This window comes from Chelon labrosus (assembly GCF_963514085.1).
Source record: "Chelon labrosus genome assembly, chromosome: 7".
NCBI lineage: Eukaryota > Metazoa > Chordata > Actinopteri > Mugiliformes > Mugilidae > Chelon > Chelon labrosus.
The window spans coordinates 9,308,416-9,452,594 of NC_140343.1; the positions used below are offsets into that span (position 1 = coordinate 9,308,416).

A 144,179-nucleotide genomic window follows, 5' to 3' on the forward strand; every position below is an offset into this window, starting at 1 on the left:
CAGTCCATTAATTAAACCTTATGAATCCTTTTGGCATCCTCTCTGCATCACTTCTTCAGTTTAAATGTGTAATTTTGTTATAAATGTCGTTGTTTTTCATAAGAACTGCAGCTGTATTTTCTTTCCTTTAACTGGTCAATGTTACAAACAAAGTTTTGTTGGACATAAAGAAGCTTTTGTGCACTTTTCTCTGAATAATTTATGTTCAAGGTCCCTGAACTTTGAGCCAAGAAAAGACTCCAAATATCTGCGCTGCAAACATGAGGAGAGGGTGAGGAGAGGCGCTAGAGAGAAAGGAAGAGGGAGAGAAAGAGTGTGGTGCAGAGAGAGAGAGAGAGAGAGAGAGAGAGAGAGAGAGAGAGAGAGAGAGAGAGAGAGAGGTGGTGCAGTGGAGCAGAGAGAGTCAGGACTGAGTGGAGCGACAGAGCGGAGGTGACAGCGGAGAATGGAGAGGAGACCGTCCGCCCGGCGAGCTTTGACCGCGGCGAGCGAGGAGAACCCACTCGGTCTTTTCCCTCTGGAACCAGCGTGCTGAAAGAAACCGGCAGGAATTATCTGGGGGGAAAAGGAAAGGAATGGCTGATCCTCTGCGGAGGACTTTACTAGCGAAACTCCGGGGGAAGAAATCCAAGAAAGGAGCGACGGTCGGCGGTGGATACGGCTCTGCTGCGGCGGCGGCGGCGAATGGGGGCCGAGAAGGTAAAGAAAAAGTTTTGCAAACGCAGCGAGACTCCGACGAGGCTCGCCCGGTAGTGTTGCTCTCAGGGCTGGATTGCACGGCAGCAGAGAGAATGAGCGCGTATGAGAATTGTGTTGACGGGGCGATGGTGCGCGTTGGGGGGGTTGTGATAGTCCCGGAGAGACGCGCAGCAGAGTTGGCCGGCTCGCGTCCCCAGCAGCGGAGCAGCGGGGGCAGGGTTCGGGTTAATGAGGAGCTCCTGGGGGTCCCACTTCAAAGAGACGTGCGGTTTGGGGCGTTTTGGGAGGGAGACGCGAGCCAACGGGGGCTCAGATCCGCGGACACGATCACGGCTGGGGTCCCGCTTGCAGAACCGCATGTGCAGAGGAAACACTTCGTCTCTGTCCCGCGGCAGTGCAGCGTTGGGGATTCAATCGGGTTTGGGGACACTTCAAATCACGTTTTATGCCGAGCACAGGTAAAGGCGCACGCGGGGCTTAGTACACAACCAGAGGGCCGCGGTGTTGCTGCAGATAGCGAGGGGACAGAGCCCAGGGACCGAGGATACACCCGGCACATGGCTGGGACTGTTGTGGCTGTCCAGGAAAACAACGCCAACTGGAGTTGTGACAGCAACCCAAATTTGGACACAAATTACGCGGCACACGTGCATCCAAACTGCGTGTCAAGAAACACGGAAGAACACGTTTTAATCCGAAATATCGAGACCTATGGGCCGGACTATACGGGGGACATTAGAGGACCCGCGGGCGGTCTGCAGAGCCCCACGTTTTTTCCGACGGAGTTAGAGATATGCGACTTTAACATGGCATCCCTGTGCGCCACAGAGGGCTCACTTGGACACCATTTAGACAGTGAAGATGACGATTACTATGATAATGAGATTTTGCCCTTTTATGAGACAATTAGACCAAAATCTGATGGTGCCAGAGCAGAGGTTGCAGAGCTCCGCCAGCCTGGTCAGGATAAAGGACAGTTTGATGACGGTAGCAGTGCGCAGGAAACAGACAGGCTTAGGAACCAGCTGAAAGAGGCTTATTACCTTCTTATCAATGCTATGAATGATATCAACATGGATGTCCAGCAGATTAGCGGTGGTTTAACTGAGCAGCAGGCCACCTCGTCCTGTAGTAGTCACTCCAGGGACAGCCTGTGCTCGAGGCTGAGCGTCAAGAACATGGACAGTGACTCCTGGTCATCAGGAGGTGACCACAGCCCTCAGCAGGTGTCTGACACTGACTCACTCCTGCTCTGCCTCACTGGGACTCTGGAGTCAGGGCCCAAAGGCAGGCTGAACAGTAAGAGCATGGTGAACTTGTGTTCGGCCAAAACAAAACCGACGTTACTGTTACTGCGCTCTGCTAGTGATGGAGCTATCAGGTATGCAGGCCGACCCTCGGTCTGTACACAGGCCTCTGGAAGGCAGGGTGCAGAAATCAGTGACGATAAAGAAGCTACTGAGACAAAAGAGGGAGAGGGAGCTAAAGTCACGAATGAGCTGTCTGAACTTCAGCGGCTTTGCTCTGCCGTCAGCAGCGAGGAGCTGCTACAAGGTGAGGAAGAGCACGGCGGGCAGCTCAACGAGAGCAGCAGCTCTGTCAACAGCCTCACAGGTTCTTCAGACAGCAACGCCGAGGCGGCAACACATCAGGGTCACGACAACAAGCAGGAGCCGACTGAAGTCCGAGCTCAGGTGGCCAACTCGGTCAACAAAGGCCACGGTGTCACTGTCAACAAGATGCAAGAGTGGATGCACAAGGGCCGCTTGTTGTCCTCGGAGATGAAGCAGCGTATCGAAGGCTCGTCTTTGGCCCGTGGAAGCGCCGGCGCAGGAGGAGGAGGAGGAGGAGGCCAAAGCCAGGACCGCTCCTGTGGGGTCCAGGCATCCAGCAGAGGGGGTAAATCTGTCAGGTCACCCACAGTCAAGGCAGCAACACGACAGCAGCAGCAGCAGCAGCAGCAGCCAGGTAGGAAGGCTACACGGCGTGGCCTCAGCTCCCGTGGATCCTCTAAATCAGAGACCTCTCACCCTCCTTCCTCCCGTCTGATTATTGTCATCCTCCTCCACTCATAGTAAAGTTCGTCTGGTGGCGGTCCACCCTGCACTCCTCCTCTTCTGGATGCAAAGCAAAGGGACGAGACACCTCGGACCTCTTGCTTTCCTTTTAAAGACTCTCTAACCGGTGGTGGCGGGTTCTGTCCTTCACACTAATTTAGGAGCATTTTAACACTGACTCAATAGCACATCAGGCCGTAGGTCGGATTACTCACAGCGTAGATCAGTAACAACTAACCCACTCTCCTGCTAGAACGTTCTTTGTGGTGTCGGTGGTGGTTTATGTGTAGATCGAGTTGCCGAATGATTTTTCGATTGTGATGTTATGTTCTGTTTGTGATGAGGTGAAGAACGTCTGTATCATGAAACCACTGAGATTAAGAAGTGACACATGTTTTCAGCATCACTCATGCAGATAGATTTGAGCCACATTTACACAGTGGGAAAAACAATCTCACTGCAAGGTTTATTTAGTTTCTGCTCTGGAGCTTTCGTTTATGTCATTATATTCTCTTCAGCAGATGAGGTTTCCCCGCTTTGTTATTTAAAGATTTATCCTCCATGTTGACTGCAAAGTTGAGACTAAGTGTTCACAACTGATCTCAGAAAGTGTCACCTTTCATATCTGTTTGTTTTTCACAATAATTAATGCTTTGCACCAACCTTGATGTGCTGATAACTCTCTGTGCACACCTTGAAGATTTTGGTAACAGTTTCATAAGATTAAATGTCCCTTTCATCCGCTGATTTTAATTTAATTGCAGCAAAGCTGGTTTAATCACAGGACTCTGAAACTGTCTGTGTGGGAAAACTTCATACCGACATTTGCTGCACAGGATGTGGATCAAAAGCGTCGTTTCTTTTTTAAATCCACCACTCCTCTCTTGCCTCCCAGAGCAGTTTGTGCATGTGTGCCATCATGCGTGCCTGTGTGTGTTGTTTTGACAGCGTTTACCAGTGCGAATGTGTGCCATGTGCGCAGGCTCTTGTTGACTGTCAGTGCGCTGTGGTGCTAGAAATAGAGTATGATCTGTGAGTTTGCTGAGCAGAAGGCCTCCGTGTTTGACATCTTGCCACCGTTGGCTCAGAACAGCTCCAACTTTGCAGCTCTTTCCTTCTCCTGACTTTCAGTTAAAGTAAAGCTCCTGGAGATATTAGTTTCCATGCAGCCCCACAATTCTCATATTTTCCCCCACTTTGCTCAGCTTTCCCCTCTTCCCTCTCCTCCTCTGAACTTTTCCACAGCTGTGGCCAGAGGAATCCAGAGCAGGAGAGAAGCCACTGCAGTTATTTTGTGTGTTTTTTGAAGTAAAGGGGGGGGGGGCTGGGCTGTCATGTCGCCTTCCTCCCCAGTCGTTTGCTCTGGACATCTCCATGGTAACATGCATTTTAAAGAGACTTTGGATGGAATATTTTGGATGCCATTCCTGTTGTTTAACTTGTTTGCGTTGTGTCAGTTAACTCCTCACCATGAATGGACAAAATGAAGGGTGATTGAGTATTTATTAAGGTCAGCCGCGGGCTGATCTTGCCTCTGTGGGCCTCTCGGCACCTTACAAAAGGGCCATTTAAAAAAAGAGAGAAATGCCAAAGCTTACAAAAGCCCCAGTGGATTGCTTGTCGTGGCTTCATTTAGTTAATTTATGCTAATATTTATATATATTTCTGACTTTCTAAGAATAGACCTTTCACTTCCTGTGAGTGTTATTTTGAAATACCTCTGCCATTGGCAAAATATTGGCTTAATTAGACCGGATCTAATTTATTTGTGTCCTGACTTGCCTTTCCGTTGCAGTGTAAAATATCATGTCTATAATTGAGCTCCTTACACGTGTGTGGGCGGTGGATATTGTGCACACGAGCATGTGTATGCACATCTCTGCCGTGAGTTTGTATTTGCAGTTGGAGTGTTTATAGTTTGGTTGTCTTTTGCTTCGGCGGAGCAGCAGGCGCGCCGGCAGGCATGCAGTATACAGGCGTCATGTTTTGGCCGGAGTTAAACTCAGGACTGGTGTGTTAGTCAGACCTGACGCTGAGACTGAGCCAATCCACAAGCAAAGGAGATCCACTCCAAGGATGGTGATAGTGTTGTGTTATTATGTCTGTTTCAATCATGTAGTTAAAACTAGGAGGACAGTCAAAGTCAGTCAGCGTGCAGGGGTTTAGACCTGACATTTTGAGAAACATTTTGCACGTTCAGGTTTAGATCTACTCTCTTATCTGCCTGTTAAACAACCAGCTAGCCACGGGTTAGATTAGCTTAGCATTAAGACTGTAAAGAAGAAATGTTCAGAAAACATTGCTGCCTTCAAATGGCGTCACATTTACCATGTTCACAAGAAGAGTCCCTGTGAAAGACCCTATTTTTTGGTATTTGCTACCTTGGAATTGGACATTTTTTGGACAACTGAAGTTGTATAGAGTTTTCTTTGTAGTTTTATAATATGTATGAGTAAAATACAGATATTACCATCTTTTAGTGATGCCTTTACATTTCCTACATTAGCTTACCCGGACTCTAACTTGCTAACTGTTGGTTAGCAAGTTGGTGACTTCTATAGTTCTATATGCCTTATCACGGTCAACTTACAGCGACGTTACCATTTAAACGGCAAACATTTTTTGTGCCTCTTGCCATTTCATATTTGTACTTTCACAAAGCAACATATATTTCAGGTGGGAAATTAGATGAGAAGTTTCAAAAACCATTATTATACTTGTACAGCAGATATGAAGCTACAAGCAGTAGCTAGTTAACTTAGCTTAACTTAGCTTAGCACAAACACCGTAAAGAGTGTAAAACGGTTTGCGTGGCTCTGACTAATGTTCAGAAAATATGTTTAAAGTGGATAAGAAGTTTTTCAAATAAGATTTTTCTCTCTTCTCTTGTCTCTGGCGCTAAGCCAAGCTAACAGACTTCTAGCTTTAGCAATAGCATATAACCAGGCTAACTGCAATATTTCTCTTTAACAATACATCACACACAAAGTTAAACATGCTCCGGGTTACTGTAAGTTTACTATGCAGTGTTTCTCAATATTTTGATTGCATTAATGCCTGCTTGCTCAGGCGATTCAGAGTTGAGATGTGAGCGCAGGTGTAATATTATCCTCCTCCTCGACTGCTGTCAAGTCAGAACGAGGTGGCGTCTGGTTTCTGCATCGTGCCAAAAACCTTGTTACTTTTACTTTTTTTTTTTTTTTTCGCACATAAATACACCACTGATGGTGGAGGTACAATGATTTGTCTTGTCTGGTGTGTCTGTACTTGGACAGATTTATGGAGGATGGTTGCTCTAAGGAGAGATCAGGTGATGGAGGAGAAACTTGAGGCATCAGGGTTCATACCAGGAGGGTTTATGAGATGTAAGAGTCACATGATTGTGCCTACACAGAGTGGGCTAGTAGGCTTTTGATAATCGCTAAACATTTAAACATAGGCTACATTGCTGCAGAAAACCAAAAAAAAAAAAGTTTTGGAGCTAATTGGGACGCACCGTGTGACAAGATTTCTTTTAAACATACACAACAAGAAAAGACGCTGCGAGATAGAAAAGAATTTGGGATTCAAGCCAACGTATTTACGAGGAAGTGGTGTTAGCATTATAGGCGGCGCTGCCAGGACGCCTCAGCGGGATGCAAGTGTTGACATGTGATGCAACCCTGGAAGATCTCAGCTCTGCCCTGGTGTAAAAAGAAGAAAAAAAAAATCTGCATTGAGGATCCTCATTAGCATATGAATGAGCATCAACAGGAATGTATGGCACACAGCAAAAGATTCCCTCTGAAGGGGGCTCCTAAACTCTGTATACACAACAAAGTTTAGTCTGTATGGAGGGGCAAACTAGCTGGTGTGTGTTTTGCACTTATCAAAAGAGGAGCCTCTATGAAGAAAGAGGAATTCAGGAAATAAAAGAAACTCCTATGGGAAAGTGGATCAAGTGCTTTGTCTTAGAGGAGAAAAAGATCCAGGCACTCAGAAGATTTAGACATGAATATAATTGGGTTTACTGTCAGGCTCTCATGGCACAGCTCCATAGCAGCACATCCAGGAAATACGCTTTTTTTTTTTTCTTTGTAAGTTTGCATTCCTTGTAGCACCTCAGACAATCCCATAACCTCCTCCATCCATCCACGCACCACCTCTCCCTTTCTCTCACACAGACGTGCACCCTTGTATTATGCGCTCTGGCCATCTGTTACCTTCAGGTCAGGGGTTTTCTGTGCACCACAACACATTATCTTCACACCATGATGGCGCAGACGGTCAGGCTGCGTTAGCTCCTGTATGGACGTATTCTCTTGAGCGCCGCATTGTGTTTATATGTACATAATGGTTGCTGGTGAAGGTCGTCGGCCTTTTATGTTAAAGGAGAAAGGACATGTTTTCTTTCTTTTACCACAAACAAAGTGATTTGCTTGTTTTGCACCGTTTTGTAGCTGAAGGGGCGTAGAGACCAGTAGCAATGAGGCAACAAGAGACCATGACATGTTAATGAGTTGTAGTGACGATGAGTTAGATAACCTTTGGTGGCTAAATTTAGGGATGTACCAAGCTGAAATAATCTCAGCTTTAAGGCGACACAATGGGACTGATACAATTGGCTGACATACACTGATCAGGCACAACATTAGGACCACCTTCCTAACACTGTGCCTCCAAAACAGTTGTGACTCTTCAGAGAATGGACATGGGCCTTCTGAGGGTGTCCTGTGGTGTCTGGCAACAGAAAGTTGTTAGTGGGGGTCTTTGAGTCCTATGGGTTGAGGGGAGTGGCCTCTGCGGATCATCCCACAGATACTTGATCAGTTTGGGATCTAGTGAATTTGGAGGCCAGGTCAACACCTTGTGCGTTCCTAAACTGTTTTTGTGTGTGTGCCTGTGTCAGACTGCATCCTGCTAGGGATGGCTTCTGCCATCAAGGGTGGTAGTGCCTGGTCTGGTCTAGGTGAGTGCTACATGTCTAAATTTGGTTCCCACCACTAAATGTACCATGTCGATAGCGGGTTTGGAGTGTCAGGTGAACCCAGATACACCATCAGCTTTGTTGGCAGTACTTTCTTCTCAAATAGAGAGCGGTGATGGCATGAAGGGCTAGCTCCGTCAGTAACAGTAACGATTGGCTCATTTCTCTATGAAACATTTTAGTTGGGAAATGTACAAGAGGGTTACCTTGACAGGAAGAGTCTGGAACAACCACTGGCAACCGTCTGGGTTGACCCGACGCGCCAAGGCGCCCGTTTATGTGGCACAATAACAGCAGGAATCAATGAAAATGGCTTTTAAATCCTTCGAACCTTTTTGTCTTAGCTCTATAAACACTTCACATCATTCATGATCCACATGACTTCTGTGAAGAGTGTAAAAGGAAACATGAACTATATCTCATAAATGTTCCGCCTTCCCTTCAAGCTTTTGATTTTTTTTTTTGCCCATTCCTCAAAAAATGTTTCCCTTAGCATTACCTTTTAGTCAAACTATATATTATAGTTTAAAGATCAGCAGATGTAGAAATTCCATTGTCTGTTTTTCATCAGGTACAAAGACAGTGAGCTGCAGTCAGAAGGGAAAACCCTGTCGTGAGACGGGGTGCCTGTGAAAGGTTTGACGTTTGACAGCGGTGAAAATGGTTAAAATCTCACTCATTAATTCCGGCCAGTGGCCTGTTGTTTGTCTGGGAAGGTGTTGCCGCTGCGAACAAGGGTGACAGTGGAAGGAGAGGAGACGGCAGCGAGGCTGTAAATCTGGTGCTGTGGTCTGGAATGCTGTTCGTGTCGGAACACGCTTCACCTTCCAGTTATGAAAGACCCCTTAAAGAAGATGGCACGCTGACAACAACTCTATGCACGAGCTGCTTCGGTCTCGCGTTACAAGGCCGACCGTTAAGTCTGGCAGCCCACCTCCTTCTCCACCTTACATTATCCTGAGCGAATATTTAATTCAACAACATCATTTGTGGTTGTTGTGCCTCAGAGCGCCTTAGGAAGATTGAATCCCACCATTTTTTTTTTGTCAGGAAACCATCATATTCTGTGGCTGATCTGGTCAAAAGAGAATTTGTTTTCTCTCCGTTATAAGAGTTTTGAACAGTGATTTGACCAAGCCTTTGTGCGCTAGTTTACCCTTCTTTCTTTAGTGTTCTGCTCTCGTAGACAGCGTAGAGTTGAAAGGGTTACAAGGAACTACCAAAGCCAGAACAGCTGAACACAAACCATAGCAGATTAGTACAGCCTGCCAGCTCGGGCCTACATATTAACTCGTGGGACTCGGTGCACCACCAGAAACATAATGTACGTTTCCAGTTCTCTCTGCAGTCATGCACACGCAAAAACAACCGAACTCGGGCCCTCAAACAGCTCTAATCCTGGCTAATGCAAACACACTGCCGCTCAGGTCATACAAACAAGATTCTGTCTGGAAACCCTCAGGAAATTAAAGAGAAAAGCGAGAAATACCGTAAAATCAAATGTTCTTTACGTCCTCTCAGCGCTGAGGTTCGGTTTTTAATTAAAAGGAGAAGGATGGCGGAGAGGCTGTTATTTTTCAGGCTGTTATTTGTTGAGATTAGCGACGCTTTTTTTTCTTCTTCCCACTGAAAGCTGCTTTATACAATCGCGGCGCATGTTGTACAGTCAGCTGGAATGCAGAGGAGTGGCATCCCGAACAAAATCAATTTCATCCCACTTTGTGTCATAGCAGTGAGCGTAAAAAGTTTGAGAGATGTTTTGTCGCGGTGAGAGCAAGTTTGTGGGACAACAGCTGCTTTGTGAAGTTTTAGATCACGGGAAAAGCGGGGAGATGCAGTTCGGGGATTGCTGTGGACTTCCAGGAAAAAGCAAATCCCAGTGGAGCCCTCCACTCTCTGTGTGCCACTTCCATGCTTTTGTCAATAAAAGCAATGAGGCAAAAATGTACCCAAGTCTCAGTCTGCTGAGTAGAAATTATGTAATCTTTAACCGTGTGATTTCTTCCTCTTGGATGACTCTGGATTAATAATGGCACAGTCACACATGCATCCACTGGAAGTCATGTGCTAATTTAGTTAAATTTTCCCAGATTTATGCTTTTTTTTTCCTTTCGAGGGAAGCAGAAGTTGTCATTATAGCATGCGGAGGGGCTCGTCTGGGAGCAGCCGAGGATCAAAACAGTCTTTTTTACACAAGGCTGCTGTACAAGTTAGAGCAAGACCCTGCCCTCAGCAGCACACTCTCCCTGTCACACACACACAGGTTGTTTTTCTCTTGCTGCATCTGCTATCAGGGCTTGTAAAAGGAAAAAAAAAAGCATTTGATTAGCAGGTAAAGGTGCTTTTTGAAGTCTCGGTAAAGAAAACGTCTCACTATCTGACTGAAAAGCTCCCGACACATTTAAAAAACAGCCACGCAGGAGCTCTTTTGTTCCTTTCTTCGGGACCACGTCACCATTTCTATTATTTAGGCTTTTGCGCTGTGCACATATCGCCACTGGCTGCATTTATCAACAGCCTCTTCCACGCAGCCTCCCCTTCTTTCTGCTCTATTTTCACAGCTGCACTGCCAGCGGTTCCTTGCGTTTTTTTTTTTTTGCTGCTGTGATGGAAGATACTAAATCCCTCCATCTCTCCGGGAACTCTTTTGAATTCAGAGCCCACATATTCCTAAAGCTGAAGTTGGATGTCCCTGAGGGGGGAGAAAAAAAAGAAAAAGGAAAGGGAGGAGGTGCTGCAGGGGATTGCGGTGGTGTGATTGAAAGTTTGACTTTGCTCGTAAAAACGGCACGACAATGGTCCATCCAGAACTCATAAAACATCTCAGTCAGATGAGACAAAGCAGAGATTTTACTTTTTTTTCTTTGGCTGCTTTAAAATACTCTACAAAGAAGAGATGAGAGAGGGTGATTCTATAAAACCTAATTATTTAGTATCAGACCTGTGGTTTCTTGATGCAGATGTTTTCTTCTACTTGGCTCGACATGAAAAGTCTGACATTAAATATCAGTTTGTGGAGCTCAATTCAAAAAAATTGGTTAAATGATGATGGTCACGATGATTAATTGCTTCTTTTATACCAACTAAATGAAAACTTTAGTGTCTGTTGGCACGGACTCTCACAGTCTTTGTCTATCGCCCCCCTCAGCTTTCACTGAGAATGTCCCAACTCCCTGTGCTAATGGCCGAGAGGTGGGGCGCGCCAACGAGCCCACGTCGTGGAGGCCCCAGCTCACCACCATCACCGTCTCCAAGAAGCGCAACTGGCTGCAGCAGAGCTCTCATGCCAAGAATCACTGCGCCAAGGACGAGCTACAGGGAGTGCTGGGAGCTGAGGAGGAGGGCGGCCATCAGCAGCCTCCTCCTCCTCCCAGTCCCTCACCAGACCACCTGAGGCCCTCGGGGGGAGCGCCGGCACGGCCGGTCCGCCTGCAGCTGCCTCAGGTTAGCCCCGACAGTCCTATGTCTTCAGAAGAGATTTAAAAGAATAGTTTATGCTTGTTAAATGCGAAGCTACAGCCAGTTAGCCTAGCTTAGCATAAAGACAGGAAACGGCCAGGCATACCAGCACTTATGAAATTTTCTGATAATGTCTCTGGCAGTAGGGCTACTTTTCAGGAAGTTGCAGGTTTTAAAAAGTGCTGAAAATTTTGATACCATTGGACAGAGCCAGGCGAGTTGGTTCCTCCTGTTTCTAGTCTTTGTGCTAAGCTAGGCTAACTGCCTGTAGCTTCACCCAGCTGTTTTTTTTCCTCAAAGTTTTAACAGGAATGTGTGTCCCTATTGTTTCAGGTTAATGCTGGTGAGTCAAAAGCATCTCCTCACGCTCGGAGCGTGGACCCAGCTGAGGAGAACGATGCAGACGATGAAGGAGAGATCTGGTACAACCCCATCCCCGAAGACGACGAACAGGAGGTTTCTAACCGGCCCTCCGTTCGCCTGCTGCTCCCCTCTCGAACGGAGCCCCAGAGGAGGCCCAGCAGGGCTGGGGATGCGGCCCATGCCGGCAGAACCCCGGAGGGACCCGGCGGCGCTGTGCCCGAGGTGCTGGTGGAGAGCGTCAGTGGAAGTTCAGGAGACGTGATTCAGGGGAATGCTATACATTCCACAGACATAGTACATCTGCACAGACAGATGCTCGCGTGCAAATCTCAGGAGGAGGGGGGGCCTTCCACCAGCCGACCAACAGGTAAGGAAAAAATAAATAAATCAAAGACGCCCGCACCTTCTCTCCTTCTTACTTCCCTTCCTGCTTTTTGTCGACTTCTTCATTCACTCTTTCCCCCTCCGGTTTATTGGGGCGGATGCTCGAGGGGCAGCCGGTGTTTGTCGGCTTGTCTCTCAGCCAGTCACTCTCGGCAGATTCTTGCGGTTGTGCACACCTTGAGCGCAAATTACAGCTAGTGTTGACACTGTTTCCAATCAACGGATCAACACGCTCATTTAGCGTGTACCTGACTTCCTCTCTCCCAACTCGCAAATAAATAAAGTGTTTATGGCCGCAGCGCAAGACGTCAGATCATGTTTAATAGATATTATAATTCTGCTGTAGGGGGTTTCACAGTCTGTACATTTAGCCATAAAACCCTTAGAGAGGAAAACCTCTGGAAGAGCAACAAAGGAGGGATCGCTCTTGTTCTGTTCTGTTTGATCGGAGCAGGCAGCAGCCGTGGCTGTCTGATCATATCCCTCCATATCGGTGTCCCTCATTAGTTAAATCCAGACAGACATTAGCCAGGAGGAATTCAGAAGTGACATTCCTGAGAAGAAAGAATATCCCTTTACGTTTGACTGCAGCCCACACTGTGAACGTCGGTCCTCTTGAAGGTTTTAAATCTAAACTTTTAGCTCCTTAAATCTCAAAGTCAACTGACGCTCTCTCTTTAGTTAGTCCCTTTGAATTTTATTTACTTGTGTGCTTGAAAATCGACTCCAAAGCGACGAGATAATGATGACAGCCAGCGCACGGCTCCCTGTCTCTTAATAAGCTCAGGCTGTTTTCTCTAACTTCCGACTTTTTTGTTCTCTGTGATGTGGCAACATGGTAGTTTGGACCAATTGGCACATCTTGAGCTGAGCCTATAATTACAACTTTTGACAACAGTTTTCTGTTGCACGCAACAGCCATTTCTGGTTGTGTGAGCACAAAGCCCGCCTGAATACTTCTGGTTTGCTGAAATCTAATACTTTAGTGTTCGCTGCAACAGCAGGAATGAAGGATGGAAGCGTTTAAACCACAAACTTTGAGACGTGGAGTTCTTTTAAAATCAGAACCTGTCGCGCACGCAGTTTCAGCGGAAAGTCTTATCTGCCAAAAGAAATCTGCCCTTGACAAGGACACGGGTTTTGATTGGCGGCCGATAAACTCCTTGATCCTCATTGACTGGCTTCAGACTCCTGGCTCTCGCTGGCATCACGTGTGGCTCAGCGAAACTCTCCGTCCTGAGAGACTTTCCTCGCAGGATTAGGATTAAACCAGTCCTGAATGAGTCGCGGTGTACCGGCCCAGGAAAGGCACTAATCATGCCACTCACTTGCATCTTCAGAGAGGTTGCAGTCCAGATGAAATTTGCTGGTGTCTTCCGGGGCCCTTCCTTTCATGCTGGCTAAGCAGACGAGTGGACAGAGCTGGAGCCTGGAGTGGCTTGCTCAGCAGTTTTATCAGAGAAGAAAAGCTTTTTAATAATCACCGAGCCGTCTGCCGTTTTCAGAAGTGATTAATTTCCCCTCTTCTTGTACCTCTTTTCCATCCTGTAATAAATTTCTGTTTGGCAGCGGCGGCGGCAGCAGTCAGTAGCAGCTCTGTGATAGTGTGGGTTTAATCGTTGCTGTGTAAATGAGACAAGGGAGCAGCAGTGTGGGTTTTTTATTTTTTTCCCTCCTGCTCCGGAACTGCCTCCCTCTCAGCTGCCTGTTGACTTTGCAATTGATTCCTGTGGGTTTGGCGACGCCATCCCACACTCCACTGCAACTGAAAAAGAGCCGAGCAACGTGCCCCGGCTACGTGTCATCAAAGAGGAGGACGCTCATTACGGCTTGTTTGTGTGTTTTGTGGATGCGGTGGGCTTCTTTCTTCATCTCCAGTTAAAAAACCCTCATGCTGTTAACGCAGTTTGTGCTGGCTGCAGAATGACGGCGCACTCCTCCTCCACTTTTAAACTGGCAGGGTGTGTTGTTGGGGGATGGTGGGCAGCAGTTCAGCTTGCTGTTCAATACGTCCTCACTGTCCCATCCTGCAATTAGAGGATCCGACTAAGCCAGTTTGAGCTCCAGTCTGTGTCCATACAGATAAAATGACAAACTTGTGTCACCTTATTTCAGCTCTTATTGATTACTCATAGTATCTTCTGCTGTTGGCAGATTATGGATCAATATATAATGATCATGTGATTACTTGTAGATTTTCTTGGCCAGAGTTAGATGTCAACATAGTAATCATGGTTTTGGACCAGCAGGTAACCAGTCCATTAGCTTAGCTTAGCATAAAGACGAGAAACAGGATGAAACAGCTAACGTTGGAGGTATTGTAAGCAGAGATCCTTCTAGAAAACTGTTTCCAGCCTTTATGCTAAGCTAAGCTAAGCTAATGGACGTGCTCAAGCTTCATATACTCCAATCAGCCTCAATATTATGACCATTGAGAGGAGAAGTAAATAACATTGACCATCTTGTGACAATTCAATGTTCTGCTGGGAAACTTTTGGAACTGGCATTCTATGGATGTTACTTAGACATGTACCACCCACCTAGACCAGACCAGGCACCCCCATCCCATAGCAATGACACTCCTCAGCAGGATGCAGCCTGACACAGCCACACACACACAGAAATGGTTTAGGAACTAAAAAAAAAAAAAAACATTGACCTGGCCTCCAAATTCACTAGATCCCAAACTGATCAAGTATCTGTGGGATGATCCACCGAGGTCCCTTCACTTAACCCATAGAACCCAAAGGCCCCATCTAACAATATTGTGTTGCCAGACACCACAGGACACCCTCAGATGTCCATTCTCCAGTCCATTCTCTGATGAGTCGCAACTGTTTTGGAGGCACAAGGGAGACCTACAAGATATTAGGAAGGTGGTCATAATATTATGCCTGATCGGTGTATGTCTAGCTTTAATAATTTTATGTTTCTTAGTAAATGTGAACAGAAATATCAGAATATGCAGTTGTCTACCAAACTAAACCTCACCAAAGCCGTGTGTTTGCTGGTTGTATCTTTACCGCATGTACTCCGTGTGTGTTTAGGTTACCACATAATGGAGTGCCTCACCACTTAGGGAATAATGGTCTTTGATCTAGGCTTTAACTACGAAACACAGCCTCTGTGTTATGCTCTGCTCTTTTTCATCCCGTCTCTTCTGTCTTCTGTTTGTGACTCTTCATGAAAATGAGCCCATACAGACCCCTCTTCATCAGCATGCATAAAAAATTGACAGGGTTTTTGTCAATTGGCCATGAATAAGGCCGTCTGCTGAATTAATGAAGCAGCGCAGATGTAGATGACTCTCAGCGGCTATAGTTTCCCTCTGTCCGGCTGGCTGGTTCTTTTTCCCTCACCGGATACACTCCAGACTCCTCGTGTGCTGCCTATTGACTGACTTTTTGTCCATCTGAATGCTCTATTTGTATGGACGATAATGATTGATGGACTTTGGGGGGTGGTGAGCTCGGTGCGTTCCTCAATCTCTTGTTCCCTTTAGCGCCTGTTTGGGGAATCTGACTTGGCCGGCGCTCAGAATGGGATCAGAGCTATTTCTGGGGGTTGTTTTGGTCACGCTGGCCGTGGCGTTTGAGAATTGGCCCCGGCTGCTAAAGTTACAGAGAGTTCAAGCCTCCGAGTTCAAACTTGGAATCTAATCTAGGCTGACGATTGCATGGTTGAATCTGGAGGAAGTCAACAACCCGGAGGAGCAGTGAGAGCGCAGCACTTCAAAACCAGAACAGATTCCTTAGCGCGACGTTAGATGTGAAGTTCAGGTCACATAGTTTCTGGTCTGTTCTTCATTTTATCACCAAAGAAGCTGCAGAAAAAAAGTTCCTTTTTCTGTTTTAATGGGTGAAGACACTTAAGCATAATACCACATGTACCGGTCAGAGTAGTCTAGTCAAGTTCCTGAGCATGTGTTAGCAGCAACTATTGTCAATTATTTATTTAAATTAAAAGATGTTAAAGAGTGACAAAATGTCCACCACGCACAAAATCAATACACCTGATTTAAAGAGTCAGAAGCGGCGAATTCACGTGATGAATTATTCAAGCCGCCGCAGCCTCTGCAGCACGGACCACTACAAAACTTAAGCTCTATGCGGACAGTGTTGCGTAAAAAGGTTGCCCCGCTGGAGATTGCGAAACTAATTTGAGCCTGGTGTTTGACCTGCAGTGCTTCTTCTCACACGTCAGCACCTGGTTCCACTGAATGGGTTGTTTGTCTCTGCTTTACCCAACTCTGAAGACTGTTTTTTTCCCCTCTCGAACATGTGTGTTTCTAGTCTTTAAGTTTCATTGATATAAAGACCTACACCGATCAGCCACAACATTATGACCACTGACAGAAGAAGTAAATAACATTGACCATCTTGTGACTTTTGTACTTGGCATTCATTCATGTGGATGTTACTTAGACCAGACCAGGCACCCCCACCCCATAGCAATGACACTCCTTGATGGCAGTAGCCATCCCCAGCAGGATGCAGCCTGACACAGACACACACACAAAAACGCTTCAGGAACAACTCAGCACAAGGTGTTGACCTGGCCTCCAAATTCACTAGATCCCAAACCGACCAAGTATCTGTGAAGATGATCCACAGAGGCCCCTCTCCTCCACCCATAGGACCCAAAGGCCCCCCACTAACAACATCCTGTTGCCAGACACCACAGGACACCCTCAGAAGGCCCATGTCCGTCCTCTGATGAGTCACAACTGTTTTGGAGGCACAAGGGAGACCTACAGAATATTAGGAGGGTGGTCATAATGTTATGCCTGATCGATGTATTGTTGCAGTGTTTCTGTTCAGCTTGTTTTGGATTTATATCGACTACAATTAGCAGCCTCCCTGTCTGTTGAGTTACATCAGCGTCGGCAGTGGTAGGCGGGCTAGGCTGCATGAGGAGCGATTTGGCAGGGGGCCATGTTGTGCTAGCGAGAAGGACTGCATGCTTGGATATATTAGCAGCGGTTTTGTAGCCATTGTAATGAAACGGCCGGGCTCCCGCAGCCCCTGAAAGGCCTTCCGACGCCGAACGATTTAGAGCCGAGAGGAGAGGAACCAGCTCAAAGCTGAGCCTCGGCCACAGAGCAAAGGAGCTGCAGCACAAGTATGCCATTCACCAGCTTATTTACACTCCTCTTGTTTGTCAGCACACCCTGGCCCTTTCTGTTTTGACAATTAACACACACATTTGGCGGACATGCTTGTATGCACGCACAATCAAGTGAAAACAAGTGGTTTTACAGGGGCAATCAAGGACAGCGGATTATCGTCTCCCTGCAAACCTTATCAGAGATTGCTCAGTCTCTCATTTTCGATCTCACACACACGCATACACACACACACATTCTTGCAGGCCTGGCGCCTAAAACTTGTCTACTCGGAGGACAGTTCACATTTCTGGTATTTACATCTTTGCTTTTGGCTAGAATGGCAATTTGGCACAAGACTGTAGAAACAAACATCAGTCGTATTTGATACCGATCAGTTCGTCCCTCACGTGCACAAATCACACACACACCCTGCACACACCCTCGTCCCGCTGCACCTGTCTGGAGCCAGCGCTGTGAAAAGCCATAAATTCCTGGGCTTTGTTAAGAGGTGTCAGTGTCCGGGTGCCTGAGGAGGGTCGGCCGGGTCAGAGAGGGCATGAGCGTCTTTATGAATGCATATTTACATGCACTCTCTCTGTGTTACTGTAATACGCCGAGCGCATGTGTGTGTTAAAGTGCCGGGGGTGGACGCGGTAACTCGGCTCAGGTGTCACCCGGAGGAATGCAGACCTTTTGCACTTTGACCCCGGAACATGGCCCTAGAGGGTTGGGTGTCAAACTATCGGCCCTGAACCTCGGCAAGTGAGGTGTCACGTTCCTCTGCTGGCTGCTGCCACAAGGCCAAAGGCTACAGAGGACACGGCTTTCGTGTGTGTGTGTGTGTGTGTGTGTGTGTGTGAGGCCACAGTCATTAACAATACAACAGTCATTAACTTTGGCAGGTCTGCCTTACGGGGTTAGTGGACGTTGCCCCTGCCCTGAGTTGTTTATCAAATAAATGGGACGACAGCAGGACACTGATGGGAATTTAACTGTTAGTTATGAGGATTAGCTACAAACACTGTCTTTGGTTTGAGGAGTTTGACTATAATAGGTATCACAAGATTAAAAAATATGTCTTCGCTTGTTATTGCTTTAGACGAGATATGTCTCAATCTGATCCCTCTCATTTAATACTGAGTATTGGCTGATCCAAGCTAAGGTCAGGGTTGCTAAGTGAAAGAAAAAGCCTAGAATGTATTTGTGTTGCCTAATCTAAAGGCCCGAACTCATCGAAGGGTCATCATTGAACGCACAGTGGTTCAATGCATTGCTCGCAACACTGGTGCCAACGGTGCAGGACACAACGGAGCCCACAAATGGTGTAAACTGGTGTGCAACCCATGGCTTGTTGTGTCAGGCCCTAATATATTATATACGATATAATATATGATGCCACTATTTTAGCTATCTAAGAGTTCACTTTCAGCTTCTTTAAATGTGTCTTTTGTGTACAAAATACGTCAGTACCAAATAAACTCCACTCTTAGCCACCTTTCCCTCTGATTAGTGTCGTAATTAAATACAGTAGTCATGAAAGAACTCTAAAGGAGTTAGCTGTGTTTCATGTTGAAGGAATGTCACTCCTGAAAACCTTGCTTCAGTCCCGTACCAAAGCTCCCTGTGTGCCCGACCCCTCCCCAGATGTTGTTTGGTGAATTTGCACCTCCACCCATATGCGCTCTCCCTCCTCTCAGTGCGCCTCTGTGTCTATTACTGGCAGGAAGCCGTGACAGGGAAGGCTTCTCAGCCCGGGCTAAAAGGGGGCTAAACATGGTTTGTCGAGGAATGTGAGAGAGAACAGGCGTGTTCATTTGTACGTCCACTCGGCCAGCTTGCCAGCCTTCCAGTCGACCATCCAGACCTCTGAGTGCCTGGACAAGGGGCGCCTTTGTCCCCTCGTCTGCTGGCTACACCCTGCCCTGCTCCTGCCCCCCATCTTGCCCTTCTCTCCATCCTGTTGCACCTCTTCTGCCTCCCTCCTTTCACTCGCGGGCCCTCGCCCCAGAATAGCACAGCAGGTCCCTTCTGAAAATAGAGCCGGTGATGTTGGCAGGGTCAGGCTCTCCCTCTCTTCTTATCTCTTTTACAGAACCTGTGTTTTCTTCAAGTAACGTGTTCAAAGAAATAAAACAGCCTATAAAAGCACAATAAATACATCTGTAGCTCAAACAAGAAACCCATAACCTAAAGGTAAATTCTTCCCACTGACTCTTAAAGCTGCTATAATCAATGCTTTATACGAAGAATGGATCGATAAGGAGTAGTTTTATGGGGGCAGATAAGAAAATCGGTTTGCTCTCGCTGCTCTTATCACCATTTTCCCAGATGTAGGCAGCTGTTTCAACCAGAAAAGGCTCAGACATAGAGTGCATCTTAAGTGGATGTTAGCTGGTTTAGCTACTTGGTGGTCTCTTTTGCCAGGTCAACTTTGGTGTGTTCACGTAAGATTTAAGACAAAGTTGCACCATTTACTACAAGCGTTGCTGGAGCTTAGACCACATTTCTTTCCCTTCTCCATGCACCTTGGAGGTTGACCCAAAAATGCATTTGCCAAGATCAGGTCAGGTTTACTTATGTCGTCAGCAACTCGTCAAGTCATCTGCCCAGATTTTTACAGACTTTGTCCAGTAAGAATTCAGTTTTCTTTTATTATCAACAGCCATCGCTAACAAGCTGGCTCCGTCGGTGCTACTAACTACTGGCATTAATAGACAATTGACAAAATTAACAAACCACAAATCGACAGTCACAAACAAGCTGTAGTACTGAAACAGCAAAGTCGGTATTCGTCCTGCCAATTATCCTTATCCTTAAGATGTAAGATTGCTTTTCTGCCACAAGTTGACCAGAAACGACAGGGATACAACCCTTCACGGTCAGAGCCACAGTTTCAGTCCTGTAGACTAAACAATGGCTGTCACTTAGAAACCATAGACATTGAAATTTTACATTCATGTTGACATCTATCTAGATGAGAGCGGCCCCCAAGGTCCACTCCAAATGGATATTTTTCAACTTGAATAATGACCGAGAAACTTTAGCGCAGCCCTGAAGCAGCTGGTGTCTCTAGACAGACATTTCCCTGCTAGTAGATAAATGAGAGTCTTATTATAAGTTTCTCTGTGTTTGATTGAATTAATTCCATTTTTAGCAAAAAAGGCCTCATGAAAACTTAATATCAGATCATTTCAACAATCTTCTCAACTGTTAATTATCTTAAACAGGTTTGCATATATCGACTTTCGACTGAATTATATGGTTTATATGAAGCGCTGCCTGCCAGATGTACAGTATCTCTCTCACTGGATTACAGGGTTGCTTGTAGACCTAATCACTTGATGATGTGCCACGGAGGTGTAGCACTGTAAATTATGGCTCCCGCACACTTTGCCTTTGCTTTTAATCTTCTGTTTCCTGTCTGCCTTCACTGGACATCTGAGTTAATACTTGTAATCACAAGAGTAAGGCAGATTGTCTTGTGAAACCGATGATTATAGTGACTTCAAGAACTTGCGACTGGTGGTACCCATTTGTTCCTGTGAGCGCGCCAAAACAAAAAAATGGTCTCTTAACATTTTTCCTTCCAGAGGAGAATTTGGCAAGAAAGTTGTTTAAACATTTCCACCAAGTGTCAAGCAGAGAAAAATCAACATTTAAATGCGTCACACACCCCTTCTAATCTGTTTTTCTTTCTCTTTTTTTGTTATTTCCTCCGTAGATGGTCTCGATCTGCCCAACGTTGTTGGCTTTTCACCTCCTTCCAGTCCAAACCCGACGAAGAAGAGCAGCTCCATCAACTGGTCTTTCCCAGACAAGATCAAGTCGCCGCGCACCGTCAGGAAGATCTCCATGAAGATGAAGAAACTTCCAGAGCTTAGCCGGAAACTCAGCGTCAAAGGAAGCAGCAACGGAAGCAGTCAGTTAGAGCCAAGGGCCCACTCACCTCGATCCAACGCCGGTGGATCGGAGGCTGTCTCCCAGACTTCAGGACCTCCTCGGTTAGCTTCATCTGGGGGCGGTCAGGCGAGCCGCAACGTGATCTCACGCTACCATCTGGACAGCAGTGTGTCCACGCAGCACAGTTTCAATAAGAAGAAAAGTAACGGCAGCTCAAAGTCCGCCAGCAAAGGTGGCTACCTCAGCGACGGTGACTCACCAGAGCTGGTGGCCAAATCTGGGAAACACGGATCTGCGGAGGGGAAGGGAGGGAAAGGCAAGGAGACAGAAGCTGGAGCCGTGGGAAGCTCCAGAGTAAACGGCACAGAGCTGGACATAGATGCTTTCCGTCATTACAGCTTCACAGAGCAGCCCAAGTGCAGCCAGTACATCTCTGGACTGATGAGCCTGCACTTTTATGGTGCTGAGGACCTCAAACCTCCACGCATTGACTCTCGGGATGTCTACTGCGCCATCCAGGTGGACTCTGTTAACAAAGCGCGAACCGCTCTCCTCACCTGTCGAACGACCTTCCTGGACATGGACCACACCTTCAACATCGAGCTGGAGAACGCCCAGCACCTGAAGCTGGTGGTGTTCAGCTGGGAGCCCACGCCGAAGCGGAACCGCGTCTGCTGCCACGGCACGGTGGTCCTCCCCGCGCTCTTCCGGGTGACGCGCTCGCACCAGCTGGCGGTGAAGCTGGAGCCGCGGGGGCTCATCTACGTCAAGCTGAGCCTGATGGAGCAGTGGCAGAACTCGTTGGACGGCGGGCCGGATGGAGACAGGGAGGCGCAGGTGTTTGGTGTCGAGGCTTGGCGGGTGGTGGAGAGGGAGAACACGGGGCTGATGGTGCCGCTGCTGATAAGCAAGTGCATCAATGAGATTGAGAAGAGAGGCTGCCAGGTGAGTCAATGAGTCCAGAAGCTTTTATGTCCCTCATGGATTACTTTGATGTTTGTCTATCAGCAATGTTTCTTAAAAATGCAGCAAACCCACATTTTATTTCTCAATTAATTGACATTTTCAAAGTTAAAACCAAATAAAAAAACTCACAAAATACATTGAACAAGCTACAGCCATTGATTGATTTACTAATCATATTAAGTATATACCATGTGTATGTCTATGGATGTATGTATGAACATTACATGTTGATGAAAGCCAGTCAAATCCTGTTCTGTAAATTGAAAACAGACAGAGATCCATTTGAAAAGTACTCTGGTAGGACACAATTATATAACGTAATTTTGCACAAGAGTGAAAGAGTAGCTGGTAAAATAACCCACGGCATCCTTTTAGCTCCGTGAGATGAGTGCTCGCCCTGCAGCCTGTAACAAATGACTCGCACCGAAGAGATGTAGCACACTTCACGACATCACAGAGCCCCTGCCGTCCTGCGGCGACCGGCTCTTTTGTTCAGACGGGAGAGAAAAGACTTAAGAGAGTGATGACGGGAGACGGGATCATGTGATCGTCTCTGGTTTTGTGCCCCCCCCCCACCCTCACCTCCATATTACATGGTGTCTTTGAAACCCAATATGCAGAGAACAGAGAGAGACAACGGCATTTCTTCTAATTAGAACTGAGGCAGTAAAAGTGTCTGACCTCTGTTCCTGACTGATCACTTGAGGGTGGGGGGGGGGGGGGTGCCATGCCAGGGGCAACGGGCGCCTAAGGCCTCTCCATGGAGCCTGTACATCAGATCAGACCCTATAGCATCTGTGAAACACAAGTAGTAGCTCAGATTTGTTTTTTCAGAGGCAGAAATTTGTTTTATTTGTTGATTTTGGATTAAAATTTTAGATATCTCGTTGTGGAGTCTTAACGCTTTATAGGGCACTAATTGAAATTGTGTGTTATTGTTGGGCATAAGAAAACTTTTTGACTTTTAGAACATAACTGCTGATTCAGGCACTTGTCACCATACACATTATCACATTAGACAACATTAGGACACTTCTTGGTGGTACCTAATAAAGCAGTTACGCTCAGCGTTCATGCAGAGGTGGACCTTACAGACCACGTTTGACCTGAGAACGTTGCCTTGATCTTCGCTGATTGGCTGCTTGCAAACCACACGCTACTAAACCTTACTGAGAGGTTCATTGATGATTGATTTAATTGATGGTCCCTTGCCACATAAATGGTTAAGAGAACTACAGAGTTTACTCTCTAAAGCGAAAACTCTCACTAATATAAAGTCTTGTGCTCCAAGCAGAGAGGCGGATGACGCTATTTTAGGCTCCAGAAAAAAGTTGTGGAGACGTCAACCAAGCCACGCTTGTGCTCAAGTGGCTCAAGCTTAAAGATTTACGGTTTTTAGTCTTGAGCTACAAGGAGCCTGCGCTCACATCGCGAGCGGCAAAAGTTCGTTGAGATTGTTGGACGTCGCCAACCCTTGTGGTTGGTCGGCATGTCACCGCATCATCGAAGCTGAACACGAAGCTGAACACGAAGCTGAACAGTTTATTGTACGTAGGATGAAATGCATTTCGGACCAATTGGACCGATGTTCAGTTCTGTTTCCGGGGAGGTCCACATCAGGCTACAGTGTGGATCTGATTCAGAATCATAAATCGAGCTTGACATATGTGAAACTCTAAACTAATTCATTGTAGGCTTTGACAAGGAAGAAAGGTACATCCTCAGTCCTCAGTCAGACGGTGTTTCAGGAGAGCAGTGCTTAACTATTAGTGTATATCTCTACAATATACACACATATAAAATGTCACACTGCTGGTAAACTTCTCACCTGGCTGTTCAGCTGTAACACTCACTTTGTTTTCAGTGTCTCTTGCCATGCTGTGATTCCTATCTCTCTTATCTGTCTCTGTGTTTCACCCCGTCTGACAATGTTTGTCTTCTGTGCCTCATTTCTTCCCTATCTCCTCGGTGTTTTGCGACGTCTTTTCATTACAGAGCTGCAGACTTCGTACGTGCTATCAGTCTGAGATCAAGTGTAAGGGCAGACAGGGGGGCTTGTGACGGGCTTGACACCAGATCCCGGAGGAATTTGCAGGTTGTGTCACTGCGGCACGCAGCTCTGCTCCGTTACAAATGACTGCGTGGATGTTGGATGTTGTCTCTCCTCGAATTGCATGTCCTCGGGGCTTCTATGAGCTTTTAAGACGCTGGCTGTTTTGAAAAGACTGCAGATAATGTCTGTGTCAGAGATTGGAGTTAGGCATGTGAGCGCTCAGAGCCCGTTAAAAAGATGAAAAAAAAATAAAAAAATGCAGTTATTCCAGTAACCTACATACATGCCATACATGGCTGTAAAAAATGCACACAGATGTTGGGACATGTCGGGAACAGCAATGTAGACTTCTTGGCGTTTCGTGTTTTTCTTTTAAACTTTCAGACTAAAACTTATTTTCCGAATCAGTGACTCCCGCTGTCTTCATCTGTCTTTTAAAGAAAGGGATTTTCCTTCGTAGATCTCCGTTACGTAAATGTTCCACGATGGCTCTTTTCAAACATCGCAGGGCTATTATAAGAAGAGCTGCACTGCTGGTATATGTATAACACCTGACACAAAGAGTGAAAGTGGTGGTATTGACGCAGAGAAGCTGTGAGTTGGAAGGAAATACTATTGAAAGAAGGTCTTATCTGTCTTCTTAGAGGCTGCATCATAGATGGATTAAAACTGTGGCTCGCAAGCTACTCCACGCTGGAAGCAGTTGTGTTGAGTTGATGGTCCGATGAGTTTTTCCTGTTTCTATTTTTGTCCATCAACTCGAAGTAAAAGCACATTTTATATCTCACATGGCAACAATCCCCCTCGACAGCTTAACGTCGACTTGTTGTGATTTTCTTTATTTATCAAGAGATGACAAATTCAGAGCTCTTACGATGCTGACCGTGTTTTATTTGTGTCCGTGTTCGATTCAGACTCGAGCCACATATGGTTGAGTTAAAGAAGGGCTCGTCGGCGAGCATCTGTGGGCGCTAGTTTTTCAGGTGACGCTAGTTGGGTCTCTGTCTCCTTCTTTTCTGCTTATCTAGTATGTTAGCGGCAGAGTGAGTGCATAAGACGAGAAGAGAGATGTTAAAATGACACGCAGAAGGCTCTTCTAATTTGTCATCTGTGTTCAAGTGCAACTTTATTGTCCAGACACAGATGACAACACAGTTGCCGTAGTTCTTTGACCTTTTGTTTGACCTTAGTTTGACTGAAACAATATAGTTGATTAATCTATTAGTTGATCAGTCGTATCTTGATAAAAACAGATGCCTTTAGTGTAACTTTTCACCAAAATATGGTTTTGATTGAAATAAATCACTAAATAATCATTATTTTCAATCATGTTTTCAGATATTATGTGTTTTTGTCTCACAATCCTTGAATCACACCATTAAATTCGTTCTTTTATCTCGTCACAAATGCAAAACCCATTATTTCTGAACCCGATCGAACGCTCAAACGCATGAGTTCAGTCAGTGTTTACACCTCTTTCCCGTTGAGGAAACTCATTTAGTTCAGAGGTTATTGTGTCTGCTTCAATCCACATATACTGTTGGTCTTGGCTGCTGCTGCCTGTTGTTGCCCGGCAGCCGTAGTCCATAAGTGCGAGCCCTCTTTTTCTGCTAACAGCTGTTCCCCGCCTGCACCCAGCTCTCCGTCAAAGAGAGAGACTCTTTTTTTTTTCTGAATGGACTTGTTGTTCATTGTGCCCACTGACTTCTGTTTACTCGCACACAAAGCCAAATCCCTTCCTAATCTGTCCTCCTCTCCCGCTCTCGTGTGAGGTTTAGAAAACGCTGCTCGACTCGACGACGAGGGCTCACAAATAGTTGGTGCGGTGGGACGGGGAGACATTACAGTGCTCCTACGCTGGAGCCCGGAAAGGCCGGCGCAGTGTGTGTGTGTGTGTGTGTGTCTTTGTGTGTGCAAGTGTGTTTATGTGGAACCGGACCCGACCCGCCATTCACAGCCCACTGACTTAACACGTTACCGGGGCAACCACACCAGTTGGCCTGCCATGCCACATACCAGACAGACACATGTAGGAGAAATTATGGTATGTCTGCAGCCGGGCCTAATCCCAACATAACAAGGAGAGCGGCGGTGCCGAGTTTCAGATATCGAATGTCTCGAGTTCCTTTAGGTCACACTCTGCGGGCTTAGGTAAAGAAACATAAATGCTTTATTGCCCGGGTGCTTTCATTTTCAACGCGGGTTTTTTAGAAGGGCTCGGTGTTTATCCACTCACTCAAAAAGATGTGACACTTTTATCAGAGAATTTTACATTTAAAGAAGCCGTCTGATAAAAAATGCACTCAGACAAGTTGCTTTGGTAAGAGCTTAGCTTTTATCAGGCTTAGCATTTAAACAGCCTAATGTTAGCTAATACTAACACACTTCAGATAGATGGGTGCTTTGTAATCGACATTAAGGAGTCAGTTTGACAACTTTATGACTCTTTATTTGTGTTACACTTAGCTTTGTGGAGCCACTACTCCCATTCATCATGTGAATTAAGGGTTGGCTTCATTTGCAATAAAAATGGTCCTACACCTATAAACAGCACACTGAGAGGCCAGCTTGCCAACTATTTGAGACTTAAGTGTTTACCATCACTTTTTCAAATGTCACATATTACAAATGCTTTTTAATAAGAAAAGGCCAATTCTTATTGTAAGTGGTGAAACATTACCTTTGCTCTCACCATTACATTTATTATATTTGCCTATTTCCTGGACAAACCTTCAGCGTCTACCACTAAGTTTGCTAAAGACTGGTTTTGAAGCTCGGCGTGGCGTCTCTGGCCGTCGCCATATTGGCAGCACCTTACTTCGCCTAACTACTGGCCTATTCAAAAACGGGCAAAGAGGTGGAACGTTTGTATATAATTTAAACGCACCGTAAAGTTTTCACGAATAGGGAAATTAGCCAAATAGACCAAACACGTTCTAAGTTAAAACACGTTTATTTCTGCGCTAAATGTGGATATTTTAAGCTCAAGGTCTATGTGAACTGAATTTGTTTTGGAGCAAGCCTCAAGTGGACATTTGAGGAACTGCACTTCCTGTTTTTCGCACTTGTTTTTGGCCCAGGAGGTGGAGGAAGTTACACCCCAGATATCAAGTCAGTTTGGTGACTTAATGTCTTCGCTATTAAACCATGTGTTCAGTGTTATTATAAAGAATAAAAGGACTTTCCACCATGGCTGCTGCGGCTGTTCAACTTTAAACATTATTACAGCTTTCGTTCAGTTTGTCTCGGCCGAGAAGAGGCAGCTGGTCGTCGTTCACGCCAGATTTATTTTGTCCATCCCAAGGATTTCTCAAAGTTTTACAAGGTACATGTGGCTCCTTAGATTCGGGAAAAGCCCCGCGCAAAAAAAAAGATGATACTCATGAAGAGCAACGGAGCAGGGAACCGTCCTTTAAGATGGACTAGGTGCAGCCATCCTCATTGATTATGTTGTTTTGTTAGAGTCAAGGCAGCTTCCTGTCCTCCTGCGTCCCATCAAACAGCGAGTCCTGACAGAGTTATGAGCAACGTATACAGTTCTGTCATTTGCTCAGTGGAGCTGTCATTGTGCGGAGATAAAGCAGACGAGTGTTTGGAGTTTTCCGTGAAAGCCCTTTTTGGCTCCTGTCCAGCAGATTATTTGACTTGAGCGCGCGTAGGGCGTGATCGACGGGACCGTAAAGCCGTCTGCCTCGCTTGTCAAAAGTTTGACTCATAAGCCCTGCGTGTTTGTTTGACCTACTTCTGCGTGTGTTTGCAGGTGGTGGGTCTCTACCGGCTGTGCGGCTCCGCGGCCGTGAAGAAGGAGCTGCGCGAGGCGTTCGAGAGGGACAGCCACGGCGTGGAGCTGTGCGAAAACACGTATCCCGACATCAACGTCATCACAGGTAAGAAGATAGGGTCACACTAAGTTTAATGAGGAGGTAACTTAACTAGAGCACATTTAGGGAGTGATGGAGTACTTTAGATTTCCTGAACAAGGGTTGCTGCTATTCTTTCCATTCTCAGTTAAGCGATTTGCTCCTCGTCATCCATCACTTTGTCTCGCTGGTTTGATGTTCTGGTTGCCTAGGTAACCCTAAAGTTTTAACAAGCTCTATATTTAAAAAGAAAATGGCGTCAGTGCCGCTGCCACCACTTCATCTGGGTGCACCTGTTGCTCCTAGCCCGCCATCAGCACAGTGGACAACGGTGTTTCCTTATGGTCAACGATTGACGAACTCGCTTTAAAGATGAAACTAGCTCAACTTTTTTCGCCACGACTAATTTAATTAAACATTTCTTTGTGGTCTCATTATGTTTGCGCGCCCCTGACAGTTGGTTGCTGTTGGACATTTCTGGTTGCCTAGGTAACCCTCTTGTATGTTTCCCACCCCCAAATGTTTCAGAGTTAACAAGAAGGTGTTTGGAAGAACTAGCTTCTCTTGCCATCTTTGCTCTCTATTTGTAAAAGAAAATACCAACGCCGCCAATGCTCCATCGGGGTTCACCCAAAAACTACAAGCCCTGCTACCCGCAAGGTGAATTTGGTGTCAATCAGCTGCATCGGTCGCTCCCATTGGTTAAGATTGGTTCAACTTGGTGCCAACCCACCTCACTTAATTTTTATGGTCTCCTATGGTGTGGTTATTCATTCTTTTGGATAATAAAATCTTTGAAGGAACTGAAAGAACCTGAGATAACATCTACAGATTCCTTGAAGGCAATGAAAAGTACAAGATCCTCACATCTGATAAGCTAGGTCCAAGTCAGTCTTTGATATTTTCTTTAAAACAACTCATGATAACCTCCTCATCAGCTAATTAGCCGATTGCTTAGGCTGGTTTTAGCTCGCCCATCTGCATAAAGAAAACGGAGCATGACTGGGTTTAGTACTGATCCGATCCGGAGAACGAGTTTGAACTGGTGCGACCGCTGCAGACCACATGTGTGAGCTGTTTGTAGTAAAAGCATTCCACCGGCAAACCTATAGGCCGATGCCCGAGGGAAAGGCCCACACACACTGACACTCATCACTCCATGCTGTACATCCAGGTCGTTCTCTCTCCTCCATGTTTGTGGTCGAGACTTGCTTCGCGCCCCGTCCTCCTTCGGGTTCACGTCTTGTCGGAGGATTCGCGTTCTCAGACATTCTGTGAAGTCGTCAGGGTAAGATAATTAGCTTAATTTAAATTCAGCTTCTTTGCTTCGCTTTAAAATGAAAGCTTTGAATCAGTGAGATGCATCCCGCTCAGAAAAAAAAAAAAAGCTGTGTCATTGAATTGAGTTATGTTTCCAGGAGTGTGACAGATGAGGGAGGAGGCAAAGAAAACGACTTAGTCATGATGTTTTTTTTTCTCCTCTCACAAAAAAAAAAAGGAGGAAGACCGTGGAAACCCCTAGCAGCGCATTGTAGGAGCTGCTGTTGGTTTAGGGAAGAGGCCCCGTATAGGCGTCGTCCTATCATGCCTGCTTTGATCCGCGTGCATTTGCATGGTCGGGCAAAGAACACAGTTAACAGTTGAGCGGGTTAGAAAAAAAGGGCCAGCACCCACGAGGATTGTTGGTTTTTGCTCGCTGCCTAAATTTGCTCTGCCAAGCGAGTTGGTGTTGCAGATGGAGTGAGTGGTAGAGGACACATGAGGGGGACAGAAAATGCGCATCTGGGAGGTAATCGTGGGTTTGGGATTAAAATAAAATGTAAAATATGTGAATTTATTGTATGTTTTTACATAATTTTGAAATGCAATCTGCACGTTTTGCAATCAGTAACAGAAATTATACGGTAAGAGACGATAAAATGATGAATAAAACATCAAGCATGTTCTAATTAGATTTTACGATTGAGCTTAAAGGAGCCTGTGGACGAGAGGCAAATAAGTGAACGGCAGACGGATGAGCCGAGAGGACTGGCCCGTCACACGGCTAATTTAAAAGTGGAGGCGGTGAGAGGGATTATCCGCGGGGTCAGGGTTCAATCCAAAGCTTGCAAAACATGCTCAGTGCGCGACCTAGCATTGTTTCAAGTCGCGATCCTCTGTTTCGAGCACGCAGCTCTCTCAAATGATCCACAGAAGGTGTAAAAATCAAGACAAACAATCAAGCCGTCTTCAGCGGTTTACACTTGTCGGCGCGCAGCCTAGAGCAATTATCTGCCGGCGAGAAGCTGATTAGCAGATTTCTCGAAATGTGTTTCATTAGACGGGTGTTTGAAGTGTTGATGGTTTGAGGAAGTTAAAGAAGTTTGACGTGAGCAGGAAGTTTTAGACATTTTCATCCTTAACTTTGCCAAATATAAAGATCTAAACAGGCCAATAGTTGCTCTAATTTATAGATTTTAAACTGTCCACTTGCTTGTGACTTTTATCAATCAGATTTTTATCTCTGAAGACTGTGTTTTGTCATTGTTTTAACAGATTGAAAGTAAAATCTGAATGGTAGATGATGCATCCGGTAAGGAAAGCGTCACTCGGCAGGTTCCTCAAGATGTTTGCGACCCAAGCTTTAAATCACAATTCATCTTCGAGTTAATACCAGTGTCATGAACTAAAGATTAAGCCTTCACCTCATCCTCTTTGGCCTTTGTGAGAAAACAAGTGCAGCTCAGATGATGAAACCACAGGTCGAGAGCTCAGGACAGTTATTGATCTTAGTTTGCGGTCTTTACTTTGCCTGACTCGTCTTTTCCGTAGCCTACTTGCCTACTTTGCACCCCCCCACCACACACACACACACACACACCCTGAGCCGTACTCCAGTGAAGACATGGAAAGTCATTAACAAGTGGCCCCTTTGTTGCCGAACAAACACAGATGGTATTTGGCTCACGCATGGGGGATTAGCTGAACCCTGGGCCAGCCATGGAAGCAGGCAACCGCTTTACAAAGAGCTCCAGGCCTGTGTGGGTGTCACAATATTTCTTAAAGTACGGGACAGGGGACGGGACCCGAAAATCGACAGCAGACATATATGTGATGAAGCATGAGAGGCCTCCTGTTTCCAGAGTTGGGACTGTGGTTTGCTCATTTTGGGATGTGGAAAAGTTAAAGTGGCCACCGTGTAAGGCTTCACCATGCCACCGGCTGCACTGGACAAGGCAGGGACACACACATCTCCTCTGGCCCCCCCTGGTGCTGTGGGGGCGTGCAGGACAGCAGGGAGGGGGCAGGACGGAGAACAAACCACCGTTTGTTCTCCGGGCGAGGCGCTGACTGCAGCACTGACAAGAGGAGTGACCTTCCGCTTTGTTTGAACAAGAGGTCAAAGGTAGAGCCGTGCCCCAGTGCATTGTGTGCCTTGTAGTGTTTGGTGGCACATTTGGAACCGTCTGAATTGAGCAGGGAGATACTCGGAGCTGCGATCATCTGCAGTTTAAACTCTTTTCAGGACAACACACTTTAGTCAGAGAAGGAATGGTTTGAAAGAGGAGTAAACTAAGACATCTACGCCTTGAGTCTGTTTTTTTTTTGGAATTAATTAGTGGTTAAAGAACCACTTATCATAGATTAGAAGGAAGGAAGACACAACTCAGGTTAATCTGAACGACTTCCTCTAATTGCAGGGGAATATTGGGTTGTTCGTAGATCCTAGTTCAAAATAGAAAAAAACAAACCGAAGAGGCGTGGAACACCTTCAAGAAAACTCTTGACAAGACAAACTGTTGTAGCCTTATTTTTAGACATAGATATATCTACGCTCATGTTTACAGTGTTAGCAAGTAAACATATGAATGGTCCCCCCTTGCGGTATTCACAACCTTGTAATTTTCAAGTCTACAAGCTGTGACGTGTTTGCTGATGTTTTGAGAAATTACAGAGGCGGATGGACAGTTAATGTATTGTAGTTTAGTCGTATGGTGGTGTGGCCTGGAAGCCAGTCCAAACTCAAACGTTTCTAGGCGTAAAATTGGTCTCAAGTCGCTCTGTTGGGAATTATTAATTGTTCCAGGCCAATCAAATTGTCTGGGTGGGCTTTAATGCAGGTGTTCGCCATCTTGGTTTAGTGCTTTGAACGGGAATATATGATGAATTTGTATCATAGGTATTTGGTCATAAAATGAAATGTTTGACCTGCTTGAAGCTCAGCGTAGTGTCCTGGGCCGCCACCATCTTTGATCAGCTCCCAGCTAATTCAAAAATGGGCAAAGAGCTGGAGCGTGAGTGGAGTTTAGATGAGTCGGCAATGCCTAGGAAGACGGATTCCGACTTGAGATGGCACCCACCTGTACATAAAGCCTTAATGTGAATGGAGAAATAAGAAATACAGTTGTATTGGGCTGTAACGTTGGGAATATTAACATTAAGTTCTGTGGACTTGCTACCTTGGAAGCCAGACAAACCAGCAAAGATCCAATGGACCAATCAAATTGTTTTGGTGGGATTTATGTGGTGAGAGAACAGCTACGTAGTCATACTAGTCACCTGAGCGCTGTGGAGTTGACTTTACTGACAACAAAATGGCCCTGATTGGTTGTAGGACTATCCAACCGTGTGTTGAGGTATGTTTTTCTGTCTATTGGTGAGTCCAAATGACTCCCAATAGCCTCATCCTTTCTCATGCCTTTGCGTTTCCTACATTTAGTTACTTGACTTGAAGACCAAGCATTTTGGGTACATGATTTCCTATGTTGTAACCACAAGCTCACATTTCCTTTCAAAGGCAGCATTAGTGCATATAGTTGCTGACATAAAGCCAAACACCAACGGCTTAAATGTGAGAGAAAAGAGTCTCCGTGTGTGTTTGTTGTCACCTTGGCTGTGAAAGAAAGTGAAGCACCTGCAGGGAGAAGCACACCTGTTCACCCCTGAGCCCCTGACCTTGCAGGTGTGTGAATATACGTGCGTGTGTTCCCGCTCAGCTTTTGTGTGTGTGTTTGTGTGTGGCACCAACAGAGACGCAAAAGTAAACAGGAGCACTGACTCACAGCAGGCTAATGATTTACCTCGATGGTTGTATCCTCCTCGCTCTCAGAAAAAAATACCTGTGCACATGCACGGTCATGGGTTCGTATCAAATGATAGCAATTCAGACCGCCTCAACATGTGTGCGATGCTTTCACAAACCGCGTGCAGGAAAAACGGGACCAAGTAGCGATAATGTGAAACAGTCCCGCTGCTGTTGCGTCTACCTCTCAGCACGGAGAAGGTCAGAGGGTCTGCGGTGCATGAGTTTCTATTTTAAGCAGTAGAAAAACAAGCCAAGTCGTACCTCGCTGCACACTGTTTTAACTGAAAAGCTTTACTTGTAGCGAGATAAGGGGGGAGAGAAACACATGGCTCATTTTGGCTTCCAGGCAGTCAGTTTTCCAACGATGAAACAAGCAGATTGTTGTTATCTCGGCAAAGTCTCCATAAAGATTGACAGTGGGAAGCCGGAGGATGCTCGCGAAGCATTTCTGTGTAATCTGTTGTGGAGATCAGCTCGTCTCAGGAAGCGTCGAGGAGAGTTTCTCGTGTTTATGTGTGCTACCCTTATCGAATTCTGCTCGCACTAGATTTCATACCGAACCCGATGGAGATAAGAAAGGCATTCACGGGATGTGAAGTCGAGCCTAAAAAAAAAAAAAAAAAAGGAAACATGCCGCCACAGGTCAGCTATGCCGGCTCGCAGGGCGCAGGGGCCAGGTCCGATTGCGGGCGGTGTTTTATGAAGTTTTAAGTGAATGTTTGCCTCGAGCTCTGCTAAAATCTGACCCTGCTGACTTGTAGCTGTCATTATGTTGGTGTACCTGAGATGGGAGGGCCGACACTGCGCACAGTGTTGTTGTTGAGTCTTTTTTTTTTTTTTTTTATGGCGTCTCTACTGACTGCCTCAGGAATGCACAGTATTTCCTTGTGTGTGTGTTGGTGTCAGGACGTGTTGAAGCTCAGGTTCAGAGGAAACACTTGGGGAAGGGTTTCAAAGGTGAGAACACAAAGTTGCAGTTTCTTTTTGGGTTAAAGTGATGCCTGTCGCAACGTTTGTTTATTATTTATCCTCCTTTTATTGTTATTTTTGGAAGTAGGGATGCACAGCACAGCACAATAATCAGTATTTCCAATATCCAACACCAAACATTCCTGCAAAAATGTCTCTAGCAAACTCCTTTCCGAGGAGCAGACTCTGAGGTTTTTTCCCAACATTCAGATTTATTGTCACTCCTCCTCCATTTGACTGCAAACTCAAATGAATGCAAACTGGTGTCAGCAAATACCCGCAATTACCTACTCTCAGTTCAGATTTGATAACAGTACAACTAAAAATTATATATAACACCAGTTTTTCTAAATGTCTTCACAAATAAAAGGTCTTGAGACTTCTACACGTTACAAGCCATAAAAGCAGTGACATCCATGCTAGCAGCTCTTTGAGTCTGTACTATAAAGCAAGCTTACCGTGCATAGAGTTGCAGTGCTGACACTCTACCAACCACGTCCACCATCTTAGTTCAGCATTGTGAATTAGAATATATATTAGTTTCCGTTTGGTTCTAGCCGATGGGTAGTGTTAGATGAAAAGTCTGGGGGCTGTATATTAAGGTGCACGAACCTTCACAGATTTTCTGAAGAGCGGTTTTGAAGCTCAGCGTGGTGCCATCTTCACCTAACGGGCAGTTTATACTTCTGTGTAGAAGTTGCGGCAACACCTCAGACCCCAAGCGTCATAACTGACGTGCCCCTCTCCAGAAATGTGACTACGCGCCTCAGCGACACAGAGTGCAAGAGCTGTGGTTGGTCCGCTTGGTAGTAGTGTTTTTCCACTTTAGTATTTCCGGCTGCTTCTCCATCTACGCAGTTTTCAAATTGATTGTTTTGGATAAATATTGATGGAACACATGGAGGAAAGGTTTGTATGACTCGTGTGGCGAAAGTTTCAGACCCCATTGTTGAAAGTGAAGCAGGAAGTAGAAACAAAAATTGACCCGACTGGCAAAAAAGACACAGCGCAGACTGGCGTTTGGGTGGCGTTTTTACAGAGCGAGCCAGACTGACGAGTGCACAAGTATAAATGGCTCGTAGGCTACGTACGTAGGTTACGTCATCTAGGTCCCGCAGTACATTAAAACCGCTTTAACTCTCAGCTAATTCAAACATGGGCAAAAAAACTTTTACTTAACTGACTTCATCCTTCATTATGCACAACTTTAAGCCTCGATATAATTTCAAATGGTGAGTTATATGCACTTTTACCCCCTGTACATTACAGTTGTCACGAATGAGGAAATGAGCTGCAGAGACTAAAACTGTTTTTGTACCAGATCTTAAATGGGTTTAATTTTAGTGTAAAATTGAACATTTAAACAAAGAGGTCTATGGGCAAGTTGTAGCCAAGTCAAGTGGCCAATTGAGGAGCTGCAGTTTTTGTCCCTTACACATTGCTTAAATTTTTCACATCACAAGCAACAAAAGTTATACGATGGCCAAGAGTGGCCAATCACACTGTTGGCAAGTCGCCATTAAAGTGTTGCTAGAGCGTTAAAATGTAACCAGGGAAGCAAATATACGAGTGGTCGCCACTTCACTGTATTTTTGGAGATATGTAGTGCAGCCTGAGTCAATGCGATTCACTGTAAATCCATTCATTAAAATCCTAAAACAGAACAAGAACATCAGAACATTTAGCAAGAGTGGCACATTCTCCAGATGCATATCTAAAGTTTGTGTTCTTGTTTGTGCCGAACGCCGCCGTGCAAGATACTGATCGCCGTGCTAATCCGAGACTTTGTAGTGTAACACTGAACTGAATTTAGATCACTCTTTCACCCCCTTAATCCAATACACAAAGGCTCTTACGCCTGACTCGCCGCTAGAAAGGAAGACGGGAAATTTAAGCGTGCCATCCCCTGGAAACACAGGTGTTACTGACTAACATTTAAACACAAGTTCGTCTGCAACACTCTCCGCAGACTGATGGATGATGGAGCCACAATGGCAGTATAGGAATTGGCTGAAAAGCGCTAAGCCTCGGACTCCCTTAAAGAGCAGATCGAGGACTTAGCGGGATTAAAAAGCTAGCACGTTAAGTTGCGCCCTCCGTTCTCCTCACCGGGCCTTAGGGGATGTCTGGGGGATTTGCCGTAGTCTGCTGTAAATAGAAAGGAAGAGGCAAAGAGGGAAAAACACCTCGGGTGGATGAGAGTGAATCCAGCGATGGAGGCGGCAAAGAATTAGATTGTATTCACAGCAGCTGAATGAGAATGAGTTGTGTCATAGGTTTGGATAGCGTGCCACGATTATTTTCTTTAATTTGATTTTTAGGTCATGCAGCTTCTGCCGCGTGTCCGTTCCTTTAAAATACACCTGCAAACACTGTTATTTAAGTTTATATAAGCTGGCAGTTAGTTATCTTATCAAACATCATGTTGTATAGATAAGGAGATCATCATCATCAGCATACAGGAAACTCAGCTGTTTAGAAGTGAGCAAGTTAAACATTTCTCTCGTGCACAGCTGGATATGTAGAAGACGTTTATCGTGTTGACAGTGAAGCCAAATATTACAGAAACTAAGTTAAATTATCCTTATGCTAATATACAATTATATCATTACCTAGAGATTCAGGATTGTGGATCTGAATCTGAATATTCATATTCCATTACTGCATAATTCAACAAAACAAAGAAGCTGCTGGAGCTACTTAATCCACGATAGGGATATGAAGGCTGCAGCGTGAGAGCAGAAAACTAAAAGACATCGCCCACCAGCAGATGTTTTGAGCCTGATATTATTACCAAGCACACACAAAAAAAACCTGCACAGGACGTCAAGACGCCTGCTGATAAACATGTTAGCACAAGAGCCTTGTTTAGGAGACCAAGAAACATCACGGACAGGAAATCTCTATTTCTGGCTTCCAGTGCACGTCTGAACGCAACAGCTGATTAGATAAGGGAGTGAAAAAACAACGTCCTCCGTGTGTGTGTGTGTGTGAATAATCCCCAAACAAAGCAACGTGATTGGACTGTAAAATGCTGCTGAAGCATCAACGGCATCGCAGAATAAAAAAGGCTTGATGTTGAGACGGTTGAACGAAAGGGTCTGGGTTGTTCCGACCTATGGATTCAGGCTTGTTCCAGTGCGCCCCACAGATACTTGATCAGTTTGGGATCTAGTGAAATTGGAGGCCAGGTCAACACCTTGTGATGTTCTTCATGTTTGTTTGAGTTGTTCCAAAACCATTTGTCTGCCTGTGTCAGGCTGCATCCTGCTGGGGATGGAACAGCTCCATCAAGCAGTGTCATTCCTATGGGGTGGGGGGTACCTGGACTGGTCTAGGTGGGTGCTACATGTCTAAATAACATCCGCACAAACGCCAGGTCCAAAAGCTTCTCAGCAGAACACTGAACTGTCATAAGATGGTTGATGTAATTTACCTTTCCTGTCAGTGGTCATAATGTTGTGGCTGATTGGTTTCTGACCTTGTCCTGCCACTGAGAGACGTGAACGAGGACCAGTCACAGACGTTCAGCTCAGTTTCTAGAGATCAGATCAGTCAAATCCTTCTTTGTGAATAAAAAATAGATATAAAATAAATCAAATGCATCTTTTCTAAACTGGTTTGACCCACTTGCAGCTTTCCAGGAGGGAAATTTGATCAATGTAGGTCGCAACAAATATAAAATGACTCCTCATATAATAATCCTCCAGTGTGTTTTATTTTGGAGCATAACCAGCATTGCTAATTACACAGCCCCCAGCCTTCCCTGAAAACTGATCCAACTTCACGCAGAGGGAAAAGAGAGCAGACACCACAAAGAGCTGTCACACTGCCAGCAGCCTTTTTTTATTCCCGTATTCACCCCCCGCCCCCACCTCCCTCTTCTTTTTTTTAAATTTCTTTTTTTTTTTTTTTGCCTTTGATGAAAAGACATGCCAGTGATATTTCAGGGGCTTAGCCCGAGACAGACAGCGTGGGTTTCATGTTTTCCCCAAGCTTTTTGTCTGAACTTCTACGGGAGGCTGCAGCCACAGGTGCGATCGGGCCGTCACAGACACCAGACCCCCCGACGCTTTTTGGCTGCAGAGTCACGCCCGACTCTATCGGGCGTCCCGGCAGACGCCCCGGGAAACAATGGAACCTCAGACTGCAGCCAAGAGAGTGCGCCAGGTTCAGCAGTCTGAGCGAGAGGGAAAATAAAAGCTTTCATGAAGATATATTGTCAGTGATTTGTCAGGTTCTAAAGTTGTTTGCGTTTCCTTCAGTTCAAGTGCGGTTCAAGTGTTTCTCATGCCCTGCTTTCTCTCTCTAATTTGCCAGGAGTACTGAAGGACTACCTGCGTGAGCTGCCCTACCCTCTGATCACCAAGCAGCTGTACGAAGCGGTGCTGGAGTCCATGGCCGTGAGGCCTCTGCGGATAGGAGCGTCGGGGTGTGAGAACGACCAGGCCGACTCCGAACACACCGTCAGCCTGCTGGAAATCCTGCCAGAGGTGGAGAGGGTGAGGAAGCTAAACTCAACAATCCTCACAGGGCGAGAACGTCGTCACAGACATGGCGGTGAAAGGGCTAATTGTGGCACAGATAATAACGGTGGTGATGCGGCAGATTACCACTGCTTAACTTCTATTACGTGGGTGGTAATAGTGTGGGAGCTTGCACACACGGCGTCACACTTTCTTTCTCACCTGCACTGGAATATTAATTATAAACAGCACAAAGTGAAAATTAAAGTTGGACTCTTTTTTTAGTCAACACAGCAATATTAAATTAATTAATGATATAGTGACTTTTATTTGACAGAAGAGGTGCCATAGATTCATTGACCCTCTAGACCACAGGTGTCGAACATACAGCCCGTGGGCCAAAAGTGGCCTGCTGGACGGTCTAATCTGGCCTAATCTGAATTTGCGAAGTGCGAAAATTACATAAAAGGCTGCAATTTTTCAATAAAAATAACTGCTATGCCTAATTTGTCCACTGTTTTAGTCAGAGAAGTGGACAGAACACAACACTGAGACCCAGAACTAAACAGCAGACAGGAATGTGCCCAAATTACACTTATTTCTCTCAAGAAATTTCATTTGTTTTGAAGGAAAGTTTATTAAATGTAGAAATTCTCCTAATTTACTTGTTCTTCTTTGCACTAAAACAAATGGAAAAAAAATCTGGAGTTATAAGTTACAGGTTATTATGCTGTTATCTTACTGGTCCCGCTTGAGATTAAATTGGGCTGTACGTGGCCCCCGAACCATCCTGCTCTAGACTGTCCCATTTTTAAACAAGATCCCTTAAAGAATTATGGCTAATACTTGTACTGTTTTCAAACAAGTACAATCTAATTATAGCATTTCTCTGCAGTGCGGTTTCTACTTATTGCCCCAAATACTGTATAATACATTTTTTATGTGCCGTAAACCAATACCGGCCAATATCATATAAGTTCGCAGTATTATAGGTATCAGTCACAGAAAGTAAATGCGTTGCTCCAGAGATGTTTGCTGGATTTAATATCGCGTAACACTGAAAATAAAGCTGCTTTCTTTATTTACTTTATTAAACTCTGCATATTGTTTACAGTGTACAGTAGGTTGTTCTGCTCACATGACACCAGATCACTGCCAGAGTCAGAATGACATTATTACTGTCACACCCAGTACAATAAAGGCCATTGTAGTGAGATATCAACACAGCAGAAGCTTCAAATCTCTCCTTGTTTGCAAGAGGTGTCGTTTATTCCTCGTTTCTCATACCAAACCCGCCTCTTTTCCTCCACAGATAACTTGAGTAGATTGAGTTCAGTGTTAGCACTGTGACTACTAATCATAATAATAACATGTCTTATTTGCGTGTGCCCGCGTCAGATGACTCTGCAGAAGCTCCTCAACCACCTGAAGCTGGTGGCGTCCTACCAGGAGCTGAACAAGATGACGTGCCAGAACCTGGCGGTGTGCTTCGGCCCGGTGCTGCTCAGCCAGCGCCAGGAGGCGTCCTGCCACACCAACCGCGTCTTCATCGACTCCGAGGAGCTGGCCAGCGCCCTGCACTTCAAGAAACACATCGAGGTCCTGCACTACCTGCTGCAGCTCTGGCCAGGTGATTATGTTGTTCTTGATTCCTCTTAACGAGCTCTAGCTGCTACCCCGCCTTGGAATAACATTTACAGTTACGGCCTGTTCTGTATATACCAGACTTTTTCCTGAGGGTCTTGAAGAAATCAGCTCCGGCTCTGTGGTTGAGCTCTATAAGAGGCTGGGCTGCTTTGATCCCTGAGGTTATCCACCACTGGTACAGCTGATAGCCGCTGACCACATCTACCGACTCCTCGGAGATGAAACTCTCCGCAAGTGCTTGATCACGGTGGTCTGAGCCAATCAGAGGCACGCCAGTGAGCCCCGCTGCAAACCAGATATTCTAGGCGTGGCCCCTGCGAGTTTCCTAAGATAAATCACTAACCAAGGACAGATACCCAGCACCAGCTTCCCTCAGCGCAGGTCGTCCGTCTGCCTGCCACAGCTGTTCTCCTCCAGCTGCAGCTGTCTGCCCGGTGGGAGATACGAAGGAGCCCGCAGATTATTCAGGAGGGAGTAGTGAATGATGAAAAGAGCTGCAGGCGGCGTTAAATCTGTATTGGTCACAGCAGCTAATTTAATATGCTTTTAACACGCGGGCTCAACTTTATGAGTTTTCTAATCATTCAGTGGCTGCTTCTGCAGTTAAAGTCTGAAAATGGCGAGGAACGCGTAGCGAGCGTGCTCCGGCTGCACCGACGCCGAAAAGATTTGAAAATCCATTACGGCTTCCAGAAGGAAAACAGTTTACCTGATCTGACCTTGAAAAAATGCGTGACATGTAATATTTTAACTTGCACGATCGTCAATCCAAGCCTCTCCATTGTGTCTTAATTGGAAAGGCAGCTCTGTTATGAATGCGGTGATGTTCTGTTAAGCTTGCCTCACATCTGTGTTTACATGGACTCTGGTATTTCACTAATTATCCGAATAAAAACACCTTAATCAGAAGTGAGTGGCCTGACTGGAAGGAATTTTCAATCAGATTGAAAAGGTGTGGTGTAAACCTTTGAAATAAATATTTTCCTATAGCACAGATTATCAATCATTTGTCCCTGATTGAAATAAATCTGTTCTTTCTGCTCATGTTTGCACCACGTGGGGTAAACATCAGGAGACATGGAGGGACAGAAACATGAAGGTAGCATTTTAAAAATCAAGCACAGTCAGAACTAATGTGGCGTGATACAGTCTTACTCATCTTCTATTTTATTTCTATTAAATATTGTCAATAAAGTTGGTAAAAGATTACTTTTTTCCTCTTCAGCAGTAAGAACCACATGGCTCAAATGTCCCAAAAAGCTGAATTCTTGATTTTTTTTTCATTTTATTTAGCGTCTACTGTAAACAGTAAAGTTTAAATCTCCAGTCAGAATGGTTTAGGTTGAGTTAAAGAAATACCGTCCATGTAAACGTAGCCGGTGTCTTTTTATTTATTTATTTTTTCCAAAATGCACATGCATGCTGTATTTTTGGGAGAAAAAATAAAATAAAAAATCTTCCTGACAGTCACGTCAGTCCCTGAAAGATTAAAATCCTCCACCAGATCTGCTGATTGATGTCTGAGGAAGCTCTGACTCCGTGTCTGGTCCGGCCTCCAAATTTAACTACATCCTCTCCCTGACTCCCACGTTGAACCAATTCTGTGCAAACCGCCGAAGCTGAGCACCCTCCGCCCTCCGCCCTCCGCCCTCCTTTACATCAGTTGGAGAAGTGCACCAACCGAACATGTCAGCGTCTGTGAATCCTTTAATTGCAGGTAGCTGAGCGAAGTACAAATAGAATTTAAAACATACAAAAGCAAAGTCATTCTTTCTTTTAGGGCCAAGTAAGCGTGTAGAGTTGTATTCTGAATGTTTTGCAGGTTTTTATACTACTCCCGTCTGCAGCTGATGTCACCTGTCTAGTGCCTTTAATGACCTGCAATAACACCGACAACGCTCTCAGTGCAGGTCCAAGCGTTTGTTCACACCCCGAGTAGCATCTCCCTTCTGTCCTCCGAGCGTACGTAGGACGCCTGGACTGTAATTAAAGACATTCCAGGCTTAACCTTACCCCTCAGCCCCTGAAGCTTCACCCTAACATTTCGCAATCATTATGGGATATTTTCAGCAGCGTCTTCTCGCCTGTCTCTCTTTCTATCTCTCTCTCTCTCTCCTTCTCACACACACACACACACACATACCAAACCCAAGAAGGCATTGTTGCTCAGGCCTCAACCGTGCATGTCTCTGGGCGAGGACACGTGACGACTGTCGGAAGAGAAATGCCGTGACTATTTACGGGCGTGTGCGAGAGAGAGCACGGGCGTGCTGGAAAATCAGAAAGGGTGCCGTGTGCCGTGTTTGGAGTTTGCCAACCGTGCGTGTGATGTTGATGTGAGCTGATGGTTAGACAAACAAGAAGAGGACGGTGTGTGCAGCCCTCCGTCGTAATAGCAATGACATTGTTTTCAAATTCTCTAGATTGTCGAGGGATCCATTTATGGTATCGAAATACAAGAAAGACAAATAAAAGCCTAATATTATTAAAGAACAGATCAAAGATGTTTTAAAAACACAAATACAACAGAAAAATGTAAAGATCACCTACAGCGTGTCTGAAGAGTGGTTTCGAAGCTCAGTGCGGTGTCCCCGATGGCCACCGCCATCTTGTTACCACGTGACTTCGCAACGCTGCTACTCCGCCATCTGCTTTATTTAAAAAATGGATAAAGAGATGGAGCGTGAGTGGAGCGAAGGCACCTACCTGTCACTCAGGTTGTCCAGTAATCGCATGGTTGGTGGTTCCAATGCCGACCCAACCAATGTGTCCTTTGGCAAGACACTAAACCCAAAGTTGCTCCCAATGGCAGATCAGCAACTTACATGGCAGCCTCCGCCATTGGCATATGGGTGAATGAGAAACATTGCATTGAGTGCTTTGAGTACCCCTATGATATAAAAGTGCTTAACGGAGCCACACCACTAATTATGCATCATTTTGAAGTCAGTCATATGTAGCACCTTGGACATTTTAACATGGACTTCTATGGGGAATCGACTCACTTTTGGAGCAAGCCTCAAGTGGACATTTGAGGAACTGTAGTTTTTAGCACTTCCACGTTGGCTCCGTTTGTTTGAGTTCAAGATTAATATAAAAGAAACCACAAGGTTTTAAAAAAAAAAAAAATGCCTTTCCAAAGGAAAATTTACAGAAGTTGACGATATAGCTAAAACAAACAGATTTAAATCAGCACGTAAGGTGCGCTCACTTCTTCATTTTCTCTGCTGGCAGCTAATAACTTCATTTGTGTGTCTTCAGTGAATCATGTCTGTGATTAAATACCACAGTGTCTCTAAAAGGAGGATAATTCCTGTTTGTTTTAGGTGATAATTGCCCGTGTCTTTAGCCTCAGGACGGTTTGCAAGGTTTGCAGCCACCTCACGTAAATACCACATCAACAGCGTCAGCCTCTGACGGATGAGCTCGAGTCAACGTAATTCATCAGGGGCAAATAAAAAATTCAAAATGTAGCACTCTCTTATTTTTCCCTAACTCTGTTTTTGTTCCTTTTCCAATCCAGTAAGGGAGAGCTAGCGGTGTCAACGAGTGTAGGTACACAGAGATAAAGACAGACAGGTAACCGGACCGTGCTGGCCGTGCTGGCTGGGTTGGCGTGCTCACTGTTCCTGCTCGTAGTGCAGTCGGATGATTCCAGGGTTAATCTTTAAGTCTGGTTTAGTCAACAGTTGATAACAAACAGTGCAGAAGGATGGCAATAGAATCACCGTGTGTGGTGGCGTGACTGCAGCATGAGTCTGACACGGCATGTTCACTCAATTAACAAACTTATTGCTGTGATTTATGGGTTGCTCTGATCATTCAAAATAAAATTAAAAAAAAATGGAGATGCATGTTTAAGCATGTGTGTTGCACAAAAAAACACATTTTCTCACTCATCTGTGGTGATGTCTCAATCTGCAGAGATTTTTATTTATTTTTTTTGGTGCCCGGATTTAGAGATATCTGCCGTTACATCTTCTACAGCGGAGGTGAATGGGGTTGTGTTTACGGCGGTGGGTCTTTCCATAAACAAAGTTCCGGTTATTCGTCATCATTCATGAACTTGTTTTAACTGGAATTGCTTTTCTTTGGAAAAAATAGTCTCTGTGAACACAATGGGTGTTATTCAAAGTTCACGGAGTAAGCGTTTATGGAAAAAACCCAAAAAAAAAGATATTGAATTTCATTCGCCTTCGTTGTATTGGATTCAAGACACCACAGATATCTGTATGCTCAGGTATCCATTAATCTCTGGGTTTGATTCATGTCAGTTAATTGGATTTGTGAAATAATTTGAATATTAACTGTGTCTTGTGGTTGTTTGTCAAAATGTTGCTCTGAAACCACTTTTTTTTTAAAATAATATTTCCAAAAATCAAGCTGAAACAAGGACATGTGGACTTGTAGAGCTGCCCTTGTTTCTGTGAACCTTCCCAGGCATATATTTTATACGTAAAGTTCTGTTTAATTAAGATATTTAGAAGGACTGGTTGTCTTCTGGACACTTAAATTCTCACGCATGGACTTGATGATTTCTTTCATATGAGAAAACTGATCTTTTAATTCAAATATGCGTGAATATTTTCATCTGACTAACTTTATCTTTCTTATGTCCGTCTAGTTGTGGACCCTCACAGCCAGTCCTCCTCTCAGCCCCCTGCAGCCTTTCTGGCTCCGACCTCCTCCGATCTTCTTTCCGCTCCTCCTATCCGACGGAGGAAAGAGCGCCCCCAGGTCCTGAACCTCAGCGAAGCGGAGATAGCGGGCGTTCTCCGACCCAAGCCGGGGCGGCTGGACAGCCCCAGCAACCGCTACGCCGGCGACTGGAGCGGCTGCGGCGACAGCTACTTCCCTTCTGAATTCCTGCTGCCTCCCAGCAGAGAGGAGGCGGACTACGACGACGTCCCGTCGGAGGACGCGGAGGCAGCCGAGGAGGTTCCGGAGAAGCTGGAGGAAACTGAGGTAGACGTGCAGGAGAAGGTTATGAGTCCCGTATCTGATCCCGTTGAGCAGGAGCAACCTCAGAGAGAAGAGGAAGAAGAGGAGGAGGACGAGGAGGAGGAGAGGCAAGGAGAGAGTGACAGTTCAAACAGTGGGCAGCCGTTAGAGGAGGAAAATGAGGAGGAGGAGCAGGAGGAAGTGGAGGAAGAGGAGGAGGAGGAGGATAGGGTGTGTAACCACATCCTGCCGCCCCGGCTGCCGAAAGAGCACACCTACCAGGCGTACATGAAGATCCAGGACATCAGCCCTGTGCTGAGCAACAGGGTGAACCTGAGAGACCTGCAGGAGAGCATCGACACTCTGATAGGAAACCTGGAGAGAGAGCTCAACAAGAACAAGCTCAACGTTGGATACTGACTCCTAACACCCGCTCACATTACTCATGAAGCCTGCTGAGGTCTGGGAAAGACCTCCTCCTCCTCTTCCTCCTATACCGAACAAGGTGCTTCTGTGATGTCGCCATGGCAGTGTGGCGCTCAGTGCTGCTGTAAAAGAAAAAAAAAATGTTAACAGGGCACTTCTGGCATTTGTACCTTACCCACAGACATTCCTTTATTTTTCCATTTATTATGTGGACTGTCTTACTTTGTGTTGTTGTTGTTTCGGTCCGGTTCTGTGTTTTACGTGTTGTTATTGTCGCTTCTCTTCTTATTGGAAGAACCCATCGACCCCTCAGGGGGGGTTTAAAGGTGCCTTAATTGTGCGAAGGTGATATGTCAAGAGGAGAATCCACCCTGAGATGAAATGCATCACCTCTAATGAGACGAGATGATGTGTACGATGGTTGTTTATAGAAAAAAGCTGCAGTGTGTTATATTTTCAGCAGGTACGAACTCACTGCGGATGCTGTGGCGAAACCGATAGAAAAAAAAAATTACAAAATAACTTCAGTTTTCAGATGTTAGCAGGAAATATCTTCTTGTTTTCTGAAAGCAGCATTTGGATATCAATCAGAGACACATCAGACCTTTCAGTGAATTAATTTCCCCAACAAAAACATAGAATTGAATCAGTTACAAAGAATAAAACTAAAGTAATCCCGTCAGTTCTACGGTCAAAGTAGAAGACTAATCTCTGAAGTGGGAAAACATTGCTGCTACTCTCTAGTGTCTCTTTTCTAGCATCAAACAAAGATCCATAGCTTGTGTAAATTTTGTCTCGGGGTGGATTTCCTTTCTAAGGCAGCAGAGAGCTTTTCTTTTGAGGTATAAAACACTAAATGTTGTTCAACAATAATGCACTTATTATGCAGGCAGTAGATTAGATTGACATTTGACTTCATGCAGTTAAAAAACAACAACAAAAAAAAATAAATCTGTTGCCACTGAAACCCAAAGCTTTGCAGGCACACACTATAAAACCATAGAACATCATCTGTAAAAAAAAAAGTTTAACATTAATGTTTAATGTGGCATCGCAGTTTTAGTTTATTCACTTTCTTTCCTGGAATTATATGAGAAAATTGATACCGCTCTCTTGCCTGTAAATGACTATAAATGAAGGCAGTTAGCGTAGCTTAGCTTAGCATAAAGACCTGAACAGCTAGCTTGTCTCTGTGCAAAACAACAACAACAAAAACCCTTATCGCTCTCTAAATAATCCAGTTTCAATCTGTGCAAAATGTGGAAAAACAAAAATGTTCCCTTGTTTGTAGTCTTAATGCTTTGCTAAAATAAGCTAGCGTGGGCGTGGTGTCAAGCTTTTCATCTAATCCGTGCAAAAAGGTTTCTTTAAAAAGCTAAACTTCTTTAAAAAGCTAAACATCAACCCGGTCATCTTTCTGCTTCTCCCAGCTTTTTATTAAAAAACAGTGAAACAGACAATGTGAAGCACAATTTCTCCGAGCGGCGGTGGAAACGCGGCGGAGGGCTCGACCGGCTAGCTAGCGACTTAGCTAGCTGCCGAAAGCGACAAAAGGAGAGAGAGAGACGTTATTCAGCAATCCAGGGATTCAGAATGATCAGTATTTAACCTATATGTATATGTATATAAATATATAAATGTATTCGGAGTATATTATTTTTACAGCTTATATTTCGATGGCGTATTTAAATACTTCCGATGACCTCGTAGTGTTGACTTGTAGCAATAGTCGCTTATCTCCCCTCGAGCTACCTGTACACATCTTAATGTGCTGGACTAATGGTACAACTTTAGCTGTAAATTATATATATGATAAAAAATCCCGCAGAAAAAAAAGTGATATTGTTATTTTTGCTATATTGTGTATATATTTGGCATCGTGTTGTTGTCTCTGGTGGACTAAGCTGTGTTTTTTTTTGGTGTTTATTTTTTAAGGTACTGAACGTTGCATGGTCAAAAGCTTTACTGACATTAACAAGGCTCTGTCTCACCTGCCTTTGTATTTCGTATTTATGTGTAAAATAAGACTTATTTTGTAATGTATGCTCGTTTGTTGGACCCCTTGCTCCTTCGATAGACGTGTGACTGCGCTGTTCCAGCTTTTCTCCAAAGGACTGAGAGGCAGACTGTAAAAAAAATGTAGAAGACTGTGAAGTTTTCATGGTTGCAAAGAGATCTTGAATTGTTTGATTTGTCTAAAATATAAGAAAAGCTTGATTTTCAGTTTTTGTATTATTACTTTTACATGCTCTGCAGGGATCTACACATCTAAAACCATCATGAAACCTAAATCATGAATGAATGAACTTCCATCTCCATGCGAAGACTTCCGAAACTGCGCCACTACATCATCAAATCCAAAGGGCGTGAAACATTAAGCTGATCGTTTGTCTGTGTCGGGCCATCGGTGAGCGTCTGCGCCCATAATTCTGACACTAGCTGACAATAATCAGAATTTAACACGTTGAATCGACAGCAGGATGAGTTGGTGAGAGAGGCCACTCTCTGATTGGCTGTTAAGCTTTGAGAACCAGAAAAGATTAAATGTAAACAAAGCAACCGATCGCCATTATTTAGTAGAAACCGACAACGTTTATGGCTCGTATTAGCTTCCTAGCCTCCCAGCTGATTGCAGCTCTTCCTGTTTCTCCTTTGAATTATGATTACAGAATACAGCCACCTACTGGCGTGGAGACTTATTTCAGTTATTTCCTCTCCTGCTGGCGTATGTGCAAATTTTTGGTCCAGACACTGACTTTATTGACGTCTGTTTGGCGTGACTGTACCTTAACATTAAAGATGTTAAAAATAATATAGTAATTAAGATAATATATGAGAGGAGAGCATTGTTTTTCTATCGGAGAGTAGAGAAACTACCTCCAACGGTCGTTCCACACTCTTACCTTCCTACAGTACATTTGTTCGCGACCCTGCTGCTTCACAGTGAAGCTGCTGCTGCTGCTGAGCGGATCCGGTCAAAGTGAGTTTCAGCAGGGCTCCTTTCAAACCATCTGTCTGCTCGGGCAACGCATGGAGAACCGTTAATAGTAGCTAGTGTGGAGCTTTACATTTGGATATTTTTCGAAACATGAAGATGGTCCTTTAAGTCTGAGGTGAATTCCTTCTAATTAAAAATCCAATTTGCACCAGAGACTCTCAGACTTACACCCAAAGATTAAACTAAAAGTAGATTTTTAATTATTTTGAGATCAACTGGTTTCCTTGCAATTTGTCGTCCTCATTCCTCACCTGCTTCTCCTTCATCTGCAATATGAATTATTTCTGTCTCACCCTCTTTGTCCTTTGGAGAAAAAACAAAACAAAAAAAAAGTGCCACATCGAAAGCATCGCTAAAACAAAACAGAGAAGTGCTTTGTATTGATCCTGAGAAATGTATGGTCATAATAAAGTATATTATTTTACATTCACATGTGGCTGTTGTGTCTCCTTGGCGTAGCGTGAATCTCGGTCATATTTGTTCGTTTCAGTTTAATCTTTTCCTCAATCTGAGCTCCACTCCTGCCAGGATTTTACAGCTGTGTAAACAAAGAAAAAAACCTGAATGTCTCTTGGTTTGCACAGTCGCATTTTAGTGCACAGTTTGCATCCTCTCACTCCCACATGCAATAATCCTGAAATTGACGTGACGTTGCAAGCCACTTCCCCAAACTGTCTCACTGAAAAGCAATTGGGAAACAAATTGACCTTTTTTTTTGGGAGCATTGTAACCCAGCCTGAGTGGAGTAGAAATAAATAAATCAGGGAATTGCCCTCGTTGGCTTGTGGGAATCTCCCAGAATGACTTTCAGCTTCAGGGACATTCCCAGGATGCAGCTGCATTTAGATGTCCAATAAAATCCACCCGCTGGAAGGGCTGCGCTTTCACTGTGGCTCCCAAACATCAGCAGCAACGCTCACGAGCTCTGTGCAATTAACCTAATCTTAGAACAATGTGTAGGCTCAAACGCAGCTGACTGGAGTGTCATTTCATTGTGAGATATTCTTTAAACTGCAGCTATAAATTCAAAGACAGCCCGGGCAGCTCAAAGCTGAAGTGATACATGTCTCAGAGCAGCCGGAGGCCTTTCAGCACTAAATGGTTTTCAGCCTTGTTTGATGTCACTTCAGTGGGTTCATATCATGTTTTTTTTTTTATGGCCGCACTGAGCAGGTATGAAGAAGCTGTAGGGTACAGAATGTACACATACCTGCCTTCACTCTGCAGCCCTCTTTAAATCCCCACATTTACTCCAATAACCGTTTATACTGGAATTTACGAGGAGATGGAGCCAAATATTTCACCGACAGTTTGAAAATGTATATAATTTTTTTTTTTTTATCACCGAGTAATGTTCCCGTCAGTCTCCCGAGTTATTTTTGTCATTTTATTTTCTGACTGGAAAACGATTCGCTCGCAATGTAATATTTATTTTAAACTTTTTGAACTCCAGCTTTTAAACATCTGGAGAAGGGTTTCGTGTTTAGACCCAGGTACTGGCTCTCAACTTTGTCCACGTTTGACTTGCAAAGCCGTTCTTTCAGCCCCAATAAAAGCAGGAGTGAAATCCCATATGAAGACAGAGGCAGACATAATAACGCGGGGCCTGTTTGGATAGTCAGGGTCGCCACTTGATATCAGGAGTGAACTGAATTGAACTTTTGTTCGTTTCTAATTCGGGAGAGAGAAGAGATATGGCTCCTGTTAGGTAAACATCCTTGACAGCCACCTGCATGTGAAACCAGACCTTTTCTCCTCATCTTCTCCTCCTCGTCTGTTCCCTTAATCTCTGGTGACCTTTGAGTCGGTATCGCTGCTGCTAGTCGACCGGCCAAACGCATAACACACCGTCTTTGTTTTTCACTGTGGCAATAATGAACGAACGTTTGGAAAGATCGGACTTTTGGCGATGAGAGCAGATACCCACAATCATACATGTGACATTAAAAAAAATAAACTGATCATCAACCAAAGCATTTAAAAGCAGTAATCCCTGATATCTTACCTCTTGTGCAGCTGATGAGTTTATTGAAAACACCTTCTGGCTTTGACCTCCTTCCTCCTGATTGGTCTTTTCTTGATTGTTGAAGGACTACTTAAGTCCTTGTGGTAGAAATGTGTAGCAGATTCACATCCAAACAGTGCTCCTGTAAAACAACATCTGCCTCACGCATCAAAACCTTCAGTTTCTACAAACAACACTATTTGCTGCACGGCCATGTGGGTAGTTCACTACAGGGTGAAGGCTGCAGTTGAGTCACAATCAGAAAAAAAAATCTGTAGCACAGACCTGTCTTTTGATAATGATCAGCTGCTGAAAACCTTTGTGGAGCAATATATAGGGAAAGAGTTGTTGCAGGAAAATTACTCTAGTTGTATTTTTGGTTTCACTTCGTTGTTTGGAGAATTTTCCTATAGATAACTAAATCTTTTACACATTTTCTGTTGAATGGAGCTGATTTGTGGTCTGTTATGTGTGTATTTTTTATTTTATTTATTTATTTTTTTGTCTTACTGCATTCAGGTTACAGCTAACCAAACTAGCTATTAATGCTATAGCTAGTAGCATAGAGTTGGCCATTTGGTTAACGTTAGCTGCTTGTGTTACTAGTACAACATTAACACCATGACTTTGATACTCTTGTAGTTGTGTTTGCTCTGATCAATATTCAGCTATTTCTGGCATTAGAACATTTTCAGAGGCCTAAAGAAAGTTAAAAACGCTAATGCTAACGTTTTTAGACTCCATCGTTTGTGTTTGTCTGTGGAAGAATAAAAAGTGAAGGTTTTCATGTTGGAAAAAAAATGTTCCAGTTCAAGATATTTTTGTATTATTTCATTGTTCGTCAAATTTTTCCACTAAAAGCAGTTGTAATTATTTTCTTCTTTTGTGGTAAAGAGAGCTTAAGCTAGCTATTATTAGCCTAATGCTACTAGAGGCACCAACTGCTATTCATTTGATTTTCATTTGGTTTTCCCATAAGTTCCATCACTGTTTATGATCATTATTTTTCCTTTTTATTTATAGTATCCTTTGGCCCTAGTGGATTGAAACATTGCTGATAAGAAACAACATTACCATGCAAAAATGGCGAAGGGCATTGCACATTACTTGCATTTGATTTTCAGATCAGCAATCGCAGAGTAACTTAAGAAAAAATGTGACTTCAACAAAGTGCCACTCATTACACTGGACTGCCATGCTGCCTTGTTTCGGAAGAAATATGGAGTCAGATGGGACAGATTTTTGGGTGTTTTATTTGTTTTTTTTAATCCTGTTTGAGTTGTACATGAATAAAGGACACATTTATTGTTTCACTGCCTTCATGGAACCCATGAGATCGTAGTTATGACTGGGGAAGTTGTCTACACAACTCATAAAAGGACTTTTATTGTGATCACCGTAAACACGGACACATTTTAAGGCAGCGTTTATCAATTTAAAGGATCATTTTTCAAGTAAATTTGCAGTTTGATTCGTTGGCATTTATATTCTTGATTGATTTAGAGGCTGTGAAAATATATTTCCTCAATCGCCTTTTCAATTTACTGAGAAACAAACAAAAGTCATATTTTAACATGTTCAAGTCGTTTATATCTTTCACTGGAAGTGTTTTGGGAGGCTCAGGCTGGTTAATGTTCTCCAGTATATACTACCCTTCCCTCCTTATAAACCAGTTAAGCCTGGGTAATTGCTGGGAACCTTTATGCAGTGACCCTGGGCACACATTCCATACATGCAGTGCCCTTCAGTAGGAGGGCTATTAAACACATTTTACCCAGGTCCCAGCCTTTTCTGGTGTGTTTTTTTGGGGGGTCTTTTGTTCCCTTGCGGTCCAGCCCCTGTACTTGGCAGCTCATCTGAGGGCCCGGGGGCAGATCTCTTGATGCAGCGCTGAGAGATCCGCCTGTTCTGGACCGCGGTGATGATGAGAGAGCAGCCCCGAGGAAAGGGGGGAGAAGATGAAGAGAGAGCGAGAGGTGAAAGTGAAGAATGGAGGGAAGGGGAACACAGAGGAGCGGCGCTACAGATCCTCCAGGGGCCGGGACTCACCCGACGTAGGCCCTCTCCTCCATCCTCCCTGCCTCTTCCCTCCTCCACCTCCATTGCTCTGTCACTCAGGACTAGACTATTTCATTTTAATAAGGCTAATCCCTCCCAGAGGTAAGCTGCTCATCACCTCTCTCCCTCCCGCTCCTCAAGAAGAGAGCAGTCTCCTTTCAGCGCCGGGACAGGATGAGGGTTTGCTCTGCTTGATAGGAGAGAAAAATGTGAAAGGTGACACTGAAAAGAGGCCTTGACAGCAGCTGCGGTCGGCCTCAATGAGAAGATTTGGGTCTCGCTGGTTTGATAAACCTGCAGGTGGCACACCTTTAGTGGTGGTTCAGCCTCCAACCTGCCTTTAACTTCATGCTGATACAAAGCACGGTGATAACTTTGATCTGTGCAGAGGAAGTGGAGTGATACAGTTGGTATTTTAGTGTATGCTATCGCCTTCCTCCTGTCAGCTCTCCAACTGTCAGCAGTAAAAACTCAGTTCACCTGGTGCTTGAGGTGACTACCAGCTACTGCAGAGTCTTCTGTTAAAGGACGTTTTAGAAAATACACGTGATTGCTTGAATTTTAAGCAATCATGCGTATTTTATTCCACAACTTGCTCGACAATATCTGTTCAAATTTTATCAACCCTGCAGTAAATGATGTCATTTGACAAAGGTACAGTCCAGCATGGTGTCAGGTAGCACAGCAGCGACAGGAAGGAGCAGGTCTTCACATGGTGAATGGTTCCTTGGCTTTAGCTATGACCAGAGACACAGCATAAGAGGCCTTCAGGGCTTTGGCTGATGTTGTGGAGGCTTTACGCATTGTGTCTTGAGATGACTTGAATGCAGAAAGTTGAAGCCTTAACGAAAAAATTTGTAGCAAAAAGTAACAAAAAGTAATGAAAAGTAAATAAAAGTAGCGATAAGTAACAAAAAGTAACAAAATAATGAAAAATAACCACAAGTAGTGAAAAGTAAATAAAAGTTGCGAAAAGTTGCGAAAGTAACGAAAGCAGTGTGCGGGTGTGTGTTTCAATTATGCCCATGAAATGATTCCCAATATTTTGTGTGTGCGTGGGAATGTGTTGTGGCCTGTGTTTGCGCAGGTAATCAGTTGACAAAGTCAGCAGCTGGTTTCATAGCGTAGCACAAAATCAGTGCTAACTGGAGCTTAGCACAACGACTCAAAACAGAAAATGTAACAAAACCTACGCTATTGGATACCGGACTAATTCCTGTTTTTGGCCTTTTTGCTGGATGAAGCCAACTAGCCACAGACTCAGTCGTACATTTAGCATTCAGATGAGTAGCATCAAATTTAACTCTTCTATAAGGTGTCATTTTATTTCCACAAAACTGATATCTTTAAAAGAAAAATTAAAAAAACATTGGTGAATTCTTTTGTACAAACATGTGACCTGTATTTCATGATGGCAATGTTTCTACTGTTTTTCTATAATGACAGTTTGTCAACAGAGGATTCACAGTTTCCAAGCCTTGAGGGCTTTTTCCGTGCTCTCTATATATGCAGAGACAGACTGATAGTTCAGATGACAGATCCCACTCTCTTGAGGGGCTGCATTCTAGTCTGGGTTAATGCCAAAACAACATTAGACTACAATTACTGCTCCAGAACCCAAATTGTTCTGGTAGAAATATTACGAGTATTCCCTAAATGTCCCTAAAAGGTACTGTCTGTTGAAGTGGCCCAGATGGAAACTGGCAGGTACAGCAAGGATAAGTGAAAAGAGAAAGTCCTTACTGAGAATAATAAACGATTTCTGTGGAAGAGCTTTACAAAAGTACGCCTACCAAAGGACACTGTTAAAAATGTAAGTGTTGGAAAAGAAGGATACACTGCAGTTTTTGTAGCTTGAACATACCAGTTTAATGAAATACTAGCTTTTTACGGATCAAGTTTATTTTCTCTAACTACACTGTATTTGGCTTTCGTGGTTGTATATTGAACAGATTTCCATGATTTTATTTATGGTCCCTAGTGGATGAACCCAAATGAATTTACCCACCCCTTGATTTCTGCCTGTCATGATTTTGTGATTAGTTTTCCTGGGTTTTATTTTATTAAGTTCTTGATTTAATGTTATGTGTTACTCCCTGAGTTTCCCCTTTTGATTAGGTCATTGATTTCTCCTTGTGCTCTGTCTTGATTCGTTTCACCTGTGTCTCGTCACCCCTCTGTTCCCCATGTGTATATATAGCCCTGCCTTCCCCTTTGTTCTTTGTCATGTCATACTGTTTCTTTGCCATGTTTGTGTCTTTCCAGGTCATAGATTGTCATGTCTTGTTCTAGTCTTCATGGTGTTTTGATTTTTGTTTCCTTTTGTTAAATTAAAGGCATTTTTGTCAACCACCATTACCTGCTACCCTACTTGACACTCCCCTAGTCAGCTTAAATGTATTGGTTGAGTTTATAAGTGTCTCAACTATCTGATGGATTCTCTTGAAATCTGGTGCAGACTTTCACGTTCCCCTGAGGATCAACTGCATCGACACAGCACCCACTGTTACTTCAGTTGTACTTGCTAACTGAGCTTTAGCATTTAGCTTGAAACAACCTCCTTGAACTGACGGTAGACTGCTAATCTGACTAATATAAGAGGTATGCTGCATTCACACTTGAAAAATCAACAACCTACAATTCATTTTTAATTAAAAGTTGCCGCCATAAAGACAATCTGACACCAAACACTTCTCATCACGTGACAGAGGTGATGCTCTACGTATCAAACTTGAGCTAGCCTCAGTTTTTTTTTAACACTGCAACGGCGTACCAACTAATCATATGCATTTGTTCCACCATTTAATTTTTGAATGGATGATGAAAACACAGTTGAATCAACAGCTCTCTCAATTATATCAAATAACTGATACCATAACGTTCATGAAGATTTAGTGAAAGACTGTTATATTAGAACACATTCATTTTCACTAGTGTACCTAATGAACTGTCTAGTGAGTGTATGCTTCATACATGGACGCTACGTGCTGCTATGGACCTTGGGAGGGGCTGGTAAAATGACAAGAATCCAAACTGTCGAGAGCTTTGAAATTAGAAAATGAAAAGGAGTCAAGAGGGAACATTCCTCAGCACTGGCCCGGTCACCTGATCTCTTATGAGGTCAAGGGTCAGCTAATGAAACCTACCACCAGCCTCTCAGAGGCTCTAAGGAGAAACAGCTTTAAGGTTCACAGCAGTGAAACAAAGCCAGACGATTTAACTGCGGATAAATTTAGTAACTTGGCAGCTGCTTTGAGGTTTAAGGAAATGCTGATTAAATTCTTTCTTGTGAGGAGGAAACGCTTTTTTCGAGGCTGGAGGCAAATGTGTTATTCAGATGGACAAGAACTTTCTCAGTGTTTTTGATTTTGTCATGCATCAGGCTCCTTTCTCTGCAGCTGCGGTCCGACGTGGTTGACTATGTGTGAAATGTGCCCCCATTTTGGGAGATTTGTGGAAGCAGACCCTCGCTCCACTCCACTCCACTCCACTCCACTCCACTCCACCCCACCCCATCTAACACCCTCCCCAGCAGGAGCAGCTAAGAGGCCAGCCAGAACAATGCCAAGGCAATGGCTTAATTCGCCAGGCCAGATTTACAGCCCCTCCTGCACAGCACCTGCTCACATTGTTTCCCAGGATTTGTCTTGAAAACTTTGAAGAACTGGTGATAAAATTTGGACTGCGGGGAATCCATTCTACATATATACACACCTGCTTAGCTGGAGATCTCTTTTTTTGTTTAGGAAATCTCTTGGACTTCGATGAAGAAGTCATCTGAAGAAAATCTGACATCAGGAATACCCTTCATGCCAGTGCGGGTCATTGGGTTTACGGCTGTGTTGTTCTCTATTGTCCCAAGCATTAAAGGAGTGCTGAGTAGCAGAGCTTTACCTGCAAACATCTCTTCTGCACATGTGTTTGCGCTGCACATAAGCAATTGCGCAACGTTCCTCGCATCAGCCTTTACAATAATAACTAACTAAGTGTGAAGACACTCCCCGTGAGAGTGTTGGTTTGCAGAAGGCACATTCCTGAGCTGGACTGGGAGAAAGTGAGAGGCTCCGCAGAGGAGAGAGCAACTGCAAAACAGAATTCCCAGAGAGGTTTGAGTTGAAGGCGGCTGGAGAGCAGAGGGCCCCCTTTGTCACCGGGACCTTGTTGGTGCCTCAGGGGCCATATGGACGCTTGTCTCTGTGCACCCTCACATCAGGCCCATTCTTCACCCTCCTCCACTCCCCCTCCGCTCCGTGACAGCACCGTCCACGTGAATGAGTCATGGCCAGAGTGAAGTCGACCCCAGCTCACATCCGCTGAGGGGAATCCACTCAGTTTTCCGTCTCTTGCCATCGTTTTTTTTTTTTTTCCTTCCCTCCCTCTCACCCAGCCTTCAACCATTTGTGCTTCAGTTGTTCATCTTCAACCCTCGCTATGCTCCCTCTTTCCTTTTGAGGCATCTCGGACACAGTGTGAAAACTTGGCAATAGACAGCTGCCCCTATATTATGCACTAACCCCCCCTCTCGCTCTGCCCCTCCAGCCTCTTTTCTGGCAGGATACCGGCTGTCAGTTTGTGACTATAGGTTTGCTGCACTGCTGTTGACCTGAGATGGACCCAGGCGTCCTTATTTTATCCCCGTGAAGGAGCGAAACTAATGGAGTCCAGAATGCTGGAGAGGTACTCCTCGCAACATACTGAAAGGGAAACAGCATTCTCATAAATGTTGTGAACAATGTGGCAAAAGTTTCACATTTCTCTTACAGTGAAAGAATTGAACTGAAATAAGTTTTTTTTTTTTTTCTTTATTAGCTGTAGAGCTCCTTCTTGCTGTGAACAATAATCCACCGCTCCCTTGTTCCTGCTGATAAAGTTTTAAGGCAATAAATTCAGGTGCTGTTTCCTGTAATCTGAAAACAGTCCTACAAGTAAGTGGACAGCAGCTTTAAAGCAAATAACTACATGGATTTTAGCATCTGATGAGTCAAAAACAACCTTTCACTGGATCTGCATACTTAGAACGCTGTCTTTTTATCCAATATGAACCTCACATGTATCATACATCACCTAGTTTCATGTTTATATGCTAAATGTTAGCTGAATTAATCGTTTCTGTTCTTTTTTTTTGCTCCTCTCTCTTTTCCCTCTTTCTTTTGTCTCGGCCGGTCTCAAGCAGATGTCCCCCTCCCCATATGAGCTGGGTTCTGCTCAAGGTTTCCTCCTGTTGAAGTTTCTCCTTGACACCATAAAGGAGCTCTGGGTTATGTAAAGCGTCTTGAGACTATTTCAGTTGTTATCAACGCTGCTTCAGATCTAGTCCAAAGGAAACAAGTGACCGGTGTTTCAATCATGAAGTCACAGTTGGATTGTCTTACTATCTTGTACACTGAGAATCCAGCAGTACCCTTTTTCATTTGTTTGGATTCTGGCCTTCTGGTCAACATTCACTCAGCTTCTGTTTTGGTCTCCCAACCTGTGTCAATGCACATACTGAGAGAGAGTTTCAAGGTTATAATTCATGACTATTAGCTTTTACATTACGAGGCTCAGTTGGTGAATTTCAAATCTTCTTCATGAAATAATTCTTCATCAAGATGAGCCACACAAACTTAATTTACACGCTGAATATCATGAAATTAAAGATCCTTGACGTATTCCAGAGCATATCCCCCAGGGACCTGTGGTGAAGAGGGCACTAATGGATGGCATTACCCGGTAACGAGATCTCAAACGAGCGCATGAAAATAATCCATTGGTGACCCTGAAGGACTTACCCAGGACTGTCTGAACGTTGATGGAACAATCAATTTACTTAAACGTTCACTGCTCTCATGCAGAAGATTTATTTAAATCATTAAATAAAATAAAAAGCCCAAGATGTGTGTGTGTGTGTGAATGTGTGTGATGTCAGTTATGATGTGTGTCTGTCCACAGGCCTATACCCTTCAGAAGGCTTTCCTCTAGTGCCACGTAATCACTGTACTCCTTCATGTTCACTTCTTCATTTTTCTGCAGGGATTTGACTGGCTTGTCAGGCTCCTGCAGACAAAACCAGAGAGGAAGACACGTAAATAACAAATAGCAGACAGAAGTGCACTTTGAAATACTGCTTATGCAACATTTTGTACTTTCTCATCTTGGAGGCTTCAAAATTTAATGCAACGTCTGCTTATAAAAGTCCTAAAACAGAAAGTTTACTTGTTTCCCAAGGGTAGAAAACCTGCATGCAGTACACTATAGATCTAGTATTTTATTAACCATCTATAATTTAGTCAGTTTAAACAGATTCCTATATTTCTTCTTAAAGTCCAGAGGTGTTTTGTCCTTGTCATATAATTAAGACTGGATTTTGGTTGGCGTATTCAAGTCATCAAACAACAGAGGCTGTAAGTGACATTGCATCTAATATGTGGGAAAGTCTCTTTAGAAGTGGAAAGAAGAAAATATCCACAAGCACAGAAATAAAGACCAGATTATCTGCATTCATTCTGTAGCTGCCATCCAGTCTAAGATGGAAACACTTAGCCACTAAAAGATTTAGCTTCTATAGTTAGCAGACAGACTGCCAGGCACTGCCGGTCAATACCTACACTATCCTCAGTGCCCAGGATCAAATAACGATGGGAATGAATTAAACATGAGGTAGAAGATAACGAGAGAGAGACACTGATAGAAAGACAGAGACAGTGAGTCAGGGACGGCCTGCTCCAGCTTTAACTGGCTCAAAAAAAACAAAACAGAAACATTTGTGAATCTCCTGCACATTCTGTTCACTTACACTGTGGCTGTCACTGAGGTTAGCGTATACTAGCCGAGGAATGCAAGGTTTCAATCAAGGCCACTTTAACAGCAACTAATGATGGCTGGGAGAGAAACCATGCAGCACTTAGTCTGTCTACATTACCCCAGTCTGCATGACGGCTCAAACCAACAATCCTCTCTAAACAGACTCACTTCGCCGGCTCTAAATGTGTCTTTGAGCCGAAAACACACTGGCTTGTACGGCATGTTGTCTGACCACATCTGAAAGCTAAAGTGTTGATAGATCTTCTGAACAGCCACAAAAAGCTTAAAGTCACACAGCAAGACATGGTAATTGTTCAGATACAGAGATAACGGGAAAGACTTTCAGACGGTCTGTCCCTGGAAGGCTTTCAAAGTGTTGAACTTTGTTGTACAAATCCAACAATTGAAACCCTTATTCTTTGGTTTGCTGCCCAACCTCCTTCTCTCTTCATTTCTTGTGATCTCTGTAATATTTTTACTAAGGGTATTAAAAAAAATGCTTATTTCGCGATCATTAGTTTCAGAAAGTTACAAATATTGTAGGACACTAAAGCACATCTCACCGTTTTCTTCTTCAGTTCCTCTGCCTCCTTTCTCAGTTCCATTTTCTCGTTCGCCCACTGTTCAGTCCTCATCAAATAATCTTTCAGCCTGTCTTTCTCCAGTTCAAAGAATGCCTGCACACTCAAACTCTGCACATAGACGCATGAGAAAGACATTTATTAGCCTATGACTTCCACGATTTCAACATTAGAGCAAAGCAGCAACAACGAACTCTTCAATTAAAATACTGGCGTGTCATAAGTGAGTGCATTAAAGGTGACTGGGCTGTCTCACCTCTTTCCTGACGGGAATGTAGAGGGTCTTTGGTATTTCGAAAACACGGAGCGTTCCGAGGTCGTCGGTCACAGCCAGGAAATGCTGCTTGGCTGTGGGCAGAAAACAATCCACAAAACAAACTACAGCCAGCAACATGGGTCAAGAATCTTATAACAAGGAACTAATCAGTGAGTTTTCAGGTGAATAGCAGAGAGGGTGTCTGCTTTAATTGTAGGATTAAGTTAAAGTTCTTTTTAATGCCACACTGAAAGCAGCTCAATAATTGGACCCTGCAATGGAGATTCTTCCAGTTTTTTCCACTCACTCACTGATGTAATTGCCCAAACATGAAAACAAAATGGACAATATGGCCCGAAATGATATTTTTCACATCTCAATTATTTCTGATCATATCATTAATTCAAACAACACAAACGGGACCTGGGTAAGTGCCCCAAAATGAATGGATGGATTCCTTAAAGGTCAGACAAGACCTCCTTACAGTTAACAATCTAATCTAATCTTTTTATTTAGAGTATATCAGTAATAGTACTACACGTCTGCTTACAGGCGCATCTCAATTTATTAACATGAGCTTTACTGCTGTGTTGTGCACCAAAGAGGCCAAGAACTCACGGGCACCAGTCCAGGGTTTGATGCAGGTGATCCTGGTGTTGGAGATGTGTGCAAGGACCTGTGTAGGTTCACTGTTGTTCTGCAGCAGGTTCCACACCTCAACACTGCCATCTTCTTTGCCAATGAAGAAAACAGCTGCCCGGGTCGGAGACCAGCAGCCCACGGTGCACTCCAGCTCAGAGCTCGGTGACACGAAGATGGGGCCGTCCTGGATGTCGGGAGTATACGATGAGTCAAACGGAGTCAGTCTATTTAAAATGTAATCACCTCAGCTATGATGTAGTGACTGTCTACTTAATTCTCAGCGTGACATGAAATGAGTTATGTGGTAATGTTTTTACTTTCAATCCACAAGGCAAAGGATGAATGTAAGTGATTTATACTGTACACTATAGTGTGCATGCCTAAAAGACAATATTAGCTGAAGTTATTACCATGACTCCCTCCTTCCAAATGGCAAAGTTCCAGCCTCCCGTCGTCAAAATAATGTCTTTGAAGAAGGGCGATCGCTCGATTGTGTTCACCAACCAGTGGTGAGGATTACAACAGAGAAGGGGTTTGGCACCTGGGAGAGAAGAAAGATGGCAAGAGATAATAGACACTTTAATTTGAAAGTAATTCGCTTCCACGGGAAATCAAAATGAGCAATTAACCCATTACATATTTGTAAAAAAATAGTGAGCATATAATGGTAATTACATCCAGCATGGCTGCCAAACTAAAGTGTTGATTTACTGTGACTGTGGCTATTATAATCCTTTCAATAAATTAGCCATAATTGTTTTATGATGATTCAACATACTGCTCTCAAACGAGCAAGCACGACTACTCACTGAACAGCCGTCCAGAGTCGTCTTTCTCCAGATTCCAGTCAGTGTAAACTAACTCCCCATCCTGACAATAAAAAAAAAACAAAAAAAACACATTTTGGAAAATGTTACAAGGAAACACTGAATAAACCTGCACATGTTGTGCGTTTTATCCTTAGTTTTATTAACAGGTGTGCTGTTAAAGAATGTGCAAATCAAGTATACAATCTCTCGACCGACACGTGTAGGATCCGGGATACTTTGCACGTTTGGTATATTTATGTTTTGGTTTGTGAAGTAGGCCTACATTACCCAATAACTGGACATTTTAATGAGAAACTGAGTCCTAATAAAGCTTATTGAAGCAGTAAAACTATGCTTGATGTTGCTTTTACTGGTGGAAATGGTCACCTCTGTTCCAACATAGAGGTGGGTGTTGACATCTTCCAGAGGGGTGAGTTTAATGGCTGAGGTTGTCCTGAGCTGGCTGTAGTCTGGGATGACTTCTGTGCTGTCATCTTCGTCATCTTTTTCTATAACAGGAAAACAGCGATAGAGAGAGAGAGAGACAATTTGCTGAATTAGGCAGGTAGGTAAGAATATTGCAAACACGTGTGCTTTTATAAGAAAAAGAAGTCAACATTGAAAATATCTATTTAAATTATGGAAATAACAGAGGCTGAACAGTGGTACCAGGGCAGTCCACTCTGTAATCTGACCATGAACATGATGACAAAAGGACAAAAGGAAGGGCGGTGGGGAGGGGTGCAGCTGAGGTGAATGGGTTGGTAAGAGGGGATATGAGGAAAGAGGTAAAGAAAGGCATAAGAGGTAGAGGTGGAAGGGAGAGTTGTGGAGAAAAACAGGGACAGGAGGGGAAAAGATGGAAGGGTTGAGATAGGCCAGGCCGGGCCGGGCCGGGCAGGGCCGGGCAGAAGCTTTTACCATCACAAAAGACCCAACTGTCTTTTTTAGGGACAGTGCAGGTCTATCCGTTCACAGCCCCTCACCAGTGGGCCGCTCCCAATCAAGTCCCACTCTGTTAGATTAGCTCTCGAAGGTCAGGTCAGATTACCCAATCACATCTCTTCTAAATCCACTTTCCCCCAGTTAAGATGTGTGTGAAGATATGAGGCAGATGATGCAGCACAGCAGCAGACATTGTTTTTCTTTTACCACATTGCACCGCTCCTTGCTTAATCCCCATGAGAGGTTGCTCAAATTAACGTGGTGCGGAAAATCACATGGCAATGCTGGCAGGGCAAAGTGGAGCTTTTCTACTAATACGTAAGTGACTCCAGAATCAGAAATGTTAAAAGACGGAACAAAGTGCTGAGTAAAAAGATCAGAACACCTTCATTCAATATGAGTTAAGTAGCACAGAGGTATTAATCACACAGGGATTCATTAAAACCTTAATAACAGACTGCCCGAGGGCTGCTGCAGATTTATTGCCTCAGTTAGTGAGCATATTAAGTCTGTGTTTACGGAGGCAGACCTTCAGCCAGACAAAGACGGACCTCTTCTTGACCAGCCAGGACACACATGATCATCTTCTGGCCCTCCAGGAGTCTGAGCAGCATATTGCAAAGAGCTGACAGTCAGCAAGGCCAATGCTCTACAACTATGAGGGCCTTGTTTTGGAAGTCTCACTTAATAAAGTGCTATGAAACCAGAGGAGGGAACAGGGAGACCGGCAGAGAGAGAGAGAGAGAGAGAGAGAGAGAGAGTAGCCGAGGGCCAAATGAACCCTGCCCCACTGATCAGTGTGCTCGACCATCCAAAGCAGAATTCAAGAATCCAACCCTCCCAAAAAACACGGTACTTTATCACGACTCTGACAGCTATCAGACAGGAGATAGTCATGTCTTTAATGTTTTCTGATTGGTCTCCTCAATCGTGTCGGTTTTTAAGACACATAAAAACCGACACAATAGTCTGAATCCAGATATTGTTACAGTCTTTTTTTTCCCACTGTGATATTAAAGGGTAAAAAACTTAAGACGACTGAAGCAAAGCTCGCAAATCCTGGTGCCCTCTAGAGGCAAAAAAGTCTCTAGTTACAAATGTATAACTACATTTTGAGCTTGAAAACTGTGTTTAAATTGTTTCCACATTGTTTAAATCCTCTAGATTGTTAAATAGAAAGCAGTGACATTAAATGAACAGACAACTTTTTTGGGCAATCTATTCAGACTGAATTGTGAGTACGTTATAAGCAACATACAACAATAAAACCACATAGTATTCATTGTACAAAGTATTGTAATTCAGTAAAATGGAGACAGGGCACAACAGAGTGAAACAGATAAAGCCTAGCAGCCTCAAGGGTAAGCGTAGTTACCCTTGGGTAGTGTTACCTGTCTTCTCATTACAGGTGTAATGTTCGAGGCTGAACTTCAAAGGAGCGTATTCTCCACTAGTATCGATCTTTGGAAGAGAAACCTGACGGATGACAGAAAAGACACATCTGAAGAACACAAAACATTATTTAAATAATCACAAACTATGCTCACACATTAAAAGTTGTTAAAACCATCAACTCTTTTGGTTTTTAAACATTTTAAATACATAAAAACAGATATACAAACACAGTCAACCAAATTCAAAGCCTCAGTCCTAATACTTGCTAATTTCTCCAAAATCCTTTTAATTTGATTGTTTAATTGGTAAAAAATAGAGTAAGAATAAATTAAAACCAGACAAGACATGGGAGTGTAGCTGTAAATCTACATAAATCCATTTTGTTAGTCATCAAACTTAAATTTGAACTGACACTTGAAGGCAACATTTGTTAAAATCAACAAAAAAACAGAAGAAAGCTTGATCTTTTTTTAAGAAAGGAAAATAAACTATGAGCTATGTATTGCACCACAGTACCTTGAATAGCGGCGTCCACGTCCTGTCCAGGTGTTTGAAAGTTTCAGGGACTGTGTAAGGCGTCACCTGGGTCTTCTGATCCACATTCTGCTTCCTGTCCGCCAGCGACTGGCTCAGCAGTTTTGGCATTCGCACATCCCAGAACAATACAGAGCTTTAGAAAGAGAGAGAGAGGAAGACACAGACAAACATGTGGAAAACACATTTACTTTAAATCCTCATGTGATACGTTCATATTAATCATGAACATCAACTTCAACGTGAAGTTTCTTGAAATGTGGTAACTGCCAATAACTACGAACAATGAATAATATTTTGGCATCCTCGACACTGCACCGTGTAGTCATACACAGCAAACACACGCACACTACAGCTGCTACAACTACAACCACAATCACTTCCTTACATATTCATAACAAACCTCTGTAAAAACTCTGTATACTATGTCAACAAGTTACTACATACACTGCCTTATAGACGTTGCGGGCCTTCAAACTATGTGGAGACACGATAGCTCCTATTGTAGTAAATCACTGAGACACGTTATTTGTATTTCCTTCAAATCTACCCGGTTACTATGTTCAGCCGGGGGAGGACAAGCTAGTTTACCCCATGGATATCAACCAGTGTCATGTTGTTTTTGTTTAAGGTCCAATAAATCTTCTGAGATGTTGTGTCAGATGTTGGCTGAATGTTGCAACAACTCGCAGTGAGTTTGTGTAGTACATTTCATTAGATGCTATCTCTGTTTAATTTAAAGGATTATTTTATTATTTTTATTTTACAGAAGCAAATACTACGGCCTTTTATGCAATACCTTTATTTGATAAATTACTGTATTCTAAATGAGATGAAATACAAGCAATAAAATAAGTTAGAATTTAGTAATTTAGTAGAATAATAAATAAAAGATGTATCCATGAGGTGAAATTCACAAGTTTCTCAAGTTTACATTCACATTAACGTATCAGTAATTATAATCCAAAATGCCTCTTAGTATTTTCCGTAAAGGATGTGTGTAGTTTTTCCATGCACATGCAGTAGCGGAACACAATCAGTCAGCTATAATAACCTCAGAAATGACTTTTCACTTCTAAATTATTTATTTGTTTGCATTTTCCCCTAATGTGATAATCACTAGTCTGAGCATAGACAGGAAACAAGGCCAGAGTGAGACGAATATGACTCCCAGGAATCAGACTTTAGATGCCGCAATTATGTGGTGTGTGCTGTAATTGTTGGGCCACCAGACGCCCCTTGTTTCCCAATGTGACATTAACTCTGGCAGTTACACTGCTTCTACAGTATGTACGGCAGATCATAAAATGTGCCTCAGGTCCCTGTACGAGCCTTGGGCTGCTGCAACGCACACTCACACCCACGAAATAGCTCATGTCGACATCTACTTCATCGGTAGAGCTGGCACGTCAATACAAGCAATCACTTATAACACAGAATTCCACAGAAAGACAAACAAAGAGGAGGAGAAGTAACAGAAAGGTGGCAAACAGATGTTTTACACCTGGCAGTTTATAGCTGCCAAATATATAAAGTAGAAACCTGTCCACTTATATTATTATATTAGCTATGAGCTAAAACCAAGCATTTTTAAGTATAAGGCCTACCAGTCGGGGGAGCAGGTGACAATCTGAACAGAAACTTTGTCCTTGTTCTCTACTGGTAAGCCCGTCCTGGTCACCTAATCAGAAAACGAGAGAGAGAAAGCTACAAAATCAACAAATCAGGTTTAGTATTGTTAAGAGCTGATAGAAATGAACAAGCTTCCTGAAGATGTATAAGAGGTTAATGTTTCTCCTGGGGGCACTTTGATGATTGCCTTACTTACCCAGATAAGTGCAAGTGGCTGTAATGATTTATTACAGCTGGCTACAGAGACATGAGTAACAACTATGGGAAACCAGCCCTTTTTTTCCCCTGTGTGTGGATATTTCCACGCTTGCTAGTTTTTCCGTACACACACATTGTTGTATTTATTTAGACAAAATACCGCAGAGTTTTTGCTGCACATATTTGTTCAAGTCAGTATATTTTTGAAGCACAGCAGAGAACATTTTCTTTAGGATTATTAGAGGACATAATCAGGACCAAAAACAGCAAACATAAGCACAAATAATTAACATCCTGAGGCTACGATTTCATATTTTCATATCCTCAACATGTTGCTTTCTCGCAGCCACAGCCTTTTCTCTATCTCAACTTCTACTGTGTGCCCACCAACATTAACTTACACCCTGTTAGACCTGTTTAAATCCATTATCCATTATCAGAATTAAAGTATTCCAAAACTAGATAGAGAAATCATTATGCAAACAACAAACCTGGCCCTTAAGTGTTTAATGCGTTATTACCAATTTGAGATTTTCATGGGAAGGTTTACAATTGACTCTTGTTGACTAGGCTGAAAACTATGCCAGTGTTTGCATTAGATAATATAGAAACATTAAAAACACTTTGCTGAAACAACTGCTGTGTAATCACACAAAAACAGCTTTTATCAAGAGGCCAAATGAAGCACAGGTGACCTTGTGAAAGGTTCCTGTGTTCTCCTCATGGTAAAAGTGAAATAACTTCCTGTTTTGATTTCAGCTATCCCTTCACTCCATCTGCCCTTCAGCCTCTTGTACCTCAAATGTTTGTGGCAGCCACTGGATATCAGTAATTGGGAATTTGTGGCTGCTTTCTAAGGCAGACACTGCACAGTAGCGCACGACAGGAGCCTCGTTCTCTTTGTTGTCCTCGAGGTCCTGGTGGGAGGGCAGACACAAAGAGACACAGCAGGTACACCACAGTGTTATCTGACAATACAAGCTTAATACCAAGGCTGCAAACACCTGAAAGCCATCCTAAAAGGGTGTTTTTTGAACATCTGAATATACAAAACTCTATGTTTTCAGGGCACTGCTGCCATGTGGAAAATCAAACAGCACACAGGCAGCAATTATTTTTAATTAAAGTTAGATCACTGTATTTCTGAGTACAGATACGGCTTGATTGTGTGGTTCACCTGCAGCTGTTTTATTACGCACAATGGACAAATCTACACAGAACATTTTCTTTTTCGTTTATCCAATAGGACAGTAACAGGTGGTGGTGTGGCAAAGCTTTCACAGCACCCTACATCCAAATAAAGGCTTTTAGCAGATACAACGGGCATTGTTTACTCTGCAAACAGCAGAGAGGTCAGGGATCTGATTTGTGTTATCTTCTGTGTGGGGACAAACTACGGTGGTAGATGAGGACTTGTGTAACAGCTGGCGTATGCGAGCTGATGCTGTTGACTCTGGAGAATGGAGAGCAAACAAGGACAATGAGAATAGAGGGAGGTACGGAGGGTGGGAGGGGGGAGGCAAAAGAGAAGGAAGTAGTGAGGAGTGGGACGGAGACAGCTGGTCCACTGTAGAGGCAATAAAAACACACACAAAGCAAATGTGGGCTAGATGATGGGGGCATATGTGTCTATTTAAATACAGCAGTCGAGTGGAAGATGTCAGTGCAGGACATGCTTTAAGGCGCAGAACTGGTCTAATTTCTGGTGTCTGGATGTTCAACAGGCCACCAGGGACTCGATGTACTTGCTGTGTTGTGGGTTTAAACCTAAGCCCTGTTTTTGTCATGTATCATTAACTCTCTCAGCCACACCTTTTCTTTATTACTCCACATAAAACCATTTAAACAAGGAGGATATGCCATAAAGATATGGGTTTATGACGTTAAGTCAAAACAGAAACCCTCTCAAAAGTTAAAAAAAATCAAATGAGATCACGATTGCTAGGCTGCTTTTATTTTACAGTACGGCCATGTAATGGTATAAAGTTACACATGGCATTAGAACATTTGTGGAACTAATTGTGACTGGAAAAGTGCATCTAATGAAAGAGTGAGGATGACGAGTCAACACATCATCACCTTACGTGACATACGTGAGAGCAGCCTGTCGTAACAGCGAATATTCTGCATGCTCTGATGAACTGAGGACCCGTATTTGTGTGAGCCAAACATCATCAATGACTAAGAACTTACAGTAACTGATAACACTTGTACTGTAACACAGATACAGAAGATATTGTTGTATCAACACGGTGCACATTAGAGACAGGATATGGGTACTTACAAATGAGTCAGTGTTGACGGAGATCTTTTTACCACTAGCCTGTGTTCCTTGTAAGCACGTGATGTGAGCGGAAATGTCCCATAACACAACCTGGAGACAACACATCATCATAAGATTAGTCACTTAAGATCTATATACAGCAATCAGCCATAAAATTATGACAGGTGAAGTGAATAACACTGATTATCCGGTTTTTATGGCACCTGTCATACCAGTTATACTGTGCTGTGCAGCTAGTAAACGTTTTGTCTTCAGGGTTGGTATGGGAAGTGGAAGGATTCAAGCGACCAAACTGTGATGGCAAGCTACTGTGTCAGAGCATTTTTAAGACTGCAGTTCTTGTGGGATGTTCCCGGCCTTGCTGTGGACAGTATCTATCAAAAGTGGTTCAAGGAAGGAAAAGCAGTGAAGCAGTGAGAAGAGAGGGCCGGTGTGGTCCGATGCAATGGACGAGCTACTGTAGCTCAAACTGATCAAAGGTTAATGCCGACTCAGATAGAAGGTCTTTAAGGTGTTGGAATACACAATACTTTGCAGTTTGTTGCATGTAGTCGCAGACTAGTCAGGGCATCTCATGCTGACTCCTGTCCACTGCCTAGAGCACCTTCACTGGGAAGGTGACTATCTTGACTTCGCAGATCTCAATCCAAGCTCAAACATCTGAGGAATGTGCTGGACAAACAAGCCCGATCCATCGAGAGCCAACCTCAACCTAACGTCATATACCAGAGCACACATTAAGGGATCTAGAGAGCCCATGCCTCGACGGGTCAAGGCTGTTATAGCGGCAAAAGGGGGACCTACGCAATATTTGGTGGTCGTTATGTTATGGCTGATCGTAAACACTCAAATCTGTCCGGTCAAATGTTGAGAATACATGAGGTTCATAGCACGGTAAAGTAGAGAGGCAGAGGTACCTGGCCATTAATGCAGCCGCCAGCAATAATATTTGGATTAGAGGGGCAGAACTCAAAGGATAAAATGTCATCTGGGCACTCCAGGACCAGCTGCAAAAAAAAAAAGAAAAGAAAATCAGAGAAACCCACATACACTGACTATAAATACTACCAACACTTCAACATATTTTCCACATAGTGCTGGCCATTCTGCCTATTTATTTATTCTAGTTTCTCCATACAAGGTTTAGCTTTAAATCCTCAAAACCATGTGCATACGGTAGATTCCATTTCATCAGGCATCGGTGGAAAAAGACTCAGAAAGGGCAGGATGGCATTACAAAGCAGCACATTTTTCAGCCTCATGTTTAAATTTACTCAAGTTTATATTAAGCTGCATGAATGGATTCCAGTAATTTACTACCTGCAATAATAAATATGTTTATTTTAGTTATTTCTTTCGTCTTTTATACGTTTTGCCACTGTTGGATCACTGCTTCAGCAAAAATCAAAGACACATGGAGCAGAGGATCATGCATAACTCCCATTACCTTTGAGTGATATAGCAGCTCAGTTTTATTGATTGAGTGCCTGGGTCAAATCAATAGGGCCTCTCAAATTTTCCTAAAGCAAATAAATGTCTTGAAAGGCAGCAGAGAGGAAAACCGTCCAGCCTTTTACTCGTGAAAGTGAGATCTCAATCAGATACGAGGCGAGGAAGGGAGGAAATATACTTGGAAGCTTGTCAACTGTTACACTCTCCGCTTTCATTCAAAGTGGTGCTCTCCTACATTTCATACCTGGGGATTAGAGGGGTCAGCGAAGCTATAGAGGACAATGAAAGCACGTTTGAGGATAAACGTAACAGACTCGTCCAGTTGATCCTCCTTTTTGTCCGTCAAAGCCACAGCTATCACACCTGCCACATCACAAAAAAACACCATACAATATATCGGCCACACAGCAGATGCTAAATATACTAAAACTATTTTCATAACAACTTTTTGGTTCAGCTTTGATGCCTTCTTTGCACTTATCACATGCATTGACATTGATATTAATATTCTAGTTCCTAATGGGAGCCTACACTGGGTGCTGAATGAAAAATAATTATATTCCACTTGTTTTAGATTGACCTCGGATAAATATACTTATCACTACAGAGATGGAATCTACTCCTGTAATGTATTTTAAGTATGTTTATTTCTGCTGTCGTCATTTCCAAAGCAAATGCTATATATAAACTACACCTTCCACAACTGAAATAAAATTGACAATGGTGACTGTAGAACCTAATACTTAAAAATCACCATCTGTAGAATCTACTGAGTTCTTAGTCATACTTTTGTGTAAGAAAATATCCACAGTTCTAATCCAATTTAACTTCACCTTGAATGGTAGGGTGCCAGTTAACGCTGCTTATTGTCTTGTCTTTAGCGTATTTCTGGTCTGAGAAGGCCCGATGAAGAACAAGTCCTTCGGAAACCTTCCCAGACCAGTCACCCGCTTCGGCTCCCGCCCCGAGAGCTTTCCAGTCGTCAAAGAACACATTCATAACCTCCTCCTGCTGAAGGGCCAGCAAAACTCTGCAAAACACTAAATATTAGAAAACCTCCAGAAGCAAAACACGTGCACAAGCATTTACAGTAGGTGTAAATGGTCACATGCTCATACCTAGACATTCAGACTACAGTAACAGTTTGTTTTTTTCAAACTCAGAATAACATGCAGTGAAGGCGAATACAGTATACAGCGAGTGTTGTCTTAGGATACAGCACATTCTGGATTTGAGAGAAAGATCAACTAATGTGAGATACGAATTGAATGAATTATGATAACAATAAATTTTACCTGGGGGTTGCCAAGTTGCAAAAGTTCTTCAGACTCTCAGCCTGGAGGACGCTTTCTATTTCCTCCTTGCTTAACTCTCTTGGCTTGTACTCAGTAAAGCAATTCTTCTTAACCTTCCTGTAAATAGATAAAAAGAACTCAACACAAAACTTTTAAAGGTTGGAGTAATTACTAAGCTATACATGTAGTGAAGATTTATTCAGGAAATGTGCATACAGTACAGTATATTGCAAATTAATCTTTGTCTCCAACAGTGTATGCACAGTATGCATATGGCATGAAGTCATGAATAGATAATGAGCACTTCCTTTAGGATTTGAAAAAGGTGAAATCCTTTCTCCTAAAGCTATTTTCCATGTAGGACAAATCCATTTTTATGTACTGATTAGATGGCATACCACTGCGTCTGAGCACTGCTGCTCTGCAGCCTGGGAATAGCCTGCATCCCGCAGTCCCTCTGCATCTGCTTGATGCTGAATTTGCTGTCTTGGTAGGAAGCACACTCCAGGTAGATATCCTTAGCATCTGCAGTGTTGCTGTCAGAAAAACAGACTGGTGCTCCAAACTTCCTCCGTACTCTTGAGGCCCTGTACCACAGCTGATGTTGACAGTAAGACAGAATATAGATGTGTAAGGTAAACAAAGGAGTTAATAAGAAATAAAGAAAACAGGCTGGGTGTACTTATTTAATTTGGGTGTTTTTTATAAGCTGCAGTGCCTTTTTTCTGGTCTCCATGATGGATTCTTCATCTATTTCCTGCTCACTGCCAAGAGATATCCAGTGCTTCGGTTCTTCTGAGGTTTTATTGACTTCATTCTCAGACACTTCTAGTGTTTCAGGCTCTGGAGGCTGAAGAACCGAGACAGCGTTATATGAATACATAGCAAGAAACACATAGTTAGATTTTTTGATAGTTTAATCTTCACATGCAGTCACGGAATTATTGTACTAGATCAAGACAAAGAAGTAGTTTTAAAGTGTTTTAATTTATATGAAAAATATGCCACCTAGAAAAGCAAAATGGCCATCCTGGTATATGACATCTGATACAACAGTATACATCTAAAATAAATAACAGGAGAGTATAACATTTCATGGAAATCATTGGCCCCAGTCTATTCATGCTTACATACCCACTTGTATCAAATATCTATGAAAATGTCATAAAGACATATAATTTTGCTCAGAAGTACTGGATAGGGTAATAATAGCCTATAACAAAATGCATGGTAAGAGAGCGGTGTACAGACTGTCTGCTTACCTTGAATATTCTGTCCTTGGCTTCTAGTGTCACCACCAGGTAGAAACTCTGGCCGTAGGTTAAGTCCTTGTCAAAAACCAGCAAGATCTCCTCCTCTGGGTAATCCTGTCAGATAGAAAATCCATAACATTTATTCATCTTCACAATGAAGTTAGAATAAATGGAGTTAATTTGAGCCGAACTGGTGCTTTTGTTGATATAGTGGATGACAGATTTGATTTCAGACTTAGAAACAGACAACCACATGAATAAAACTAAAGCTGAGGGCTAATGATAGCTGACATTACTTAAAGCTTAAAACTGTGTCTGTACGTGTCCCTCAGGATTCCTCTGGTCTCATTACAGTAATGTGTTTTCTTACTTTATACCTTCATTACAGAATGGAGGTATAAAGCAAGAATGTTGGTTACCGTGTATTTAATCTGGATCGGACAGAGTGCAAAATTAGGTTAAACCTGTCCCGTCTGTTCCCACAGCCCTTAACTTGGGCCTGTGCTTCATCACAGTGTCTTGAGGGGTATTGTCTGAGTGATCTACGAGACAATGGCTCAGACTTACCAGCACAATCTGCTTCACAGGGCTGAAATCGGACTCCGCGGCCCTTGTCTTAATGTCCTGTATGATGTCGTCTTTTTTCAGCAGCTTGTAAGGGCTCTCCCCTGTGACATCCTCATCAGCGCGGCAACCAAAGAGCTCCTGGGTGGCTGATGTCAGGACCATGGGGAGGATATCATCAGGGTGACCTTGACGAGAGAGAGAGAGCAACAATCAATTTAGAGAAGAAAGATGATAGGCAGAGGAAGTTATATACACAATATTGCCAAAAGTATTTGCTCATCTGCCTTTACACACATGTGAACTCAAGTGACATCCCGTTCTTAATCCATAGGGTTTAATATGACGTCGGCCCACCCTTTGCAGCTGTAACAGCTTCAACTCTTCTGGGAAGGCTTTCCACAAGGTTTAGGAGTGAGTTCATGGGAATTTTTGACCATTCATTTGTGAGGTCAGACACTGATGTTGGACGAGAAGGCCTGGTTCGCAGTCTTCGCTCTAATTCATCCCAAAGGTGTCCTGTCAGGTTGAGGTCAGGCCTGATTTTGTTGTATGAAGTTCAATACAACAAAATCAGTATCTTAAAATATAGAATAGTTTTTTTTTTGTTTGTTTAAAACAAATAGAAACAGTTGTATTACAAGTTTACATGTTGCGCAGGTTTAATACGTCTTATCCTGTGTTTGTACATTAGTTAAACCTGTCCTGCGTTTAAAATTTAGATTTGTCTATTATCTCTTTTTCACAGTGTTGGAAAACTATCTTATATGACTGCAGAACAGTCCAGAGGTTAAAAAAGGAGTTGGTTTACAGATCTTGGATGCTGTAGGGAAGCAGCAATCGATGTGAAAACAAAGATACAAGGATAATGGATAGGGATATAGATATTCTACAGCTAAGAATGTAAACCCTTTGTTATTGAGGAGTCACCGAACCTAAAGAGATTCTTGCCCCCTTCTTTTTAGATCAAATGTTGCCTCTGATCCTTCACCTGCCCCTCCTTGCGGGGTGGACCATGCTACAATATCACAGGATGAAATACAATCCTCGTATACACGTAACATCCAAACGCTTCCAGGGAGCATGCCGTTTCTACTACTCTGTTATGTGAGAGAAATATCAATAATTGATCAATGCAGGACATAAACTGCAATTAGAGACACATAACTAGGACTAAACCATCCTCACAACAAAGTTTTCTTTATAAACTATCTATGCAGACTCCGTCATATCTAAGGCCAGGCTCAGTCCAGGGCACACTACAGTAAACAGGGCTCTGCATAATGATAGTTTTCATCCTGCTTGCGGTCTCTTGCTTCAAAGTCTTTCCACAAGGTTGCTGAGGGGACGCTGGGAATGCTCAAGTACAGCTTAAGTAACCACTTCCCAGCTGGGTGTGTCAACCTTTTCCACTCACACCACTTAGGCCTCACGCCAAATCATTGTAGTGGAAACTCACACCCCTCATTTCACAGAGTTATGTGTCAACTATGGCATTTGTCTTCATGGGAAATATTTGCTTGGGAGACAAAGAGAGTGAGATGTGCAATGTTCCATATCCCTCAAGAATGCAATTAAACTGCATTTTGAAGGCCGCGCCAGAAAGACGTTTTACATTTGTCGGGCCTCATTCCTCTCGCATAAATCTCCCAAAGCTTTTTTTATAGAGCATACTGTAAAATATTTACACTAGAACCACAGTGCATCGTAATTTGGGCTCTGTTGTGACTGGATAGAGCACTCAATAATCACTCTGGTCACATTTTAAAACATTAAAGCCATTAGCGAACGCATGCATGCATATAAATAAATATTATACATATACTGGACATCTAAAATTTTACATCTGAACAGGAGGCATTTATCTGTCTTTTGCTAATGTTATTTTATTAGAACAAATTATAATTACATTACACATAATTATGGGTGTTACTTTCATTCGTACCATCACCTGAACATTGTTTCAGACCAAGCATGGCCCCATGGCAACGGCGTGGGGGTGTTCCTTGCATCCTGGTGCCATATGTTCCCCAGATAAGCAATGCACACACACACACGGCCACTCGTGTGATGTAAAAGAAAATGTGAATTATCAGGCCAGGCCACCTCATGTGCTCATTGTTGGAGCTTTCAGCAGTGGGCAGGTGTCAGTAGAGACACCATGACTGGTCTGTGGATACGCAGCCCCATACGTAACAAACTGATGCACTGTGCTCTGACATCTTTCTATCAGAAATAACATTAACTTTATCTTCAGTGTCAGCTAGAGTAGTACGTCTGTTGGGTCGGAGCACACAGCTCAGGTTTCGCTCCCCTCGTGCATAAATGAACCTTGGACGCCAATGACCCTGTCAATGGTTCTCCACTTTTGATAAGTATTGACCACTATGTACCAGAAAAACCCCATAAGAGCTGCAGTTTTAGAGATGCTCTGACCCAGTTGTCTAAGTCGTCATCTTCGTCAAAGTTGCTCCATTTTTCCTGCTTCTTGCATCAATTTTGAGGACAAAGTGCTCATTTGCTGTTTATCACATTCCACCAATGTACAGGTTCCAACAATAACAAGATCAGTGAATATTTGTGTAACTGTTCCACCATCTTGTTACACAATGGAGACTTATTTTTCATTCAGCAACAAAAAAATCGGTCTTTCCAAGATTAATCCCTTCATCCCCTTAATTTTAAGATTCTTCTGGGTTAAGTTTAAAGCCAGGTGAGTTAAGGTTAGTGTAAATCCCCTAGGAATGTAATTTATGTAATGATTAAACTCACAAATAAAAAAAAAACTACAAAAAAGAGCAAATCTGAATTGGAAGAATGTTAAAACCATTTATTTTAACTCCCACGAGACACAATGAGCTAATCTATAGTAAAAGGATACACCACTGGTGACCTGCATTTGTCCAAAAGCATGCTTTCAGGGCTGGTATGTCGAACGTAAACCAGACCTTGACAATGGGGACCCGCAGCTGAGTAGAGAGTATGTCCAGAGGCTGTGCAATGGGACACTCAAGATCACTTCAGAACAATGCATATAGTTTTTCCGAGTCCTCAAAAGATACTCGTGATTATCAGTTTCAGCTGTGCGTGTTACATCACTGCTTCAAAGTAAGACGGTTCTTTTGAGTTAAGCTTCCTGCATTTTCGAGAAAACTGAATTTAAGCCTCAAAATCCACTGATTTAAGAAAAAGAAAAAAAAAGTTTATCAAATAGTTCTAAAAAATAACAGATTAGTCGGTTGTCTCATAAGAAAAAGAAACATGGATACACACACACTAAGGTTATATTCACTTTAAACACTCACCTTTACTTTTCCCCTTACTGCCTGCACTGCTTGTTGCACTTTTTGTTCTCTTGGGTGCCATCCTTGCTCTTTGGGTAGCTTCATTAATGAAAGGATGAAAGTTGACATACAAAATGTCTGTTAAAAAAAAAATAAAAATGTTACATTCCTAAACGAATCTAAACATTTTGTCTTTCCATTTCTATTTCCTTGACCAACTATTGGGTCTGAATATCATACACAATGACAGTGCAGAGGACTTTGTGATTGTGTCTCAGATGTAATTATCAGTTCATGTGGCGCCATCTTGTGGAGGATTAGAGAATTGTACGTTTTTGTCATTTATGCGTTGTAATATTTTGCAGTATAGAAATGTACATTATCTGTAAATAAACCCTGACATTACTTTTTTTCCAATGTATAGCAATTTATACCTGCTGAACTCATGACTGCTGATACATTATAGTGGATGAATTCAGACCAAAAAAAATGCTCTATTACAAATAACAGTACTCTTTAGCATTCAAAATGTTACCTGCTGTTTGATTCCTAATACAGTTTGTGTAAAAGTATCTGAAAACTGCATTGTAAATATAAAATACAGAATAGTCTCACTGAGAGTGACATGTATTACATTATTTGATCATTATGAAGAATGCAACATTGCAATTGATCAATGTGGAGTTAATTTTCACTACTTTACAACTGAGTATTTCTAAACTGTAAAATGCATCATCTTTTATACACCAATGATACATCTGGATGAAACTGTCAATCTGTTATTGGAAAATATAGAGTAAAAAATGAATAAAATACAGTGTTAAAGTCTGTAAAACACAGAAACATCGCTTGAAGCAGAATAACAATAATACATTTGTTTATTCACATACTTGCTACGTTCATACTTACTTCTAAGTGCATATAATTGTGCTCTACTATCTTATTTTGTTTTGTTTATATTTTTTAAACATATAAGACCTGTTTTTAACTTCTAACATACAATATAATACAGTACTCATAAGTTAAATATCAGAATAAGTTACTACAACCACATCTTATTTGTACTTCCTGTTTGTTAGCCGTTAGCTAATATTATTTAGCTAACGTAAAATTAGCAGAATGAACTAGCTTATTTGCAGGGCAGACATTAATTGAAAAAAAAAAAGACACTGACTAAACATCTAAAGGAATATGGACTGTTTAAGTTTGAAGTTAACAGTTTACAGACAAGTATATATATTTTTAAAAAAGTTTACCGTTAGTTTAAACCATGTTAGCTTGAACTCCTCGCATGTCAGTGGGATTGTTTGGTTGCCAATAGTTACAAACGTGGGAGGGACAGATTTGACTGACAGGCGTGGGAGCCAATCAGATTGCAGCTTTACAGTGACGTTAAAGCGACACTGGAGAAAAAAAAAAAGAGTTACCTGAAGTAGTTGCTTACTGGCAGACAGCTCAGGTATTCCTGACGGCCACTGAGGTTTAATTACTTCAGTCATGACATTCACAGCAAAGCAACACGGTGAATAGCCGGTTTTAATGGAGGCGAAGACATTTTGAGTTCGAGTTTGTGCCACAAACGACAGGTGGATTCAATTAAAAGTTGATGAACAGTTGCTGCGGGGCGTTGGTAAGTAGCCTATAAGAAAATATTGTGTTTCGTTGTGTTCGTTTTCACGTTTCCTTGGCCGTACAGAAGACACACGTTTAACTCAACACGACAAATAATAAATATTTAATAGGATGGTGGACGTCGGTCATGTTTCTGAACGCGAACTGCTATTTATTATTCAACAATGTTCAGGTACACTCCATTTTCTTCCTGCTTTCTGTTCAGTTGCTGAACATTGCAGTTTACCATTTGTCATGTGCAGAGACAATAAAAGCAGAACCAGAGTTTCGTATGATCATGTTTTGGTTTCTTAGTCTGCAAAGGAATGGGGAAGAAAAGGAAGAATAACCCGTGTATTTCCCATTTTTCAACATGTTCAGTAAAAAAATATAATGAGCTTAAAATATAGAAAAAGTCCAATGTGTCTGAAACAGAAACTGTACATTGTGAGCTTTAAACAGTTTTATTGCAGGGCAGATGCATTGCATCACAATGTATAGGTGACCCATAAACTAAGATACTGTTTGTGAAACTGACTGCCTGGTTAGTTTGCTGCTTAACATTTTGTTTTTTGAGCGTTTCACTTTAAAATTTTTACTATTACTTATCTTGTTGTTGCACTTAAATTCAGCTATTTCAGATATGGAGGAGTCCAGTGACCTGTATGACGTGTATGAGGCAAACCCTGCCTGGTCCGATCACGAGCCTCGGTGTCCGGCAGACCTGGATCAAGTGGAGTGCCTCAGAAGGAAGATAAAATACTACTTCATGAACCCCTGTGAGAAATACCACGCTCGTGGACGCAAACCATGGAAACTCGTTCTACAGCTTGTGAAGATTGCCATTATTACCATCCAGGCAAGTTATTTTAGACGTGACGCAGCCAGTGTTTTTTGTTTTTCCTCCTTCCTCATATGTCTGTAAAGGTTCACAGTCAAGTCATGGTACATCGTAACAACAAAAAACAAGCTTGAAGATGTTTTGACCCTCATCCAAGTAGCTTCTTCAGTTCTAAAAAAACGTCAGGTAGTTGGGGTTTAAACAAGAACATCTGTGGGTGCATGACTAGGATCTGTTAATGACCAGCTACTTACCTGTAATAGGAAGAGATTGTTTTTAGCAAAACAGCAACCGTTCAAGTTTCTCATATTTCAACCCCTGCTGTCCTCCAGTCTTTAAGGACTAAAGAAGCTACTTGTATGAGTGTCTCATTGTTTTTTTTTTTTGTTTTGATATACTCCTCTGTCCTCATAAGAAACCTTTTTCTCCATCACAGCTGGTGTCTTTTGGTCTCAGCAACCAGATGGTTGTCATGTTCAAGGATGAAAATCTGATGACATTCAAGCACATCTTCTTGAAAAACTACGTTGACGGAGGCATGGATTCGTATGCCGTTTACAGACAGGCAGACGTTTATGATCATATAGACTACGTTATTAAACAGGTACGTGATTTTATTTTTTTTTTTTGCCGACGGGAAGAAGCGCAAAGAGAGCCTGATTTTGATTTGCAGCAACTGTGTCGGTTTATTTTGCTCATGCGGCATCAGAGATTGTTTAATTTTGCTGTAAATCATTGTTGGGGTTTTACTACACGAGTTTATGGCCAAAAGTCTGACAGGCTACATCTGTCATGGGATTGGACTTTGTTCATTTTAATCTGCATTTAACGTATGCTTATTTTGACTGCCTAGTTTTTGAAGTTTTTGACATTTTTAAAATTACTTTAGTTGTATAACTGTGTTTAATTGTCCGTTTACAGTATGAACATCTGCACAACATCACAGTGGGCAATCATGAATATGAGAAAAATGGTAGTGTGCACACCCCACTGACTCTGTGTCAGAACTTCTTCAAGAACGGATCAATCTACCCTGGAAGTGAAACATTTGAAATTGATGTACATGTGGAAACCGGTAAGCATTGTTATTGATTATTTAGTTGATATGCAACACTCTCCACTTTCAAGGGTTTTTCCTCTTGATATCTTAAAAGAGGGTGGCACAGTGACGAGGTGGTTAGCACTGATGCCTCGCAGCGAGAAGGTCCCGGGTTCGAATCCATGGGCCGACTGGGCCTTTCTGTGTGGAGTTTGCATGTTCTCCCTGTGTCTGCGTGGGTTCTCTCCGGGTACTCCGGCTTCCTCCCACCGTCCAAAGACATGCTCATTAGGTTAAATGGTGATTCTAAATTGGCCTTAGGTGTGAATGTGAATGGTTGTCTGTCTCTCTGTCTCTCAGCTGGGATTGGCTCCAGCAGACCCCGCGACCCTTCACAGGAATAAGCGGGTACAGAAGATGAATGAATGAATGAATGAACAAAACTGAAGACATCAAAATCATGTTTGGAATTATGTAGCAGATAACTGTTTTCATCGATGTTGGTTTAGCACAGTATTTGCTAAACTAATACCCTCAGGAAGTAATCAAATGGTTATCAATTACCAGGTGAGGCTGGTGAAAAGATTACTGGTGGGATTTCTTACTATCTTAATTTCTTTGAGACCATGAGTTGTGTTTGTACGAAGGAAAAAGCCCTATTCAACTTATTACCCATTATGACTAAGTTAAAAGACATGGCATCGATGTCAAGAAATGCCAAAAGCATGAAGAACTCCCGTGAATCGTCTCGAGGAAAATAATGTCAAGAGTCCCCTCTGCTGCAGAGGATTTGTTTGTTCAAGTTAAAAATCACCATCACTGCTTTCCAGAGTTCATAAACGGACACATCTCAGCATTTACTGTTGGTAGGAGACTGCAAGACTGCTGCAAAGAAACCACTACTGAGGGAGATCATAAAGAAGAAGAAAATTGCTGGCTGGTGAAACTATTGGCAGTTTATTCAGAATTCAAGGCAACAGTTAACCAACTACCACAGCATCCCGAAGAAACACGGCATCCCATCTGGTTTTAGCTCAGCTGGGTCATCATCAGGACCTCAAGGCTCTGTAAGGACTCTTGGATTCAGAGTGATTCAGTGCACAATCACGCGACCTTAATCCAGCTCAGATGGTTCGGGATGAGTTAGGGAGCAGACTGAATAAAAAACATGAGAACTCCTTCAAAATTGTTGGGAAAACCTCAATGTAATGACGTCATAGAGCTGGTTGAGAAAGTCTGCAAAGATATTAAATTACGGGTGGCTGGTTTGAAGAGTATAAAATATATTTTGCTTTGTTTATTAAGTCGAGATGTTGTTTATTATTTTCAATGTCTTCAGTATTTCTGTGAATGTCTTTGGCTTGGAGCAGCACGTTTCTGATCTGTGGGTCGGCATGTTTGTAATCTGTGCAGCTGCGAGTTTGTGATCTGTGTAGCTGCATGTTTACGATGTTTTGAGTTGCATGTTTCCGATTCATTGGGCTACATGTTTCCAATTTGTGGGGATGCATGTTTCCAAACTGTTGGGCTGCACGTTTCTAATCTGTGGTCCTGGCCTTCTGATTCCCTTCCACATGACCTGGGTTCTTCTCAAGTCCTCTTCTTGCTTAAGCTGGAGTTTTACCCTTCCACCACCTTGGCACCTGCTCCAGTGTTTTCTTGAGAGAATATTGATTCACTGTATAGATAAAACCGAATTTAATTATTCTTCCGTCATGTTTTTGTCTTTGACAGAATGCATCGATGTTTATCCGATGTTTCCGCGATCACTGCGTGAAGCAATTCCAGAGTTTGTGTTGCATTTCAAAAGGTCTGTGAACAACATTCACATGTATTACTGCTGCTGTATAAGATAAGAAAATCCGGTTGGCTCACGTGCCTGCTCTTTCTTTCTTTCTTTCTCCCAGGATGCTCTCCGTCAGTATAACATTTGTTCTCAAGGCCATAAATTTGCAGACAGTGAGGTACAGAGAGCTGCCAGACTGCTACGACTTCACCGTTATCGTACGTCACTTAACTTGTCTTCACGGGTCTGTAAACACAACACTTTGTCTTTTACCAGCAGCGATATGACACATGCGATAAGTTCACCGCTGCCTTCACGGTTGACAGTAATTCCTTGTGACACTGCACCTGACCACACAGCACAGATAAGACTTTAAATGACAATGAAGAAAACTGGAAATGTGAATCCTGTCTTTATCTCTGAAGCTAATTTGAGGCCACACATAAGGGCCAGCAGGTATTGCTTTTTGAAATTTATTGTGACACCCGTCTGTCTGGTTAACAGATTACTTTCAACAACCAAGTTCACAGTGGCCGGATAAAGATCGACCTGGAAAATGACGTGAACATCAACGAATGCAGAGACTGGAATGTAATCGGAGCATGTACGTTTGCCAAAATCACCTGGATTGAAGCTCATGTCCAGGATTTGTTTTTCTGAAAGATGAAACTGAGCAGTCTGTTTTAATGTCTGTTTCTTCAGCTCCCAGGAACATAAACCTGACTGTGCTGTTTGACTGCCTCATCATTGTAACGTGCATTGCATCCTTGGCCCTTTGCCTGCGCTCCATGATCAATGGAATTCAGCTGCAGATTGTGAGTAGAATGAACAGACCTGGAAGTATTTTCGTATTGTGCAGAGCCAAAAAATAATTTTCTGACTCACATCAGTTCATTATGCATAAACATAGAGGCATGTCAGTGCCAAAAAAACCTCCTTTAAAACCGGAAATCACAATATTTACCTGCTCACCATTAGTTTTACATCTTCTTCTGACATTTTATTAAAAAATGTTTATTAAAAAATGTGTATTATTCACGGGTACAACTGTCAGTGTTTAAGGATTTTATATATATGTCTCTTTATTCTCGGGGGTTGTAATGAGACGTAAACAACTTATTCCTGTGTTGCTTACTACGTATTTTTTTTTGTTGATGATGATTTGCCTCTGTAATTGGTGTATTTCTGTATATTTCTGATTAATATGTTTTAAAAAAATGCCTCAAAATAAGTCGGTCTTTTAAACCTCTATAAAACCGAGCAAAGCTTTTCAAAAGAAATCCAACCAGCACCAGAAGTGCTTGTATTATAATTACAAGATGTATCTAACGGAATGTGTTTCCATGTACTTTCGGAGGGTGCAACTTTCTCTCACTGAGAAAGGCTTAGAAACAGTTTATATATAGCCTTTGCTCAGATGAGCATCCACTGTGTTCTTTCTAGACTTATTTTTTTTTTTTGGCACAATGAAAATACTTGTCAGAAAGAATGTAAAAATGGTGCCTCTCACTTCAGCCTTCAAGTGCCGCTAGGCCTTGAATGCCTCTGGTTCAAAGGCATTCACATCAGATTAAGTTCAGTTGGGGTTTGAAAGCTAAACATTTCCTTTTTCTACATTTTCTTGAACGAATAACAGGCTTTTCATTCATAAAGGTTTTATGATTAATGTCAACTTGGGACAGAATTTCAGAAAAATGTTCCATGTCTCCTTGTGCGCTGTTGTTTTGAACTATATACTTGCATTTTCTCATGTTCTCAACAGGAGTACACCCGCTACTGCAGAGAACACACTGCTAAAGGGGTGCCGTGGTCGGACAGGTTGGAGTTTGTGAACGGCTGGTATATCCTGATCATCGTCAGCGACGCACTGACCATCATCGGCTCCATCCTCAAGATAGAGATCCAGACGAAGGTAGAGAGGGCTTTATCGCCGAGGTTTTATAGTTTTTAAAATCAAAATATTAAGATAGGGTAAGGAGCTCGGACATACGGGAGGAGCTCAGAGTAGAGCCGCTGCTCCTCCACGTCGAGAGGAGTCAGTTGAGGTGGCTAGGGCATCTGGTAAGGATGCCTCCCGGACGCCTCCCGGGACAGGTGTTTCGGGCATGTCCCACCGGTAGGAGACCTTGGGGCCGACCCAGGACACGATGGAGGGATTATATCTCTCGTCTGGCCTGGGAACGCCTGGGGGTTCCTCCGGAGGAGCTGGCTGAAGTGGCCGGGGAGAGGTCTGTCTGGGCTTCCCTGCTGAAGCTGCTGCCCCCGCGACCCGGACGGATAAGCGGAAGAAGACGAGACGAGACGAGAAAATCAAAATATTTGTTCCTGTTGTCACACTTTGTTCATCATTTCTTGTTAGGTCCTCACAAGCTATGACGTGTGCAGCATCTTCCTTGGCACAGGCACCATGTTTGTCTGGATTGGGGTCATACGCTACATGGGCTACTTCAGGAAGTATAATGTAAGGCCAGATTTTATTAATAGCAGTGCAAGAATTTAACAATACTTTGGAGCATTCTTTACCTTTATGATTTCAAAGCTTAAAATGTTGTCACCCAGATATGTTTAAAGATGTATTAAAATATGACTGCATCTAATTTCAGAATAATGTCCCTTTTTCCTCCTCAGATTCTCATCCTGACCCTCAGGGCAGCTTTCCCAAATGTGATCCGTTTCATCTGCTGTGCTGGAATCATTTACCTAAGTTACTGTTTTTGTGGTTGGATCGTCCTCGGACCGTATCACGAGAAGGTAACGAGTCCACTGGATTATTTTTTTATTTTTTATTTTTTGTAATTCTAACAAACTTCTGTTACTAAAATGAAACTGAACTCACTTGTGCCTTTGTCTTCTCAGTTCCGCACCTTGAACACCGTGTCCGAGTGTCTGTTCTCACTGATCAACGGAGACGACATGTATCCCACCTTTAAGAACATGAAGCAGAAGAGCAGCCTGGTGTGGATTTTCAGCAGAGTCTACCTCTATTCTTTTGTATCTCTCTTCATCTACATGATCCTCAGCCTCTTCATCACAATCATCACCGACACCTATGACACAATCAAGGTAATATTACCTTTGTTCTGTTTTGAATGATCTTGGCTTTGGGAGGATGTTTTGTTTGGAGTTAATGTTACAAGATATCCTTCTAAGAAATATTAAAACCACTGAACAAAACATTTTCTAAGTGCGAAATAATGTTGCTCTCTGGGTTGCATCATTTAGCAACAGCAGCAGAGTGGAACCCCGATATCTGAGCTGCAGAAATTCCTGTCGGTGTGTAAAGATCTTCCAAACTCGGGCGTATACAGACTTGACAAGAACAACAGCTTCTTTAACTGCTGCATCAACAGGTGAGATCACATTTCTACACCGTTAATCTAAACAACATGAGTCAGTGGCTAAATTTAGATTGACAATATTTCTTTACCTGATTGAAATAACTCTGATTCCAACTTAACAGTTTAGATGGATGCTAAATAAATTGATCTGTGTTTAGATTCCACAAAACCTCATTGTTTAACTTTGCACAAGCATCAAATCTTTTTGAGCTCCAACGTATTCACTTCAAAGTAAATATGATAGAAGTTTGACACAGCTTCCAGCTTTGTTCATCTTGCTTCTTTTCACGTCACCTGATGTTTACACTACTTGGTCAAAGACGGAAACGGAGAAACAATCAGATCAAGTGTTTACACTCTCAATCTGAATTACCTGTGACTGTTGCAGTATGTTCAGATTGAGGCATTATTATTCTTTATTTTAAATCCTAATATGTTTTTTTTCTGGGTGGAATAAATTCACTCTTTCTGCAAGTTTGTCCAACGAGGGGTAAACATTACATGTGGTGACGTCGAAATCTATGTGGACAGCAGTTTTTAAAAACACAGATACCAGCCATCTCCTGTTCAATTCAGTGTTGTCAATTAAGTTGGAGGAAAAACTGATCAACTGGTCGCATACTGGACATCTATATTTTTTTTTACTGTCCATGTAAACACAGCAACTGTTTGGTCCAGATGGAAGTAATAATATTGGTATTTTAATCCTTTTATATAAGATTACAGCGCTGATTAAGCTAGAGACAAAAGTGCAGTGTGTCAAAGCACTTCTTAATATGTAGTCACTAGCTGTAACGTCTCCATTAAAATCTAAGCTGAGCATTTTTCTCATTTCAGATGCAAGAGGGATAAAGAGAGGCTGACTTCAGAGGCGTAGCTGGTCTTTAATGTGGACATACTGAGAGGCTGTACTGTATAACCTAATAATTAATGTGCACTTTATATTGTATTCAGTGGAAGCTGGTTGGATTGTCTCGGGAGAAAATGTTTTCCTCTCCCAGCCCTAAAGTAAGCTCAGGTGATGGATAATTATTTTTAGTGCTGATCAGACTAGGTGATTAGAAATATGTGCAATAAGACACTGAAGTCACTGGTGTCAGTGTGACGTGTGAGATTAGAAATGACCGGTTGTAAATACACTTATTTATGTTATTACTGAAAAATATGACACTATAATTTTTTGCAAAGCATGTCACTTGCAAAGACCCCATGTTGCACACTCAAGATAATGAATCAATAAATAATCTGACGGGTAAATTAAATGAGATTTTATTTCTCCATTGTCAGGAGAAGATATTGGTATAAAAGCTAAAATTACATTTTTCTTCTCTCCCTCGTGCTAGTTAATTAAAACAATGCACAAAAAAATCCCGTTTTAGTTCATGAACAACACACAAATGACCTTTAACACTGTCTGTAAGTCTTCAAAAGCATTGTCTGGAAGCAGATACTGTAAATTGCTCCACTTGTCACCAGTTTAGGAGTAGGCTTTCATTTCCCCAGAAGATACTTCAACATTTCACCTGCTGCTGGAGAGGTGTGAGAACAGTTCAAACCAAGATGCACTATTCCAGTTTGCATCTAATCCATCAAGATCAAGGAGACATCGCTTTGGTTTTTGCTTTTAGTCCAACATGAACCGCCATGATCCACAGTTTGTATGAACGACTTGATGCAAGCCTCCAGAGCAGGCAGAGGTCACTGGTAAAGAGGTGTCTGATAAAAGCTGACACCGAGAAAAAAAAAAAAAAAATCTAAAAACAAGTTGAAATCCCAAATTTCCCATGATTTGACAAACCCAGTTTAGTATTTAGGACCCGTATTTCTTGTAGCTTCTCATCTGTTCTTGGCAGTCTTGCAGGAATTTTATCTGGACGGTCCAGAAATATGGGTCCCAAAAACACAAACTGTTGATTAAAACTAAGAAGTCCGGTTACTTCATTGGATATCCTGAGACAAAACGTCAAATAGGTCCGTGGCGTCAGCCTGGTTTGGAATGTGTGACTCCAGGAGGAGGAACCCGCTGCTCCTCCATCCTGTTGGATTGGGAACGAAGGATGAGACTGAAAAAGTCCTCGTCTGGAACAGTTGGTCCTTTGGTTGTGGAAGATGGAGCAGCACACCTCTGGTCGTTCAGTCTGGAGCCCTGAAAGATGGTGAGGAGTGCAATTACATTACATCAGCTGATTGATTGATTGGTCAAAATAAAACCTATTGATCATTTGGTTTTAGCATTTGAATGGTTGGCTAGATAGACAGGCTAGACAGTTGTTGCAGCTGAAAACTGTAAAGACAAAATATGTTGTGTATTTTATGAACTAATATTGTCAAGCTGTGGTGTCTTGGGCAGCATGCAGTGTACTGGGACTTATTTCTTACCTGGCACTTCACCAACATGTCAAAGAAGACCTCGTCCCCCTCTGGCTGATCAGCACTGGCCTCGAGGCGATCGTATAGGGAGTGTGTGTGAGGTGTATCTGTTGTGGAGTTGGGGGCTGGAAAGAAACACAAGTATCTGTCATGATCAGCGATACTGTCGGGTGTGACAAAATGTAGGCCGAGCCTCATATTTTATCACCTTGTGGCGGGATTTGATTTGTGCTGGAGGTGGAGGGTATATGAGGCGGGTTGGAGGTGTTGAGACGTAAGCCAGGAAAATGGCTCATGCTGACTCGTTGGTCGTCCAGACGACGGGCCTGGGAGCTGGCCAGCAGCTCCAGGAAATGACCGGGATCCTGGAATGGTGTATTGCAATCTGAAATAGCTACAAGCAGAGATAATTATGAGATACGGATGAATAACACACAGGGGGTTGTGCCTTTTACTCCTCTAATGTAATGTACTCCCAATATTTGACTGAGAATTTGTTGGAGAAATGTAAAGGCTGTGACACGGCAAACTGACATCTGCCAGTGTCTGCGACCTTAGTTTTGGCCGTGTGTCCTGCACTGCTGGCGCTAGTCGGACTCCTGTCGGCAGCTTTTCTGCTGATTCAGCGTGTTGTACTGGTCACGGAGCGAGTCAGATACATTAATTAATTTGTCAGTTTAATGTGTCTGTGCCTAAAATGAGCTGCTGTGAGCAAATGTCGTCATCAAGTAATCCAAATGAAAATTTAGCCAGAGAATATCAAGTTTGGATTCATGACTTTTACAGAGGAGCTCGATAGTGACAGATATGGATTATCAAAAAGGACCATAAATGTCACTCCGCTCACTGAAGGATAAAACTAAAGGATAAAATCACTCCACAATAAAGAGGATTAACATCTAACATCAAAAGGACAGTTGTAGACATGCTGCATTCACACCACATAAAGGATATTGCCTTGACTCTACTGGATACTTACGCCTCTTCCAACAGATTCTCAATAGGATGAATCCAATTTCTTGTACAGTATTTAACCCTTGAAAGATAAGTTAGAAAAACAGTGATACCACATATGGTGTGAACACCTATGAAAACACGGGGCTCACTCACATTTCTTTTCAGCTACAGGTAGGGTGGAGGAGGGAGAGGGATGGGCGGGGAGATGGCTCGGGCCATCCAGTAGAGAGCACCTTTGGTCGTCCATTCTGTTGCCCTGGAAACGGGAGAGGAGGTCGAAAAAGCCGTCCTCCCCAATAGTGTCCCGCGATCTTGGCTACGGGGTAAAAACATCACAGAAGCAAGCTGAATCACATTTGGGGTAAAAAAAAAACCTTCAGGTATCTGAGGTATTCGGAAAAGCTGGAAGTCTTTAAATGAAAACAAATTATTCCGTACAGTCGTGACTATATCCCTGACCTTTTATAAACCAAATGAGTAAAGGGCAGATGAGATTAGACAGATGTGGCTGCCGGATAGTACAGTTTGCAGATATGGAAGCAGATCATTTTGGGGTTTTCAAATGAAATTATAATTAAAATTGTTCGCATTCAAAGGGAAAAGCTGAACTTTACTGCAGAGTTTGTAAAGGGTATCTGTCTGTGTGCATAGTCCTTTTTGCTACCACTGTACTGCTTGTAATTCCAAATGGTTTAAAGACACATTTTTGACTTGGAACTAATTCATTTTGATGTTAAACCTGAATATCTTTAACGTGCTCTGGAGTCTCTGACATTATTCTGCAATGCCTGAGTCAGAAATGACGATCCTGCATTGACTCACCACAGTACTCCCTCCTACAGTCTTAATACTGAAAAAGAAAACAACTCTGGGAGGAAAGATGTGTCACAAGTTTGACTTTTAACGTGAATCATCACAGCCCACGAGTCCAGGAAAGTTGTGTGTCGTCATCAGCTACTGAAACTTAGAAATACCTTAGGAGACAGAGGGGCGTGAGACTGTGGAGCTGTGTGCTCGGTGTGGTTTTCGTGCTGGTCTTTAGGAGTTGATTTGTGGTTCTTCTGCTTGCTTTTCAGCCAGAGGAAAAGCTTAGTTGAAGCCTTTATTGTGTTGTTTTTTGAAGACCCGGGGAATACTTCGTCTTCCCAGTCCTGTACACATACAAGGTCCATACAGATGTACAGTGTTTTATCCAACATAGATCAGGGTAAAGCTTTCACTGTATGTTCACTGAATGGTAGCGTCTCTATTAATCTGTATTGTTGTCTCATAAATTATCTAAAAAGTGAGAAAATAATATAAAAGTAGCAGCTATAGTTTAGTATGAAACAGCTGAAACTTTTTATGTGAAATACAACTAATTTTCAGTCAGTGCATGCAAACCAAATGGTTTTAATATCAGAGAGATACACTTTACATATGGAAAAAAAATAAAATACTGCAATTGTATGTATTTTTTGTACGTACTGGTTGTGCCGCCAACTCTACACTTTGACTTTTGTCAGCAGCTGGAGTCAGTTCTGGGTTTTCTGCACTACTACCTCTTGTCCTCGGAGTCTTGGCCCCTGAAATCAAAAACACAAAATGGCCATGTTTTAGTATTTAAAGCAAAGCACCACAACAAAACATATTTTTGGTTTCTAGATGTCTACAGCACTTGTTTGCATAAAGATAATGCAAATGTGTTTTCTGGCAAAACAAACTGTAGACTGTAGTTTGTGGAAAATTGGACTGGTCAGTGCCGAGCAGATTTACCTGACAGGATGTGGTAACCCTGGTGCCTCATGGTAATAGGAGAGCTGTTGGTATTGGTGTTGCAGAAGACGTTAGGATTGATGTTGGAGTTGGACTTTAGGCCAACAACCAGCCGCAGGTCCGACAAGTTCATCCTGGCCGTCACCTCGCCACTTTTATCCCGTGTCTGCACCGATAAAGTTAAATGTGAGTATATGACTCCAACACAAAATCACAGCATAGATTTGCTATATAACATCAATCCACATCATTTCCTGCAGTTCCATATGTGACCAGTAGATGGGGGTGTGGCCCAATGAAAGCTACAGATGGGACTTTTGAGGCAGGCGGTAAACTGTAAACAGTTACCTCTTTGGCAATTTCCAGATGTTTCTCTGCAAACTCCATGGCTTCTTCATGATTCCCCAGGGCGGTGTGGGCATTTCCTAGACTCCAGTACGCTCTTCCTTCACCGACTCTGCAGTGAGACACACCGAGAAACAGGCTGAGCAACTTTAACCGTGATTATGCAAGAACAGGTAGGGCATTCATCAAGCAATCACACAGTGGATCACAACACAACAACCTGATCTTAACAGGAGAGTATGCAGCACATTTCAACACCAGCTCGCGTTCAGCAATTCAACCATGTTGCCATAGATTAAAATCAATCTTGCATCTCACGGAGCGTACAAAACACTATTATTTAGTGCATGAATGCAGTGAGCTTCTGATAATAAGTTTGCATGTATCAGTAAACAGAAAGGGCTTCCTCGGTATGTGCCTTTTTCCCAGACACCTTGTTGAGATATATAGTGGGTGAGAAGTCTGTGATACACGTGTGCATGACAGTAAATGCTGTAAATTAAGCTTCCTTTGTGACTTAAGCAGTGAAGCGCTACTAGTAACACCATGAGATTTTAGCTAGCGACTTGACTGGAGGCCACCCACATTCAAACTGCACATGCTCATTACACTTCAAAGACAGTTTGGAAGGAAAGCTGACAGCAAATGGCGTTCGAGGCATACCGGTCGTTGAGGGCCTGCGCGATGACCAGATGTTTGAGGTGATAATCAATGGCCCTCTCATAGTCCCGCAGCAGAGTGTAGGTGTTGCCCAGGCTGTAACAGGCCTGAGCCTCCACTGCTCGGTCCTTCAAAAGCCTGGCCAGCTGCAGAGTCCTCCTGGGGGCAAAAGCGTAGGAGAGGAAGAAGGTCAAAGAATGTCTAGGGTGGGTGCAGCAGAATGATAGCTATCTGATCTTCTCTTTTCTCCCTTTGTTCTCGTTTTCCAAGGACTTCTGAGTCATGAAAATGCTGGAATCGGGGATTAACACTGACGATTTAATCACGCACTACACAACAAACAATATCTGTGTTCTTATTATATTCAAAACTTTCCATGCATTTTCCTTATATTGGCAAATCAATAAGACTTCACTTTAAATTCACTTATTTCATATTTAAAAGCAGTGTAAAATGTAGTTGCACAAAGCTATAAGGGCAACATTATAGTGTGTTAGAAGCCATTTTTGATCTCATTTCTGAGGTTGCACATTCATAAGTCTATTAAATGTTTTCCCTTTTTATCCAAGCTTTCATGCTACAAACAAGTGCCAGTGTCAAAGCTGTGCTGCACTGAAAAATACCGCTTCAGCAGACTTGTTTACAGCCAAGTACTTGACATCTTTGTCACAAAAGTCGATACATGCCAATCACGAGGCGTGAAAGTCCCTGAGCCCAAGATTTACTCACTTGTAATGACCGGCCGCCACCTCAAACTGGCTGAGGAATATATACGCATTGCCAAGGTTGCAGTGGGCCCTCCTCTCTGCAGACTTATCGCCAAACTCTTTAGCAATGAGCAGCCGCTGCCAAACAAGATAAACAGTAGGGTGCAGGATTAACAGGAGAACATTTTGAGGTAACAAAGAATGCTTTTTTCATGAGGCAAGAATTACAAAAATGTATGTAAATAAAAAGTCATATCTAAACGCTGGGAAGCTCTTCCGACATAAAATCGGTTCGCTACCTACCTTTTCGTGTGCAGCTACTGCAGTTTCAAACTCTCCCAGAAGATAGTAAGTGTTGCCAAGGTTCCCGTAAGTTCGACCCTGAGCTGCCCGGTCACCTAACTCCTTCACCACAGCCAGGTTTGCTCTATTTGTAGAAGGAAAAAAAATCAAAATAAAGACAGCAACACAGATGTCCATGTAGACAAGTTGTGATACTTTTACTTATGAATATTATCATAGAAAAAGCAGTTATGAAATTATGTTTTCAAGATTTTGTGAGTTCTGACAAACAGTTTCTATCAAATGAATTAACCAGGCGCCATATTATCTTCAATCTTGACTTGTTGTTATTTGTCAAAGTACCGTAGCCTTTTATATAAAGGTACCCACACGCCAAACCGACATCAAAGGCCTACTGGCAAAGGAGCCGACTGTGACTTACACCGACTTACGTGAAAGAAAATAGCTCTTCTTACCAGCATGTGGCAGTAGGCTTTATTTTTGATTCAAAAGGGGAAACCAAGAGAGCTACTATTAGCTGGGAGGTTGGGAAGCTAGGAAGAGCTACAAACCATCGTACAGAGCTGGCCTGTCTTTCTCATCAGTTGGTCTATGTTCATCGGTTTCATTTCTTCTGTCGTGTACTGGTTCACTAAGATGAACAGCCAGTAAGAGTGACCTCTCTCTGACCGTCTTGTTCCACCGCTGATTTATTGTACTGAATCGCCAGAAAAGTGGCCGACAGACGTCTGACTACTGCCAGTGGCATGGGACACACTGGAAAAACTATGGTCACAGATGCTTCCCAACAGCCCGACACGGACAAATGGCTGATGGTCAGCTTGGAAAAAGAATGAACCGACAGAATCAACGTTTTATAGACTGTGTAATACTACTATGACTACCTGTACATGTTGTTGGTACTCAGTAAAATGCCAGAACACGTTAGAGGCAATTAAAACGAATGAAAAGACAACTTTATGGACAACCCCTGACAAAACAGACTCTAAGGCAACCAAAGTATAGCAATTATTTAGCAGATGCACAGCACCTGAACACCTCAAAGCAAGCAAGTTTCAACCAACATACATCAAACTCAAGGAGAATATGAGGACATAATGGGATGTAACCGTTGTGACTAATCAGCTTAGGATCTGAACATTTATGAGTATAATAACTAAGGACTTTCATGATGAAGCACAATCAATGTTTTGAGGTAAACAGAGACACACCAACTCACTCATAGTACTCTGAAGCTTTCCTCAGGGCTATCCTGGCCTCTTCTGGAAACTCTCCTGGCTCTGTTCCAGTCCAGCAGATGCTCTTGCCCTTGGCGTGGTAAACGTTCCCGAAATTATACAGCGCTCGAGCCTGCCCAACCTACAGCGCACACACACACACAGCAGATTTTCAAAGACGGAAACCAGAGTGACCAGTGCTGTAATTACATACTTAAAATACACCGACACCAGACTTTCTCGAACACACGCAAGCCGAGCAACCTATTCTTGATGCTGGTGCACCGATATCTACGCAGTCATCAGAGAAACAGGTCTGTGGCGGCAGAGCATGCCATTTCATACGGCTGAAAACAACTTTGGATCCATTTATTCTAATCAAAGTAAATGGGCCTTTCAGTCACAGTCTAGACTTTTTATTGACGGAAAAGTGAATAATTTTCAGTGTGCTAAAATAAAATGACAGAATTGTAAAAAGTTTTAAACGATACCTAAAATATGTCTCACCTTGTCATATATGGCTCTTGTGATATCCAAGTGTCTTTGGCAACAGACCACTGCTTCATCATACCGTCCTAAAAGCTTTAACGTGTTCCCAAGGTTACCGCTGGCTTTGGCCTCACCAACTTCGTCCCCAATCGTTCTGGGAGCGCAGCAGAGAAAGAACCATTAGGAAATAATTAGACTGGATTATTAGTGCTTTCCTGAGGGGTGTTATTATGAAAACTCAAGAGGCAATAAAGTAATTTACAGCTCCGAGCAGTAATACGCTGGGGTTCAGTTTAGCAGTTTAATTATGGTTGGGGAAGGAGTGATTAAAAAAGTTTTAAGCTTAGACTATACTTGTATAGGATAATGGCAAACTCAAGTCAAAAATCACACTAGTAGGAAAATTGCATTTTCCACTGTTTAAATAAAAAAAATAAAAAAGCAAATTAAAGTTATGAAGCTGTTCACCTGGTAAGTGTAAGGTCATGCCGATGATACTCCAAAGCTTTGTTATACTCCTGAAGGTGAAAGTAGGCATTTCCCAGCTGGCTGTAGATGGCGCTGAGGATTTGGAGGTCCTCAGTTCCAACATGGATGGCAGACTCAAAGAAAGACACACCAGCCTGATAGTCACCAGCCTTACAGAGCCGTTCACCTTCCAGAGCCAGGTCCAGACATGATGACTCCATCCTGCAGGGAAGAGAAGTCACGGTGAACTCTACAATGTGTTCTACAACAATGTTTGAAACGTTTAACATGTCAGGACGGTAGCTTTAAGCATACAGTTAGAATCAGATGTTATGAAATCAACACATTAAAATAAAACTTCTTGAGTGGTATACAGTAAAAAAATAAATGAAATGAGGTACACACAGTCTCCAATAAGCTAACTATACCACCCAGAGTAAAGAAACCTGACATCTTCAATACCACAACAGGCTGTAATATGAAAAGTCAAAGACATATTTCTCTTTCAGACCTCAGAGTAAAATATTCTTTCACATTTTTTTTTTTTTAAAGCAGAGTGAAGCTTTTCAAAAAACAAATCTGTCCATTCTAAAATTACGGATTTACCGTATTCATCATTTCTCTTTTTTCTCACAGTTTGCAAAAAACTGGAAGGAAGTTTTGAGTTACTCATGCTGAGCCACATCGCTCACTAAAAAAAAAAAAAAAGGTCAAGATTCAACATTTCGCCATGTCGTGGTGGTAGGGTGGCTGGTTTCAGTTACCACTATTTACTCTGCTGACAATCCTGAGGATTAACCGAATTTCCCCAAAACAGCATGACCTTACCCTGCATTCACATGGTCAATCTAAAAATAACATTTTTTCTTTTTCTGATTGCCGCTCCCTCTCTTCATTTACTTCTTAACTTGCTCAATCACTGCTGGTCTCTTGCTTTAAAAGCCAAAGTTGTGTTTACAGTGTCTGGAAAATGTTACCAATTATACCTTTGTTTAGAACATAAGTGGCGTTCACAAAGGTATTATAAAAGTGCAGCAAATCATTGCTTTAGAGAACCAGTGAAATAAAGCCAGAAGATGTAATTTTTGCTTGTTACATTACTTTTTATCATTATAGAACTTTTGTTAATTTACTTAACTATAAAGAAACAGTTTCAGCACATTAAGCCAAATAAATTTAATGTTAGATCACTTAAATAACTGATGTGCTCAAACCTCAGCATGCTTTCTCACAATAGAAGAATCCACATACTGCACAAAGAGGAACCTCAAATGACAGGCAAAAATAACATGAGTTACTGTGAAACCAGACACAAGACTAAATCCAGAATAGGACCAAGCATTTCCTGTCTTGAGCGCAAAGCCTTAAAAAAATGCCACAATTACCCTGGAATGAAAATATGTACCTTACATTTAACCATGAACACAAAGCAAACTCAGATGTGTCTGTGGTAAGAGCCAACATTCATTTCACAAGCTTCAGCGTCTATTTTGGCAGCTTCAAACTGCCAGTAATATAAAGACGAAAGGTGTGCGTATCTATGGAGCTACGTCATGACACTGTAAAACAAATCCAATCATGCATGGACGCACAGCGTTCACAGCTACAGGACTGCCAATAAGGATTATCACAGTTTTCTTTAACCCGAGGACGCAGTTTAAATGTTAAAAATGCAAAGTCACAGGCAGAAGTTATTATTTTAGTTGACGCCTACCAAATTTGGACCAACACTTTTACTCTATATATAGGCCTAGGAATAGATTTCCACCCCTAAAAAAAGCAGTTTTATGACTTAAGTACTCCCTTCTAAATTAACTTTTAAACAACCCCAGAGGAAACAACACTTTTTACACGGTACTGTTGCTGCCAGACAAATAGCATTTCCTCCTGGTCTGTCTTCTGACCTCCCAGGCCTCTGCCAATGCTTAAGGAAATTAATGGTTAAGTTAAAGGTTAAGCCCTCAGCAAATTAAACTGTGTTGTGCAGTATTTGCTCCAGGATTAATTTGTTTGTTTGCCTGTTTTCTTAATGAATTGACAATTTAGGAAATGTGGCCTCGCAGAATTCCCATAATACAAAAACAGTATTGTCTATGTTTTGCTATATTAAGTTGCAGCCTTGAGCCTCCTTATCTAGATACTACGGTATTACTTTAACACACCTTGATTCAAGGATAGCAGGTTTTAATCTCTGCTGGAACATTCCTTGTAAAGTCAAAGTTTAAGCAGAAAAACACTTTTAACAGAGCCACCAAATTCAAAATAATGACGTGTCTTAATGTACAGATTTACTGCAAAGCGTGTACCAATACAAGGTGTTAAATATAACAATGGATTTATGTGAATTTGCCACAACTGAACCATGTAAAACAATTTCCTGTGGCTGGATTAACATGCTTTCTGACATCTAACAGGTTAACTCATTACCTCCAGTCAAAGCAAAGTCACATACCTGCCGCCTCTTCCCATTCTGATGCACTCAAGGCAGTTTGACACGACGGACATTTCAAGCTTCTTGATCACTCTCTGGAGCAAACGCTGCGCTTTCAGCATAACATTCTTTACCTTCTCTTCCTTCGTGTGCATAAACATAACGCATGCAGCCACTGTGCCCCAATTTCATACGAATAAAGTGAAGTCCCTTGGATCTGCTGCCTTCTCCGAGAGCGAGCTACTAACTTAAGGTAACAGCAAAACAAAGGACTTAATCCTCTCAGCGTTCATGTCGACCTTAACGGCCAGGCACTTGAGCAAGAGACCTTTTGTTAAGGCGAATTCAAATTAATAGCGGGTCATCAAAGAGCAAAAATAACCGAAGTGAGAACAGTCGGCTTGGTTGCCATGGTTAGCCGATTGTTGTATATCTCAATCACTTAGCCATTGGTAACCTGCATCTTTAAGCCACCTGATGGCATGTGTCACTTCCAATTATGCCTGACCTCAGTGGTGATTATAGCCACTTTAAGTGGCTCCTGTGAGTGAACCTAAGGCTATTTGTGCAACACTTCATGAAATAATCTTTAAACAGCAAGTAGCCTAAAAAGACTGATATTCTACTACCTTTCCAAAATGTTTTAACTGCATGATAATATATATATATATTTTATTAAGATTGACTATTCATTATTCCATAATTCTTAGTGAAATCTTGGGAGGTAAAAAAAAAAAAAAACACAATACACATATGGACAGAACAATGATGTATTAATGAATGAAATCCAGAAATAATTTTACATTAATACCTTTTTTAGTTACTATTGCTGATCCAGAGAAATCCACTCTGAATTCATTCAGAAGCCTGGATCAATGTGCCCGCTAGAGGGAGAGACAATACTCGCCCGTGTGACATTTAGACAAACATCCTAGTTGACCCAAAGCCAAGTTAATCATTACGGAAAGAGGCAGCTGCGGTAAACGGCCTCAGTGCAGATGGAATTGTTTTAAACTGGCACAGAACTCTGTTATTATAAGTGCAAGCTACTGAAAACAGCTAGAGTAAGGAGAGGGATTTATAAATATATATATAATATATAAAACCTCTTCCTTATACACCAGTCAGGCATAACATCATGGTCACCTGCCTGGTCCTCCTTGTGCCTCCAAAACAGTTGTGACTCATCAGAGAATGGACATGGGCCTTCTGAGGGTGTCCTGTGGTGTCTGGCAACATATTTAGTTGTTAGTGGGGGGCTTTGGGTCCTATGGGTTGAGGGGAGGGGCCTCTGTGGATCAGTCCTGCTCTAGTGCATCTCACAGATACTTGATCAGTTTGGGATCTAGTGAATTTGGACGCCAGGTCAACACCTTGTGCTGTTCTTTATGTTTTTTTTTAGTTGTTCCTAAACAGTTTTTGTGTGTGTGCCTGTGTCAGGCTGCATCCTGCTGGGAATGGCTGCTGCTGGTGCCATTGGTATGGGGTGGGGGTCCCTGGTCTGGTCTAGGTGGGTGCTACATGTCTAAGTAACATCCACACAAATGACAGGTCCAAAAGCTTCCCAGCACATCCCAGAACATTGTATTGTCACAAGATGGTCAGTGTTATTTACTTCTTCTGTCAGTGGTTTTAATATTGTGGCTGATTGGTGTATCTCTCATATGTTAAACTAACAATAATGTAATTAATGCAGCAGGACTGATTATTGTACCATAGCATAATCAATGCAAGAATACAATCCAATAAAAACAAAATAAATAGATCACATAAAATACTACACAAATAACAGTATTGTCACTTGCCCAAACAAGGTTAGACTATTGTATAAGAAGAAAGTAGTCACGCCATTAGTCATCACTCACCAATAGTATACAGGAATTAATTAAATCAACAGCCACAAGGTGAAAAGATCTCCCACGGCGATGGTATGTTGTCATTACATTTTGAAACCGATCAATATCTGGTTATGTGTCAGGGACCTGTCGGTGGTCTGTAATCTGTTACTGAGAACACAGGGTGGAATTTGTTTCCGAGGAAAATGTGCCGTTGGTACTCTGACTTGACAAGGCTTGTAAGCACGTCTTAAAAATGACTATGAGGTGATGTAATTTCGTGTCTCTACCCCACAAAGGTGTCCAAAGACATATCACATTTGCAAACACCAATTATATGATTAACGAAATCCGAAGGATATTTGACAAGGCAGCGGGTAAGCGTGACCTCAAATATCACACTATATCAACTTCAGAAAACAAAACCATCACAAAGTGTTCAGGCGTGAACGTGAGAGAGGAAAATCAGGTGCAGATTTGCGCAACTGTTTCAGTCCCAACATGAAATATTTACGCTGTGGTTAGTAGGGGGACCTCCTGTAGTCAGAATCATTCATCAGGTTGCCAACACGGTGTCATGTTACTGTCCCAGAAAACAATGTTGTTATTTATTTTCAGACCTACACTGACAAACATATCTGTAAAGAAAATACTAATAAATGCAAGTACAGAAATGTCATTCCAAGCTTTTCTAAATTTAAATTTAAATGTAAATGTACTGGTAAAATATTGAATGGGTCAACATTTGTCTTTGTCTGCCTTGGAATTAACATTTTTAAGAAACATGTTTTCCTGGTAATATATGCAAATATAACTGAATTCAATATCAAGGCTGCATATTACAGTTAATAGTCAAACACATTTAAGCAGCTGTACTCTCAGGTTTAGGTAATAAATTACTTCTGTGCACTGCAATCAAAGGATTAGCAAACCTGTTGCTAGTTAGTCTTCTCTTGAATGAATTATTTTAGCTTTTATCCAGATGAGCATTGTGCCTTTATTCATGTGAATCTTTTTACGTTCTAATATTGATGCATGAATATTTGACTTTCATTACATATTCCCCATTAAATAAACAAACAGCCCTACCTCTGGCGGACATGAAATAAATGCTCCCTGTCCAGTGCACGGTGCAGAGAAACAATCCCGTACATGACGTTCAGCCCAGCAGTCTTAACAACAGCCATGGTGAACACAGCCAGAGGATGAACCACATTTATGGATTCAAGTTAACCGCTAAACACTTTTATAGCTCTGGGAAGTAACTGACAAGAAATCTCCACAGTCCCATACATGAAACACCTCAGGAGAGACTGAACACTGCTACGCACGGGGTACAGCTGTCACACTATCTCCGACCCACCTCTTATCTTGAAACTGGAGCTGGCGAGCAAGAAAACACTGACGCTTCACTGACATGTGCTCGCAACAGGAAAAATCTAATGAAACCCAATCAATCAAGTGGGCTTGAGAGGATGCAGATGGGAATGCACTTGAATCAGCAACAGTTTGTAACTCAATTATTTTCACTGCTGCACATGTTATGAATTTTGTAAAAGCTTTCAGCTACCACCTTTGTATTTCTTATGTTCCTTTAAAGTAACAATATTTTGCTGGCACCAACAATGCGCTCAAATGATGTTCACCTGCTACCTGCTGCAGACTGACAGTCTAGTGCAAAGAAAATCCCACACCGGTTATACAGGCCCCTACCTCTGAAGCAGGAACAAGACATGGCATTCATGCCAAATTCCCAGAACTGTGTCAAAACAGAAACTTGAGATTTAACGTCCTGTTTTATCCTCTCAGTTCGCTCTTCCTATTTTTTTTTGTGCTTTTTTTGTTTGGATCTCACTCACACATACCACTGCACTGAGCTGCACTGAGCTGCACTGATCGTGTTTGCCATTTATGCTATGACCTCATTCACTGACTGAAGTATTTTTACCCAAAGAGCTCCAGGTGACTGGAGGGATTTTTTTCTGTTGATTGCATCATGTTCGGTGCAAACCAGACAATGTAGTGAGCAAAAATCCCAAAGTGGTTGCCGATGCACAGACCACAATATCTGACAGCAATGACATTCAAGTCTGAAATTGCGTGCATCCCGAGTCTCACTCTTTGTAAGCTTTGTCAAATAGAAACTCTACTTTTTGACAATTGCCAGTTCATTAGGCACACCAATGAATATGCCTAACGTCTAATGTAACAGTCAGGCACGAAATCTTAGCTTCCTGAAGGTTACCGTATTTAGCATTTTGAGAAATCTGCTGATTCAACTATGTTTTCATTTTAGAAACTGTGGCTTATAGTACTATTGAACTGTACTGTGTTGTACTGATATGTTTCTATTATTTCGACAACCTTATATTAGTCAGCCTGCTAGGCTAAGTAACAGAAAAAATAATCTGTATTTAACTCAGTACAGTTATTCCAAAATAACCCAAAGGATGAGACAGTTGGATTACCATGTTTCTTACTGTTTCAACATAAACTGAACATTGTACCTTCATGAAGCTAAGATTTAGTGCAGGCTTAGTGTACCACATGAAGTGGCAATAGAGTGTATGTTTCTTATTATTTCCTTTTGTTCCCCCATTGGTGTTTTTATTGTTTGGTTTTAAGCAGCAAAATATAGATCAAGACATGCAACCCTTGCAGATTTCTTTAACAAAACAGTAAAATGTTTGGGGAATGAATGTCAACAGCAACAACAGGACAAGCACTTGCAGCTACATTGGCACATTTTATTTTAACTTAACAAGAAAGAGAAAATGAAACATTAACAGGAACTTAAAAGAGTTCATTTAAAAAAAGGAATCAGGACAGAAAGTTCAACCGAATAACTGGAGTTTAACTTTTGCTTGCACTTTCTTGTATAAATAATTTTTTGGTTCAAAATGTACAATTGATTTGGATAAAGTGTCAACCTCCAGGTAACAATACATAAGCTAACTGCAATGTGATGTCCTGCAGCAGATCTATAGCCTTAAATCACAGCTTTCTGCTGAATCGGCAGTGACTGAAATTACACAGACATGCATAAATATGTATTTTTGCGAGCCGAAAAATGCTTTTTCATTTTAAAACTGCACAGAGTCCTCGTGCTACCACATTTTAACATATAAAACGCAGTGGCTTGGCTTTACTTTGCACGATTTTGGTAGAAAAAGTAATGATTTGTGTGGGAAACTAAACATTAAAAGTATGTAAACTGCCCCCGGAGCAGCTCTTTCCTCTGAGCAGAAGCCTTCAAGTCACATAATAAAAAGCCTAATGTGGCGTCTTAAACCATAACCCTTCCAATATGAATACACCCAACCAACCAACCCCTCTCCAATTAGGCAATGCTACTCCCCAAAGGGGATATGCATCGTTTCCCCTTTGAAGAGACCTTAGAAGCAACCATCATTAAAGACCTAAACACTGCCACGCATGGGAAAAGATGTCACAGCTCATTTTAAAATGGAGAAACTGACTTTAACTGTAAACTGTAATTAGTGTTTCTACTTAAACTGGTGCTGAGAGTGTGTTTCACCAGGAAGTGGAAGCAGAATAAAGTGCAGAAAGTGATTTAACACCTGAAAGTGACCAACCACATTAATGTCCCCACATTTTTTTATATTTTCAGTTCAATGTCATGACACACAGCGTTCGCGATGATGATGAAGAGGGTTTGGGAAATCATGAACTAGAAAGCTGAAAATGAGTCAGTTTAGTATGAACGTGTCGCCACATGTCCCCTGTCTGTGTGAGTGAGTGAGACACAGACACGGAGTGACATTTTTTCTTGTCTTCAGTCTGTTTTTTTAAAAAAAATAACAACAATAATAAAATAATAAAACTTGGAAGAAGGTTTAGCAGAGAGCAAGTTAAGCTAACCGACGTTTTCTACGAATGAAGCACCAAAACACCGAAACTTTTCAGGTAATCATTTCACCTACCTCAAAGCGATGAACCTGAATACACCACAGACATGTCTTCGGTTGTAGAAAGTAGTTAAGTCGAGTAAAAAATATCCTTACTAGCTGTTTTTTGTCTCTGTTTACAGTAGCCTTACTACTCAGGCGTACATCTGGGAGGAAGATGACTACGCTGTCTCGGGAAGCAGACGTTGAGGCCACTCCTCGCGCTCACAATCTGACTCCAATTAGGATTCCACGGTTGCTGCCTTCAGGAGCCGTCGGAAAGTTTGACATTGCTACATCGGCGACCAATCAAAAGACTTAAAACAGGCTTTAAATGTGACGTTTACGGGTCAGCGAAGAGAAGTAGTAAATCACACACGGATGGATTAAAGGCGTATTTTATACAGCTGCATGTGGTCAATAAAGCCGCAGTTAATTCAGCAGCAATTACAACCCATTTTGAAGACTTCTTCCGCCCCCTGCCGCACAAAGTGACTCTCTGCCACTTTATTTCCAAAACATAAAGTAAATAACCTTTCATTTAAACAGCTGTTTGCTTTTCCTTGCATTACTTCTTAAAACACAAGCGAACATGGATCGTGTATTTACGTGTGTTTACACATGGCAATCGCGAATTACCAGAGACATTTAAAGGCAACAAACACATGTTGAATTTTCAAAATAAAAGTATTTACCCGGCAAGAAAAACGTTCTACAATTTCAAAATAAAAGTATTTTACTTGAGATGAAGCTGTAAAAAAAGCTCTATACTTCAAAAATACAAATATGTTACTAAAAATGTAGCAGCAAGAACATTATAACGGTTCAAAATTAAGTTTTTAAATGAAATAAGAGAAACAAACGGCAAAAACACTGAAATTTCAAAATAAAAGTGTCAAAATGAGGCTAAATCTTTGGCAGTTATAAATATTTATCTTCTTGTTTTTTCTCTTTCTTTAATAGCAACCTCAGCTGAGGACGACCATACTAGCTAAAGTTACTGAGTGGACCTTGAAAAAGTTTAAGACTGCTGTTTCTGAGGTCAAGAATACTTTTTTTTATCTCAGCTGTGCTGAGAAGATCTTTCCTGGAAGATGATATGACACAATCAAGTCCTCGTAACATGCTCCAGGATACCACATCTCACAACTGTCAGACCCAAACACAGGCATTACCAGCATCTCCATGTCGCATACGCCTCAACATATATCCTACCTAAACCAAGAATAATACTGTCCTGGCTACTTTTATCTTTCAGGTCAATCTGCAGCACCTGTCAGCTCTGTAAGAATATCAGCAAGCCAGTAAAAGTGTTTGAAGCTGCTGTGGTCAATACAGTGACAGTGGACTAAACTCAGTAAATCCCTTTTTTTTGTACAACGTATTTCCAGGCTGACAGTGTGATATACTGTCAGTTAACCTGGACAGAGAGCATAAGAGAGTCTCTCACATCTTTCCTTTTTTTCGCGTGGCATTGGGGATTTATTTTAGGACAGAAAACTAAAGTAAAACCCAGAAAAACAGGGTGAGGTGGAACTTTCAGTAGTTATTAGGGAAATTAAAGTGTGCTACTTAGATCCAGAGCTCTTGATAAATCACTACCTTGTTTACGTGGCTATTTTAGGAGTCAAACCGGTACAAAAACTTCTTTCACCAATCATCCAAACCATGTCTCCTTTCTCTCAAACTTGTGCTTTTCTGTCCTCAAAGGATGCTCCTCCGTCCTCTAAATGAAGACATACTGCTAAGTCCTGACCTGTGGGGTTTGTTCCGTCTTGGCCATATTTCATCTCCTGACTTAGCGCTCTCTGAATTTGTCATCGCTCGACTTGACATTGCTGTTTATTGAAAATCCTCCCAGGTGACACTTCAGCCGTGTACCAGACCGGCTATTCACCGCCTCTCTCTGCTTCTCTTTTTCTAATGGGTCTTGTTGCTGTGTTGACAGAGGCCCACTTTAGGTAGCCGCAAGCTTTTAACGCTTTCCTGAGATGTTTGCACTTTCCTTTAGTCTCGGTGCTAGTCGGGAGAGGCTGAGCCCCGTGGTGAAGAGGCGTGCTGTAATGAACCCTAACTTTTCTGCTTCACTGGGCGGGTTTTAAAGCTGTTTCTAAAGCATGAAGTTGCTGAGGGGTACCATTTGGTGGAATACAAACCTCTGCGTGTCTGAAAAACCTCTCGCAACAAAACTTTTAAACAAAGAATACAATTTTCTTTCTTTTGTTTGACCTTTGATCAGAATTTAAATCTGGTTTTGGTAGATGAAAGTCATGGATTTATATGCAAATTTAGACAATTTCAGAGAAGTTCTTTTATAATGTTTTCGGTCTTCTATTCTTATTGCACTGATATCAATCCAAATGGTGCTTTCCAAAACCCAGAGCCTAAAACCTCCAGAACAAAACAAATAAAAAACCTTTAAAGAGGAACAAGCCTGGAGCAGAATCGAGCTCATATTGGGAGACCCATCTGCTCAGTGCATCATGGGAAGCCCCGCGACAGCCTAAACCTATAGCAGAATAACTAAGGGATAGTTCAGTGTGATACATAACATTCAGTCACAGTGTATTTTGTCTATCTCACAGTCATTCTTTATTTTCTAAAACTCAAAAACAACTTATTTTCCCCCCCCCCACTTGCAGCCCTTTATGTTTACTTCTTCTTTTGTGTGCCCTCAAAACCTTTTGGAGGAGGTTCAAAGAAAAACATTAAACAGATCTTTTATTGTCACATACAATTATGTTTTATGAGGGAATTTGGTAGTTCAGCCAGTTTTAAGAACACACATATTTTGGCCTTGCGACGAAATTGAGAGTGTCAGACTGAGAGAAAAAATGCTTTTCACAGTTTCCAAATGTGTCTGTCGTTTTGTGACGATTAAAAAATATTGAAAAAGAAAGATATTCATGAAGAAATAGCAGAGGAAACAAATGAAAAGCAGAAAATCCTCAGATTTATGAGCTGGAATTAGCAGAAGATTGGCATATGGCGTTTGTGTCAATTCATTAACTCTTTGATGAATTGACTGTTTGTTTCAGGTCTTAATTTAAGCTTTTATGGGTTATATAAAATATCAGTACTTCAAGTAGCAGACAGAAGATTTAAAAAGATTTATTGAAGATTAATACATGTTTAAGCTTCGTCTGCTTTGGAGGCACTCCTCTCATTGGCACGAATTACTGGAAGCATCCAGCGGTTTATCGGTCCCGCCTCTCACTGGATGAATCCTACATGAACAAATGCAGAGCAGAGCAGCAGCTAAACGGTGGTGTATCGACCCGGACCGGGACAGGATCGGAAAGGAGAGGGAGCGCTGGGGAAATCGGAGAGGAAGACGGGGTTGTGAGTGGTTGAGGTCTCCATCAGGGCCTGGCGTTTCTTACGATCACGCCTCTGGTAGCGGAAGTTGAACGGTGGACGCAGAGCTAGGGGGCCTCCGGTTTCTTCAGAGGACGAGTCCAAAGATCCAGTAACGGGTGGACGCATGTTTACCAGATCTTCTTCAGACTCACTGGAAGAGGAGCTGAGAGGGACAGAGGGGTTCACAGCAACAGAGGGGTCTTCTGGAAAAGGATTGGCAGTAGGCAACGGAGGGTCAGAGGGAACTGGCTCATCAATCGCAGGAGGGAAGGTGGGGATTTCAGGTTCTGGTAGGAAGTCGTGACCCTGCGGCTCCACCGGTTGGAGGACGTCGACGTTCTGCAGACAAACAAGACAACATCAAAACAAAATGATTAACTCGCGAACTCACTCTGACTAGCTGAAAAAAAGAAAAGAAAAAGACTCTCAGTCATGCAGTATTACATTACACACCAACAGCTCTAAAAAGAACTGAGAAGACAGCATAATTATAGCACAGAAACGTACAATTTCAAACCTCACGCATACATTTGAACACACACAAACGCAGCATGAACGATATGACAGAATAATTATATGACCAGAGGCAGCCATTGGCAGAGTTAAATTATCATCATAACGGTTGCTTCAGTTAAAACGTGAAACAAAACACAGCATAAAACGCTCATCAAATGTAGGTCAGCCACCGGGCTATTATATGCTACAGCTCACCGAGACTGACATACATCTGTGAAACCACTTTTTTTGGGTTTCACATATTAATCGCTATACATATCTGCTTCTGTTTTCCTGTGGTTCATATACGACCGTGGTCTACAAGTCAATATTCACATGCATGCTAAAGGTCAGAGCATTTACATGCATCGATTTCATGACTGGATTTTGTTTTCGCTTCCTGGTGTTCTTGAGATATTTCAATGTCTCTTGTGAGAAATTACGGCCGCCTCTTTGCCTTAGCGATAAAATTATCAATATTTCTTAATGGCTTTCTGTACCTGTATTTTAAACATCTCACAGGACACCTGAACATCTGGCTGGCGGTTCAAGTCTCCATGCACAGATCCAGTACAGAAACCTGCAGTCTGAGAAAAGAAGATTTTAGTAACTGGGTCACTAAAAAAAAAAAAAAAAACACAGAATAGAGCGAGAAAGGACCTAATAAATTTATTATATATATATTTCCCGTCAGGATTCTTTAGTAAAAGATACTAGGCAAGATTCTGGCTGATTGATTAATGTTGTTGCAAAAATAAAATCAAAGTCACACTATTTGCATGTATTTATTTTTATTAAAAAAGTGAATGTTTGCTCCATTTTAAGACTGGAATAACGTGCAACTCCTGTTTTTGGATACTGCACTAAATAAGAAAACATTTTTTTAGATTCACATTCATCCTTACAGCTCTGCCATGAATTCCACCTTCACAAATCGTCGCTTTTTGCTGACTCTCGTGGAAAAATGTCAGTTCATTTATATTTCTTAATGAAATCATGCAATAAAAGGTGTTTCTTAGTTTTTGTTCTTTTTATTTCACTTTCATTTGACTCCATGTGACATAAACATAAACGTGCTCAAGTCACAAAAACCTGAACAAACTGAGAACTCTAAGATAACTGCTTTAGATTGTAGGTGTACCTAATATAGTGGCCACTGAGAGGATGATAAATACAGTACGTTTCTAGGTCGAGTACCTGTGTGTCGGAGTTGACTGTCAGCCGCTGGCAGGTGCCTCTTTCCGTTATTCCTTCTGGACAGTCTTGGACCGTGTACTCCACAAAGCTGGCTTTCATAGGCACCGTCTGAAATCAAACAATAATATAACAAGAAAAGGGCAAATTGCACAAATAAACACGCACGTGTCCACCAGGGATGGTCTGGTTTTTGCGCTATAACAGCTGTCATCTTGGTTTTAGATCCCAAAGCTGAACTATTCAAAGAGGAGCAATAAAACGTGCTTTGGTCCCCAAGCAAAAGCCCGACTGTAGCAGCCTCAGTAAACCTTTGCACCTTGCCGGCTTCTTCTAATGCTCCTGTCTAATGGTTATTGTTGAGCAGTAACAGTTCTCATCTTGCACACAGAGGCTCAAAGATGCACCTTGCCATCTGTTCATGTAAACCCAGGGATATTTCAGGTGTAATTTCCCCATAAATATGACATTCAACACATTGTTCGGCAATGAAATCAGCCTCAGGGCGACAAAGTTATTAACCCTCCTATTCTCCTCAAATTTACTAACACTTCTTACCCTTGGGGTCAATCTGACCCCAGGTATGTTTGCCTCCAGAAAATGACTTACAGATAATTGTTGTCCAATTTTTTGTGTCAGACACTTTGCTTATTTGTTGAATACATAAATAAGCCCTTGATAATGGAAGCTGACCTGTTCTCTAGCGCCACCATCGGGCCAAACTCAAAACATTAGGCCAAAATTAGAATTCATTTATCTTGAAAAGTTTTCATACAAATCTTTTCAAATTTACTGACAACGTTAATGACCACAAGAGTATGTACCCTAGTGATTTTGGTGATGATATGACCTTTCCTGTAGCGCCACGATCAGGTCAAACTTTAGGTTTTAGACTTAGTGTATCTTGAAAATCTTTCATCCAAATCTTCTAATTTGGAGTGCACATTCATGACTCACAGAATTAACCATATTGATTGATGTTGGTGACCCCCCTTTCCCTCTCATAAACATTTTTATTTTTTCATTTTATCTCCTTTTTTTGTAACATAGTTATAAAGTGTCACTCACCCCTCCTCTTTTGTTATCCGGGCTTGGGACCGGCAGTGGCAGAGTTAAAGAGTTTTTTTGTTTTTTGTTTTTTTCTTTTTATTTCTTTTTTTTGTTTTTTTTGTTTTGTTTTTTGTGTGGGGAGAATTTTGCAGAAAACAGAACAGAAAATCAAAATGAGAACATCAGGCAGAACATGGAACAGTTCTTTATCCCCACAGTCAAACTTTTAGTCTGCACTACTGCACACAGGACGTGCAGAGAGTGTGCGCATGCTCCTTGCACACATATTTCTTGCATTTCGAACAGGTCATGCTAGTCTTAGAATCATTTCGGGTGGGACAAACCTGACACCTGCCACGCTTCTTGCCTGCGGTTTGTACCATTGGAGGAGCTTGGGTGCTTGTTTCTGTCTGTATGTCCCTCACAATAGCTACAGCAGCTGTTGATGCTTTTGGAAGGCACGGCCTTCTCTCAATCTGAGGTTTCACCAGTGCATTACCAAGCTGCTCCAGGAAAATCCTCCTTCGGCTCAGTTTTCCCCTGTTCCAGTCCTTGTTTATTTCACTCCATATCACAAATGCATTGTATGCACTCACATCAATGATATGGAAGAATATGACAAGGGGCCAACGGGCAGTCATGCGCCGACAACTGTATGTGGCCGTGACCTTATCAAGGTTGTCCACCCCTCCCTTTGTCTGATTGTAGTCCAGCACCATTTGTGGTTTTTTGTCTTCTCTGCTGCTCAGGGCAGCATCGTTGTGCATGGTGCTCAGCAGCAGGACATTTTTCCCTTTCTTGGGGCAATAGGAGACCACGGTTGCTTTGTCAGTGAAGGCAAACATTGAAGATGTTACCTTCCTGTTCTTGACAGCAAGAAGTTCAGAGGGAAGCTCTGGTTTATTCTTTCTCACTGTTCCCAACATGGTGACCTTCCTTTTGAGCAGTTCCTCACCCAGGGCATAAGATGTGAAAAAATTATCACATGTAATACTATGCCCATGAAGTCCTTTAGCCATATCAAGCACAACCCTTGTGCCCTGATTTTTTTCTGGTGCTTCGCCAGGAGATTTGCCTGTGTAAACCTGCATATTCCAGGCAAAGCTGGACTGGGCATCACATGCTGCCCATATTTTGATGCCATATTTGGCAGGTTTGCTTGGCATATATTGTCGGAATGGACAGCGCCCACGAAACGCAACCAAGCACTCATCAACAGTCACGTGGGGGCCTGGATTGTAAAGCAGGGGTAAAAGATGCACCCACTTGTCCCACACATCCCTTATTGCCGCAAGTTTGTCACGTTCTCGTCGGCCCTGCCTTGTTTGCTTGTCATCAAAGCGTATGACACGGGACAAAACTTGAAAAGTCTTGAGAGACATGGTGGCTGGAAATATTGCCCTTCCAGTCTCAGCGTTCCAAAGGCTTGCTGTTGCTTCACCTTTTGATTTGTACACCCCTGCCAAAATGAGCAAGCCAATGTAGGCTTCCAAGTCAACTACATCCAATTCTCTCCAACTGTCCCCATACACGCGCTTCCCCTCTAAATTTGTCATCCCAAGCACAATATTTTCAATTGAAGGTGTTATGAAGAGTTCAAATGATGATTTGATGTCTTCAGTGTGGCTGATTGCAAATCTGGTGGGGCCTGGAACCATTTTGATAACATTTGCAGCACTAAGTCGACCCTGCTGTTTATGTGGGGAGAGGGACCATGTTATCTTTCCATTTTTGGAGGTGACTGTGTCTGCTGTTTGTTGAGAGACAACATGAGGGTCAACACTCTCATTTTCATCAGATGAGAACCCCTCAAAATCAGGGTCCTCCTCAACACAATCCTCAGTCTCAGACACATTCTCCTCTAGGTCACTTTCACTCTCATAGAGCTGCTCCAAAACTTCACTGACAGTAAAAGTTTTCCGAGAGAACATTCTCAGGTGAGAGAGCGTGCAGACTGCAGTACACAGAGCACAATGAGGAAAAGAGGGATAGAGGGCTGTCAGCACAAGCTTTTATATGTTTTCTCCTCCCTTATTTTACATGTCGTTGCGGGAATACCCCGCCCTCCACAGCGCGGGAAATATCAGTTCTGAGGCAGGTGTGAGTTCAGATAGTCACACACACACAAACACACACCTTCATGTCCATGGTTGGAATGGTTGTTTTCTTTACCCCCCCTTTCATGTATCAACTCAAAAGTATCACCCCTGCACCTGCAGGTGTGGGGTTATAAGGTCACACACAGAAGCAGACACGTTTTACACAGCTAAAACGGCTTGGGGTCAAATTGACCCCAGAGGAACACCAATGCGTGTAGTATGTGTTCAGCAAATTAGAAAAACATCATCATGAAAATGTTTTGCTTAATCAGTTGTCCCCATCAATTTAGGAAAAGTCATGAAATATGAAGCAAATAAAACAAAGGAAACTATTATTTTTTTTATGATAAACATTGAATGGGGTCAAATTGACCCCAAGGAGAATAGGAGGGTTAAGTGCAGTCGTACCTGTGCTGCAGCTCTGGTGATCTTCTTCACTCCGAGCCGTGCACCCAGCATGGACTTCCTCCTATAGGACTCCAGAGTGATGCGAGCAGCAGCCACTGCCTTGGGGCTGTCTACAGAAAGCAGCTGGGGGCAGGTGGGGCAGGTCTGCTGGAGCTTCTCCGGTGGATCTACAGAAACCAGATGATTTAGAAAACATTACATCTAATAAAACGCAGTGCATGTTGTGTTAATGGTCTGGAATCACACTAAACGCATAATAATATTTGTCGCCACCAAAAAAAAAGGTCACACACTCTAATATTTCGTTGGACCGCTTTTGGCTTTGATTACAGCATGTATTAGCTGTGGCACTGTTTCAATAAGCTTCTGCAATGTCACAAGATTTATTTCCATCCAGTGTTGCATTCATTTTTCACCAAGACCACTGAGCAAATCCTTCTCCAGCACATCCCAAAGATTCTCAGTGGGGTTAAGGTCTGGACTCTGTGGTGGCCCCATGAATCCTGGCATTGTCATCTTGGAATATGCCCGTGCCATCAGGGAAGAAAAAATCCATTGGATTAACCTGGTCATTCAGTATATCTAGGTAGTCAGCTGACCTCATTCTTTGGACACATAATGTTGCTGAACCTAGACCTGAGCAACTGCAGCAAACCCAGATCATAGCACTGCCCCCACAGGCTTGTACAGTAGGCACTAGGCATGATGGGTGCATCACTTCATCTGCCTCTCTTCTTGCCCTAATGCCCCCATCATTCTGGAACAGGGTAAATCTGGACTCATCAAGCCACATGACCTTCTTCCATTGCTCCAGAGTCCAATCTTTATGCTCCCTTGCTAATTGAAGCCTTTGTTTTAGTAGTTTCGACAATCTCCTTAGATGTTTTCTCTGCTTGATGCATGCCAATGATTTGACTCTTCTCAAACAGACTAACATCTTTTTCACGACCACGGGATGTGTCTTTAGACATGGTTGTTTAAGAAATGAGAAGCTACTCATTACATCAGTTGGGGTTAAATAACTCGTTGCCAGCTGAAAGACAATCACCCATGCAGTAATTATCCAACAGGAGGCTCGTACCTATTTGCTTAGTTAAATCCAGGTGGCGACTTTTTTATTCGCCAGGCAGTGTATCTAGCAAAAACTTGAATTGCTGGGTGGTTTGCGGTTTTACACACATAGTGATTAGAAAAACTTCCAGCAATGAACTTCAACCTGAGAAAAAGTTTAAACAGACGGAATGACTAATGCATTATTAAGTCCAAGGAGTGATCGCAACAATGAACACTGCGTAAAAATTGAGATTGAGACCCGGGTGAAACCGACAGACGTTTTCATGGCCGACATTTTGATTTGTCATGGTGGGAAATACACATCTGTCACTAATTATCAATTAATTAAGGCTCGGGTCCATTTAGCTGTGCCTGTAAGCCATCGTTAATGTTATTAGTTACGCCTCTGTGTGACTAATTAAAGTGTCCAGGGGCGGAGGGGGTGTCTTTTATTTTTTTATTTTTTGCTCTTAAATTTACACCTTTGTTGTGGAATTCAAATCACCACCTTCCAGCTGTAAGATCTGCGTGGTGCTTTGTTAATGAGTGAGAAATATGAAAACAGGATGTCGTTAGATGCTAGGTTTAGTTAATCCACTCAGTCTGCAACTTCCATTTTGTCCAAGTGCGTCAAATTGAAGTGTAAAATGTGAAACTTTGAATATAACTGTGGGCTGATGTTACCTGGCACTAGAGCGCAGTCGTAGCTGTACAGGTAGGAGTAGCCCTCTGGCGTGTGCAGGATGGTGGTGTTGCAGTTGCCAGAGATTTGCTGTGATATAAAACGATAAAAGTCCCGGTTGGCGGAAACACTTCAAGGCAAAATGAAAGAACTTAGGTTTAGATGTGGGCTGCACTGCAGGAAATCTGCAAAAAAGAAAGTGTGGCTAAAAATGAGTAAAACAAACATAAAACTAAGCTAGAAATTTAACATCACAGTGTCAGAAACTTGAATGCCATTTCCTTAAACTACCCTTTAACAGTATGTGGCATCTCGTACAAGTCCTCACAGATATAGTACCAGTGTAAACCAGTGTGTTTGTATATGCGTGTGTGTCCTACTGTTTCCATGAATGGCCTGACGTCACAACGTTTCCATGGCTTTGGGCTGCCTATGTGACACTTGGTCTCCAGGACATCCAGGTCCAGGTAATACACGTTGCCTGCTGGGCCCTGACATTCACAATGCAAACACAAGTAACAGAGAGGGAAGGCATAAACAGCGCTGCGTGGGCTACAATAACCAACACATGCGGCAGTATTTTTGGATTTTCTTTACATCTGAGGCTCAGATTTATGAGCAGTCTCCTGACAAGTGTCGCCATTTGTCCAGTTATGTATTTAAGGAGCCATTTAGGAGGTGCTCTGTGTTAATACAACGCTTTGTGCAGTATTGATCCGAGCCTGAAAACAAATGTCCACACTCTGAGCAGGTGTAACGGCAGCCTTTTCATGTCACGGAGCCTGTTTAAAAAGCCTGATCCGTCTCACAGCCGGGCCGCTATAGCCTTGAGCAGCTGACAGCGTGAAGTTCATAAAGTCTGTTGTGCAAGGTTTGTCCCAGCAGTCGTGGACCAAAATGACCTGGACTTTATTAACAGTCACTTCAGGTCCCTAAGGGCCCTTTTTTTTCATGAGGCGTGAAAGGGGGGATAGCTTCTCATTACAAGGATAGGAAATTATGATTTTAATGTTGCATTTGTTAAAAGCGACATGCGCTGATGGTGGTCGTTCACAGCCAAGTGCAGACAGCAAATACTGATTGTTGCTTTTTAGTCCTTAGCAGCTGAACGTTGAAGTAATTGCTGCTGTTTGTCAAAGCTTTGATTTAATCCAGAGGCTCCTAAACTGGGAACCAGAGACCACAGTGAGAGTTTAATTTCATTATCACTTCTCAAGGCTGAGAGTCAGCACATTGTGACTATGTAAGATTCATTTCTAACACAAATCTTGAAGACTGGTTTAAATCCATCAGTGCATGATATCACAGCAACAACAGGAGGATAAAGAACATTTCCCCCCCAAACCCTTCCAAGTAAAGCAGAAACAAATCACTGACTGAATGGATTTTACACCAGCCTCCATCAAAACTAACCTGTGCGTGCAGGTGAACATTTGCGATGCGGTTGAGGGCAAACTTGTACCCTTCGGTGCGGTCCTCGTTGATGTAAGTGACAGCCAGACGCGACAGCTTCTCCACCGCTTTGTCGTTGCAGGGGATGGGAGCGAGTTCAACGGGCATCAGCACAAAACCCTCTCCGCTCACACGCAGACGGTGAACGCACAGGAGCAGCAATAATCTGCAGACGGATCCGTCCATGACGGCGGAGGCTCGGGCAGGAGCTGAAAGAAAAGGGGACGAGAGCCGCTTTAAAGTGAAGTTTGTTCTCTCTCGTGTTTGCCTTCAATCCGCGGGGTTGACTTTTGGAATGAAAACAGGACGGAGATGTTGAAATGGAGCCAAGGACAAAGTTTGTTATGGCAGAGGGCTGGCATTTGTGAATGGCTGTTCCGGCGGCAATTCATTTAACCCCAGGAAGGAACACACACACACACACACACACACACACACACACACGCACACACACGGACACGCTCAATAGAGGGAATGTCAAAACCTTCATTCACAATCCTCCCGTGTGTTTCCAACAATAAAGCCATTTTAATGCCAGTGCAGGAGTGGTTTCTGTCCTCAGAGGCGTGTGAAATGTATTAATGTAAGCAAAACTATCTCAATAGAAATATTTAATTTAATTATATTGAAACTAACAGTTTGTGTGTGTGTGGTGGGTTTATTTTATTTTATTTTTTATTTATTTATTTCGTTTTTATTTTGTGATTGTAGTATTACCATCTCACCAGTAGGGGTCACTGTGAGCCAGGTGCTGCGTTGGAGGGAAATCTGTCCAGGCAGAACTGGGTTAATGATTCACTGATACCAGTTAATTACTTTCTGCATTAGACTCGCTGTTGTCTTTGAAGCTTTAACTCTAATATTTTGTATTTTTCCATCTTAATCTTACTTAATCTTAAGTGAACCATTAATCTTTAATCTGCATTTACTTAATTGTGGCAAACGGGTTATTACTTGATTATTTTTTTTTCCCAGACCAGTGTTTGTTTGCTTGTTTCCAAAGATAAATTAAGATTAATTTCTAGTACGTGTTGTTTTTGTTTGTTTGTTTGTTTGTTTGGAAGCAGTAAACAGTACGCCAAGGCTCGGCTCCGCTGTGGGCATGTTGTGGGTGGGGTTCACACATTTCGGAGCAGTCACTTTGGTTCCATTGTTCACGACAAGATCGATTAATGTCTGTAACTGCAGCTCAGAACAGGCTGGGACACACACAGAGCCTCTCTGTCTCAGTCTGTCTGTCATGCACGGGGAAACAAAGGAGATCTTCAGCATGGACAATTAAGAAATAAGACGATTTGACTTTTAAAGGAATAGTTTGATATTATGAGAAATTATTTTCCTTCTGGCAAGAGCACAATTCAGTCTACGAGACAGTTAGCAGTTAGTCTAGCTATGGATTCAGCAAAATATACAGTGTAGACCCTGTTATTATTTACTAAAAAAAGACCAAAAGCTTGGAAATATTGTATTTGCTTGACTTTTATCCTGAAATAGCGAGCTGCACACAATGATTCGACAAGTATGTGTCCCTATACACAGCTGAAAAGTTCAGTTTTGCTGTGTATGCTCCCCTGTTACAAAGACAGATGAGACAACGCTTGAACATGAGAAACAGAATATGTAACAAAATCTTATGTGCTAAGAAACAGTTTATACATATGACAATCTGTGGCATTTGCATAGAAAACACCTGTGATAAGTAAATTTGACTGTCATACTGCCTTCAGATGGAAGTCATGAGCTTATGTTTCGGACATGGGAAGTCGGGTACACTAAATGCTTGACTATCGAGAGGTAACTGAGTTGTGAGAAGACCACTGCTGGATTGTAGAAGTCACAGAGGCTAAGAGTTAGCAAGCTAGCTTAACATAGAAAAAGCAAGGGGCTACTGAAAGGATGAGGCCGTTGTGAATATCATCTTTTTCTTTTTATACATATACTGTACAGACACAAAGAAAAATTACAGCTGCTTTACAATATATGAACCATTTGCCTCCATCACTTCTGGAAACATCAGCAAACACGGCACAACCTGAGACCTTTGAGCTCTCAGAAAATCTCCACTCGTCACCTGGATGAGCCATGAATTTGTGGTTTGATCAAGCTCCTAACCTAATTTAATTATAAATGATTATAGTTACTTACAGACATTCATTCATTCATCTTCTGTAACCACTTGTCCTGTAAAGGGTTACGGGGGGGCTGGAGAGTATCCCAGCTGTCATCAGGCGAGAGGCGGGGTACACCCTGGACAGGTCTCCAGTCTATCGCAGGGCTTACTTTCAGACAGAATCAGGCTAACTGTTTCCCTTTGTTTCCAGTCATTGTGCTAAGCTAAGCTAACCGCCGGCAGTAACTTCATATTTCCAGGGACATGAGAAACTTCTTAACACATCTGGCATAACATTATGACCACCTTTCTAATATTGTGTAGGTCTCCCCTGTGCCTCCAAAACAGTTGTGACTCATCAGAGAATGGACATGGACCTTCTGAGGGTGTCCTGTGGCGTTTGGCAACAGGATGTTGTTAGTGGGGGCCTTTGGGTAGTACGGGTTGAGGGGAGGGGCCTCTGTGGATCATCCCACAGATACTTGATCAGTTTGGGATCTAGTGAATTTGGAGGCCAGCTCAACACCTTGTACTGTTCTTCATGTTTTTTTAGTTGTTCCTAAAGCGTTTTTGTGTGTGTGTCTGTGTCAGGCTGCCTCCTCCTGGGGATGGCTGCTGCCATCAAGGAGTGTCATTGCTATTGGGTGGAGGTGCCTGCTCTGGTCTAGGTGGTCCAAAAGTTTCCAGCAGAACATTGTATTGTCACAAGATGGTCAATGTTATTCACTTCTCCGTCATAATGTTGTGGCTGATCGTGTATTTCACACCTTGCTGTAGAACAATCCTTCAAGCTATTGTTATCCCACTTTCCATTGATTTTTAGGTTTAAATTAATCCAGTAAATATAAGATAAAAAGGTGACGTGGGCGGCACAGTGGTGTGGTGGTTAGCACCGATGCCTCACAGCAAGATGGTTCCGGGTTCGAATCCATGGGCCGACTGGGGCCTTTCTGTGTGGAGTTTGCATGTTCTCCCTGTGTCTGTGTGGGTTCTCTCCAGGTACTCCGGCTTCCTCCCACCACCCAAAGACATGCTGGTTAGGTTAACTGGTGATTCTAAATTGGCCGTAGGTGTGAATGGTTGTCCATCTCTCTGTGTTAGCCCTGCGATAGACTGGCGACCTGTCCAGGTTGTACCCCGCCTCTCACCCGAAGACAGCTGAGATAGGCTCCAGCCCCCCCCGCGATCCTTCACCGGACAGGCGGTTAGAGAAGATGAATAAATGAATGAAGAAGGTGATATGTTTGTTTGTTTGTTTGTGTGGGTATTTTCACGTCAGAGGTGGTTTTGGTTGAAAGTCCACTGTGACTGGTTACAACATTTAACATCATATTGTTTTTACAAGCATCTGTCCAGGAATAATCATTTAATCCATTTCAAAAATACCCGACCCAGGTTCATCTCTCAGCAGAGGAAGGAAGAGGGAGGGAATGAGGGAGAGAGGGGGACTCACTCAGCAGAACAAATTCTACTAATATCATCATCACAATAATAATAAAAAGAGCTGCCTCAATGTTGTGTGTGTGTGTATGTGTGTGTGTGTGTCTCTGTGTTTGTGTGTCTTCATACAAGAGAACGTGAACTGGTGTTTGTCTGTGTGCACATTTGACCGTGCAGAGCCATGCATTCATGCGTCAGTGTTACCGGGAGCCAGTTGTGTTGCGCCAGAAAGCAGAAAGAGTCTGTGGGGGAGAGATAAGAACGGCGAGGCTGCTCCAAGGACTCGCTCTACCAGCACAACGCCAGACCCAAGTTAGACAAACCTCCTTTGATGTGAGCACAGAGTAATCTCCCCTTCTGCTCACAGCGGAGAAGGAGAGATGCCACGCTGCAGCGATGCCCAGGCCCAGATACGAGGAGGGGGGATGCTGCCACCGGGGCCCCTGCTGTTCACTTTGTACGGCAATGAGCCTGGGGTTAGACGAGAAGAGAAGAGAAGAGAAGAGGAATTTGATACATACTCTAAAACACTGCTTTAAAAGGTTTCATTGGAGTTCCTTTCCTCTGACATCGTCTCAGTGCTGTTTCCGAGAAGTCCATTAGTATTGTTTTCAGTGGAGAATTTCTCTCTACCGTGCTCTAAATGCCGTTTCAAACGTCTCCACCTTGCCAAGAACACATTTTCAGGCAGAAATCCTGGCACAAATCTCCTCCCGTGTCACATCACTTGGCAGTAAAAGAGGAAAAGAATTGGTTCCTCTATTGCACAGCACATTTAAGGAGAAAAGAAAATGCCCATGCCAATTCTTTTTCTAATCACAATCTACCTGGGGTTTTTTGCGTCTCAGTTTGTCTTTCATCATTACTTTGTCCATCACTCACAGATTTCTCTGAATGAATAGGACAAAATTACAGGAAAGGCTTTCTCTTTAGAAAATCATCCTCTTTATCTCCATCTCACATGATTCATTCATCTTCTCGTCACCATTTCATCTTGCACTCTCCTTCCGCTGTTTTTCTGTCACGCCGTGCTGCTGGGATTTCTTTCTCATCTTATTGGTCACAGTCTGCACAGAGAAGGCCAGACATTAGGATGAGGAGAGAGAGAGGAGGAAGAAGAGGAAGGATAATTCCCTCATTTAATTGGTTTCAAACTTTTTTTTTCTCCCCTGGAAGACCTGTTCCCTGCTCTGTTGTGGCCAAAAAACATGGACGCCGATGCTAAACCCATTAAATTTCACTGTAATTGGTCAAGCCACGGGCTCGTGCTAGCAGAGCTTTCACAGTTGATTGGCATTCTCTGCAGCAGCAGCAACAGCAGCAGTCACAAATCCCAGCCATTCCAGTTGGATAATGTAGTTGGGTTCAGACTTGTAATTTGCTTGTCATGTATTCAGCTTGTTTTTTTGGTGTTTTTTTTTTCTTGCAGCAGAAAGTAAATGAGAGAAGAACACCTAAACATCACTTTTTATTTGAAAAGTTTCATGTTTTTATTCTTTCAGTCAGCAGCAGAAGAGAAAATAAGAACATGCTCGAGGATGTGAGACCTTGAGCACTTTGTTATTTTATGGTTTTCTTTGTAATTGCTTGTGACTTTCAGAATAGATTTTAGATCGTGTGTTAAACCTGTACACCTCCAGCTTTATATTTTGCGCTGCACAATAACACTGCAGAGTTTTCTCTTGCAATTTCTTATCTTATTAAAGGGGAGCTACCATTTTTTACAACCTGGATCTTATTTCTGGCATGAAACACGATCGTTTACTTTGGTGTCATTTGGAGTCATTCGGACGATATTTAGATCAGCGTATATCCATATACTGGGGCACCAAAACGCAGCCTCTAAATAACGCATTATTCATTCATTCATTCATTTTCCATACCTGGTTATTCCTGTTAAGGGTCGCGGGGGTCTGCTGGAGCCTATCCCAGCTGTCATCGGGCGAGAGGCGGGGTACACCCTGGACAGGTCGCCAGTCCATCGCAGGGCTAACACAGACACAGACAACCATTCACACTCACGCACACCTACGGCCAATTTAGAATCACCAGTTAACCTAATGAGCATGTCTTTGGATGGTGGGAGGAAGCCGGAGTACCCGGAGAGAACCCACGCAGACACAGGGAGAACATGCAAACTCCACACAGAAAGGCCAGCCGGCCCATGGATTCGAACCGGTGACCTTCTTGCTGTGAGGCATCAGTATTAACCACCTCGCCACTGTGCCGCCCCAATAACGCATTATCTGCTGTGAAACTCGTTCATTTCACCAATATTTTGTTATGATACGCTAGTGCTATTCCCCGTTAAGTCCGGAGTTGCCCCTGTCATCATCCGGGGTCTGTAGATTGACCTACTAACCTCTGACCTGGATGATGTCATCTCTGAGCGCCTTGTTTACCTGTTTACACGTCCGCGAATAGATAACAGGTAACTACGGACTCGACGGGGAATAGCACTAGCGTATCATAACAAAATATTGGTGAAATGAACAAGTTTTGCAGCAGATAATGCGTTATTTAGAGGCTGCGTTTCGGTGCCCCAGTCACTCCCACTATATGGGTATACGTTGATCTAAATATCTGATGAACGACTCCAAATAACACCAAAGTTATATGGGTGAGTAAACGATCGTATTTTTTGCCAGAAATAGGATCCAGGTTGTAAAAAACGGTAGTTCCCCTTTAAGTACGTGTACCATTTAGTTTTTATTTTTTTTATTTTACTAGTTTTTTTAAGTAAAAAACACATTCTAATATAATTGCAAGGAAAAAATGCAGGTATGGTTATGTAACACTATAATAATCTAAATCCAAGCCACAAGAGTATTTTTACTTCTGCCCAAGTATACAGTCACCCAACACTTTGTTAGGAACAGAATAGCATTGAATTGGTAGGTCGCACCAATTTACGGAAAAAAACATGTTTGAAACATTCCTATGAGATTCTGTCTCTGCAAGTTTGTCAGCTGCACATTTTCAGCTGCAAATCTCTCGTTCTGCAAAACTACTTGGCAGATGAACCATCTGCCTATTACGGGCTAACTTCAACCAATCAGATCAACGAACCATAAGATGTAGAAGGAGAGCGCTGAAGGGGAAACACAACAAGCGGCAGATTGAGGAGCTCTGGAAGCTAGCGAGCAGTCGGTGTAGTTCCCTATGGACAGCATGTCGGTAGACGAATCTGTTCGTCTTCATGAGGAACGCTTAACGTTCTTTTTTTTTTGCACAAACAAATGAACACAACACAGATAATGCTGTAGGTGGGTTTATTGACTAATTCCACCGAAGTATATAAAGAGCAATATGTTTTGTAAGATTCTCAGCTGTCCAGGTGATAGTATACCTAAAAATAAAGCCTAAAACTAAGGCAGCTGGCCAGTAATGGAACACTAGAGTACCACTAATTGTGGAAAACCATGTTAATCTGAACAATTCCTCTAATTGCAAGTGAGTATTGGGTTGTTAACAGACCCTAGCCATGCGAGTTTCAAGTGCGCACCACCCACAGATGTTCCTAATAAAAATTATGCTGCAAGTAGTCATTAGAAGATGGGGAAACTGAGGCCATAAAGGGACGCATGTGGTCGGCAACGGCATTTAGATAAGTGGTGGCATTTTTGATTGAGTGGCAAGTGTTGCTGAAACATTTCCTACATCATTACACTACCAACAGCAGCAGCAGCAGCAGCCACCGTCGGGACTCACGACACGTGGCAGGTCAGGTCAGTGGATTCATGATGTCGATGTCAAATTCTCAGCCTACTACCAGAAGCCTCAGCACAAATGGAGATTCATCAGACCAGGCTACATTTTTATTTTTTTTTCCAGTCGTCAACTGTCCAGTTTTGATGAGCCTGTTCCCACTGCAGCCACATATTTCTGTTCTTGGCTGACAGGAGTGGTTAGCTAAGAATACAGCCAACATGATTGGCTGTATTCTTAGCAGTTTGGTGAGTGTACATTCGCAAAACATTGGCCTCTAGTTGTCAGATGTTTTGAGACAGACTTTAAAAATAGCACATGAAGGTCCAATGCCCTAAATCATATTCAGTGCCATTTTTGTTCATAATAATCTTGTCTGTAAAATTTATTGACGATAGCAAGATTTGAGGAGGAAGAGTCTGGTTAAAGTACATATAAATCACAGGTACAGGTAGGATTTATGGACATGACATAGAGATCCTATTCAACAGCAGATGTTTGGCAGGATAGGGTCAGTGAGTTACCTAACCACCTAAACCTAAATCTGAAGAGTGAACATGCATTGAGGAAATAGTTTGGCCGTTAGACTCCGAGAGTGACGGTGTCATGGAACTGAATCTCAGATCATGCAGGTAGGTAGGGACGGGAGCCCCAAGGAGTCTAGACGCTGGTGGTGGTCGAGAAGAAGAATTTGGTAGCCGGCTGATGAAGACTACTAGGATGACCATGGAGTGGTGGAGATGGGGGAGGAGGAGGATAGCGACAGGATAAAGGGGATGAGAGAATGATTGGATGGAAGAAGTGACATGCCAATTGAGGACGGACTGATTGTGACAGCGTGGGAAGATGGAAGATGGAAAATATAAGGAAACAGAGCGACAGCCAACATTCACCAGATTGTGAAGGGGACAGATGTTCCTTATTGAACTTTCGCCTAAGCTTCATATGGGTAGACGGGTTAAATGCAGAGAACAATCTTCCCCACTGTGGGATCACTTTAAAAACAAGTTATTATACAACAGAGAAATTGCAGGCATGTAACATGAGGCAAACTCTGACCTTCTGCATTAAACAGAAGTCATTTCATTTCTGTATATAATCAGCCACACTACCTCCAGTATTGCCACTGAATGATTGGACTGAATTTAACTCATAAGGTGCAGAATCATAAAGGGCTGTAACGTTTGTATAACCTGACACGACAGATGGTTCATCACACAGAACCATCTGGTAAGTTGTACTTGGAAACGGGCGCTTACCTAGAGTAGTTGGCAGGTTATCGGATGAACCATCTGTCGATCATGGGCCAACTTCAACCAATCAGATCGACAAACCACATGATGCAGTAGGCAGGCAGGTAGAGATTCATCTGTGTAAAGATAATTTGAACATAAATAGGCATTTACACTCTTAAATGATACCGCACAGGACGCTGAACTTCTTTTTTGCTTATTTTGACGATAAAAAGGTAAAAAAAAACCTGCGAGAAAGTGCTTTTGCCAGTTTTTTTGCAATTTACTGCATGTTGTAAGGGTGTAATAATCTTCCAGGGGAGGCACAAGTGAAATTACTGATGTCTTGCTTTCAGGAGCCATTTTAATTCTTTCCATAGTGCAAACTGTGACGTACTTAGGGTAATCCAAAGTGCACTTTTGCAAACGTGCCGCAACAAATCCAGTTTTCAGAGGTTAAAACCTGGCAAGGTGGACTATCATGTGAACTCATGATCTTGTCATGATACTGAATTTTGGGCTTCCTTCAGCCTTTTTTGTCAATATGCCATGGGTTTCCATTTTTGGACTTTTCCATGAACGTTCTTCTTGTCCTTGTGTCTTTCTCTTGGTTTTCCTTCCTCTGTGAGTTTTCCCATTTTTTGGTTTGTTTGGCTCCTTCTCCCTGATCCTCACTTGTGTCTTGTCAACTCTTCTACCTTGTCTGTAATTTGCTTGCTTCTCCCTAATTAGTTTCACCCTTCTCTCGTCACCCTGTATGTTTATATATTGCTATCTTTCCCCTTGTCAGGTCATCTGTTCACTTTAGCCTCGACATACTTTTCTTTACCTAAGACATCCGTGTTTTTTCTCCCTGAAGTTTTCCTTGTGTCACTTTTATCTGTTGTTGGGTTTGTTTAGTTTGGACTGCATTCAGACTTTTACTCTCTTGGGACATCTTTAGTTTGATTTCATTTGGATTTACCCTACTTAGGCAACAAGTAGATCGCAATTCATTGTGTTTTGTAACTTCCATTAAACTGACTTCTAGTATTTCTATCTACTCTTTCCAGTGTGTGTCCCAAGTTTGAGTCTTACCGAACTTTAGTTTTACCTCAGATTTGACAGATCCTGTAAATCCAAACAGAATCCAGGTGCCTCTCAAGATAAAACTCTGAGGTGGGTAACCTTATACTTTCCTTTATGGGGCGAGGAAGAATGTATGGTAACTTCAGTACTTATTTTAAATTGCATCCCTGTGCCACACAGTGAGGTTGAGAATCATGTGGTTTTCATCCAGCGATCATCGAAGATCAAGACAACATTCTCAGACCAAATCAGGGTCAAATGTGGTCTGCAAGGTCCACCTCTGCATGAACGCCAATGTTGTCTAATGTAATAATGTGTATGTTGACAAGAGCCTGACCAACACTTATTTTATAATGGTCTAAATACACATTTACATTTGTTGACCACTTAAGGACAAGGAACCATATATGGCTATATGAATTCAATAATCTTGATTTTCTGCATGAAAATTAAAATGCGGGAGACGGACTACGAGGTCCAAGGTCGTTTTGACAAGCGTGTCCGTTGGATCGTGGCGTTCATTCAGCATGCACCCACACACAGTATGTCGATCTCTACCCAGGAGAGATTGGCGATCACACTGCGAATATTCTGGGAGCTCACAGAGTGGCCGCTAGCATTTCCGCTTTACCGCTTTCCCGTATTAATCACGGCCGCTTCCAATTTCTGACCAATCACAGAATAGCTGTCATAAACCACACGAGAAAAAAATTCTGCCCGGTTGATGTGTCGACAACAAGCTGCAAGAACTCTCAAACGAGGGCTGCGAGAACAAAATTATGTTATTTTGTTCTCGCAGCCAGAGGAGCAAGAACAAACTCTTTCTTTAGATTTAAGACTTTCTACACACGCCTGTTGCAACCTGATGAGGGGCTTAAAAGCACAACTCCAGGACAACAGGTAAAGTTCAAAAAGGTTGTCTTTAGTGTGGGTAAATGGGTTCGATACACAAGCAGCCACAAATCTGGCAAGGAGAGGACAAATGACAAATCAGAGCAGTTACTGAATATTAGAACAATTAAAAGAAACCTGGAACACTCAACATGGAGTAGGAAGACGATCTGGTACAGAGTGAAGGGAAGACACAGATTAAATACACAAGAAACAAGAGAAGCAGATGGGAAACAGTAACAGAATAAGACTAGACCAATAAATTCAGACCTTGTGAAAACAATGTGCTAACAAATCTGAGTTTAGAGACAATAGACCCTCTTTCACATCACACTGATTCCTTTGGCTCTCTGTTAGGATATCATTAATTGATGCAGTTTTTATGCTCTGGGCAATTTCATTCCGCTTTGACACAAAGATGAACTGCACAGCCTTTCCTGTCAAAGACAGTGGCACAGCACAGGGCTTCATGGTTTGCCTCACAAAGAGGGTAAATACACGGGAACGCGGCCACGTCAGGGCGTATTACAGAAACCCCTAGCAGGAACGACGACGCACAGTGCGGGAGACTGGCTCAATCACAGGAACGTGATTGAAGTACCGCGTGTGGTGCTTCAGACCCCTGGCTCTGACGGCGCACTGCCCACTCCTCATTTCACCTCCACCGGCCAAGTCTGAGATGTATCGCGACCGGTCACCTGCTACCCGCTCTGCAGCTGGTCCTCGCTGCCAGTTATGCTAACAACAACACCAACAACAACAACAAAAAAAAAGAGAATCATTTGGCAGTAATGTCGTGGCTGTTTGGGAAATGCCATAACCTCTACTTGCTATTTATATTCCATGCATGTGTGTATGTGTGCATATGTTTGTGCTGAATGTATTACAATGTGTTCAGATGCATGCGTTCATTTGCACAAGCTGTACAGTGTTTGAAAGCCTGCGAGCAGGTTGTTGCCTGCCTCCGTGTATTTATGTACTCTTCTCATGTTTTTGTGTGTGTTAGAGAGACAGAGAGAGAGAGTTGGGGTGAGGGAGAAGTCACTGAGTCAATGCATGACCTTGTGTAACCGACTGGGTATCAAACTCATGACAACTAAAACTTTCTCAGCCCTAAAGCCTATTTATACACCCATACAGGCCTCTTTGATGTTAGCACTTAAAAGCACCACTAACTCACCCTGGAGGAAGAGCCTGGCACACGGAGGATGCTCGGGACGTCTCAGACTGTGTGTGTGTGCGTGTGAACGTCGGTTTATATGTGAGAATGTGTGTGAGTGTGTGAGAGCTCAACATCCCTGTTTAAGTACACGATGACGAACCGCTTTTCAACTCTCTCATCCCTCTTCTCTCTCTCTTGCATCCTTCTTTTTTTGTTTTATCTCCATCTGCTCCAACATCTGAAGTGTAGTGTTTTTAATGTTTTAATAAGCGATCACACCTCTAAATTGTCTCAGGACATTCCATCATCCAACGTTTTTATTAATTTCTCCTCTGTGCAAGTCTAAATCAGTCCAGTAATTGCTGAGTGGATTTTCCGTATCCGTGTCTTCTCTGTCAACAAGCCGCTGATCTGCTAGCCTACATTGTTCTTCATCAGTCTGCTTTATATAGCTACCACAGACTTGGGATGTCCTTGGCAGCACGCCATTTCAATTATCTTTCACTCTCACTTCCCTCAGAGTAATCTTTTAATCTTACTGCTATCCACCGAAGTCTCAGCTCAGTCTTTGAAAATCACTTAGCATTTTTCCCCCTCTCTTTAATGTTCATCAAATATTGAATTTCTTTTTTTCTCTTTGTTCATTTCGAATGTGCGCCTCGTCGGAGCCCACCACCGTGCCGACGCCCGTTGTATGTGTCGTGATGATATTGCATGACAGCTTCATTTTTAAAAAAAATACCAGGTTTCTTTTCTCTGATATGATCCAACAAGGTTCATGGAAGCTTTTAGAAAGCTGTACATTTATAAGATCTCCTTGTGAGATGTATTTTCTTCAGTTTGAATCTATATTGTACTTTTATTTTCATCTTCCTGGAATAATAAGGAACAAGATGAGAAACTAGTCAGTCAGCAGGAATAGTTTCAAGGGCTGAAAACTGGCTATGTGCCATGAATCAAAAGAGTAACTTACAAGTGCCCTGCTGAAACCCCAGTTGCAATAGGTGAACTGTTGGACAGATACATTAACAGAAGGCTAACCAGACTTGCGTTGAACAATGCTACATAGGTAGCAATACCGCTATTAACCACTAGATGGCTGCTATTTATCACTTCAACAGCTTTTATATTAATGACAAATAATGGTCTTAATTTTGCATTTTAGATGCAGAAAATGCAAAATTAAGACCAGTGGAATTAAATAATTGCACTTTAAACACAATAATTGCAACGTGCACCCCTATGGGCCTTGCAGCGGCCGCGCATGCTGCATGGGCTTGCTTCATCTGACCAGCCAGAAGCTTGTCAGTGTTTTTAATGTAATTTATTGGAATAAACCATCTGTTTTTGTAACTCTGATGTTAGCCTCCGCTGCGACCCTCAGGCTGGTTTGTGACAAATGGCATAACTCACCATTTAAATGACATGAGTCACTTATTTTGATACTTCAGTTGTTTCTCTTTGAAATTTGCAGAATGATCAGCTATCCTCTCTGCTGAATCAAGCATGCTCCTGACTAGTTGTCGCTCTATTGAAAGCATGGCCAGAGCTCCTGGGTTTCACAGTTTGCAATTTGAAAATAAAAGACCTTAACATGAGAGTCTATGAGGACAATCAGGACAATTTGAAGCAACACCGAGAGAGCCAACAGTACTCCATGACGACAGCGATGACCATCAACAACAATAACAGCCACTGACAGCTAGCTAAACACTGTAACTGAGTGTGGTCTTTCGTCTTTCAGTTTTAAACTGAACGATGTTTTGTTTGTACCTCATGCACACACACGGGTGCACATTCCAGGAGGCAACAACGTGGCCAAGAAGAGTCGTAATGTGCAAACAAAACGCAGGGATAAAGAAGACTGCAAGCTAGTAAACAGTTTAACACCAGGGCATAAGATGAGGGCTATCATCCAAGGGTCCTCACACTTTACAGAGATTATCGTGGCCGAGATTCAACCAATATATTCAGCCTAACTGGGTCAGGTAGGATCCTAATCTACTGCTGCAGGTCTTAGGTCCGTGATTCAATAAGTGGGACAGAGAAAAAAAATTGACATCGGCCCTGATCTTGAATTCATACTCATTGCAGGAGCTGTGTGTGAGATGTGTCTTTTGAAACAGAAGGCGTGAACCGTTAAGTGCAGGAAAAAATTACATGTTGTGACACTGCAGCTTTTCACGACAGCTGCTGCCTGTTAAGTGTTGGAGTATCACGCTGCTGCCAGTCACACTCTTCTCCCTCTATTTGGGTATGTTTGTTTCAACTAAGCGTTGTTCTAATCTATTCGGATCGGATCTCTCTGCGCATGGGGTTCATGAAAGGTAGTCACGTCTGTATATTTCTACATCTCAGCTGCATGGTGAGACGTTAACATCAATATTTATGTAGTTCTTTCATTCTGTCTGGATGAAAATGACAAGTTAAAGCTCACGTCCAGTTTTCAGAATGAAAAAAAGGACGGACACGGCCAGCATTAAAGGACACTGCCTTTCTTCTCTTGACCCTGACCTTTCTTTCACTTCAGCTGCATTGATTGCGGTTTGATGTGTGAATGAAGACGGCTGGATCGGGTAAAATAAAAATTCAGGTCCCGGCACCACTCCCACGCAGTCTGTCTCCGTGTCTGACTACCACTCTTTGCTTGGCTGCCTCTGACCAACTATCTGCCTGATTGCACTCTCTCCCTCTCTCCCTGCCCATCGGATCAGTGTTGCTCACAGCCAGAGAGGGAGGATGTGTGAAAAGCTCACGCAGAGACAGCAACCCCAGGAAATGCCAGCCAGAGAATGACTGAAACGGGGAAAGTGCGTCTGCGCATGTGTGCATGACCCGTTTGTGTGAAGCTGTGTGTGTGTGTGTGTTACACGTCATTCCCCTCTCTCAAGTTTTCTACCTGTCTGATTCTCTTCACTTGAACGGACGAGACCCAGCAGAGCCTGGCAGCGTTATAATGCATGACAGGAATATCAAAACCCTGTTGTCTACGGGAGAACGGGACTGCTATAAATATGCCGCCGCATTCACACGCTTGTATGCATCAGACTCTCGCTCGAAATATGGAAAATTTAAGTGAAACGAGTAGCGTCTCAGAGCTAAACATGAAATCCATTTTAAAAGGCGTGCACACACCTGCGGAAGTATCACAGAAGTGGTCAGGTCTCGAGTCAGGATGCACACGAGCAGCACAAGGAACACGATGATGTACTCATTTTTTAAATCATGGATGTTTCAACACTTGAATGCTGTAAAAGATGAAATGGAGAGCCGTGCCCTCTGTCAGAGACGTTAAGCATTAATGAATTTAAAAAAAAAAAAAAAAAAAAAACACTCCATGCCCACTTCAGTGGCTACAGCAAGAAACTGCTCTGCAGCTTTATCAGCCACGAAATGGAAAGTGGTTTGCGGCATTAAAAGGGAATACGTGACTGTGGCGAGCAAGCAAGTGGAGGTGAGTGGAGTGTTGGTCAGAGGGAAGGGAGAGGAAGGGATGGTCCACCGGGCACACAAGATGCCTGAGATCGTAATTAATCCTCCCGTGTAACATGATTCTGGAGGAAGATGCCAAACACGGAGGAATGAGCAGGCGGACAGTGAGATGCAATAAACAAAACGCACACAGGCTGTCTCCGTGTGTCTTTTTCAGTTTACTTACTAAATCAAGAACCTTAAATTTTTTTTCACTACCATTTCCAATGTTTCCTTTTAACATTGACCTAAATATAGAAGCTCCAGATTCTCCAGGATAATTAAGTGATAATATTTCTTGGTGATGTGGCTTATAGTTTTAATTATGCTGACTTTGTTTTTGAGAAAACAGCCGAGTACGAATTCATTACCTCTCAGACCCTATTCCTCATACGTTGTGATGGGCTCATTAGTTTCTTCTGCATAAGGCAGTAAAATCAATGTTTGGAGTTTTAAAGGTCAACACTTAATGCACTAATTACTCAAATTTCGGATCATTACTAAAAAAAACAAAAAAACAAACAAACATTATTTAGAACACAGATCTTTTTCTGACAGGTGGATGGTTCAGCTTCAGCTTCCACTGCAACACAGAACAGGTGCTAATGGGAGCTGCAGAAAATCCCAAGATGCCATAGTTGTCGACAGAGAGAGTCCTAGAAAGCGAAAGTGTCTTCAGCTTTAGCAGCACGCTCTGTTGCATGCGTGAGATAAGGAAAATACAAGCGGACACATTTGGCTGCTAGCTTAAATACTTAAACTGAGATCTCCAACGCACACGCACCAAACATAACACAATCAGATTTTAATTTGTAGTGTGATGCAAAAAGGGTCTGCAGCAGGTTGATCCTTCAAAGAGTGACCACAGGTGAAGACGTGAGGGTGGCGCATGATTTGCAAGACTGTAAAGAGCTCATTGTGTTTCTGCATGTATAATTGTGTGTGAATAATGCTACCCGAACTGTGGGGGTACCTCCCACTGTGGGCCTGTCCCTGTGCTTTCACATCTGGCTGGAGCTTTGAAGTGGCAGGTGTGTTATCTACATGCGACACACATACACAGAAAACACACGCACTGCCATGACTATGGCTATGGTTTGCAAAATGAGAGAGAGGATGAGAGATAGAGGTCTTTGTTGGCAAGCACAAAGAACACACATATTGTTGTTTTGTTTTTTTTTGGTGTTCAGGGACTGGTTTTGGATACAGCATGATCAGATTCACGCATCTTTGGAAATGAGAGGCTTTAACGTACAAAAGAAAACCCGGCTTAAAACCCACACAGTCGTCAGGTGTAAGTCATCCAGGATGGGCGACTGCTTGCTGCTCGTGTGTGGAACCCTTGATCTGACATGATTACCCCTCCCAGTGGCACATAAGAGATGTATTCCATATAAAAAGAGGTTTACACACAAAAGCGCGCACATGAAAAAAAAATAAAAAATCCTCCTGAAATCGCGTTGCAAGCAAGGCAAAGCCGCAGTAGAATAACTCAAAGAATTACAGAACAATCATTGACAGTTGTCTGGCGTTGCTATTCCGCACAGACTCGCGTACATCAGCATGCACGTCTTGTTTCAAGGCGACAGAAAGTTTGACAAAACTAGTGCTCTCTCTGAGGATGCATAAACGTGATTCCTCCGAAAAGACGTTGAAAGGTTACGCTGTACTGTATGTTCATCGTCCCGGGAGCAAGTGTCGTGGTTTAATCCCCAGTTCATCGTGCCTGGCAGAAATAGGATGGAAAACAACCGCTAATACAACCTACTATCAACCTCGAGTCTTTTGACAGTCGTACGAGCAATAAAAAGTCAACGTCAATAGACAGCCATGACAGATTTTTGTAACATTACAGTATTATAATGTTAATACAAGTATTTTACTCATGATTTTACATCTTCTGGCCTCAGTTTTTTAATAAAACCATCTGAGAAGTCTAGAAGTGGATATCGGTCTTTGTTTGTTAAATTATAAGACGCAATCACATGAGTGCTATACCCTCAGCGGTCCCTCTTAAACCTGTAACACAGTGTGCACTTGATTATCCAATTAATGCATATAATCAGGCATGCAAGCTGATGTGTCTGGCCTCTGGTGAACCATAGGTTTGTCAGAGCCCCTTCAGTTCAACAAGCTCCAGAGTGCATCTGTCAGTTAGATCTCTTTGACTAGCTGGTCAGCTTAGAGAACCATTCAACAAGAAGAGAAATGGAAGAGATGAAAGAAAGCTAAATGATTCAAAGGGCACGCAGAAAACTTCCTGCTTTACATCTTTCAAAAACATTCAAATACGCAGATATTCTCACAACAAAGTCAGCTCTGTATGAAGGTTTGTAGCTCTTCCTAGCCTCCTGGGTAATAGTAGCGCTTTTGGTCTCACTTCATGAATAACGAATACAAACTACTGCCACCTGCTGGTATGGACAGTAGCCTAATTATATTTCATGCAGGCACCTGGCCTTTGGCTGTAGTGTTTGCGGTGCAACGTTTTGGTCCAGAATAAAAGGCAACATCAGGCTTTGTTGCCACTAGTTTTCTAACGGTTAGGTGTGTCCCTGCATTTGAAGGCTAACAGGAAGACAAGAGTAACTCAAATAACCTTAAGTTATCATCAGTGGAACCAAGTGGAGGAGCATTTGCATGCAACACACGTCCAACTTTGAAGCGAATGAGCTGCAAACGAAAAACAACGCCAGGTTCCACTCCTGTGAGCTAAAGAGAGAGCAAACTGAAGGTGCAGCACCTCGTCGAATCTGGGCTGAAGAATCCTGGGAAAAGCTTTAATATGACACTCAGAGGTTAAGTGTCAGAGTCTGGTGTAAAGAACATGAATATGTTCTGGAAAATAATTTCTACGTTTTGTCTGAAATACTGAACCAAGTGTGAAAAGTTGTCACCCTGACTCTCTCAGTGCTCTCTTCGGGGCTGGCCTCTTTAACCCCCATTTCCCTTTATCCCCAAAATAATGTAATTGCCTTCAGCACATTACTGACTATGAGACTTAACATCCTGCAATCGTGGCTTGTCCCCGCTGAGTTTGTGAATTACTATACCTCCCAAAATTGGAGAAAGTGATACTTGAACCAAGGAGAACATTTCTCAAGGTCTCTTGCTCAAGTACATACGGGTTTTTGAACCTCCTACGTAATTAATTGTGGAGTGGTAAAATCTGTTTCTGTGTGAATGAGTCAAGGTGCAACATTAATGCGCCTGTTATGTGTTTTCCAGTTTGTCTGTGTGCTCTGGTCCTGCTCATTAAAATTCATGTCCGCGTTCCCTTATGGAAAATTATAAATGCTAATTGTATTTCATGCAAATGTCCTGCAAAATAATACAAAAAAAACTTCACTGGATCCACCCTGCCTTATTTCATCAGGTTGGTGATGTTGGTGTGATTGGTGGTTAATTCTTTCTTGCCACATATTATGCCCCTTAAAGGGGAACTAGTTTTTATTTACAACCTGGACCTTATTTCTGGCATAAAATACGATCGTTTACTCACTCATATAACTTTTGTGTCATTTGTAGTCAATCGGGAGATATTAAGATCCGCGTATAACCATATAGTGGGAGTGACTGGGGCACCAAAACGCAGCCTCTAAATAACCCATTACCTGCCGCGAAACTCGTTCATTTCACCAATATTTTGCTATCGTACACTAGTGCTATTCCCCGTTGAGTCCGGAGTTACTTGTTATCATCACAGACTGACCTGCAGACCCCGGATGATGTCTTCTGACCTGGATGATGTAATCTCTGAGCGTTGCGTGCACCCGCAACTGTCGGCTTGTTTACCTGTAAGTTGCTACTAATTTGTCTATAGGTCAATCTACAGACCCCGGATAATAATAACAGGTAACTCCGGACTCAACGGGGAATAGCACTAGCATAGGATAACAAAATATTGGTGAAATGAACAGGTTTCGCAGCAGATGCAAATGCGTTATTCAGAGGCTGCGTTTCGGTGCCCCAGTCACTCCCACTATATGAATAAATGCAGACCTAAATATCTCCTGATTGACTACAAATGACACAAAAATTATATGGGTGAGTAAACGATCGTATTTTATGGCAGAAATAAGGTCCAGGTTGTAAACAAAAAGCAGTTCCCCTTTAATACTAGCATGGTAGTGGTAAATAAGCCATTCACACTATGGAATAAAAGTGAATAAAAACACAGTTTTTAGCAAAGCATCAGCCGATTCAGTCTTACAATTCTAACGGTGTCACTTCTTATTATAGCCAAAGTGCACTGCATCGCCATAAAAGTGTCCGCACAACCAAACTGTACTTTCCTACATTTTTCCGTCATCTGTTTGAAATCACTGAACCACTACGTGCTGCACGCTGTTTTCACGGTAAGTGCCCGACAACAAAAAATGCCTCTGAGCTTTTAATCTTTTTCAGTAAAAGGTGGTGTGTTAAGAGATTAAACGCCACAAGGGTTGCTGACCATAAGCATGTTTGTGGCCAAGGTCTCCACCATCTCCCAGAGGCTACTTCCGGCCGTGTCAGAAAAAGCACGCGCCACCTCTAACTTAAGCTGGTTCCGCAATCGTGACAAGCCCGCTGTTGCCAGTCTAAAAAGAGCCCCTTTGAACGTACAGCTGGGAAACCTGCAGCCGCTTTGTCGTGCACATGCATCGTTCGATCAATGCAATGCAGAATTCAGGTCGCGAGCAATAGAAGAGGTGTACCTAATAAAAGGTAAAGTGTAAAGGTTATAGGGTAATCCTGACCCTGTCAACGCAGAGAGAAAAACCCCTTCAGATCCTGGTTTAAAAATAACCACTGTCTAATTAGTTTCATGGTTTGTGTGTGTGTGTGTGTGCGAGGGCAGGATGGGGCTGCAGCGACAGAGTAATTAAGGGAAACAAGTCTTTGATCTTAATGAGGTCTTTCTACTCTTGTCAGGGAGTTAGGGGATGTGTATATATGCGAGAGGGTGTGTGCGTTTGTGTTCATAATTTCAGTAAGAAAAAAAAAAATCCAAATAACCCCCTCTGGAATGAAAAGTAAACTCCATTCTATTCAAAGCAGCAGGGAGGTTTTATCTCCAGCTGACTTCCTGCTTTTTGGTCGGAGAGTACATGTCCGTTCTTTGAAATGAGAGATTTAGGTCATTCCGAAAAAGGAAAGAGAAAAGGGAACGTCCTACATGAGCTTTCAGGGCTAATTGACTGGAGGATAATTTGAATGCCGAACAGTGGCAGCAGGACTCCACTCCATACAGCGGTGAGATTGATGCATCCAAACAACACCAACAAACACGGCCCGCAATCACTCTAGAGGGGGGTGCTCCACTGAGAACATCATTACCGACTCTGCGTCGTCTGCTAAATCAAAGTTGCTTCCCCGGCTTTGATAAAAAAGGCGTGCTGCCGACCGAGGTGGGAGTTTGCAGCTGGGTTGCCACATGAGAATCGTCCGGTGACACACAGAGACGCTGTTTTCTGGTCAAATGAAATAAATAAAAAAAAAACGCTGAATTAAACATAGAGAAATGTCGACTGCCCCGGTGCTTCACAATGAGCAAAGCAATGCTATCAAACAGAATACAACACAATATTATCAAGCTGAATAAAATATGATTGTATGGTGAAACTGAGGAGAAAACGTAATTAGTTCGAGTTCAGCATCATTTATTTATAATCCATGTTATCACAACCCAGTCTCGGAGGACTTAATGAGCAGAGAGAGAGAACGGTGTTTTCGAGTAATCAATAATCAATCACAGAGCAAAATGGTGCAATATAGAGCGCAACAACAGCAGGGGGTCTGAACACAGCACAAAACCAAGACAACGATGAGGGAAATCCTGAAATAATCACTATGTGAAATGAAAAAAATAAAAGAAAATTATATTTGACCACAAAATCTGGACTGAAATGGCAATTCAGAGACTTTTTGGTTTTGGTTTTGGCTAAATTCAGCTAAATTTAACAAAAACCCCAGTGTCTACGTAATTATACTTAATGCGTTCTCCGTACTGACTAGGGGTTGTACAGATTAGAGGACGGCCACAAAATGCATAATAATCTGTGCATATGAAACAATTTAAGGTCAAATCTGTGCGGTTCATGCATGAAGCCCACAGCGTCATTTCCTTCTCCAATCATATCTGCTTAGCACCAAACACAAGAGACACCCTGTTAGCAACTAGCTGGTGAACATAGTTAGCATTTAGCAGATAATAAGCCAGATATTTCGCTTAGCAGGTGGTGGAGACCAAAAACAGAGCAAAAATACATGTTTTGGACTTTCCAGGTGGCCAAAAACATAACACAGAAGACAATTAGGCTTTTGTGTATACTTGCTTACATATGATAGAGGGCACTTTTAAAATTTGGACAAACGGAAAGTACACAACCATTAATGAATGCTTCACGTTACGAATTTATGCATACGGACAAGATCAAATCTGTGCAACATTTTCCTCAGATATAAAACGTTAGTATTCGACCCTAATACATATATTAATTTACCATTCACTTCCATAATTTCTAAAAACTCCGACCCCAGATATATACTGAATGGTGTTAACTCCTGAACACGACAGACAAAACACCACTTGAAGACTCTTCTTCTTTTTCTTCTTAGGTCTTTGAATTCCTTTTGGAACATAGGCCACTGATGAATCGCCTCCACCCATGTCTGTCTTGGGCCATCTTCTCCAGCTGTTGCCACGTCAGGCCCTCCTTCTTAAACTCTTACTCTGTGCTTCTTCTCCAGGTGTTCTTGGGACGACCTCTCCCCCGTTTGCCCTGTGGGTTCCATGTCAGTGCCTGTTTGTGTTGTTTCTCCTCAGTGTGTGACCAATCCAGATCCACTTTCTCATTTTCATCTGTACTTCTGTTGGTTATTGGTGTGTGTTTTCCCACACGAGTGATGTTGTTGATTGTGTTTGGCCAGAAGATCCCAAGGATGCGTCTTAGGCAGTGGTTCATGAATGTCTGCAGCTTGCTCATGAGGGTAGTGGTGTTCTTCCATGTTTTGGATCCGTTCAGCAGTATGGCTTTGGCGTTGGGGTTGAAGATTTTGAGCTTGGTCTTCCACATCTTGGTCAGGATGTTGAATGCTGCTCTAGCTCTTCCAATTCTTGCCTTTACATCTTCCTCTGGCCCTCTAGATTGAATGACTCAAAATGACAAATTACTCTACACTGATAAAATACATTGACATAGCTAGGTATATGTCTTGGACACGTTATTTTAGCTGTTTAAAAGAATATATCTGACGACTTAAAGTTTACATCTAAGTCTAAGGGAAATGCAGTCCTCTATTTTCAGACACTCTAAAGTGATTAGACTGAAAAGCTGTTGTTAATTGGAAGATGTGTAATGCTTCTTTATTATCACTTGTAAACTTTTCCAACTGTAGGAATTTGTAAACCGCCATAGTTTTAGTTTTAACCCTGATAGAAGCAATATTGGACTCAAAATGCAAGGAAGATCTACAAATACTGTTTGGGCAAAAGACCAGTATACTGCTCTGCATCATAACGTATTAGTTTAGTCCCTGATTTGATCCTGTTGCTCCATAGTTTTCCTCCTCAGTCAGAGAGTAATGCCCCTGTGGAACAGCTGAGTATGTAACTGCCAAGAAAAGATTGCAAAACTGACAGTAATGCAGACAAGGACACGGAGATACAGTGAGGAACATGATGTAGCAGAGAGATGGGGCTTCTGCCAATTCCAGCTGTCCACATTAGCAAGAGCAGCAGCCTCGTCCACTGCTGAGAAACCCTGCATCAGGTCTGAGCGAGAGGGAAAATGAACACAAAGCAACAGCCGCGGCGGTGTACTGTGCATGACTCAGACACTCATTGTTTGGCCATGCGCAGATTCTTATTGAGAAGCGGCAAAGAGGAGGCATACTGCAGCAGGTTTCTGTGTTAATGACGCTTAAACGAAGGCACTGCTGAGGAGAGAGGCTGCTGGAGTGTCTGTCAAATGGAAGCAAAATAAATGCTGAAGGTTTCAGTCCTAAAAGTTGCTTTTAGGCGGCTATTACTGATATTTTTCTCTAATAATAATGCATCAAATGAGAATGTTGACAGTAAGAGAGGGCTTGATTGCACCGACGCTGAGTGAATCACCACCTGAATCTGCAGCTCCGCTCGGTTTTGTGGAGCTTTGCACGAGTAGGGCTCATTGTTTAGCTTTGTGTCTCATAACTTTACTGCTCAGGTTTGCTTTCTGTGTTCTCAAAGTGTCATTACCAAGCCGCGCAGTTCACATGGCAGGTGGTGGAGACCAAAGACAGAGCAATAAGACTTTCCACCTGGCAAATACTTCATCTGGTGAAAGGAAAAAAAGGCTATTACTGTGAAGACGTCACAGGAAAAAGGTTGACAACCAGTCATGAAAAGCTCTCTTTAAGTAAAAGTATTTAGCAGTGCATTAGTTTTAAATAGTGCGTGATGGAACAGGAAGGAGCAGTCACATTGACCTGTGAGAGCTACTTGTGCCATTTGCAGCATGAGGTTGCAGCTGCTCATGGATGAAGGGGAAAATTATCAACTGGCTTCTTTATTAAAAGCAACATTTTTCTCTGTTGCTCAACCGTATTTCTGACAGAGTAAATGCTCAACATGTTTACTTTACTGTTAGACCCAAGCAGCCAAGCCCCATAGATACTTATTCATTTTCTGTACCAGCTTGTCCTCTGGAGGGTTGCAGCGGGAGTGGTGGGGGGGCTATCCCAGCTGTCGCTGGGCGAGAGGCGGGGAGGACCCTGGACAGGTCGGCAGTGTATCACAGGGAGACAGAGAGATAGACAACCATTCACACTCACATCTACGGCCAATTTAGAATCACCAATTAACCTAATGAGCATGTCTTTGGACGATGGGAGGAAGCTGGAGTACCCGGAGAGAACCCACATAGACACAGAGAGAACATGCAAACTCCACACAGAAAGGGCCCAGTCGGCCGATGGATTCAAACCCAGAAACATCTTGCTGTGAGGCATCAGTGCTAACCACCTTTCCATTGTGCTGCCCTCCCCAAAGACATCCATGTTAAAATGTCCATTTATACAGCAGAGATAAACATGTTCACAGCCTGGGACAGAAAAAAATCAATTAAATTACAGTATATCTTGGCTTAAATTATGAGAGCGGTTGCCATGAGTAACCTATCAACATGCAAGGAGTTTTGGCTTACAGGGGGCAACTTAGTGAACAAGTGAGTGTAATTTCAGCGTGTTAGCCCAACAGGAAGTGGCTCAAAATAGAGCTCAAAAATCCAAAATTCTGCCGGTTAGAGAAATCCGTAATGCTACATTTAGTGTTCCTCATGATCCTCATGAATCCATGATTATATGGATAAAATAAATTTGAATATTGCAATAAATTTATAAGTTGCAGATCTGTGTCTGACATGTGCTGGAGCAGGAAGAGAAGTTTCTGAAACATTTTGTGTCACGTCTATGGGTGTTTGTGTACATGTTTTATGAGTATGGTTTGTGTTGTGGGTTAGGGTTGGTAGCTTGAGTGTTTTACCCTTGTACATATTGTGCACATTTTTTAAAAAATGAGTTGGGAGTCAGGCGATGAGCCCACATGAGCTTCAAAAACGGCCATTAGGAATCTTAAAGGTGTCACAGAGGGTTTGTTCATCTCTATGTACAACCAGTGTCTTTGCGTGATGCATGGGCTTAAATATCCTAATTGTCCACATTTTCACTGGTGAGGACGATGCTCAGAGGAGGACACCACTCTCTTGCTGTCCGCTTGTTGTGCAGTTTTGATATACAATGTGTGTCCATAAAAACAGTTTGAAACTTTCTCATTGCTGGGAGTCGGCGGACTTAAATTAGTTTGATAAACTTGGATGAGAGACGACTGTTTTGTCTCAGAGCTGCTGAATAAACTCGGAAATTCAAATTATAGCTGCTGCAGCTTCTGCAAACTTGTTTAACACTTCAAAATACTTCATGAAATGCAGAGATGTCACAGCGTAAATGAACAAATGTTGCTCACTACCCGAAAACTTGACCTTTTTAGAGCGCAGTCTGCTTTCTGTTCGCGGGACATAAACGATGGGTGTCTTAATCAAACGGGAGCATTTGGTCCGGGCTGCCTCTGACAGCTTCAGACAGTTTCTCATTACTGAGCTGGCATTTAGCATTTAGTCATTTTAACATTCAGTTCCACTCTTGTCTGCTGACTCAGAGCACAGTCTGTACCCTGCTACTCCAAAACACACCCAAACACACTCAACAGTGGGACACTAACAAGGCTTGAAAACACTTAATGGAACGGTAAAAGCTCACTAATAGACTGATTAAGCGTGATGAAGAGAACTGCACATAGGTATAAAGTCAGAGTGGCAAAGTGATGGAAGTTACTGTGCTTGGTTTGTTCTGCTTTTTTTGGGTTTTTTTTGGTTCATTTGCCAGCTAACCCATTGTGTCAGCAGCCTTTCTGGTTTTTAATATTCATACATTCACACACTCGTGAAAATGTTCATTATATTCCACCCAGAATCCTGAATTTACACTGCAAGCAACATGATCCAAAGAGTCACTCAATAACTCTTCACTTCCTGCAGAGCTGAGTAACAAACCTGGTCGGTGTGTGGATGACAAACAAACGAGTCAAAAGGCAAACAAAAAGTTGGCCCTGAGCAAACTTCTCCGAATCGATGAGCAGTCGACAGCCAATCAAATTCTCGCACTACTTTTTCCTCCCATCACTGTGATTTTGTTTCATGAACAATGGTTTGTGCAAAATGGGGTAAAAAAAAAAAAAAATGATTACAACCATTCAGAGCGTCCCAGTTTTTCTCTGCGTTGATTTGAACGGATACAGGGATAAAAAAATTATGCTTGGACAACGGCAGCATCAATCGTGGAGGTCAACGTTAAAGGACGACTTCAGAATGATTGAAATTTTTATGTCATATTGTAGAGAATTGCATATAACTTAAAGTGGAATTACCGTTTATATATATATATATATATATATATTATTATTTTTTATTGTTTAATTAGAATTTAGTCTCTGATGTGAATAAACAATTTGTTGCATTATGGGAAATGTAGCACCCGAAATTTTAGGAGCTTACGTCGATGTAGAGACTAAAACTTAGTCAGCGTCTTCCTCTGCAGCTTTGTGAGCAAAACATTTTAATACAAAGCTTTCTGGAGCTTCACAGCGCTCTGATAACACTGTGATGGTTAAAAAAACAATCTCAACAGAACACATCACAGTAGTCATGGAAATTTAGCTCATCATATTTCCATTTTCTGTAAGCACCTTACTGAATTGCTCACAGAAATGTGTGCTTGGCTGCTTGGAGTGCTAAGAAATTTTAAGTTAAACTTTTACAGTTTTATGGCAACAGTCCATAAAATGTTATGGACATATATATGGACCTCGCTGCCAGGCAAGGTCAACATGTGCCACTGAGATGCATATTGCCTCCAGCCACTGAGATACAGCACAGCAGCTAACTCCTCCTGTTGCCGACCAGTGGAGGTGAAAACCTACAATACAAATGCAGCCTGCTCAATCCACTACTACTGATATGTTTGTGCTCCCAAATCTCACGGTGACTCACTCCTGGAAGAGTAATCCTTGTTGCACTGTGGTTGGTGACCCGTGCTTCTCTCAGGTGGAATATCCCGCAACGCCGACTCTGTCTGCTTGCCAAGTAATGGGACTTTTAAACAAGTACCACGGGCTACCTGTGCTGCACGGCTCGCTGCTACACAACACATTATCAGGAGATTATCCCCCGTCATACAGTGAATCCTTATCTTTGTGTTGCAGTCGGGCTTATTTTGTTTGGCGTTTTGGAGGCAGCAGTAGGAGACTCGGTGATGTAACTAAAGCACAATCCATCAAATTGGACAGGACGCGTACTGGAATTCTATATTATCACATTACTCCACATGCAAGCTGGCTGCAATAACATATTTAAAAAAAAAATATTCATATGAAGGTCAGATTAATTCCGTTTGTACCCGCAGCACATGACTCAGAGAACTGGCACGATGCGGCGCCTCATTCGAGAGCCAAGAAATTCCTCTGCCGTGGCAGCACATCAGGTACCACAGGTGACACGCAGACTTCCTGTTAATTTCCACAGCAGCAACAGTTATCACGCAGCCAAACACACATTGAATCAGCTAGAATCGAAATGACTGATAGAACGGTTGGAATCCAATATGCATAACGCACGCAGGAGAATTAGTGTATTTATCAACTTCTGCGTGCACGTGTGCATTCTTGTGTGTGTTGCACAGAGAGACTCCTGACTCCCAAAAGATGTCATTATTTTCCACTTGCAAGCTCTCGTCTCAGCATGAGTGCAGAGGTATTTTTATTATGCTGTCTGTGTTATTTTGTACGCACGCGCATGCATCGACTGGAGTGTGTGCGGCACAGAGAGCATGTGTTTGTGTGTCGCAAATTTTTGTCTCTCAAAAAGTTCCACTCGTTCGTGCTTTCAGGTTAGTGAAGGAGGAGGAGTGTGGAAAATTCCTGCAACAAAGAAACTTTGGCGCATCAAGTGTCACAGTGTCGAGGGAATCGGTTCAAGTCACTGGCACAAATGCAATCTTTCATCTGGTTCAGGAGCAAGCTTTTGAATTAACTCTGTATGTGGCATGACTGTCTATCGGGCTGGCAGGAGCCGGGCTCATGTGTTGGAGAGTGGGATGAGATTCGCCCTGAGAGGAAAGAGATGACACGATCAATTACATCAGCAAAAAGCTCGCAGAAGGTGATAAAAAGCACTTTTGAGGCATCTGGATCAAGGCAGCCAAGCGTTTCTGTGAAGCTGGCGGCAACACGGACAGCAACCTGATCACTGCACCTGAGCAGGAACCTCCGTGGAGAAAAGTAAGTCATGGAGGTGCCACAAACTGCAGTTCCTCAAGTGACCACTTGAGGCAGGCTCTAATAGCAAGTCAATCCTTATAGAACTAATGGTTGCAGCTGATTGTGGATGAAGGAAAATTTGATTTACCAACGAAAGTTAGTTAGTTAGTTAGTTAGTTAGTTAGTTAGTTTCTCTGTCGGTGCTCTACACGTTTGCCGTCATGTCATACCAAAAACTGCAGTTCCACAAATGGCCACTTGAGGCTGGCTCCAACAGTCAATCTCCATAGACCTGCATGTTAGAAAGTCCAACTTTACAGCAGAAATTAACATGTTTACAGCCTCATACAAAACACTTCTGCCCTCTATAGCTACATTCTTGTGAAAAGTGGTGAAGTTTTAACATTTCCAGCATTTTTGAATCAGCCAGGAGTTAGGTGGGGTCAATTACAGCCAAGATGGTGACAACGGGAGTCACCACACTGAGCTTCAAAACTGCTCTTCAGGATTAAAATATATGTGGCATCACAGAGGGTTTGTCCACCAGTTTTATTTTGTCCGTGATTGCACCAGGGCTTAAGTTCTAGTTTTGGACCCATTAGTCAAAGTCGTTTAACGTTAATGAATGGATCTGAAGTCGATCCACACTCGACCCAGGCTGGTGCAGAATCGCCGGCCCTTGTATCTAAAAGGATGCAAATGGTGCATCGGTGGAGGCAGCTCAGGGGGTTGTCAGTTCAAGAGCTGCGAATTCATCTGAGTAGAAGAACAATAGCACAGCGACCTGATCACAACTGAGTGCAACTGTGTTGTGTCAAGTGGAGTTCAATTCTGCACCGATAAAAGGAACAGAGTTTTAGAAATTCATCAAATTTAACTTTTATAAAAAGTCTTTACAGAACAGCTTATACAGTGCAAATGTAGATTTATATCATAATTCACAGTGAAAGCTTGAAAAAAGTACAATTCTTTCCATTGTGTTCTGGTTTTGTCCACCAATTTCAGCCTTTCTTGTGTTGCACACAAGCTTTTTAATGTCTTAACTTCCTTAAATACTATCTGTCTTTGATTTTCACAGAGGAAATATCTTTATTTACCTATAACATATTCATAAAGTCCACCTGTTTTCTTGAATATCTTTGTGCTCGGGAAATATAAAAAGGGCTTGTTGAAGCATTTTATGTAACAAGTTGCACTTAAATCAAATCAAGTATTTCCAGTAAAACATTTTCAACAGAGTGAGCTTTTGTATCAGCCTTAAATAAATTCACGGCTTACACTGAGCATCAGTCCCACTCTCCATCACACTAATTAAACTCTACATGTCTGAACAGTCATTTCATTTAAAGCCAAATCAAACTGATTGGGTTTTCCTGCTATTCATGGCCCACTTTATGTTTGTGGGAGGGCTGGAACTGAGCTTGTTCTATTAAAACGCACTGATGAGATTTTAACATTTCACATTACCTTTTAGGAGATTTCCCAGGGGCACGGTGGACTGAGCTGTGGTGACTGTCACAGACTCCCTCTCAGTTACATCAAGGTTTAGAGGCGCGGACGGATTAACTTTCTGAAAGGCCCTGAGGCAAAGAAATGTGCTCTTGGGCCCCGAGTGACTCCTGTTCAACACGTCCACAGACACCCACCAGTACTCTAGAGCTGAAATGATCCGATTAATCTACTTTCAGCGACTGAGCTTGTTTCAAGTCATGAGTAAAAACGCCTACAGAAATATTGATTAACGTGCTAAACACTGATGAACCACAACATTATGACCACTGACAGGAGAAGTAAATAACATTGAGCATCTTGTGACAATACAGTGTTCTACTGGATCTGGGATTCATTCATGTGGATCTTACTTAGACATTTACAACCCACCTAGACCAGACCAGGCACCCCCACCCCATAACGATGACACTCCTTGATGGCAGCAGCCATCCCCAGCAGGATGCAGCCTGACACAGGCACACACACACAGACGCTTTAGGAACAACTAAAAAAAACAAAAAAACATGAAGAACAGCACAGGGTGTTGACCTGGCCTCCAAATTCACTAGATCCCAAACTGATAAAGTATGTGTGGGATGATCCACAGAGGCCCCAGCCATCATGT

The 144,179-nt window shown here is 42.7% G+C and overlaps 5 protein-coding genes across 6 annotated transcripts; 2 read left to right on the plus strand and 3 right to left on the minus strand.

The window, feature by feature from the left end:
- Nucleotides 1-419: 419 nt before the first annotated feature.
- syde2 (synapse defective 1, Rho GTPase, homolog 2 (C. elegans)) lies at nucleotides 420-47,551 on the plus strand. Of its 2 annotated transcripts, none has more exons than XM_084548895.1 (8): nucleotides 420-2,667; nucleotides 10,871-11,166; nucleotides 11,515-11,911; nucleotides 20,757-21,880; nucleotides 27,715-27,841; nucleotides 38,169-38,350; nucleotides 39,713-39,944; nucleotides 44,586-47,551. In XM_084548895.1, exons 1-8 carry the CDS (start codon nucleotides 576-578, stop codon nucleotides 45,320-45,322), a joined length of 5,187 nt encoding a protein of 1,728 aa, XP_084405021.1. In that variant the 5' UTR covers nucleotides 420-575; the 3' UTR covers nucleotides 45,323-47,551. The 2 variants fall into 2 exon arrangements, with proteins under 2 accessions (XP_084405021.1, XP_084405022.1); XM_084548896.1 differs by having other exon boundaries at nucleotides 420-699.
- Nucleotides 47,552-58,251: 10,700 nt separating this feature from the next.
- On the minus strand, nucleotides 58,252-76,378 carry dnai3 (dynein axonemal intermediate chain 3; the record flags this gene model as incomplete). Its single annotated transcript, XM_084548544.1, has 21 exons — nucleotides 58,252-58,425; nucleotides 59,736-59,864; nucleotides 60,010-60,101; nucleotides 60,628-60,835; nucleotides 61,062-61,192; nucleotides 61,461-61,521; nucleotides 61,848-61,969; nucleotides 63,797-63,881; nucleotides 64,317-64,470; nucleotides 65,942-66,015; nucleotides 66,962-67,081; nucleotides 68,449-68,538; nucleotides 69,366-69,455; nucleotides 70,145-70,263; nucleotides 70,734-70,930; nucleotides 71,196-71,312; nucleotides 71,594-71,793; nucleotides 71,914-72,036; nucleotides 72,458-72,562; nucleotides 73,016-73,200; nucleotides 76,318-76,378. 21 exons carry the CDS (start codon nucleotides 76,376-76,378, stop codon nucleotides 58,294-58,296), a joined length of 2,595 nt encoding a protein of 864 aa, XP_084404670.1. The 3' UTR covers nucleotides 58,252-58,293.
- Nucleotides 76,379-77,777: 1,399 nt separating this feature from the next.
- Nucleotides 77,778-85,882, plus strand: mcoln3b (mucolipin TRP cation channel 3b). Its single transcript, XM_084548898.1, has 14 exons — nucleotides 77,778-77,926; nucleotides 78,540-78,766; nucleotides 79,185-79,352; nucleotides 79,670-79,823; nucleotides 81,522-81,597; nucleotides 81,695-81,791; nucleotides 82,078-82,177; nucleotides 82,276-82,388; nucleotides 83,336-83,485; nucleotides 83,933-84,034; nucleotides 84,202-84,324; nucleotides 84,430-84,636; nucleotides 84,796-84,923; nucleotides 85,749-85,882. The coding sequence occupies exons 2-14, from the start codon at nucleotides 78,551-78,553 to the stop codon at nucleotides 85,786-85,788; spliced, it is 1,674 nt and encodes a 557-aa protein (XP_084405024.1). The 5' UTR covers nucleotides 77,778-77,926; nucleotides 78,540-78,550; the 3' UTR covers nucleotides 85,789-85,882.
- A 1,005-nt stretch (nucleotides 85,883-86,887) lies between these two features.
- On the minus strand, nucleotides 86,888-102,716 carry LOC311491051 (G-protein-signaling modulator 2-like). The gene is made up of 15 exons (XM_084548897.1): nucleotides 102,393-102,716; nucleotides 94,183-94,404; nucleotides 93,733-93,868; nucleotides 93,228-93,367; nucleotides 92,009-92,132; nucleotides 91,728-91,843; nucleotides 91,002-91,157; nucleotides 90,342-90,450; nucleotides 89,994-90,159; nucleotides 89,706-89,803; nucleotides 89,213-89,389; nucleotides 88,392-88,554; nucleotides 87,490-87,675; nucleotides 87,291-87,406; nucleotides 86,888-87,057 (listed from the first exon to the last, which is right to left on the minus strand). The coding sequence occupies exons 2-15, from the start codon at nucleotides 94,401-94,403 to the stop codon at nucleotides 86,893-86,895; spliced, it is 2,073 nt and encodes a 690-aa protein (XP_084405023.1). The 5' UTR covers nucleotide 94,404; nucleotides 102,393-102,716; the 3' UTR covers nucleotides 86,888-86,892.
- A 2,735-nt stretch (nucleotides 102,717-105,451) lies between these two features.
- On the minus strand, nucleotides 105,452-114,515 carry LOC311490387 (alpha-2-HS-glycoprotein). Its single transcript, XM_084547836.1, has 7 exons — nucleotides 114,111-114,515; nucleotides 113,078-113,188; nucleotides 112,700-112,787; nucleotides 110,963-111,129; nucleotides 107,409-107,516; nucleotides 106,712-106,798; nucleotides 105,452-106,055 (listed from the first exon to the last, which is right to left on the minus strand). The coding sequence occupies exons 1-7, from the start codon at nucleotides 114,333-114,335 to the stop codon at nucleotides 105,615-105,617; spliced, it is 1,227 nt and encodes a 408-aa protein (XP_084403962.1). The 5' UTR covers nucleotides 114,336-114,515; the 3' UTR covers nucleotides 105,452-105,614.
- Between the last annotated feature and the right edge of the window lie 29,664 nt (nucleotides 114,516-144,179).

Bases quoted from the DNA above. Each gene is read 5' to 3' on its own strand.
- LOC311491051 (XM_084548897.1), bottom strand. From the start codon at position 94,403: ATGGAGTCATCATGTCTGGACCTGGCTCTGGAAGGTGAACGGCTCTGT. The intron at 91,844-92,008 runs GTAGGTAGCGAA...CTTGTTTGGCAG, and splicing joins CAGTAGCTGCACACGAAAAG to CGGCTGCTCATTGCTAAAGA. The intron at 91,158-91,727 runs GTGAGTAAATCT...TTTTGCCCCCAG, and splicing joins GTGGCGGCCGGTCATTACAA to GAGGACTCTGCAGCTGGCCA.
- mcoln3b (XM_084548898.1), top strand. From the start codon at position 78,551: ATGGAGGAGTCCAGTGACCTGTATGACGTGTATGAGGCAAACCCTGCC. The intron at 79,824-81,521 runs GTAAGCATTGTT...TGTCTTTGACAG, and splicing joins TGATGTACATGTGGAAACCG to AATGCATCGATGTTTATCCG. The intron at 82,178-82,275 runs GTACGTTTGCCA...CTGTTTCTTCAG, and splicing joins CTGGAATGTAATCGGAGCAT to CTCCCAGGAACATAAACCTG.
- LOC311490387 (XM_084547836.1), bottom strand. From the start codon at position 114,335: ATGGACGGATCCGTCTGCAGATTATTGCTGCTCCTGTGCGTTCACCGT. The intron at 107,517-110,962 runs GTACGACTGCAC...GTTTGATTTCAG, and splicing joins TCACCAGAGCTGCAGCACAG to ACGGTGCCTATGAAAGCCAG. The intron at 106,799-107,408 runs GTACTCGACCTA...TTCTTTTCTCAG, and splicing joins CAGTCAACTCCGACACACAG to ACTGCAGGTTTCTGTACTGG.
- syde2 (XM_084548895.1), top strand. From the start codon at position 576: ATGGCTGATCCTCTGCGGAGGACTTTACTAGCGAAACTCCGGGGGAAG. The intron at 11,167-11,514 runs GTTAGCCCCGAC...CTATTGTTTCAG, and splicing joins TCCGCCTGCAGCTGCCTCAG to GTTAATGCTGGTGAGTCAAA. The intron at 38,351-39,712 runs GTGAGGAAGCTA...TGCCCGCGTCAG, and splicing joins TCCTGCCAGAGGTGGAGAGG to ATGACTCTGCAGAAGCTCCT.